The 143,189-nt window shown below is 43.1% G+C and overlaps 8 protein-coding genes across 11 annotated transcripts; 4 read left to right on the top strand and 4 right to left on the bottom strand.

The window, feature by feature from the left end:
• The first annotated feature begins 1,511 nt into the window (after positions 1-1,511).
• On the top strand, positions 1,512-2,783 carry LOC139667229 (neuroglobin-2). Its single transcript, XM_071546664.1, has 4 exons — positions 1,512-1,609; positions 2,106-2,214; positions 2,355-2,474; positions 2,631-2,783. The coding sequence occupies exons 1-4, from the start codon at positions 1,512-1,514 to the stop codon at positions 2,781-2,783; spliced, it is 480 nt and encodes a 159-aa protein (XP_071402765.1).
• A 7,931-nt stretch (positions 2,784-10,714) lies between these two features.
• LOC139667151 (calcium permeable stress-gated cation channel 1-like) lies at positions 10,715-25,440 on the bottom strand. Its single transcript, XM_071546574.1, has 22 exons — positions 25,216-25,440; positions 22,446-22,525; positions 21,399-21,486; positions 20,326-20,363; positions 19,397-19,539; positions 18,046-18,097; positions 17,811-17,919; positions 17,570-17,643; positions 16,835-16,915; positions 16,629-16,749; positions 16,301-16,434; positions 15,979-16,101; positions 14,933-15,086; positions 14,618-14,724; positions 13,937-14,023; positions 13,707-13,772; positions 13,414-13,576; positions 13,163-13,268; positions 11,922-12,089; positions 11,706-11,818; positions 11,446-11,520; positions 10,715-11,062 (listed from the first exon to the last, which is right to left on the bottom strand). The coding sequence occupies exons 1-22, from the start codon at positions 25,423-25,425 to the stop codon at positions 10,829-10,831; spliced, it is 2,526 nt and encodes an 841-aa protein (XP_071402675.1). The 5' UTR covers positions 25,426-25,440; the 3' UTR covers positions 10,715-10,828.
• Positions 25,441-36,684: 11,244 nt separating this feature from the next.
• On the top strand, positions 36,685-37,637 carry LOC139667233 (palmitoyltransferase ZDHHC22-like). Its single transcript, XM_071546678.1, has 2 exons — positions 36,685-37,240; positions 37,360-37,637. Exons 1-2 carry the CDS (start codon positions 36,685-36,687, stop codon positions 37,635-37,637), a joined length of 834 nt encoding a protein of 277 aa, XP_071402779.1.
• Positions 37,638-38,822: 1,185 nt separating this feature from the next.
• Positions 38,823-45,233, bottom strand: LOC139667181 (CLOCK-interacting pacemaker-like). Its single transcript, XM_071546610.1, has 4 exons — positions 45,103-45,233; positions 43,104-43,220; positions 42,478-42,647; positions 38,823-41,596 (listed from the first exon to the last, which is right to left on the bottom strand). Exons 2-4 carry the CDS (start codon positions 43,207-43,209, stop codon positions 40,793-40,795), a joined length of 1,080 nt encoding a protein of 359 aa, XP_071402711.1. The 5' UTR covers positions 43,210-43,220; positions 45,103-45,233; the 3' UTR covers positions 38,823-40,792.
• Positions 45,234-46,966: 1,733 nt separating this feature from the next.
• pgfb (placental growth factor b) lies at positions 46,967-61,842 on the bottom strand. Of its 2 annotated transcripts, none has more exons than XR_011696931.1 (7): positions 61,261-61,842; positions 50,127-50,163; positions 48,462-48,658; positions 48,295-48,370; positions 48,140-48,169; positions 47,983-48,045; positions 46,967-47,888 (listed from the first exon to the last, which is right to left on the bottom strand). XR_011696931.1 is itself a non-coding variant. In XM_071546596.1 (7 exons), exons 1-7 carry the CDS (start codon positions 61,444-61,446, stop codon positions 47,867-47,869), a joined length of 615 nt encoding a protein of 204 aa, XP_071402697.1. In that variant the 5' UTR covers positions 61,447-61,842; the 3' UTR covers positions 46,967-47,866. The 2 variants fall into 2 exon arrangements, 1 of the variants encoding a protein (XP_071402697.1); XM_071546596.1 differs by having other exon boundaries at positions 48,291-48,370.
• Positions 61,843-87,757: 25,915 nt separating this feature from the next.
• slc35f4 (solute carrier family 35 member F4) lies at positions 87,758-103,550 on the top strand. 2 transcript variants are annotated; one of them, XM_071546655.1, is made up of 11 exons: positions 87,758-87,986; positions 91,013-91,062; positions 95,800-95,821; positions 98,938-98,953; positions 99,667-99,671; positions 100,826-101,126; positions 101,656-101,875; positions 101,960-102,085; positions 102,317-102,509; positions 102,620-102,709; positions 103,309-103,550. In XM_071546655.1, exons 1-11 carry the CDS (start codon positions 87,758-87,760, stop codon positions 103,548-103,550), a joined length of 1,494 nt encoding a protein of 497 aa, XP_071402756.1. The 2 variants fall into 2 exon arrangements, with proteins under 2 accessions (XP_071402756.1, XP_071402749.1); XM_071546648.1 differs by lacking the exons at positions 91,013-91,062; positions 95,800-95,821; positions 98,938-98,953; positions 99,667-99,671.
• Positions 103,551-111,128: 7,578 nt separating this feature from the next.
• On the bottom strand, positions 111,129-115,773 carry ap5m1 (adaptor related protein complex 5 subunit mu 1). 2 transcript variants are annotated; one of them, XM_071546477.1, is made up of 9 exons: positions 115,724-115,773; positions 114,931-115,038; positions 114,106-114,766; positions 113,779-114,006; positions 113,543-113,682; positions 112,364-112,449; positions 112,148-112,260; positions 111,682-111,778; positions 111,129-111,587 (listed from the first exon to the last, which is right to left on the bottom strand). In XM_071546477.1, the coding sequence occupies exons 2-9, from the start codon at positions 114,996-114,998 to the stop codon at positions 111,505-111,507; spliced, it is 1,476 nt and encodes a 491-aa protein (XP_071402578.1). In that variant the 5' UTR covers positions 114,999-115,038; positions 115,724-115,773; the 3' UTR covers positions 111,129-111,504. The 2 variants fall into 2 exon arrangements, with proteins under 2 accessions (XP_071402578.1, XP_071402570.1); XM_071546469.1 differs by having other exon boundaries at positions 115,614-115,754.
• On the top strand, positions 115,228-124,294 carry exoc5 (exocyst complex component 5). Its single transcript, XM_071546457.1, has 18 exons — positions 115,228-115,402; positions 115,796-115,890; positions 117,489-117,636; positions 117,766-117,960; positions 119,385-119,449; positions 119,687-119,715; positions 119,846-119,955; positions 120,150-120,194; positions 120,298-120,438; positions 120,547-120,629; positions 120,716-120,925; positions 121,063-121,210; positions 121,316-121,424; positions 121,539-121,659; positions 121,780-121,866; positions 122,032-122,140; positions 122,361-122,576; positions 123,004-124,294. Exons 1-18 carry the CDS (start codon positions 115,376-115,378, stop codon positions 123,190-123,192), a joined length of 2,127 nt encoding a protein of 708 aa, XP_071402558.1. The 5' UTR covers positions 115,228-115,375; the 3' UTR covers positions 123,193-124,294.
• Positions 124,295-143,189: the final 18,895 nt, after the last annotated feature.

Below are 143,189 nucleotides of genomic sequence, written 5' to 3'. Positions count from 1 at the left end.
GTCAAGCTTTACTTTAATGTCAACAATCCTAGATGTCAATCCTTTTAAATGGTGCATATCTCATTTTGGAATGAGACTCTTCATATTTTGATTTATATTGAGTCTCTTTAAAGATAGGAGGTGGGGAAAAGCCTGTCACACCATACTTAGATATAATAGATATAATAGATAGATAGATAGCAGAGTCCCTTCCTTGAGATCTCAAACATCACATGACAAAGCTTCAAGGGCTCCATCCAGTAGGGTTGTCATGGGAACCGTGTATCCCTCCCCATGCTGCCTAGTGGTCCCTGAGGAGAACGCTGTGCACCTCTCATTCCCCGGTGCACGGCTGAAAACAGAGCCGATCTCACCGAATCTGTCAGATAAATGTCCGAGCAAAAGAACCCGCAGCCGTGAAAAACGTGTGAGCGAGCGAGCGAGCGAGCTGACGTCTTTTTAAACAAGCTGCTTACATGTGGAGGCTGAGAATGGGAGCAACACATCTCATTTAGATTAATAAGAGGCTGTGTGCTTGGCCACCAAATATTATGATCAGGGTGTTTGAGGAGTGGCCTTCCTCAGCAGATGAACAATATAATTTCACTGAGGTGGCACATCCAGGTCTCTTATTATTTTAGCCACTGTACAATATTAAAATCCCCACACATTTAATTTAATTCTGAAAATGCATGGGTTGCATATCTTGGCAGCTGAAGACACACCCTACAGTTGATATAGGCCTAGTTGGGTCTGCTTCACTTCTGCCTGAAAACATATGCTGGTTATTTTGTTCTGCAATAGATTTCTTGTTTATCTGTATTCAATGTAGCATGGAGTAATAGTGCAAGGGCGAAGCGTTTGGTTGTGTGTGTTCAGTATGTGCATGTGGTGTCTTCTCCTGTTTTTGCCCCTGGTTCACCTGCAGGAGGAGCTGTGGCTCGCTACAGCCTCACTGGAGCAAAAGAGAGAGATCCCTCTTTTTCTCCTTCAGTGGCATGAATAATATCCCCAATGCTGGAGAGAGAGCATATCAAGAGACAATCGGGGAGGGGGAGAGAGAGAGAGAGAGATAGCAGTCAGTGTGACAGATAAGAGCGTGGCACAACTTGTCTCTCTCTCTGGCTGCACCGTGGGCAGGGGGACAGAGAGAGCAAGTGCACCAGGGTGTCAGGCAAGGCTGCTCCCTAGACACTGAAACACACACACACACACACACACACACACACGCACACACACACACACACACACAGACCCCTCAGCCTGGCTGTACCAGAAGAAGTTCAGAGAGAAGACTGACCTAACTAAGGTACAGTTGCCCCCTCCTAATCTGTAACACTGTTTAACCAATCAGTTGTGTTACGCTCACTTGACGCTGCACTTTGTTTTCCAGGTGGCGGTGGCAGAAGTTTCCTCTGTGGATTCACTTGACTGTTATGGCTTTCCTCCAGCTGAGCCTTCTTCTTGTCCAGTAGAGGAGTTGTTGTTTTCCCTCCAGAAGAACTTGTCTTGTGCACACAGCCTGAGGGAGGATGGAGAAGCTGACAGGGAAAGACAAAGAGCTGATACGAGGCAGCTGGGAGAGCCTTGGCAAGAACAAAGTTCCTCATGGTGTGATCATGTTTTCCAGGTAATGCTCTACACACTCAGCATGATTCAGACGGAATAAGACTGTAAAGTTACTTGCAAGGAGAAACCATGTATTTCAGCTTGTTATTCTGTGCAGTTATCCTTTCATTAGCATCAATCCAAATCACACTTTTCATCTCTGTTTTGCTCTGAGCACCAAAGTTGTGAATACAAAGTAATGGGTAGTTACTGTTTTTTTGGTGTTGTAAGTTAAAAGCTGCAGTGTTTGAATATGTAGCACAGGTGTAGCGAGATAATGAAGCCAGATCCTTCACTGCACACTTTCACCATGTAGGGACCGGAGGCTTGACTTGTTGCTTGGCGACAGACTGCAATAATCTCCAATTTACTTTGAGACAGCTGCCGCTAAAACAGACACTAGAAGAAGAGATTTGTTGTGTTACAATTTATAGATTGACTTTGTGCTTGTGTGGATGTTTGGCAACCCATGTCATCTGTATACACCTATAGAATAGTGTGGTATGTGTCTGTGGTAGACTGTTTGAGCTGGACCCTGCGCTCCTCAGTCTTTTCCACTACAATACAAACTGTGGCTCCACACAAGACTGCCTCTCCAGCCCCGAGTTCCTGGAACATGTCACTAAGGTGAGCTCACTTCACCACCGCAACCGCTACAAGTATACAGACAATTAAAACCTCAAGTCCCTTCTTGTGCACAGTTTTGAGCTTGCATTATGCGTGCCTGTGTCTGTGTATTTGTGTGCGTCTTGTGCATGTGATCCCAGGTGATGCTTGTGATCGACGCAGCAGTCAGCCACCTCGACGACCTTCACTCCCTGGAGGACTTTCTGCTGAACCTAGGGAGGAAGCATCAGGCAGTGGGAGTCAGCACCCAGTCCTTCGCTGTAAGATGCTTCATCCGATTCTACAGCTCTGACTTAGCTCTCAAAAGGCAAATTCACAAATCAGTGATCTGTGAAGAATCTCTTTGCATATGTCGTGACCATTTGTGCACACGCTCTGTATGTGTTTGTTTGCTTGTTTGTGTTGGACTATTTTAGGTGGTGGGTGAGTCCCTCCTCTACATGCTGCAGTGCAGTCTGGGCCAGGCCTACACGGCGCCCCTGCGTCAAGCCTGGCTCAACATGTACAGCATCGTAGTGGCGGCCATGAGCCGAGGGTGGGCGAAGAACGGCGAGCACAAGGCCGACTGAGACGCTCAGCGGGATCTGCTGAGCAGTTGCTGTCAAATCACTCAACATTGGTTGCCATGGAATAAGGTTGTGTAACTTGCAGCGTTGTGGCTTTGGCTGCTGTACATTTGCTCTGTGAGTGGGGTCACATAGTGTAGCGAATGTGTGGTGTGGTCACACTTTACAATATCTCATGATAGTTGGATCGACCAGTGATCACAGAGTTTATTTTCTTCACTGTGGATGTTATAGCTACCAGGCAATGCCGCTATAATGCTGTGAGGATCTATGCCGGCCTGCTTTGGACCTTCTAAGTCTTTGGACCTGTAATCTGAGGTCCTCACATTGAGAAGAAGCATAGAGGATAACTGTTGAGGTTGCTCTGTATATAATGGCTTTGATATATCTACTCAAATTATAACAAATGACTGTAGTGGTCTTTGTGATGTATCTTAAAAGAATTGCACAATTATGAAACACTGGCTATTATATTTACACATCACACACTACTCAAACTGTGATGATTACTGTGGCCAACATGGGCAGCTCTCGATCAAACTTGGACACAGTGACACTTAGACACAGCGTTAAGAGATTTTGGGACAAAACAGTGTGATTTCACAGAAAAATCTTATCACCTCAATCATACCACAAACCATTTTTGATGGATAAATCACACATCAGAACTCATTACACCTCTTTCTTTTGAGTGTGAATTCATTATCTGGGATTATAACTTTTAACCTATTGATAAACCTAATTTTTTAAAATGCTATTCAGTAGATACTGACAAGAACTGTTACACTGTCTGATAGCTTTCTTCTGCGATCTATGACTGTTAAGGCGTCCATGTGCACCTTACTCGACATTGTGTCCTCAGTAGAGGTTGTGAAGATTTTATTCTCTTATTTCAATAGGCTTGAGCTGACTGTTAAACTCTAACTAATAGACTGTTACGTTACCTTTAGAGTTTGGATGTAAAGGGCATCTTGAAGGAATGAGAGCATCCCTTTTCCTTGGCTCATTCAATTTTCAGTCATTGTTAGTGTGAAGTAGTTTTGCTGTATTGTAGTAGATTATCTCAATAATGCTTTTTAATCTTATTGTTAATCTGGCTGCTAGTATTACCTCGGCTTTAGAGGTCCTGTGAGACGAACAAGGCCAGAACGGCACAAGGACAAACATAATGCTGATTTTCCCCCTCAATTTATTGATAAAGGACAACATAATACATACATGCTGTCTGCTGAGATTGTCAAATATGCGTGTATTATTATTGCTGCTATAACACTGTATGTATCACCCTCAGTTGTTATTTACATTCACTGTCATAATGCCAAGTAATTTAGCAACAATACGCCAAGTATTTGATAATAACACCATACAACTGTATATCCAAGCTGCTGATATGTGGTTATTATCGCTTTAGTCTGAGTTTACATTTACAAAGTTTATTTTTGTATACTGAAATGTATGTGTAGTTTTAGGAGCAGTGATTTGCCAAATGTCATATATACCCTCAAAATATTTTGCTTTACGTGGATTTCTGGTAAATTAATTTTAACCTAATACAGGATGTGTGCTGTGAGGATTAATATTTATCCCATCAATTTTGCTGCCTTCAAAGTAGCAAATTAGCACAATTGAACATTTTTTGTTTAATCAGAATAATGGCTGTATTATCAACTTCTAAATGTGAAATCTTTATAGAACATTATAAAAACTTAGTTTTTTTTAATTAAAATATTTCATCCGTGGATAGTCTGTTCAATCTGTACTTTCTAACCCACAAGTGTAATGTTTGTTATCTGTGTAGGTGGTGTATTTATAGTGATTCTTTTCTTAGTATCAGTACATGGCCCTATGCAGGTTGTTGTTCTTCATGTGTCTATTTTCAATTAGCTGAGAGAGTCTTTTTGGCAGGCATGATTGGCAACTGGCATGTTATCTCTGTAACATGCAGGTCTGTACATATTGGGTGTGTCAATGTCTACCTCATCATATCAGCTGCTATTGAACAGCGATGACTTCACCTAGTTATCCTACAACCAAAAACACCCATTTGACAGTTAATGCAAGGACGCACTCTTTCAACCAAACAGCGTGTAAATCAGATCCCATTCCACACTTTATATAACATGTTGTGTGCTTACTTGAGACTCAATAAAGTGATATTCTGTTGGTATTTTACTGCTAAAAGATGTCAGTGTGTTTTTCTCCCGCCCTCAGATGTGTTTGTCACAGACTGATGACTGATAGCTGTAATGCAGTGGTCAGTGTTTGAAATCAATCATACTATGCTCGATTTCTCTCACTCCGACAGCCCATCCTCTAGCATTATGTAAGAGCCGTGCGCTGACTGGCTCATTCCCCTTGGCTACAGAGACGAGGGCGACTTCAGGCACATCAGCCCACTTACTCATGCAACTGCACAATGTCACATTAAGATCCTTTCCAGAATCCCAGAAATGTGCCATTTTGCCCTTACAATGCAGGCTCCTTTGTTTTTCCTTTCCTTTTAAAAACATTGTGAAAGGCTGAGAGGTATTTGTATGTGTTGGTTGCATGAATGCCAGTTTGCGTGTGTCCTACAGTAGGTGAACACATAGTAATGAGAGGAGTGGAGATGGGGAGGGCTGTTATGATGTAAGCTATATGAATACATTGGGCTCATTGCTCCCACAGAGAATTCACATATATTCAATTTGGCTGTATCATTGTAAAAGTCACATCCATGGGCTGGCTGTCTGTTCTGCTGTCGGAGCAGTGGCTGACATGGCCCTAATCTGTCTCTCTGCACTGCCAACAGTATCCTCCCTCTCTCTGTCCCACTGAGAGTCTGCTTTATTTATGTTGGCACAATGCTACGTCTTGCTTTAGCCCACAGAGCAGCACTGTGGCCAGACTCTGACCTGACCTCTCAGGTCACCAACCAAAGGTTACATTGTGATAAGATTCAGTATGCTACTGTGAATAAATGTCTATAATATGTGTCCATTTGCCTTGTTGCGACTCCAGAATAGGTCCCTATGGCCCTACAACCTCACCTTTGATAGTGTGAGGACTGGCTCTGGAGAGGAGTCTGTGAGGAAAGACAACACACATTATTTTTAGAAAGTCTGCAATGTGTTTTGGAATGAAGGGGGATTGAACGTTGCCATGGCAACTGTTAAGTGATGGTCCAGAGTGATGTGCATGCGTGTTTGTTTTTGGTGAAGGAAGAAAGCAAGGCACTTCTCAATCACTCAATCATACTAAATCATACTGGGGAGAGGAGAGAGGAGTGGAAGGGTGCTCGGCTTGCAGACCGAGGCTAATTAGGTTAGCTGTGATCGCTCTCTATGTCCTGCAGCCTGGAGGCAGCTGAGCACCGAGACAAGTCTGCCAGCTCCGACACCAAAGCAACCATCAAGAACTACAGCAACCACATTAGAACTGAGCTACCAACGCAAAGTACAACCAACAGTTACAAAGACTCAGATGGTTCAATTTCACACATCTGGTATGGCGTCAATTTACCCAGAAAGCCTCCAAGGACAAATTTGTCTGTCATTGTGTGAGCCAATACAGAGCACCCACTTACAGTTCGGCTGAGATTATTGTTCTCTTGTTGTTCTCTTGTTCATCTTGCAGTCCAAACATCTCAAAGGTTATAGAGTGGTTGAGCTATGCAGCCATGGCCACATGTCTTGGTCTACTGCATTAGATAACTGTTCTTGACACTTTTCACTTGGATATGAAGAGGGTGGCATTTCATGCCACAGATGATAGCTCTAATAAGGTAGTCCTTCAGTGACACATTGTCTGCCAAGACCTTCATAGCTCCACTGTGGATTTCATATCAATTTAATACCAAACTCTTTGACGACTACTATAAGTGTTTGGCCTTCAAAACTTTTGTCACATTGGCAACAGAGCTCTGTCAATGACAGCTCAGAGTGTGAATACACAAATTTGCTGACAGAATATACCATGCTGTGAAGGAGAAAGACAAAGTTGCAATTTTTTTTTGCTACTACTTTGAGCAACAATATTATGTAAATACCAAACAACAGCAACTGATTAAGCTAAATTTGCATGTTGAAACAAACCCATGAGGGACTGACAATATGGTTGCTGCAGGAGGTAGAGACATTTTCTATTCTAAGCATCTGGGCAGGAGAAAGGAGAGCGGTGTGCCACACACCCAGAGGAATTCACCTTTCACTGAGAAGCATGCTCTAAGTAGTTGCCAGGGGTGACAGGGGAAAATGTCAGGCATTTTTCTTTCTCCTTTTGGAAATCTCAGCAATGAAGAAAGGTTGCATGTAATGGCAAGTATGCTATAGTGATGTTTTTCTTGTTAACCCTATGTGGGGAAATGGCATTCATCCAGTGTAAGATATTTCTCAGAGGAACCTACAGCTGCAGCACCAATGGCACAATGTTGTTTCTGCCGTGAATTAGGTGAAGGCTGATGCTCATGCGATTAATTCCCCCCCTTCCATCCTCTGATGTGGCTTTAGGGACCAATGAGGTCTGCAGTATGTACAGAGGCTTGTCCTGAGGCTCGTTTGTATGCAGACACACTGCTTCAAACACCAGGATAACATGGAGGTGAGCACCTGCATTCATTAGCCACTTGTTCCCAGAACTGACTGGGCTGTTAGATCAGGTCTGGTCTGCAGAAATGTGTTGTCTTCAGAGAGCCAGTCTGATCAGGGGAAAAACGTCCTAATAAGATTCAGAAACAGCTTGTCAGATTTAGAATAATAACTCTTGAAACAATTGCTTGTCAAACCACAACTGTGTGTAAAACATAATTTGCACATTTGCCACCAAGTGCAGTTTCACTCCTGCACTGCTACTTACCCAAGCTGTCTGCTGCTCCTCTGACTCGACTCGCTGCCTCTCAACACCCTTCCCCATAGACCAGAGAGGAGAGCAGTAAGGAGTTCATGGCACAAGATGAGTGGAATGAGCTGATTTCATTTTAATTTCAGATCACAGCACTTCACTTTTGACAGATGAAAATCCGTTAGCCTGACAGAGATCAATCTCGTACGCTGCCTGTCCCTTAACCTCGACCTTGGAGAAATAACAAGCCACATTTACAGCAGGCGGGCCCACTGTTTGCTCATATTTCCCTGTAAAAGTCAATGATTCAGAGAAATCTATAATAAGTAGTTAACATACACACAGTTTCATAACCAAGAGAAAAAAGGCATGGACAAGTCTGGAAAAGTACTGTACCCACAAATAGACTTAGGATGGCCAAGCGACAGCATTGATTTCAGTATGTGAACAGAAATGACAAAGGAACAGTACAGCTAATTAAGCATGAAATCTACTAGTGTTTAAACAATCCCTTCTTGCATGGTCATTGGTGCGAAGAATACACTAATCATTTTTCTTTTGCATTTTTCACAGGACAATTTAGTTTAATGGTCTGTGAAACAACCTGCTGCAAGAGAAACCCACACCACAATTGGACAGGCTGAACCTCTCTGGATGCTCTCTGATCTGCTTTCCAAACAGTAATTCATGATTCTCTGCAATGATCATAGTCATAAAAGTCTGTTGCTAGCTTTCATTTGTTTGTACAATGTATGCTAAGTAACTAGAATTTTATTCCTTTTCAAATGGAACAAATACCTTTAATTTTATATGACATAAGTCCTATATTATACCTTCCATTTCATAAAACCACAACTGAAAACAGTAGATAGCTCCCAAGGGTTACAAATCAAACAAATGCAGTCACATCAGAGACAGATGTGTGATTAAAATCACATAAACCCTTTCAGACATTACACAAAGTACAAACTAAACTTGTAACTTTTGGTCACACTGCCTGTCATTTCTTGCACTGGATCACATTTATAGCTACAAACTTTGAAGTACTGTTCAATTTACTCTACAACAAGCAGCTTTACTACTGTTCCAAGAAAACCTTTGGGTTAACTGATCAACAGTTGTGCTGTCAATAAAAACTTAAACCGTCTAACTTAAAATCACTCAAGGAAAAATCACAGAAAAGGGAATGACACTGGATAAACATCTTTCAAAATGATTTTATCCTCTACAGAGAGCTTGGCTATACATCATATATGATTTGTATGATCACAGAATACAGCAGCTGAGAGCTGAAAAGATACTGAGTGAAATCCACAACAAGGCACCTCAAGCCACAATCCAAAAGCTTCTTTAAAAAAACACAAAGAGATAAACTGCTGTGACATAAAAACATGAGCAAAGAGACAGCCCAAAAAACAAACGAGTCAGCATACGATCGTATGGAGGGGCTCACTGCTTGTCTGTTGACTAAAAGAACTGTAAGGAAACTATGCCAGTTGATAACAGAAATCATGGAAAGACGATGTTCTTGAAATATGTTTTTGCTAAGTGTTTGTTTTTGTGTCTTCATCCCTCGTTTCCCCGCTCTTTAGTTTTCAGTCCATGCAGCATATTTCAGGCCATGCTGGATTGTCACACAAAAGGGATTTTTTTCTTCAAGGCACAGCAAGAGAGCATGATAACAAACTACAATCAGTTTACATTCAGTTTCACAAGGAAACCTCCACCCCACCCTGAAGAAACAAAAATAACCCCAAAATACAAAACCAGCAAACACACGGAATGACTATAAAACAGTGAGATCAGCACATGGGAAACTTGACCTTAAGTATAAGGAGATAAATGCATATGCACAACCTCTCTTTTATACATGCAGTGGAGTATTACACAAGATGGCTTAAGCGACTGAGATCATGATACAGAAGCATTGTATTTGAATTGTATTGTTTGTTTTTGTTAGCAAACCTTTCATAGGAATATTTTTGGAAAGTGACATTGACAAACCTAATGTTATCACAGCAAGATTTGACCAACACTACACAAATGAACATCAATAAATGGTTTTGAATGGTAATAGTCATAAACTAGAATTTACTCAAACTAGAACTGAAAAAAAATTTTGGTGGGATTTTCTGGTGTAGTCATGTTGAATAGTTGATTCAATCACCAAATGGCTAAATTATCTTACTTCATATTATTGTCTTCCTGCAATGAGAGCAGGGAGACTCCAATGCAAATTTTTGTAATTCCAGGATGTGCTTATAATTTTCCTGTTAATAACTTAAAAAAAAAAAAAAAAAAAAAAAAAATCATTTAAAGGCCGCAATCACAGTCAAATAAGACCATAATGAGGAAATACTCTGATTAAGATGGGACAGCCCTACAAATCATCAAACAAACCCCAATGGCCCCGCCCCGAACCCCAAGCACAATATCAATGACACCACATACAACCACCGATTTGGAAATACTGTAGCAAAAATAGCAACCTTAAACGGTTAATAATTACAATAAGCTTCAGGTACAGTCAAGCTTCTTGTGCCTCCACAGAGAGCGTACGTACATTACATCTCTGAGTTTCTCTGCCCTCCGTCTGTCTGCTCTCTCACTGCAGATGGCTTCACAACTTGCTGCCCTCACCCTCTGCCTCCCAGTGCTCTGCCGCAGAGGAACCAGACATCAGTCTGCTGGGGTAAGCCTGCTCACACCACCCACTCCAATGGGAACTTTCACCTCAACTCATGTCCAAGTGGCACACATGGACAATGTATCTCTCTCTACTCAGAGGCAATTCCACCCCGGTCACATTCAGCGCTTTTAATCATTTTCCACGCGCAAATCAAGCCACAAAAGCAGATGGAATCCCTCTCAAGGAGCATCCAACAGTTTAACAAAAAAATAGTGGTACATTTAAGTCGATGTATCTTCCGTGGAGATTGATTTGTGGTTTGTGTTCGTAAGACAGCTTCAGGAGATGTTTTGGCAATCTGGTCTCTATATATTTAGAGGGGCGTCTACATGGATCCTGCTCCTGTATTCCCATCATGAGTCTGGGGAGGAGGCCCTTTCATCCTTGGCTTCTTCATCTTCACCTTACAAGCCCAGTCTAGTCTGAGGCAGCTGAGTTGGAGTCTGAGGTCAGTGGCGAAAACGGAGCATTGCGGCATTTAGCACTCACACTGCGTTTGCCAGGTATAGGACACGTGTAATTCAGCTTGGGGGATTTTGCGTTACTGGTAGCCCACGGGGCTGTCCATGAGGGGACTGGAGCAGTGAGGGTCGGGGGGGTCTTGGAGCTCCGTCTCGTGGGTCTGGGCTTGGTCTTCTTCCCCTTCCTCTTCGTCCGCTGGGCCGTGGCTCTGGGAGCTCTGGGAGCTGGCCATGGCACCGTAGCTGTGGTGGGCCGGGGACGGCATGGGGCTCAGACCCAGCTCCGGCTCCAGCAGCACAGACGCCACAAACAGCTGGGGGAAGGAGAGGGACACATAAATCATACTGTGTGGTAGCTAAAATCACTCTATTCATGTTTAGTGTTTACCAGTGTTTTTACTATGTCCCTTTTCACCCACTACATTATCTACACTGATTTTGTCCAGTTATCAATACCCACCCCTGTTGTGGGCAATATTCCCCATTTTGATTGCATCAAAAATTTGTATGTGTGATATCCATTCGTTTTGTATGCATTGTGTTTAAAGGTAACATTTATCTTGTTTAACAATGCACCAAAATAAGATATTGAAACCTAAATGATTCTGACCACTGATATAACCATCAGATATGGTGCTTTAAGACACTTAATTTTAACAGAGAATAGAATTAATAGCAGAAAAATCTGGTTCTGTACACTAGAGGCAGTGGTGGATGTTACAGTGCTCCTCTCTGCGTCAGTGAATGTCCCCTCTGCTGGCTGGTCAGACATCTGAAACAAACAAACAAACAAAGTGAGGCATGGGGAAAGGACCGACTGGTTCACCAATACTGCTGCTCACATTACACTCAAAGTACACATTATCTAAATCCTCTGCACAGTAAGTACGTGCTAACATTCGGTTAGAGTGCATCGTCAACTAAACATGATCTCATTCAGTCAGGGCAGGAGCTGACCGGATAGCTTGTTGACTTGTCTGGCTGCTTCCTAAGGCACAAGCGGAAGAGGGAAAAGGCAATACAGGAGAGCAGGGACACAAAGGTGAAGAGGGTGATAGGATGCACTGGGCCTGGGACAGAGAGGGGAAAACACAAAAAATTACCATTTCACCATATACTCATAATACATTGGCACTTATGGAAACCATGATAGGAAACTATGTTAGGACGTACCTAATCGGAGCACAGAGAAGAAGAGCAGCCAGAACATGCAGAGGATGGGAGCCACAATGACCTGATTGATGGCCGCTCTGTGGATCCGCTGGCTGAGCTTGGTGGGGACATATGCATAGTAGATGTTGTACCGGTCCACCATGTGCTTCAGGATCACATAGAGCAGACCTATAGGGCACAGGGAAGCATGCACACACACACATACACACTGGCTGGTTAGTACAATACATATATGTTTGTAGGATTAGTCATTATCCTACCTAGTAGGCTACACTACCTAGGATTCAGGAAAAAAAAATGCAGGTTGGAGTTTTAGTTATACAAACATTTCTTGGAGGTAGAAATAATCTTGGTTGGTTGAATTAAACCTCAATGGGCAGAGGCAAAGAACCACAGTTTTTCTGGCTGAGTAAAGCTGGACTGAAGCCCAGTGAAAAAGGCAAGAGGTAAGAGAGGAGGGAGCTAATATTATGAAGCCCAGTGCTTTTGCTACTAACTGAAACGATGCAATGTAACCATACAAAGTTAAGTGAAATTAAGTGAGCTAGTTAGAGCTAGCTGACCTTCCAATTTCAAACTAGTTGGCCTATAGTTATCTAACTGGTTAGCTAGCCTGCTGACCTCCCAAGATCATGAATGCCATGGTCATGAAGGAATTTATATTTTATTTAAATTTTGACCAGAGTTCCTTCTTTTCCATTCAAATTTGCCAGGTAGCTAACTTGCGCAACTTGTAGTGTGGTTCTTTGGCTCCGCCCACGGATGTTTAATTCAACCAATGAGATTATTTCTGCCTCCGAAAAATGTTTGCCTCCTAAAATGCTAATCTGCAGAGACAGACACAGGTAAAAGACAGAAAGCAGCAGGGCCTGGTGTCCTCTGTCAGGATGAGGCTCTGACTGTAGTAGTAAACAGAGGCTTGGTGAGCTCCGGGCAGAGACAGGAGCAGAGTGGGCGTCTGGCTCGCAACTCGCTGTGTCTGGGTGTCTGGGACTACAGCAGCAAATTCACACAGTCTGCACCGGGCTGGCAGGCAGCAGAGGAGAGGGAGGTTACAGTATGAGGAGAGACACTGCACACACACACACACACACACACATACATACAGAAACACACACACATGAGTAACACACAGGAGATAGGATGAGGACAAGGGAAAAGGGAAGAGGTGGAAGAGGGTAGAAGACGGACTACATTACTAAATCAGTGTATGTGCCAACACACAGCAAGCGTATGCTCACCAAAGGGCATGATAATGGGACATGTGATGCTGTAGGCCATACTGACAGCAAAGATACACATGGTCCAGGCATACTCCAGACCAAACTGGAACTCATAGGCCTGGCTCTGCAGAGGAAAACACAAACACAGTAAGCAATTTAACCATTTCTGTTTGAGTCATTTACATAACAGCCGCAGAGCATCAAACCAATGCAGGATCTATTGTACCCAACATGAAAACACAGAGATAAGCATGAAAGGCTGGGCTAACCCGCTTGACGTGAATGCGTTCAGCCTTGGACTTGGCGAAGCAGAGGCGGAGGGCGTACACCATCAGCGCCGGGATACGGAGAAGCTCCATGGCTGTGCCAATCAGACTGGACGTAATCACATAGTTCACAAAGAACGCTCCGTTGTCAGGAAGAAACACACACCTGCATGGAGAGGAGATGGTGCCTGAAGTGTTGGCTTGTCATTCAAATGTCTTTTTAGTTGCCATATTGCTCCTGGTACATTTGATTTAGACTTTTTCATTTTATCATTTGACAGAAGAGGTCATCTTACTGGAATTTGACATCCTTCTCATCCAGGAAATTGACATCAAAGAGCCATCTGAAGAACAGATCTAGACTACAGAGAGAATCAAATATAAAAAAAGAAGGAAAAAATAAAAACACAAGGACCAGCCAAAGAGTAAAAAGGGGCAAAATCAAAAATGCCACATAAAAGCAAGCCTGTAAAAGTGCATTTTCAGAAGTGATTTGTATACTGTAGTTGTGTAGAACTAGTTGTACCTGGACAGACCAAGTGAGGGCAGGATGATCACCATGAAGACCAGCAGTAAGAAGCACTTGTGCATCGTTATCTGGTTCTCACCGGATCTGAGCAACAAACACACATCAAATCAATGAAAAGGGAACATAAGAGCATCATGATGCCATGTACACACATATAAAATATACCCTTCAACATGTAAAATACATATTCTTCAGCAATCCAATATAAAGTCCAAGGACTTTGTAGGCCTGCTGGGTTCATTAGCACAAACTACGCTTTTCACACCTTCGCACATCACGCCTGCACAACATGTTTGTGGGGGTGGTTATGTAAAGAAAGGGTGCTCATAGGTGCTGCGTGAGGTTGTCTCCTTATGCACAGTTGTTCTGCTCCTCAGCGCATGGTGACTACTGTGCATATCATTATCCCCACATGGAGATCTCTATGACAACCTGCCCAGAATAATAGTGCAGGGAGACTGACGGGGAGAGGGAGAGAGAGAGAGAGGGGAGAGAGAGTAAAAAGAGCAAGAGGGTGAAAGAGAAATATAATTGAGATGATGAAAAAAAAAATACTGAGAGTTGAGAGGAAAGAGGAAGACAGGCAGAAACACATGAAGGGTCCATTTGAAGAAGCAAAGGACAGACATTTCCATTTCAGAGGAGCGAGGAGAGCCGCGGTCGATGGCTGGTGAGTACCTGGTCCAGTGGGACTCAAAGAAGGCTGAGTAGTAGACGATGAAGGGCAGGAGCACAGAGAACGCCCACAGCAGGAGGGTCGGGAAGAACTGGGTAATGATCGGGTTCTGTACAGGGAAAGCAAAAACATTAATTAATGGCATTGAAGTGGGGCAAAAAAGTCACATTTAATGTTATAAGCCATAGAGAAAAGAAAGAAAAAGAAAAAAAAATAGGCTTACAAGTCAGTGGTTTTTGCTACGTAAAACATGTAAAACTTTTATCACCCCATGAAACCCCACTTGCATACAGTTCAGCTCAATCTCTAACTCTGACCCGAAGACTCTCCACGGGCCTGGTGACGTTGAACTTGTCGATGGTGTTGACGATGATGGCGGGAGTGGTGAGGAAGAAGAGCAGGAGGAAGAGGAGGATGTTGAGGAGGACACAGCGGAGCCACCAGCGAGAGCCGCACACCGACAGGTTTTCCCTAGTGACAGGAGAACATGTGAACCTCAATTCGCACCGTCCAATCATCTGGTGAGGTAGAGCGTTGACACAAAAGACACTCAATTTTCAATTTAATGGCTGTGTGCCCTGACATGCCTGCATGTACTGACACAAGCCTGAATTAGCCAGCCAAGCCATCTCTTGTATGCGAGGGAGTGTGTGTGTGTGTGTGTGTGTGTGCTCCACTGCACTGGACTGGAGAGCAGGTTGGGCACAGCACACTCCAACGCTCAGTTTTAACGAAGGAACAACAGTCCCTGCTCGACCCCACAGCCTGCGACTACTCCAGCAGTCTAGTTAGCGCAAACACATTCATACACAAACATACACATACACACACACACATGCACTCAAATGCAGCCAATGAGGCATGAAGCACAAACAGTGATAGTGAGTGCTACCGTCTCTTTGGTTAATCTCCCATACATATGCATCACTCACTTGTTACATAATCTCAATGCTGCATTGGCTTTCCAAGATGTGAGAACATGCATTATGGCTAATCCAATCATCTGAATATTCACTGATTGGAACTGGGAGCTGTAAATGACCAATTTTCTGTGTAATTGCACTCGCATCATATTCCATTTGCTATCACCTTAACACATAGCAAAATGTCTTTTAAAAGTTACTGCTAATTATTTCAGTTTTCCTTGCAGGTGAGCATAGGGCTCAGTGACTAAAGAAATAATAATAATAATAAATGCAATCCATAATTCACATATTGCACACCTACTGTAGATGCATCAGTAGTACCTGCAATGCACCATGGTATTTATGCACATACCAGGAAAAAATGGACATAAAAAAGAAAAAGCAACAGAAAAAACGTGTGTGTGTGATGTGCGACTTCCCATAACGTGGATACTGACCAGATGATGTCAGTTGGAGCCGGGGCGTAGCTCACCCCCCAGTCCTGAGACTGCACCACAGTGGTGATGCTGGACTGCTGCGGTCTGCGACGGCAGTGCACACGACTGTAGTCTTTCACAATGCTTGAAAATAAAACAAGATGTACAACTTGTAAAGATGCTACAAGAAACGTGCACGGTCTCCCTGAGCCGTGTACAGTATTCAGTCGAGTAACGGTCGCTCTTTTGTCAAACTATGACTTTTTGTTCATTCCCAAATCAGTTCATGTGATGAGAGCGACTGAGAGACGTGAACCTAGATGTCATACTGTAGTTCACTCACACAGCAGTCATCCTCTCATCACGGAAAGTCACGAAGGCTATGCCCAGCCTCTTCAGGGAGATGCGATTCTTCTCAGCGTTAAACTCATCTGTCAGCTTCTCTTCCAACTCGCTATAGTACTGTTCTGCATCCACCTGCAGAAAAAGTTAGAGCACATATTACTCAATGCATCTTTCGTTGTCAGATGGATCCCTCTTAGATTTGTAATGGCAAGGTGTTGTGTTGTTGCTGCACAAACGTAATTTGGATCGCAGTGCCATCCAGTGGTAATATACTTGCTATGCAGCAGAAGCTAATCCCAATAATGTTGCAGTCTGATAAAATATACCTGTTCAAAGCCACAGATGTCACAGCAGAATATCTGAGCGCACGGATGGGTCTTGATCATGATCTTCCCCTCCTTTTGGGCCTTTGTGGTGAAATACAGCCTGCCTTTCATCGCCTTGCGCCTGCAAAACACAGCATGCACAAACCATGACACAAGCCTCATACTGATCACCAACTGTGTTGCTCTAATCTAATCTGTTACTGTACCTCTCCAAGTCCAGCCTCATCAGCTTGTGGACATTGAAGCAGAAACGGATATCAGTGACAGTGCAGCTGGGGTAGGCCTCACTGGTGGAGGGAGCAAGAGCAGACAATCATATCTTTAATACTCAATGCAATGGGATTATGTGACATGTATTTACAGAACATGGTCAGGTCTCCCTCATAAACAGAACCTGGACTAAAATGGGTAAATTGACAAAACAACAAAAACAACAACAACAACAAAGGGACAGGATTTAACTGTAACTATACCCTGTACTACAGCATAGTGTGTGACAGCAATATGTTTATTTTAGTACACTGTTAGTATACTTCTTAAGAGAGTATACTTTTATTTTACTTTTGTTGTACTTGCAAAAGGTACACTGAGAATGGTATACTTAGGCTTGTACTTTTAATGCTACTTAGACTTGTTCCATCCTTTTTTATACTTTGCAAAAGGTACTGAGAATAGTATAGTTAGGCTTACTTGTACTTTTAATGGTTCTAGAAATATACTTCAAAAAACTTAAGTCACAAGAAATTCAGATATACCTTTTTTTTAACTTAAAGTATACTTACAAGTACACTTTTATAAACTTAAAAGTGGGCCAATTTAGTCCCAACAAATAACAAAAAAACTAATAGTTTACTTCTCATCACAGTTTAAAAAAAATACACTTCAAGTTTACTAGTCTTTTGTAAGTCCCGTGCTAATTGTGAAGAAAACCTGGTGCGTACTGGAAGTGTTTGGTGATGAGTCCTGGGTCTGAGATCTCTCTGGGTACGGAGGTAATCATCAGTGTCCTGGCAACCTGCAACACATAATGCAACCAACACATCGAGTTTGCCAACGTAAGAGGTTTTGTGATGACAGTCTGATAACTACCCATCAGTTACAGCAGTGTGTTATTGTCCTCTCAGGGCTTTGAGGCAGGAAAGGACCACACCTCCATCTTAACACAGTGTGATGGTGACAGACCTTCTCGTCTTCTCTGTACTCCAGCCGGGACGAGTGGTGGGCCATGCACAGCAAGGTGATGATGAAGTAGACCAGAGCAAAGACACTGTGGAGCCACAGAAAGTTGTCCCTGTGAGGAGACAGAAACACTGTTGGAACTTACATTTACACTAATATAGACAGTTACTAGTGTTTTTTTTCATGGTTCTGTGATATTTCATAGGATTTGATATCACTAATGCAGTGTTAGACTTACTTTGCATCAACATTAGCCAGTGTTGTTCTTCCAAAGTTTTCAGGACTGTCTCCTGTAGACAAAATGGAACATGACAGAGAGCGAGACATTTTAGGTTTTAAATGACTTAAAGGAAAACACTCCTCCTTGTCTGGAGGATGAGGCAATAATGAAGCAATGTGACTATTCAGAGAATATATTTTCCACCCAACTTAGTGAAGTCTCTCTTGACAAGAGATTTCACACAACATTTAAATATTATAGTATTATAGTCATGCCTATGTTTTAATTTGGGCACCCCTTTGTTTACTGTTTCCATGGCAGCCTGTCAAGTGTGTTGGTTTATTTAATGACTGGGTGACACACTGGTCCATATGATGACAGCCAACAGTAATAAAAAGTAAAAGCTCCTCATAGACCCCATAATGGCTCTGGTCTACATTCCGTATGGGATGGCTTACTCAAGGCTTCCTACGAAATGAGCACACAAGTGCCAAATGGCATTTCTGCCGCTATTTAGCAGCTGGCTTTGTGCACAATCCCAACCTCTGACACCTACATGTGTATGTTAAGAGGAAATGAAGGACTTTCTATTCATACTCTGCTACTTGGGGAAGCGCTTGATGAATTTACCGCTAGTAGCAACTACTTGTTATTGAAGTATGTGTGTGTGTGTGTGTGTGTGTGTGTGTGTGTGTGGGTATGACTTAAGTCACTTTCAGGGACACAAATCAGACTTAAGACCAGTTGATTGGGGACGGCTTGTGCAATTGGGGACAAAAGCCGGGTTCCCAATTGGTAAAAAGCTGATTTTTGGGACAGTGGTTAAGGTTAGGGTTAGGTTAAGTTTAGGGTAAAGGTTAGGTTTAGGCAAGTAGTGGTTATGGTTATGGTTAGGGTGAGTCTCCAGGAAATGAATGTAAGTCTATGTAAATACCCCAAAAGTGACATAAGTAAGACTGTGTGTGTGTGTGTGTGTGTGTGTGTGTGTGTGTGTGTGAGAGAGAGAGAGAGAGTATGTCTAAGTGTATGAGTGCACTCACATGTTTTAGAGTGGTATTTGTATTGTATGTCGTTTTCTGTGTGGATTTGTATTTCAGGTAAAATTACTTTTGGAGGGAAAGGCAGTTTTGAACTAATTCCATTTCCCCCCACGCACTTTAGCTTTTTTACTGAGCTTTTGCCACAGCTAGTTTTAGTCTTAGTTTTACTCCTTAAACAAATAAATCCCTTGGTGCGTGGATGTGTGTGACTGTCTCTGTGTAGCCTGGCCTGTCCCCCTGCAAGGTGCCCCATGTGCCTCTCCTGAGGTTTAAGGATATCCCCTGGCCTGCAGACAGTTGGCCAGGCTGTCATGTGAGCACCAAATTACCCAGGAGGTTCCCGGAAAAGTTGACCGGCAGGATTACGGCCAAAGACAGCAGGCAGACCACTGTCATGAGCAGGATGATGTGGCGCTGGAAGGACAGGTACGTGACGGCGTCAATGCCACATTTGCTGCGGATCTCCTCATCCCTGCAGAAACAGATAGGGAACTGTGAGAGGAGGGTGGACTTCTCAGACCTCTCCAGACTGGCAGAATCCATAAATCCTAAACTGTCTGGAGGTTGTAACACAGACAAAACCAGAGCGGCATCACAGTGTTCTTGAGGTGACGCCTATGGAAAAGGCCACACATATAGATATAATGGTATTCAGAGGGGTGCAGTCTTCAACTATTATAAGGATGCAGGCGCAGTCTGTTGCCAGGACAAAAGGGCCTACAGCTCATACCTCATCATGAGTAAAACTCTGCCACCACTACTCTGGTGCCAGAAGCTGCGGTCGCCCAGGACAGCCCAGGCGGGAGATTCAGGAAACCCAGTGTCATAAAATAGAACAAAAAAAAACACAAGAGGTGCTTGCTGGTCTCATGGCAGCCCACACATTGAGAACTCACAGGGTGGGTTTTCACTTTCCCAGGGATCCCAGGGTGAGCCACTAGCACGAGAGCTAAAAACAGAAGCACCCAAACTCCACCATAATACTATGGAAACCATGGACACGGGAAATCACTTTTTACAGGCCTAAATCTGTTGAGTGCAGTCAGACTCCAGCAAGTGCAAATATTCAATGGGAAACCACGGCACCACTAGTCGCATGAGCCCAGACTCGTTTGTTTTTGCTGCTTAATGAGATATAACACGAGTGTTTACATATGATGGTAACATCAGCTTTGAAGACACAGGACCTATAAAAGGATGGGAGTCAGGACGGGGGAAGGGTGAAACAATTAAAAGGGCAACTGCTTTGTGTACTTACTTCATATGGTAAAGTGATGTGAGCCAAGAGCAGAAGCCCTGGAAGAGGAGGAGAATCATAAAACATTGAATGGATTGGGTATTAAAGATAATAAATGACATATGTATGCAATCCCGTGCACAGCACATGTGGCCGCTAGCATGCATCTCCCATTTGCATAGTAATAAGGCCTCCAGAGTGACAAAGAGATGCAGTTTTAATAGGTCTAGCCTGAAGCAGTAACCTCTTTACTGCAGCCTCAGCTTTGTGTAGGCATTAGGCGATGACTCCAGTCTGACTCTGTCCTACACCGTTATAAACACGAAGAGAGTGACCTCACTCTATCACACAGGTGCCATGGAGTCACAGACAGTTCAGCTGAGTCATGTTCCAGACTTTTCTCTGGCTGGGTTTGACACGGTGCCATCTCACACAGCTGGACAGTATTGTGAATGTGCTGCAAGCAGCATTTTTAAGCATCAGTGTTTTATTGTCAAATTATTTGTGATAAGATAATATTTTACATATAATTACTGTAAACAAATGAGATGTTGTAGTAAAGATGATTGGTAGCCTCTACCTCATGTCAGTGGTAATGTTAATGCTTGTGTTTCTTAAAATTAAGACCATATTTCCCATAATCCCCATTGCTTCTGATGTTGCTACTTACAACATCTCTCCTCTCCCTGGTGTCACTTGATGTGTGTTTTTTCTTTTACTTTACTGAAGAAGATAAACATGTTGGAAGTAATTTTTCCAAAGGCCTTTCACTTGCCCCACCATCTGAAAGCTTTATCTCTCTCTCTCTTTCTTGCTTTCTCTTGTTTGTGCTGGAAAAACAGCGCCCTCAAGCTATTTTGTGCCGTAAAGCGATTCAGCAGATTCGCCGCCAAAACCAAGTGTAACACAGTTTAAAATGCCGTATACCGACTGGTAGAGGCTGCCAATTTTCTTAGCAATGGTTTATCTTCTTTACCGTAATTATACTAATATCTCACAATTAATGCGGTAATGATGTTATTGATGTTAAAAGCTATTTAAGAGCTTGTTGGAGCTGAAATACTCTCCGTTAAATCAACCCCAGCAAAACTCACCATGTCCTTGGTCTCAGAGTCGGAGGGGCTGGACTCTGAGGGAGACTTCTCTTTCTCACTTGGTTCTCCATAAAACAGGGAGGTGAGACTGAAACAGGCAGACAATGAAAACAAAGAAATAGCAGGATCATCACAATGATTGTGGCACTATATGAGCTTATCCTATGTCCAACATTGTACTCTGTGTTGCAAAGGGGTATGAGACCGCAACCAAGACAACAGTCAGACATGACTCCTGCAGACAGTCTGAGCATTTGTCTGAAATCAATTCCATGGTCAGAGAAAGCTGTGTGTGTGTGTATTCGTGTATGTGTGTGGGGGGGTAAATTCTATATCCAGGAGAAATAAAAAGGTGTGGGCTGAGTTTTTCAATCCAATAAAGACAGTGTGATGATTGAGTTTGTGGATATTTCTCTGTGGGCCATGCCCCTGACAGTTCAACAGCGTGTCAAATTAAGCAGCGTAATTGAATTAGCATGAGCGGCGACCGCTTGGCAAAACACACAGATGCTACTTCCCCTGGGGTGCTATGGAGCCGCCACTGGTCAGGCAGAACTAATCAAGCCTGCACTCCCACTGGAGAGGGGCTTCAGGTCAGGCAGAAGTAAACCTCTGCAGACTCAAGTAGCCCGCTGAGTGGAGCTTGATTTGTTGTGAAACCTGACAAGGTTTCTGAAAAGAGTGGGGACATTATTCCATCCAAACCACTGTGTGTGCATTTGTGTTTGCGTGTGTACATGTGTTTCAGTGTGTGGCCTGTGTCAACAAATTGGTGTTTTTGAAGTTTCACATAACTTAACACATTGAAGGACCCAATAAAGCGTCGCCAATGTTGCAGTTACCACAACAACAACAAACAGTGGCAACAGCAGGACTTTCCATGCAGTAATTCAATTACGCAGTACCATTTATGCTCAGGAGAGGGAGCTGGAGGCTCAGGAGCAGGTCCAATGAGGGTTATTACTCCATCTTGAATGTTGATTTGGCTCAGAAACCAGCATGTGTATCATTTTTTTTTCAGTGTAAGTTAGCCAGTGAGGGCTTTACCTGTCATTCTCCATCACCAGAGCCAGGCGGCCATAGTCCCATGCAGCCTTCCTCAGACAGGAGAAGATCAGCAGCAGGAACTGTAACACAAAACAACACCTGAATACAGCGAACAGGCATCCTGAGAATCCTTAGAATAGGCACAGAAGTGCACAAACACACACTCCTACACACTCACACACATCTCCCTTTCTTCTCCCTGTCTATTGTGATTCAAAACCCTCTGTGATTCAAAAACTGCTTGATGTGAATGCTCCATAGCATGCCCTTCAGATTGAGGATGGCCTATGCATTCTCATAAGGAGTGTACAAATAATAGATGGGTCCAAATCCAGCACAATAATGAGCGATCTTCTTTCTTTGGAGTAGTATGTGGTTGTCTTGGAAACTAACAGAGAGAGGTCAGCATGCACATGTGAACACACACTGTGCACTAATGACGAATGACCGAGTGTGGTCAATAGCAAGACTAAATCTGAATAGCCTCTATTCTCCCACAATGCAGTCCAAACTGCTCAGAACTGCTTATATTACACAATAGAGGAATTCATTTTGAGTAGCCTTGGTTTAAGATCTAAGCTCACAGTAACTGGACGATGACGGATGAATGTTGACAAATGCAAATGGAGCAAAAGCGCTGATGAATGTTTGACATTAACTACAGCATAAATCATTTACTCATTTGAGTTTAGAAGATATTGGGTTTTGGAGGCGGGGATGACAGCAATGTTAATAGGAGGAAAGCTCCCATAAATGTTGAATGATTCATTTTTTACTGATCCAAAGCCATGCATAGGTAATCAGGGCAACCTCGACTTGGGAGATGAATAACGATTCTGCTTTCAAATTAACAGTCAGGGTTGACGACGTATCCGAAAACCTCTTGTAAAAATAAGAATCTCTCCACTCTGTCTCTGTTTTCTCTGTGTCCGTCTCCTTCCTATTGTGTTTTTTTTTTATTTCTAGTTGCGTGGGCACATTCTCCACCAAGTCCCACAGATGATTTATTCCGTATGATGATGGAATTGATGCAGAGGCGTGCTCCCGTCACCTGGGGGGGAAGCTTGCTTTGACTCAGGCTTGTCATTAAGAGTCGGTGCTCAAACCCTCTGCGTTGTCCTGACAACCAAGCAGCGATCAAATGAGCCAATTAAAACGTGGAGGTGGTAGATTGAGACTGACATCAGTGCAGAGATCAAGCTTGACAAGGCCTGACAGCGGAACCGAGGTAGTTGACAACTGAGAGCTGAAGCCTATTATTATCTGGGAGACAGGAGCAAAATAATGTTTGTAAACAGTGTGTACATGGCATTATACTATGTGAAAGGGATGTTTAAACGTTTGGCTGTTACTCAGTTTTAGTTTCAACATGCAATGTGATATATCACTTCTCTGACACACAGAATATGGTGTTTGTACTTGTGTGTATATGTGTGTATTCTTGTACTTCTAATGTTATGAGGTCCAAAAATCCTCACAAGGATGGGAAGATGAATAAAATCCTCCAAAGTGACAACATTTTGGCCAGTCCTCACTCCTTTAAGGGGCTAATTTAGGGTTAGGGCTTGGTTTTAGGGTTAAGGTTAGTTAGGATTAAGTTAGGATAAGGGTTAAGGCTAAGGTTAGTTTAGAGTTAGGATTTGGGTTTAGGGTTAATATTAGATTTAGGGTTAGGGTTACAGTTAGGCATGTACCAGTGAGGGTTAGGGTTAGAGTTTAGGGAATGAATGTAGTCAATGGAGGGTCCTCACAAGCATAGTAGTAAAAAGAAACGTGTGTGTGTGTGTGTGTGTGTGTGTGTGTGTGTGAGACAGTGAGGCGTTACCAATATATGTCTGCATTCACTTCACACGTTCGAGTGTGATGTTCAACATGCCCAACACCTCTGATGCTGCTGTTGTCGATTTTTTTTAAGATCAGGAGCAGAGAGAAATGCTTGAGATAGATATTTGTATGGAACAAGCCCTCTGACCAAGAGTCACCTCTTCATGTCTGAACATCGGAGCTCTTAAGAACGTCGGGCATTTGGCAGCAATGGATATGTTCAAAAACTTGCTGCTCAAAGCCTCCAGATTGCAGGTGTATACAAAAAGGAGACGGACACTTGAAAATAGCGTTCAGTCTTTGAAGTCTACTTTACTTTTCTTCATTTATGTTATAGCACTTTTTGTTTTCATGGCACTCTGAACTATCTGGAGGAATGTTCACTTATTTTACTGTTGCATTTATTGTAAGTCGCTCTGGATGAGAACGTCTGCCAAATTTTATTTATTTTTTTATTTATCCTTTATTTAGCCAGGAAGGTCCCATTGCCTAAATGCCCAAATTGTAAATTGTAGTAAAGCAAAACAATGCTATTTGTGTTGTTAAAAGTCATTAAGTCATATTGAACCGCTGAGATATATGAATATTATGTGAGTAAGAATTTAATATTAACATAAAGCATTTCAACACTAGAAAGGCCAGTGGTTTTCGGGGGTCTAAAAGAAGGCCAACCAGCTGCCAAATGAAGAGGGTAAATTTAGTTATAGCTACCATTTCCTTGTGTAATTTAGAAAGTCTAACAACACTGGTTTGTACAGAAAATGAGTCTAGGAAAATTGATCGAGGGACATTTTGAAAGTTGAGATGTTTCAATTCTAAAATTCAAAACAGCCTTTCTTTCAATGGCCTTTCTGAATGTGTTAAATGTGTAAAGTGTGTGTGTGTGTGTGTGTGTGTGTGTGTGTGTGTGTGTGTGTGTGTATGTGTGTGTGTGTGCAGCAAGTACCATCCAGAGGACCACATTGATGGCGAGGACAGTGGGCACCCCTCCAAACGGCAGGCCCTGGAGGACGCTGCTGCGGGAGTGGGAGCGGTAGCATCTCTCTGCCGTGCTGTTCTCCTCCCCAAAGGAGTCCAGGAAGCCCAGGACGTCCAGCTCCACGCCCCTCCCCTCCATAGGGGGCGCTCTCGTCACAAACAGCTCAGAGTCCGCCATCAGCACTGCACCATACCTGAAGGAAGAGAAATGCACCATTAGAGACCAAAATAGAGTGAGAGATTCTTATGATACAACATTCACTGCTGTACTGAAAATACCCAGCAAAAATGTCTCTTTGGCTTTCATTATGATTAGCTGCTGTGTGAGATACAAGTCATAGCATGAGGTCCGTGTGTGATTTGTTTTAGGAAGACATAAAGACAACCCACCGATGCTTTCAGGTGCCGGGGCTTTACACACACTGAAAACAATTCATATTGTAGTCACAATGGGTTCAGTGGAAACCAATACTAGCTCTGCAATAATGCCTTCCCATGTTTGTTTAGATGAAGCTGGAGATTTAAGCCTCACTCATGTCACTTGTTGCCATAGCGCTAGTCGTTTCAATGCACTCTCGCCCCATACAAGCCTGTTTATACAGATTGAGAACAATGAAGTACATGTTTGTGCATTTTAATGAGAGATGGTGAATGAGCGTATGGTTTTGGTAATGAACACTGCCTCAGCGTAAATAGTGATTGCTATTGGGATTAAATGGCCCATGTTCTGTTCACATGCAAGTTGCCATTGTCAGTCAGCTTTATCGATGCAAGCGTCTCCCACTCACTCTAAGTGCAGCTATGATGGGGTTTGAAAAGGTCAGACTAATGACCATCACAGTCCATTAGCAGCCGTTGATCCGTATCTGTTCCTGTATCTGACAGGTGGAAGTGGAGATGTCATGTGAATGTGAGGAGCTGAGCGGAAGACAGATATAGACGCCTTCAAAAGCTACAATATGTGACAGGAAGAAGTTAACCGGTCCATTTAACTGCTGGGAGAGAAACATATTGATCAGGAGGTTTGGCCTTTATGTTTTCACGACTCTGCTGTGAGAATGGACAGATACAACTTTGCGATACAAGTGTAAAGCCTTTTGACTGTGTACTGTTTGCTGCCACAGTCTGTAGATTTCCCCCTATGTCTGGAGGAGCATGCACCGGATATGAAGCTATCATTCACACTGCCATGGCCACAGAGTCAAGGCCTGAGCCATCTGTCCTCCAACAGCACACACACACTCCCCTGTTCAATCAATACAGTCCCGACTCCCAGCTGCTCAGTTTGTGTACGCTCCTCACAGAACAAACAGTCCGAGGAAATGGAGTAGCAACAGAGTGCTGACAAAGCGTTGCATCGATACTGTCATTCCAGTTGACTGAGAGGCATCAATCCTCAGACCTGATGAGAAAAATGAGCTTCTACAGTATATTCAGGGATGTTGTCAGTGTGATGGTATGGAGGGCGCCACAGTCGACACACTGTGTGCTCCGCAGCAGTAAATGGCAGCCAAAACTGCATTACGACCCCAGCCAACAGCGCTGCTGTCCAACTTTCACAAGAGCTGTAAGGTAAGAGGAGAATGAATGGAGAGAGAGGAAGCTAAAGGCCTCCCAACTGGCACACATTACTGAACTCCACCTCGCTGTGATTTATCACTGCGCCAATGATGTCACTTCCTGAGAGGCTCCATCACAGTTTGCGAAGCGTTAGCGAGCGGCTCTCATTGTGCAACAGAAGCCACAACAGTTTGTCTCCTGAAGCTGATCAATCGCAGTTGGATTATTGTACATCAGAGGGGTTTTTTGGAGAAGTACAGAAATGAAAACAAAACAACCCAGTGACTTCTAAGCAACGCTGCCTTCATCACAGCGCTCCCTTTCTTCCTTCCTGTGGTGAAAAGTCTATATTGTGCTCAGTGTTCAGTAAGTGCCGCCCACAGCATCTGAGCCTCCCAGAGGAGAAGAGCAGGGAGGAGATTCCCTGTGGATGGAGCAGGGAGCAAATCCATAACACACACACACACACACACACACACACACACACACACACACACACACACACACACACACACACAGAGTGCAAAGTCTCTGAAGAGCTGTGTTTCTACAGCAGCTGATGCACCATGCAACACATTTTCTCTTTCTTGCAATAGTGCATTATCCCATCAGTCTATTAAAAAGGAATGATTTAGTGATTTAAAAAAAAGGATTTAATAACATCATGGACTTACAGTACAGACACAGCAGAAGCACTCTCCAAATACCCTACTCTCATAAAATTATTGATCACGCAAAATTAAAACTAATTATGGTGCTTTTTAAAGGATAGTGGGTAGCTTAAGTCCTCCGTTAACCAAATGAAAGCAATTTTACAGCCTGGAAGCCAAGATATTGAATGATGAACTTTAAGTCAAGATTTCTTTCACCAAATGGACACATAGCACTTTGGAATCAAACTCAAATACTGGTGATTTATCTGAGGACTTTCATGTTGTCCGATCAATACGACAATGAATCAACCAGACCTCCCAGATGGAGGCTCAATAGCTTCCTCAGATTACATGGCGCTGCTTTTAGAGAATTCAGAATGCACAATACTGTTGATGCTGTTTGTAGAACATGTGACCGATATTTTTTAACTAATTCTATCATATCAGATGCTCTGAAGTAGTATGGATGCAGGGAAAAGGTCAACTATTCTGTTAGCAAATTGACAATGAGCTGAGCTGACAGTAGCAAAACAAACACTTAAAAGAGCAGCCGTGTGTTTTAAGTGAACTGTGAGTGTTACACAGCAGGAAAACAAATCATACATAGGCAGATGATGCCTTATTGCAGAGGAGAAAAAAAACACAAGAGCTAGCTCATCTAATGGAAACACACTGAGCTCAAGCAAAGTAAGAGCTCGACATGCGGAAGCTCAGACAGACCTTTATCGGCTTATTGAGCTGTTCCTCTTCCTGCATCAGACGGGTATTTCTCTGTCACTTTCTCCATCACTGCCAGAGAAGGAGCGCGCTGCCGGCTGCTGATGCTGACAGTGAAACTCTTCTTCTGTACCTCCGGGGCAGAGCAGGGTGCTGGAGGATACGGGCTGTCTACAGTGACAGTTCACAGGACAGCTGGACCAGCGTCACAGTCCCAGCCAGCATGACTCAGCAGATTAATTACGACACTCTGCATCTACATTCGCTTCCGTCTCTCCCCCTCGTGTCCACATGTAAACACTGGAGCATGCTCACACACCTATCACTCACTACCTGATGATATCCATTTCTTATTCAGCTTATTCAAGTTTGCAAAGTCTCTCTAATCCTTTCCCTCGGCTGTCTGTATAAAAATTTTGAGCAGACTCGATGATTATGTTGCTCATCCTCATCCCTGAATCAGGCTTCTGAGCCAATGCAGCAGATTACAAGCTGGAGTTTGGCTCGGGAAGCAGTGCTCGGGAAGCAGTCCCCCCCCCCCCCCGACTGGCAGTGTGAGTGAAATCTCTCCTCTGTGCTCAGCTGACTATTGTGATCACAGATGCTGAAGTAAGTGCAGGAGTGGAGAGTTGGTGATGAGATATACCTGAGTTTGAGTCAGAGAGGCAGAAAAAAAGGCAAGTTAGCTCAGGTCAGCTAATCTGCTCAATGCACCAGAAAAAAACAGCTGAGGTGTGTTGTGTGTGTGTGTGTGTGTGTGTGTGAGAGAGAGAGAGAGAGAGAGAGAGAGAGAGAGAGAGAGGGAGAGAGAGAGAGAGCATCCCTGATAAAGATAAAACAATTAAGCCATAACTCTGAGGAGTAATAACGTGCAATAAACCCTGATTCAAACCAGCTATCTATCACCACCGCCTCATTATATTTTATGCTATAGTGGTACCTGGGATTGTTCCATTCTATCAATTCACCAGCTCACCAGTGCTTTGTCATGCCAAATGGACAATATGAATCTATGTTATCATATAACAAAGCCAAGCTGGAAAACATCACAATCTGCCGCATCAAATCAGAGGTGTATTATTGCTGGAGTTCTGTTGGAGCAGCTCAACAGAGGTTCAGTGGTTTTAAACAGAACACAGGATTAGTTCTCAGTTTGGACCAAAAACCCTAATCTACAGCATAAACCATATGGTGGACAGAGCTGGAACATCTCGCTCTCCCTGGTGAAACATTTGTTTAGATCTAGATCCATTACCTGCCTGAGGGAGTGGCTGAACGCTGGGGAGAGAGAGAGAGAGAGAGAGAGAGAGAAAGAGAGAGAGATGGCCCTGATCGTGGCAGAGAAATGAACCATAAATAAAATGTGAACTCGCTTTGACTTCCAAACCTCCGCACCCAATCAACTGTCAGTCACTGTGGGATAAAAGGGTGCCTCCAAGGACAACTTGCAATCACCATAAATAAAACAACAGTGGCTTCAGAGTGGTTGTTCTGTGCTTGACTGCACCGTCTGGATCCTTGTTAAACATGCCGTTTTCCCCTGCCACTGTTTTGTTTGTGTTGGCAGAGATGTTCCCTCTGCCTGAGCTAGCAATACCTGCATGGGAAGGAAAGGTTTGACATTTCCCTTGTCATCCGCTTCATCTCCAAGACCCACAGCTGGTAGAATATGCATGAGCATTTCATAGCTGTGCTCTGCATATCCCCATGACTGAGACACAGTGATAGCACAATCACAGAGCTGCAGTCAGAAAGAGAGAAGGCTTGATTGCAGAGAATATGCTAATGGAGTTGAAAAAGAATGTGAGAAACTCAAAAAAAGACTCAAAAACTCTTACAAAAGACCTTAGAATCGGCATGTAAATCTAAAACTGAGCCTCTGAGTAGTAAGTCCCTGGATTTTGTATGTTTTTAACAGGTATTCCATAAAAATCCCCCCTCTAATCAACTTTTAACCAGGCAATGAAACCCCACTGACATGGAAGCAGGATGTTGTTGAACCAGACCTTTCCCCTCTCACTGGCAGCATGCTGGAAGGCTTGGGTGGGAATGGGAGAGAGTAGTTTTCCATCACACTTTGTGGGTTTTTGACTCTCTCACTTACCACAGGCCAAAGGGAAGCCCTCCAATAATCCACATGGAAAATAATGGTTTAATAATGCCTTATTAAAGCAGAGCTCAGACACAAACGAGCCAAAGCCGACGGTGCATTTGCAGAATCGCTTGAGGAGTGAAATGAGACATCAGCTCCCCTTTCATTTTTTGCCCTCATTCGGAAAAATATCTGCTCTGTATTTTGTTAGGTTATTTTATATAATAATACATAATGGAGATGCCATGGGTGAGTGTGTTTTCACAGGAGCATCTTATTCTGTGGTAGTTGGATGGTTTTGGGTGGAGGGTAGAGTGTTGGAGGTGTGGAGGGGCCGGTTCTTGAGAGACCCGGCCTCGAGGGGAGAAGGGGGTGGATGCCGTAGCACAATCTGCTCACCACCTGCTCAGTGGTGGGGGTGGGGGCTTTCCTCTTTTCTCACCTCTCTCTCTCTCACACACTCTCTCTCCTTCTCTCCCTCTCTCTGTCTCACAAACACAGACCATCGAGGTGTGTCTGCTGACAGCATGCTTAATGCAGCATCCCCCCCACTCAGCCTCTTACTGAAGGCTGAATGAGCCATGGCATGGCTGGAGCGATGACGGCACATACTGGCCGTGCTCAACAAACCAAACACCTGCTTCCTGTCTGGCTGCACATGCTCAGTGGGCCCCCAGGGGAGCACTGTGTGTCTGCCCTGCTGCTGTGTAGACTGGGCCATTGCTCATTAGGACCCATCTGGCCTCCACGATGGCTTGAGACTAACTTGCATTCATTCAATTGTGTTTGCTCTTAAAGCTGGATGACACTGAACATGACTCATGTACGAGTTCTGAACCAATCTTACCAATATTTCCTTTCTATTAATTCTCCCTCCCACTGCTGGAAAATTTCCCTCACAGCTTCTTAAACTGCAACATCTGCTGGAACTGATCCTGAAATGGGCCCAGGAGCAAAGCTGGGTCTCAGAAACAAAATGACTCCCACCCACATCTACCAAAAAGTGTACAGTAAACACTGCTTATCATAAGAGGCTTACTTTTGAGAAATGTGTTATATCATACTTAGAAGATGCAAGACATGCAATCAATCAAAATACAACAGATCTTGGGGTACTGACATAACATCAGTCATGCACGCGATGCAAAGAAGAGCCACACGGAAACAATTATAAAATACAAAGCAGTCTGCAGTTTTGCTCACTTTCTCTCTACTTTCTATATCCTACTCATCTGTCAATTTTTTACTAAATATAGCTTTGGATATAGACAATTAAAGAGAGAGTGAGCATCTGGATGGTAAAGATCACCAATCACAGGCTTCTCCCCAGGATGTCAGACAGGATCTCTGTGATTGGCACAGAGCCTTGCAATCTCACATCAGACCAGGAACCAATTAGAAGACTATCATGCTGAAAGCCTGCACAGTTTACCATATTACAGAATCTGATGTAATTACCTCTTGTGCTACTAAACGAGGGAGAGAGCCTACAGTACATATATAACAGGCACAGTCAGTATAAAAGGTGTGACAGGTGAGAGGATAAGGTAGACTGAAATTTGTGCCTATTGCCATGAATAACAAAAACTGCTTTCTGGTATTATGGTAGGCGTATGTATATCAGTGATTATCCTAAATCTAAATAATGATGCGTGCTTTGGCATCACAGTATTAGACCCCTGTGAAATAGCAGGGAACTTCACAGCAGGAATCTAAAACAGCAGGGAGCCTGTTCTCAACAAAACACACACAAAGAACAAATCCGAGCCCACAGTACATAATTGCCAGGGTTAGATGGTAAGTGGAACACAAATGGAGGTTTCACAACCAACCACAATATCGGTAGTCACAATTTTGTTCTGATGCATTCTGTTGGTGTTCGATTTTCTGTCAAGAGGGTTACATGGAAGAGTTTTCTGACATGTTTATTCAGACCCAGCAGCCTTTGAAATGTGGCTGGGGAGATGAGTCACAGAAGTACATCTCACATATGATGCAACCTAGGATGCATACACACACGCATGCACACACATCTAACTACCATCACTACCACAGTGCCCAGAAAAACTACCAAAGTACACAGGAATGCCTGGTTGCTCATCACTGGAGGATATAATGTGTGAAGTCTGTTGACAGTGTGGGTGTTCCTCTCAGATCCCCAGTTTAGGGCTCAGGTGAGTAAACTCTCATTCATTCCTGCATGCTGTAGGAAAGGGGCAGATGGGCCCACCTAGATGTGCAATGACACTGCTAGGACATAACTGACATAACTAAATTAAGTTATGCAAGTAATGATAAGAGAAGATCCTGTTGCCGGAGCTGTCCACAGTACTAAGCTCTGTAGTATAAAAGGCCAACAACAGAAAAAACATTTTCCTGGATTGATGTTTGACATTCTAGCCCACAGTGTAAAAGGCATTATGCATCCACCCGGTGTTTGTTCTGCCTCTTCCTCTCTTTCCATACTAGACAGAGGAGATTATGTCTTTTGGGTGCTTTACATCAGGTGGCATTTCTGAAAAAAGTAATCATATTAAAGCAGAAATCATCTTTATGCACTTGGTCCACTCTTTTGAGCCTCCTGTGCACTTTGCCTATACGTCACTTGCGGAGCTGTCCACATGCTCACGGTGCTGAAACACAGACGGAAAGAAAAAAGCAAACCACACAGATCAATGGATATTGGCTTATTTTTGCTTATGCTTTTTTCTACAGTACCACTCACTACCTACCTAGCCTGTTCAGCTGTCAAATTCAGAAGTATGCATTGTACAAGCACACCATGTCCCTCTCACTACGGCAAGCTCTTCTTTCAATCTCAGCTAAGAGTCTCCTGAAATATTCATGCCTGTGTTACTTGGAGATGACCAGCGTTCATTTGCTCCCTTTTCATGGGAGACTTAGTTCACACTCTTCCTTGTGCGAGTCTCAGGTATCTAGACCAAATCTGGCCACTGGAAAACCATGATACTAGGATACTGATTCAAGCTCATTCACTCAACTCATTTTTAGGTCAATGACATCTCATTCACGTTTCTCAGATGATTTTTAAAGCATAAAGCCTCTAGTCGCGGAACAATAAAGAGAGCCTCGAAACATGATAGAGCTGCTCTCTAATTAACGATACACACTAATTGCCACCATCAAGGTTAATAATCCACTTAGTGTGCACATGAACCTCAGCGTACATTTCAGCCCAGTAAGTGGGCTCTTCGCATCTTCATTAAAACCCATTAAAGAAGTACAATATGACTTCCCACTACAGATGATAAGACCCTTCTCCGCTAGGAATTCACTTTTTCAAATTGTCAGCTGAACAAAACCCACTCCACCTCAATGTAACCCCATGCAATGCAAATGAAATGCACAGATTGCACTAAAATGTCAAAAACCCATTATAGATCTGACATTTTAAAGGCCAGTTTCCTTCATCACAGCCAAATGCTGCAGATGGTAAGAGAAGCCTTGTTACTTGAATATAATATAGAATTTGCCTTGGCTTTTAAACTGCAAGACTCAAAATAACACACTCACAGATTCATGCAAGAAATATAAATGATATAGTCATTGATATAGATATAGATATAGATATATATAGATATTGATATAGTCAAGAGAAGTAAGTTTACTTAGTATATAGGCTACAAACAACGACTATCTGAGTTTATTTTGAGAAATATATCCTGGAAATACTAATTATTGTAATTATTATTGTAATTATTGTAAACCTTGCCTTAGGATTTTTGTAGTTTTCAGTGACATGCAGAAAGCAACAGAGCAGTTAGACAAAGTTTAATGGGATGTGCAGCAGGATGAGCAGAGATTCAACAGGTCAAACTACTCGCTCACTTGACCAATAAGGCTTTGTGTCTGAGTGAATCCACTAGAGCCCAGGCAGCAGACAGTAGAGACGTGGCAGCATGACCACAGATATAGTAAATGCTGTGGAAAGATTGGTTGATTACACATTCTCTATCTGGCAAACGGGAACCCCATATTGCTGTAAGGGAAACCTGTAAAGATTAGACCACCACACACTGGGGGGCATTAGGAACAATAGGTGTGCTCGTGAGGAAGAGGGGTGTATTTTGGTCTGGATGTAAAAGTCTGACACGTTGCCAACACTATCATCATCCTCATTAACCGACAAATAACAATACAATAACATGATACAGGAAGCTTTTGAACGAGTCAAACCGAGGCTGCCACCTCCTGATTTCAGTCTGAGACGTCCTCAGCTGTAGAAGTAAATCTTTATAATTGAGAGAAATGTGATTCTCTTTCCATGAGAGGATTTGGGATTTTGTTTCCCATATGCGCCGTTTGCTGCAGCACTCACAGCAGCCGATACACCCACCTCCCTCCAGCTCTGGAACTTGATGAAACCGATTGCGCCACAAAATAACGCAATAAATCCCCAACCCGCGTTTACATTACACCATACGGACGCATGAGTTGAAAATTCACATTGCTCACCTCACAAAGCTTCCTGGTCGCTGGCGTCTGATGATGGGGATGCTGCTATGTTTTTTTTCTTCAACACCAAGAAACAAGAGAAACTCCCACCTACTCAGGGGCCGTCTGACAATTAAACACCTGCCTGAAAGGTTGGCTAAGGGAGCGTCGAACTTGTTTCAACCCCAAGATCTTCATTTGGATTTGGATAAGCGAATTGATTACATGCATATATAATATTTTGATTAGGCAACTCAGTGAAAGGTACATGTTTTTTTTTTTTTGCCTTTTTCTGATGAAATAATCCCTGTGTTTTATAAGCCAACATGATAAGAGGTGCCAGTGCTGAGTGGTTCAGGCTATGACACCGCACAAGGTAAGTAAAGTGTGAATGTAGTGCGCTCGTTGTGGAATATAAAAGAAAAATCAAGTGAGTCCATACCACCAAACTGACAGCACTCAAATTGAGAGGTAAAATTATTGAGGATGCATTGCCACCTACTGGAAAGTTGACTTTCTTGCACTGTCCAAAACCAAAGTCACTATGACTGGCTTTCGTTAGCCTATAGGCTTATTTTATTGTATTTATTTATGTATTTTAAATGACTTGAAGAATAAAAGTAACAAGCAAATCTAAACCATTGTCTCTAAAGATGAAGAGTTAACCCCAAGCGGCGATGTAGTGGTAAATGTAAAGGAGGATAAACTGGTGATCATCATAAGGCAAACAACCACCAGCATAAACAAAAATCAGGCTCTATTTACAGAAACACAATTAATTCATGCTGTTTTCCTCAAAACTCACACACAGTAACCAAATTTAGGCGGATTTTCCCTCCACTACAATCCTGGCTATGAGACCTCGACACGAAACAAAATTGATGTCTGTAATAACCAAAAAGGAAGACAACAGACGCATCCAGACCAACAGGCGGCGGTAGACAAAACAGCAGACACCCTTACAGTGAAAGAAAGACATCGACAGCTTAACGAGACGCTTTCCTTGTTTGAATGAGTCTCATAAGCGGAGAATCCAGGCTTCGTAGTGCTGAAAGGACAGCTCCTTCACCGACCGATATCGGCAGGTAGGCAGCTTGTGCATGATGACCGTGATGTTGAAGATGATGATGATGATTTAATTGCGTCGTCACGGAAATCAGCTAATTTAGGCCAACACTGGCACATCTGTCTCATGTCTTGGCTGAGGAAAAGAGAAAAGACGGCGGAGAACTAACTGCAATAGTCTTTGGTAAATGGTGTCGTGTATGATTTCTGTCATGCATTGATTTACAGTAGGGGTTCCCAGACGTGCTCATGTCAAGGCCAACAAATAGATACAAAACAGGCCACGGACACCTCAGATTTTTGTCTGTAGCACCCCCATCTGAGAGGATTTCTGTTTATGATATGATTTGATATAGAACTGGACAGCTGTTTATACTGTATATCACAGTGGGGAGAGTGAAACCTCTGATCAAAATAAACATCTCTATATCATCTCTCTCATTGTCTTATCATCAAATGAATGAAATGATAATAAAATTAAACTATTCTTCATTGACCCTCTGGAATTCCCTCAAGGACCCCTGGGAGTCTTTGGGAGTCACTGCATTCCACTGCAATGCTCTTTATTTTTTAGGCTGCAAACTTACAATTTCTGTAAAGAAGGAACACAAGAATCTATCTAGTCTATCTTTTCTAATAGGGGCCAGCTTTAAATTTCAGCAAGATGCTTCACATAAATCGGCCTGAACCAAATCCTATATCCAAATCCAATCCTTGGAAGGCTTATACCCTCTAATCTGATTAGTTTCATTTGAGCTGTTGAAGTAATCACTCATCTCAGTCTTTATCAGTTGTCAATTCAGCTCATGATAACAGGAACCACAGCATCCATCTGCCGTAATATAGACCAACTGTGTTTGCTTTTTACTGACTGTGTCTTCACTCTCACACAGGTATGTTTACCAGGATGTTGAAGCTGAGACTTCTCAATGCTGTAGCACCTGCATACTTTTTCGTCGCTACAGCAGTCACCTTCATTTTGCACTTTGGCTTCTTCATCCCAACAATATTCCCAAGCCCAGACATATCACTGACGGGGTCTACAGTGCTTCACACAACTGTTTTCCTCTTCATGATGCTCAACGCACTGGGAAATTACTTAATGACTATCAAATATCCTGCTGAAAGCGCAAATGAGACTGTGATCCCGGTGTGTTCGCCGGACTGTCCGGACAAAGTGGACGCCCACTACCTCCTGAATGGCCGTCACTTCTGCAAACTCTGCAAGAAGGTCATTCTCAAGAGGGATCACCACTGCTTTTTCACAGGGAACTGCATCGGCAACAAAAACATGCGTTACTTCATCATGTTCTGCATCTACACATCATGCACTTGTTTGTACTCCCTGGTTCTCGGTGTGGCCTTTCTGACAGTGGAATATTCCATCTCCTTTGAGAACCCACTCACCTTCCTGACTCTTCTTCCCCTCTCCACCGGTTACTTCTTCATGGGTGAGTTGTTTCACACTTTTTTTTAAATACAAATCAAGCTGATAAAGGAACATAAAGGGCACCTGCTGAAGAATGAACACCCCCCTAATCAGAATGCTTTCTCAATTCCTTCCCACCAGGAGTCATCTCAGGCTTGCAGCTGTTCCTGGTGCTGATGCTGTATGTGTGGCTGGGCATCGGCCTGGTGTGCGCAGGCTTCTGCTGCCAGCAGGTGCTGCTGGTGGCCCGGGGGCAGACCTGGTGTCAGCTGCAGCGGGGGCAGCTGGTGGAGAACCGCAGCCCCTGGAGAACCAACCTTAGGGATGTTTTTGGAACCCGCTGGGCCCTGGGGCTCGTTCTGCCTGTGCAGACGGTGGAGACGTGCTGTGAAGACGTGGCTGCACACAAACATGACTGATTGATGCCCAGATTTCCTATCAACAGCTCCTAATAGTTCACACATGCAAGCTGTAAGAAATGTTTCATTGGGAGCCATTTGGTGAATGGTTTGAATAGGAAATGAATGCTTTACGATCTCTAAAATAGTCTGTGAAATTGTTAGAAGTATTAGAACACATTCCTTAAAGGACAGGAGCCATATAAGCAATGTGAAATTTGTTTTTTGACAACATAATCTATGTGTATGTTTTAAGTAGCTTTACAAGGCAATTTTAAGAAGAGTAATAAGTTGGTCATTTTGGACATGCAACAGTTTTACATGCACTACTACAACATGTAAAGATGGCCGTAAGTGCATGTTCACAACTTTGCATTTTTGTACTACATGCTTGCTAGTGATTTTAACACCTGTGCCATGTTCCATGCAGCGCTCTGCGATTTTCAGTCAAAATATGTTATACTTCCACACTTCCAAGTAGGATGCTACAATATCAGACATTCAGGAAAATTGTGGTAGTTCTCATAACAATATTTGACTTTGACACCAAGGGCTAGCAGACAAGGAATACTAAACTGTATATTGATCCACAGCACAAACTGCCAGGCTTGACAACTGTATTGATAAACAGGGACACTTGTTTTAACAATAAGCTGTTACATATGGAGTCTGATACATTTTCTAAAGAATGCGACTCAGACAGTTTCAAGAAGTTATGAATGAAGGAAATACACTGTAATATGCTGCTTTACAGGAATGGGCGGGGAAAATATAAAGATGACACTGCATTTCCCCTACAAAGAGTGGTGTGGGACTATCCAGGGTATTAACCATAATGTGCCATAAAATCATGTCTTTCATGCTTACAGACGGCCCCAAAGATGAGATATTCACTACATCGCTAATGATAGGGGCCTGCAGTAATTGTAAGGACTTTCCACTCTTATGCTACAGCTACAGTTTTGACATCTTTCACATCCTGTCAAAGAAGTTTTATAAGGGATATCAGTGTCTGTATATTCCTGGAATTCAATTCTAAATAGAACTTTACTTTTTAGAAATATTTTGTCTATTCCTGTTATACCAATAAAAGTATTAAAATCACACAAGTAGTTGTTCTTTATCTGTCGAGATTACACATACTGAGTTAGTAAAGTGAAACAAATGGAAGGACAGAAAAATGTTTTTGAACAAAACGTAGTTTTATGACAATTAATTATTCATCAAAGTGACTTCTGCTAAAAAAGAAAAAGTACAAAGAGGGCACTTCACCACAACAGGAAAAGCACTGATCTCTGGAAAGCAATCTACAAACAATTCAAATCATCTTCTTTCTGTTACCTTCTTTTTTGCCCTCTTGGAACCAAGTCTGATTTGATAACTTAGCAATTTTACACTTGACTATAAAATATTGTGCCAGTACATTGTATTATAGCTAAATGAGGCATAGAATTGTTAGCCTAGAGTTAAACCTAACCTTTAAAAGTGAAGCGTTTATGAATTTACTAACCCAGCATCCATTTTATACTTCAGTGCTGCTACAGACAATGTCTTCACACTGTTATTTCTACCATATTTGTAGCAGTAGTGGATGTATTACCAAGCCAGGGCCATTAACATTTTCTAATTTCACAGGAAAATAGTACACTTCTTTGGAGACTTTAAAGTACTTTCAAGTTTTTTCCACATTTAGCACTCAAAGAAATAAAGAGAAACCTTTGCAGTTCTCTAAACGTTAGCTTACAGTAGACCAAGCACTGATATGAAACACAAATATGGACATGTTCAAAAGGCACAGGCAACTGGATAAACGTTCATAGCAAATTTGTGTTCTATCAAGACAGAAAAGCAATGCTCATTTAGAGATGCAAGACCTCACATTGCTCTAAAAATGGTAACAGCAATCTTGTTGCTAAAGTGCAAGAGTTTGTAACAGAACAGAATGCAACTATTAGTTGGCATTTCTCTGCCTCATTCGTTTCAATTAAAACTGTGTCACATTCAGCTTTAAAATGCAGCAGGAATTAACATGCCAGCAAGGATCAGTCAAGACAACTATATGGTTACAGCACTTCACTAGCTACAATTTTAGATTTCACAATTTTAAGGTTTTAAAGTTGTCTTTTGATATGGAGCCAGCTTTGTCAGTCAATTGGACTCATAGTCATAAAGTACTCAATTTCGTTATATTATTCACATGGCATTAGTCTTGGCCAGATAGATTATTACAAATAAATAATACTGACACCAACAGCAAAAACATAAAAGCAACGTTATGGTTTAACTCTGAATCATAATGAGCTATACATCTGAGGTTTCTTCTTTTATGAAGAAGCCTGAGGTTACACTCTATCAGTGATGTATAGACATCTCCTTAATGAAAACATGCATCTGCTTCATTCATAGAGAGTATCGTTTACCATCCTAAAAAAGCAGTAAAACAGTAAAATGGGTATGAATTTGCATCTCAATGCATCTCAATAATGAGCAAATTGAAACATAGGCCACATGTGTCGATTACACTGAGGTTTCCAATGGTCCAAAAAATAATAATTATGCTTACATTTTCTCTACAGCAATCAGATTCAAGACAGGTGAGGAATAGACCCCACCTGTCCTTGCATGTGCTGTAAGGCATGCGTTAACTAGCAGGTCAACATAGAAGCCATAGCCCTATTACAAGTGCTGTTGCTATTTTGAAATAGCAGAGGCAAGAAAAAATCATTATAGGCAAGGGTTTTAAATGTAAGCATGCTTCTTAAATCCCCCAGTTAACAGTGGATGTGCTTGAGCTTGAGCTTGTTTATAGCCAACAGTTCTACATGTTTTTGGCCCCCATGACCTGTAAAAATAAGGTGATTCCTCCTCACAACCCCCAGACAGGAGCATGCAAGCACAGGATGGTGAACTGTGACACTAACTAATGACATATATTTCATTTCATTTTAGGCAATTTCACTTGATTAATTGTTAGCCTAGATGCAGTATAGTGTTCACTATTTCACAAGAAGAAAGCTGTTATTGCAAAGATTTGAGATATGATAATATATTGTTCTACTAGAAATATGTTTTTCACATTCCATACATCATCTTGTGCCCCAATGAAAACATCTCGCGACCCTCTGGGCAGGCCCTGACCCCCGGGTTGAGAACCGCTGGCTTAGTCCACCGGTATATCACGCCAGGAGGCTCTGAGGCTTTATCCCCCATTGCTCCTTGTCCGAGTCCTGCAGGGCGAGCTGGAGCTTAGTCCAGAGCTGGGGGTCTCCGCTGCTCAGTGCCTCCATCAGCAGAGCCGTCTGCTCCCGGAGCTGCTGCAGCTGGCCTTGGGTGCGCCGGTTCTCCTTGATCAGCTGCTTCGTGCGCAAGGTGATCCCCAGCAAGCCGGACTTGTCAAGAATGTTATAGGTGTTGCTGAAACGTTTCAGTTTCTCGCCGTCCGTAGAGAGGACGTCCTCGTATTTGTCGGCATGGTTGCTGTCTAGCACCGACCCAAATTCGTGATGGTAGGAGGGCAGAGAGCCGGTCTCTGTCACCAGGGAGGGAGGCTTGTCGTTGAGCTGCAGCAGGAGCGGCTCCTGACACTCAGCTGCCGGCGCCTGGTTGTTCCCCGCTTCAAAGTTGGAGACAGGTTTGACGGGTGTCTGCGGGGCGGGCTGGGGGCCGGGGGGGCTGTAGAGCCGGTGGCTGTGGTGATGCCTCCGGTGCCGCTGGTCATACCCTGACGCTGAACTGCCCCTCGCCCGAGAAGATCCCTGCCTCTTAGTGGGTGCCTCCCCAGGGTGGGGGGCGATTCTGGGATATGACTTGAGGATGGGCAAGTAGTTCTTTGATTGTCTGTGATTTTCAGAGCCAGTCTTCGGGGAGCTGCTGTTGCCATTTGATACCATGGGCTGGAGAAGGACCACCTGGGACTGAGGCATCATTTCCAAGGGTGAAGGAAAGCCCCACTGTTTTTCTGCTGGAGTCATGGGGTTTGGCTAGGAAAACAAAAATGCCTTCATTATCTTACTATAATCTATGCTATAGCATATATTATAACACCTGATACCATCTCTAATATCAAATTCTATCTCTCTTAATAATTAATAAATGCAGCATATACAAATGGAGCAAACAGACAAAACAAAGTGAGACAATGCAAGTATAATCCATTAAATATAACTAGGCTAAATCAAACTACAACCTACACAAAGGCTTTACACATGTACATTCTAAGTCTAGGGAAACTTAACCATGAACAGACACAGATTAGCAAAAGTATCATTTACTGAGCAGCATTTCCTTTGTCTTACACTAGCCCACATGTCCATTATATTAACTGAGTCACCAGGCAAACCACTAGTACTGAGACACTTTTGCTATCAACAAGAGGTTCTATGAAATGAGATTAATAGGAGAAATGTCAACAAAGGAGCACAGCGAGAGAAGAGATTGATCTAAGGAAGAAACACGAAAAGAGTGAATGTCAGCAGGTAGGTTAACTGTACCAGCTAGTCCATTATCTCTAGTAAATGAGGAAAAAAAAGCGCTGCAGCCGAGCCCCGTCAGCTGTTAGCAACCACAACAATAACATACAAGCACGGTGACAAAAAGACTAGAAGAAGTAGTATGTTGCTGTGAATCACATTTCAGTAGATGACCTCCCAAAAATCTGTTTTAATCTTGCTCACCAACAGGAACGCTGATCCTGGGTTAAAATCGTGGATAAAAAAACTTTGTAATTAGCTAGTGTGAAACGCTTGTTAGCACACAGCTAAGAGCCAAATTAGCCAAGGGTTAACGAGGCAGTCTAGCACCCTCCAGCAGCTGTGAGCCAGACAGTGCAAGGCAGAGGCAGACATATGGTGCTGTACTTTACCTGCTTTAAGACGAAGTTGTTCATGATGATCATAGGAGACAGGCCAGCATAAGAGCCTCCCATCATGGCCACCTGGGGAGTGGTCTGATCCTGGCCCACTATAGACACACTCCTACCTGCATCCTCAGAGTCAGTCAGGTCAACTGCACTCAGATACTCAGAGCTGGCATCTGAGGAGGGGAAGACAAGCACATAGCTCTCATCCAGTTAGAAAGGAACAGATTTTGTTTTCTGTAATTGTACAATACCCCAACCAGAACATTAGAACTATGAAAGCAGTGCCAGAGGTAATAGTCTCTAGGGCTTTTGGAAATGGAAACCATCAATCTGATAAAGGGGTGCGTTACCCAGACCTAAAACCAGGTCAGCCCGTCATACAGTAAATCCAGGAGGCAAAAAAGAAGATAGCCTACTTGGAAAAGGTGACCTAGATCTCTGGATTTGATAAGGGTCGTCGCTATCTATTAACATATTAGGCTGCCCACTTGAGTCTTTTTAACCTTAACCTTAAACAGTGCACAAAACCCACCACGTTGGCACCATTACCAAGTGAGCCTCTCAAAAAGCCAGTCCTGGCAGAAACACAAAACTTGTCGGTGCATAGTAGTAAAGTAATTGAGACAAACCTGAGAAGCCTGAATCTCTCTCCAGTTCAGGCTTGGATATTCCAAGGTATGTTGCCCTGGTGAACGGTGGTTTCTTGTGTCCCTCTGGCTTATTGAAGCTGCTCATGCTTGTCTGTTCTGGTAAAATGGAGAACAGAGGCTTGTTAGCTCACTGGCTAACTCAGATAGTTAGCCGGCTGATGTTAGTCTAAATTTTGCAAGAGCAAAGACTAGTGAGGCCATGGCACTGTTCAATGTGTTTTGCCTTGTGTACTGCTGAGTCTTGGATTTGATCACAATCTACCATGGCAACAACAAGACCAGACTGGTCAGCAGCACCCAGTAAGGATTGCAAATGAATTGAAAAAGTCAAGAGATACAGTCCATACTGACTGTAATTAAGTTACTTGTCCATTATTTATACTTTATTATTTAATTTGTCCAAAAAGAGCAATTTCTTCAGTTTCCATCTGTCTTAGCCAATTTAGTGACTGGGGATTCGTTCGTTCTGCTGGGAGTATGTCAAAGTGCCATCTCATTGACCAGTCCTCCTTCGAAGTGTAGGTGCACAGGCAACAAACGTGATCACATGATTGTGTTTGGAGAAATAGTAATGGGCTGGAGAATTCATCAGCGTGCAGGCAGCAGCTTTTAACAATCACTGGGGACGTTACCTACTAAATTGAGAACTCTTTCCATGTGCAAATTTGAGAAAACATTGATTAAGTATAAACTAAAGCCAAGGTCAAAATGGCGACTGAATAACTGGGTATGGCTGAAGAGGTCTTTACCTGTAAGCTCAGGAGGTCTGATTCTTTAAAAGTCTAGCAGTCTGCTGGCTGAGACTTACAAAGTGGATTTTTGTACATAGCTCTTGTGCAGAGGGGCCAATATGGGACTTAAAAATTTAGTATCCCATGTCTAAGACTTACTAAGCTAATTTTGAAAATTGTGATTAACCACAGGCACTGGAACTCCCATTATACAGCCTTTAGGAGCAACTGAAACACAGAAAAAGGTTAAGGTTTTAGCAGACCTGTATGTATGATAAGCACAGGGCATATGAGTGACAGCTTGGACCGAAGTCAAGTCAGGTTTATTTATTTAGCCCTTCTTCACAAAAGCATGTCTTGAATAACTAATCAACGTGACGCAATACAGTGTACAAACAAAATAATATGAATCCAGTGACTGCTCCCATTATATGGCCTTTAAGAACAATGTGAACATGCACTGAAACAGATGAAAACTGAATTTTATAAGATAATAGACAGCCTTCCAAGTTGACAGTATAGGTTTGGCATGGCATGTTGCATAAGCGTACATGGCTTTTCATAAATGTAGTGAAAAAAAACAGCAAAAAACAAAAGCAATTGTGATTTCATTCCTCCTTAAATAGCCTACATCCTGTATGATCTCTTTTGTACTTTATATTAGTCAAAAAACTTTATTTTGAAGGCTGTGATCGGAAGTCCGTTTATTTATTTATTTTTAATTCTAGGCTTGACACTGGGCTATTGGGGCCCACCCAGCCTGGACTTGAGAGTCTGGATTCTTCAGATTGTTTCTCAACATCCGTCAAAGTGAAACACATTGAGTTGTCACAGCAAACGATAACGTTACACATCATCAACTGGGAGTCTGGACTGAGCAGTGGATATGACCAGCTGTGCTGTAACGTTAGTTTACACTAGCAAGTTAGAACTAACGTTAGCTAACGTTAACATCAGTAAACACGACTGTTAGTGATGAACTTGCTGCTAATTACCCAACGTTGACTGATTTGTCCACCTTGTCTGTTGCACCAAACAAAGATTTGCATTTTGACACATGTAACATTACTGACTGTATGCACGACTGTCTGGATATTTTATGAATAAGCACAATACTGCAGTACTGCTTACTGCCCCTGGGCTGTTAACATTAGCTCACTGTCGTTAGCTTGAGCAACCAGCTCACCACGAAGCTGAATCGATGAGCTAATCAGCTATTTAGATTTGTGGTTTTGTGAGATCCTTACCAAGACGTTGTCGGCTTAGAAAAACAAATACCCGTCTACAGTCGCATCCAAGCTGATGGTAGTTTTCCGCTATGTATAGTCGACACTGATCTACCTCCTTGTGATCTACGCCTTGTTTCGTACTTTACGGCGTGACGCAGTTTAGAGTTTAGCCCTCAACGCTGTCTTACAGACGAGCGGCGGTAATGGGTAACTTGTTAGCTCCTCCCCGTGGAGGTATCCTAAACGCTCTGCTTCTTTAGAAATGCACAGTCTTTGAATGATTGCAAAGTCTTTGCATAAATAGCATAATTGGTTTTCAAAGACATAACAGTGTAGGACTACAGATAGACATACTTGTCTTCCTTATTTAAAGCGCCAATCAGGTGTGTAAAAGTCAAGGGCCAAATCTGACCTTGGATTTTGGAGCCAATGTGGAAATCCAGCCAATAGTGCAAAGGAGGGCTGCAGAACAACCTGAACTTCCACCCACAAGTCAATATGACCAATGGCCCATCTTGTATGTGGAAATATTAAGTCAGTAATGTTTTCTACAAGAATAGTTGCAATAATTTCATTTCTTCTAATGTCTCCCCATATGGTGATTTTCTAAAGCTTCGCTAGGCAAGATTTTTATATTACAATACACAGAAAAGCATCTTTACATTTTGAAATGTGCTTGACTTCACTTGTGATCAACTGTTCATTTTCCAAGCTGTTTCAACCAGCTCTGGACTGTTTGGATGTGATGTGCTGTCAATCCTGGGGCTTTCCATTCTTTCTTCTCGGCCAAAACACCCTTCAATGCATCCTCAGTGGGCAAGTAAACTTCAGGGATCTTTATCCATCCTCCGTCCTTGCTTTCTTGTGACATCAGTCACTTTGTCCATGACAATTTTAACATGTAACCTAACTCATCTGGAACATGTAAAATTTATTGGGAAACAGCTTAAATAACTTGTGTTGGACAGGCTAATATGGAAACTATATGTATATGTGCTACCATAGAGTTATCCAGGTGGGGCTTTCTGGAGGACAAAAAGCTATGTGAGATTTATATAGTTTTTGATTGTCTGCTAGTTACAGAGTTGTCTGAGAGGAGTTTTATAGGCCTATAACTCATCTGAAAGACAAAGGAATGTGGTTTGGCAGCTTTATAAACATAGCTTTGGAGACATGAGGGTTTTTTTTTATCCTCAGTGCCTTAATATTTGTCTGGCAGGATCTTTATAAATAGCAGCTGAACATTAGTGGTCATCTTTCTGCACTTTGGGGGAGGAGTTATTAAGTTAGCCGTGGCGCTGCTCCTTTAAGACAGCGCTGAGGGCTGAAACTCTCTTTGGTGCGGCGTGATTGAGCACCAGCGGTTGCTAGGGAAACTGTGCAGTCTTGAGCTTTCAAAGGATTCGCGCGGCGTCCGGCGAACACCTGTCCGGCCGGACATAGGGACAGGTGTGGTCCGCATCCCAATATTATATCTCCACCACATGGCTGTAAATATATGCTGTGAATAATACATTTTGGGAAAAAATATATTTACTACAGATCCCTCCTTAAATATATTCTCTATTTTCACTTTGGCAGCCTTCTTTGGATTAGGCTACACTAAAAACGTGGGTTATATTAGGGTGGATGATCATAATATTAACTCAGAAAACTTTGAACATTTTATTCTGTCTGGCTTGACACTTGTTTTCTTTGTCTTTCAGTAAAACCTCCTAAGTTCTGCAGCAGTGTAGCAGACTGTTTCAGCATTTAGGCCTTGAAGTAGGACACAACATCCAGGTATGCTACTATCCAACAAAAGAAGAGAGAGGGAGTGAAAGAGATACAATTTCTCTGAGGAAAGTTGAAAATTGGATATTTGAAAATTTGATATATCTTTTTTATTAACTGCTCACAGTTATTTATTTATACACACAAACTTCTTTGGACATATCTTAAGTTGATAAACTTCTCCTTCTCTGATAAATATTTATCTCGGTTTAGGTCAGAACTTGTAGATGATAAAATTGTTCAAAAGTATCTCCTGTCCCGTGGTGTGTGGGAGGAGGTGTATCCATATTGAACAAGCAATTATGGGGTAGTTACTTTCATAACTGATAGGTAGAAGATGTCAATAAGGAGATATGGGAAACAAGCGGCCCTGATTTTCACTGAAACAAATAAAATAGAAAAAACAGAACAAAGTAGTTCAGCATAAAATCATTTTGAACACTGTTTCCAAAAACACTAGAGGGAGACATTCCATTATTGCATTTACAGAGCAACTGCCCACTCAGTTCGCCCTGTGCTATGTTGTCATGTCTTATTGGTCTTGGATGAAGTTTGAACACAGGATGACAAACTTGCTCCAGGTTGCTGGTCCAAAGAATATTTACCTGTATCAATAAATATACATTTTAATCAAGAGTAACCAGTTTTAAATACCAAAGAAACGGGAAAATAACAACAGCTGATAATAACTGCTATAAAAGAGAAGGCATCAATATTATTTTCAGTCTGTTTGGTCCTCAATTGCACCGGCTCCCAGGGACGTCCGTCGTGTCAGGTGTGTAACAGAACTGTTTCCACCAGTCAAAAGGCACTAACTGTTGAACCTTGTGGTTAAAAGCGCTCTCCCCGTCAGCAGGAGGGCCTGTCACCAGAACAACCCAGCTGTTTGAGTCTCTCGCCGCAGACAGACACAGTATTGATAGATGAGCTAAGGAGACTCTTGATGCTGTCACTGGGCTGGAAATAAATAGTGAGCCATGTTGCAACAGGGGCAGGACTGCCACCGCAGTTACCTGCGAGGGATCTGGCACCTGAGGGACACAAGCAAGAACAATGGCAGATGAGCATCTCTAACACTGCTAGTTAATAGTTGGAGGGGATGCGTCTGCTATATAGTGCCATCACCTGTCACAGTCTTTCATTTTTTGTCTCTCCTTTCTCTTCCTTCCTCTTCCTCTTTGTCTTTTCCTACAGGAAGAACACAATGGACAATAAGTTATTATGCTTATTAGTTTAAACGGCTTCAAAAGGAACATTATAACAATCATATTCATGTTCTTACCGTTCAACTTTCACAATGGGTTTCCTGATTCTGAGGATGAAATATTACAATAAATGAAAAAAAACATCATTCGATATCATACAATCATATTAAGTATTTGCATATTTATGAATATATTATAACAGGCCATAAGCATGAAGTGTTTTCTTACCTACATTCACATGTCTGATGCTCCACAAACGTCATCTCAACATATTCTTGACCCCGCTCTGCTGGCCTAATTTTCAACAGCTGAGGGACAAAACAGAGCAATTACCTAATGTGACGCAAAAAAATTTGAGAAAAGAAGAAAAAAGGTCGATGGACCCATGCTTTGTCTTACCTGCATGGTGACGTTTGAGGTCTGGGTGGGATGGCACTCCAGCTTCTCGTCCCCACAGCAGCCTGCACATCGTACCAGGGGAACACAGGAGGGGCTGTAGATGTGCTCCACCTCCGCAGGATACTCCTGCACCACCTCCACCAGCTTCTCGATGGTCCGGCAGAAGCTCCGACCCCACACATCTTGGAACATCAACACTGTGGGTGAAAGGAGGAGACTGGAATCGGCATGGAATCGTGGTTGTGGGTCGCAGGACAGTTACAAACCAACCACCTTGTATTTCACATGATAAGATGCATACATTTGCATAAGAGCACTATTATTACTGATGTTATTTACAGAATATCACCTGTCACCTATCATCTGTCATTCTATCTTACTGTATAGAGAGCAATTCACTTTCACACCTCGTGTGTGCTTGTCTATAAAGGTTAATGGGACCTGCTGGAACACCATGCTACTGGTACTGAACTTGTGCAACTTGCTTGTACCGTCCAAGTTTCATAACATGAATAATACCCTCAATAATCCAACAATACAGCATGCTCATAACATGCCCATACACACATGAAACCTCTTGCGATATGCCGATACGTATCCTGTTTTCATTTTGAAGTAAAAATGTTTGTATAATGCATGCTTTCCTGTGGGAGTATATGTGTGAAAGTGTCCCAGTCTAGTCGTCTGCGGGGGGTGGAACAGGGCCGACTACGGCCGAACAAACAGAGAGGGAAGAGAAAACAAACGTTGGAAACATGGCCATGAGCAGAACCTGGCCGAACTGCCCCGCAGGCACCTCTGGGACTGCAGCGACCCTGGGGTCACACAGTGGAGCCTGACACCATAACAGCTGTTTATAAGAGCAGACAGGCTGGGAGGAGAGAGCTGAGGAGGGATCTACAGCGGGGAGAGACGGCCACGCAGCGTAATGTTGTCAGCAGGCCAGTCCAGGAACTTACTACTCCCTGATTCTCTGTCAGCAGCTCGCCTGGCCTTCTCTCTGCTGCATGCCCTCTCAGTCCTCTCTGGCTGCAAGTGTTGAAAGTCTTTAACACTCTTAATATATTTATCTTGTAGAGGCATTGATTTACAGTGAAGTGGGGAGAGGAAGAGGATGAGTGGGGAGAAGGTAAGAGAGCAGGATGTGAAGTCCTGAGCTCATCCATCAGCCCGGCACTCTCCCTGCTAAAGGCTCTTGCAAAACCTACCCTGACCTCATAATCCCAGCTTGTCCACACATGCCCTGTTACTCTCTAAATTCACATCTAAATAATTGACTGACTCACATACAGGATTCAAGGACTTAGTTCTTTATGTTCTGCAACAGTGCATGGCAGTGTTAGTTTTGCTGCTTTTAATTATAGTAATAACATTTTGCAGTAGCTTAGTGGTAGCTCAGCTAAATTCAAATTTTTCATCATTTACAGCTTTTTTGGGCTTTATAAACATTCTTTGCATTTTATTTATGTGATTTGGTACTATATGAAACTGCAGATGTAGTTCGACAAAATAGCTTTTTAAAGTAACTTAACTTTAGTTCGCCAGAGGGTAGCTTTGTTGTAAAACTATACTTTCAAAGTAGCTTCCCCAACAGCAATAGATAGATAGATAGATAGATAGATAGATAGATGGATGGATGCAGGGAGAAGAAGCAGAAATTCTTACCTTCAGTTGTGTTGTCTATGCTTGACAATGGTATGCTCTGCAAAACAACAAAAAAAAAAAACGGGTTACAAAATCATTGATCATTCCTTCACTTGTTCTGTGACAATACATTAAGGTGATGGATAGTGTAAAACCTTTTACAAGTTCTTGTTAGATGAGACTCCACACTTTAATGGATGAGACTGATACATAGATAAGGGCAAAATAAATAAAAAGGTAGGCAGAGGTAAGAGGCATGCCCACACCTTACCAAACCTAACAAGCTGTACTTAATAACACAGGTGTCGAATATGATAATCAAAGCCCCATTTTCATACAGACAGCATCAGCCAGCAGTGAAACCTCATTACGGTGAGATGAAGAGAGCAAACACCATTTTTTCCCCTCCCTACTGTGGAAAAGTCTCTTTGACACGCACCAGATCCTGTCTCTTATATATATCACATTCCTCTATGTGCCCAACTGTTTAGGTTCAAAACCTGTTTCCTGTGGTGTAAGATTCAGCTCTCTATTTATTTTCCCATTGGTGGTTTCCCCCTCTGTCCTGATTTTTTCCCATCATCCCATGATAAACAGAGTGCGTTTCTCATTCGCCTGGGAAAACACAAAACCTCTGGGTGACTCCATCTCAGGAAGGGAAATCTCCATTTGATAAAATACCCTCCAGCAGAAGCGCTGGACAGGCGGCAAACAACCTGCTTCCGCACTCTGTTATCATCGCTGGTGTTACGTTTCACGGCCAGTTTTTGTGACGATACCTGCAGAGATCTATACCGTAACACTGGCTGTGTACGCGTTGATGGTGCGATCGGCTGGGAAACTTGGTCCAAAAGTTGTTATATAATAGCAGACACACACAGGAAGAAATTTCAGTTGTGCTGAAGTTATACATGTTGCTTTTTACACCATCTGCCCATAGCTGAAATGCCTCCTCTTCCTGTTATGCACCAAAATTAGTTTGAGGGTGAGGATAGTATCTGTCAGTACAGGGCTGTAGTCTGCCATTTTTTTTCCCAAATAATGTGACTGAAGTGGAATGTCCCGCTTTGATGATGATGCATACACACACACGCACACAGTTGCTCACACGCACACGCACACACACACACACACACACGTCAGAGGTTCCTCTTAAACGTCTGACAGTTTCCTGTATTTGTCAGCGGTATTAGTGGCAGGCAGGTCTGTGTGTTCGGGTCGCAGGAATGGATTGTTCTCTTCTGCAGCAGGACACATGACAGAGCTTCATCAGTAGATACACAAGAGCTGCCAGTCAACTACTTGAGGCTCGATCCTCCCTGTGCTACAGGAACTGCTCAGGCATCTCCCCTTTTCAAACTGGCCAAAATGTACAGCTGTTCCTGTGACAGCAGCGCTATTCTATAGGCAGGCGTTCACTGAACTGTGTCGACTGTACAAGAGCACCACAGGACACAGTGAGCTCCGCTACCAGAATATTCTTCATGCACAGCTTGATAAAGCCAGAGTTCAGTTTACAGTTATTGTTAAAAGTCATTTCCCACTCCGCGGGGCATTGATTCATCTTTTTTTATCCTCTAGCAATGCCAGGGTCATAAAATAAATCCCTTTCCAGTGTTAATTGGCATATGATTTGCTTCTTTCTTTTTGTCTATGGGCTTTCATGCGCTTTAGGGAGAGGCTGCTCCGCATCACAAGGGTTTTTTGGCTCCGGTCTCAGTTGCCTTTCAGTATGTGGTGAGGTGGGGGGGAATCTTCTGACCCAGGTTCAGGGTTAAGCCTGGACAAGACAAGGCAGCCTCTTGGCACCTCCTGTAGTGAGCTGCCCCCAAACGCTGGCAGATTAGCAAGGCTGCATGAGGATCCTCACGTAGCTACAGTATGAGTGTGCGAGGACAGGCTGACTGGGAGGTGATTCAGTTCATGAAGAACCTTTTAAAGTCAAAAATTGTTTAGACACTTGCTCCATAAGTCCTGGAAGAGCAAGGTTTCTTCCGTTTTTTTTCTTCCTAATGAGGTTTGTGTGGGAGTTTTTCCCTGTCCTCAGTCAGGGTCTAAGGTTGGGAAGGGGGTGTCATTTTCATTTATTGTTTTCATAATGTGGGCGTTGTGAAGGCCTTTGGGACTGACTGTGATTAAGGGCTATACAAATAAACTTGACTTGACTATAAATTCTTCTGGTCTTGGCTGATAATGGGACACCTCTACTCTGTGTCCACTGTGTATAATCATGTTCACTTGAACACGCAACATCTGCAACATTTTCGTGAAATAATTTGAAATGATACATTCTGATACTAGCAAAAAACAACAATAAAAAAAAACCCCCACTGTGCTTGTCATAAGAGTAGCACAAATTATCTCCTCTGTACTTTCATTTCCTGGGAGTTTTGCAGGCTTGATTTAAAACAAAACCTCTTCCATCTGAATGATCAGTTTAACATCAAAAGAGGCTGGTGAGGGAAATAATAAAACATGCAGATAAAAAGCAGCTAGAGATTGATTTTATCAAAACACAATCCTACATGGTCTACATTTACTTGAGGGCACTATGGTATTCGTTTTTACCAATACACAGGATCTGATGTAACTATCCCTTGTGCAATTTTGGGTGAGTATCCATGTAGAAACCTAGATTAAGTGCTAGAGTAAGGAGGCGGTAGGTGAGAGTGGCTATGTTATTGGAGTTATCAGGTGGACACCTACTCACACATGATAAATATGAATTTCTGGGGTCCAGGAACACTCAGCACAGTTCTGGACAGCTGGCCATTGGAAAAGACAGTCAGTGGTTTAGTGTTGGGCCAGAGGCCTCCTGTGGAGAAGCCATTCTCATTGGCTAATCAACATGCTGGATATGTAATGAGGTTCGTGCTCTCCCAGCCTATTATAGCCATGCTCCCATGCCTAATCCTGTAGTTGTTTTCATCTCTTGACATCTGGTTCTCAGGGATATTGTGCTTACAGTGCATCTCTCCCTCTCTCTCTCCATTTGAGCAGAGAGTAGTGCTTTGCAGAGTGACGGCCAGTCAGAGGGAGCTAGTCAGCGTACATCAAAACATCTACATCAGTCACAGCAGGACTGAAAATATAGCATTCACTTTGAAAACTAGTCTCTTATTTTTCGGATCTGAGTGTGTATTTTTCTGAAGAGTGTGTTCCCTGGTTCCCTGGGTCAGACCACAGGACCTGTTGTGTCCCTGGGCTCCTGCTGTCACTCCACAGAGGCTCCAGGGCTCCTCACTCTCCACTCCCACACAGCTGAACTGCGTCATCTTTAACCTCCTTGCTTAACTCCATCTGTCAGAGGAAGGGCAGCATGTTTAGGGAGCAAAATAAAACATGATGGGGACCAAGAAAAAAACAAGGCCATTAAGGATTTCTGTGCTTTGAGTAGTGAGGGTCAAGCTCGGGGAAGAAATGGCCTTTTCACTGACTGTAATGGCAGGTACTATAGCCACTCAGAGTGCAATAATCATAAAGACGTGGATCCCAGCCAGCTCCACACTCTACCGACACTGTGTGAAGAAGTCTAAGTGATGATAGAAAGTGCAGTAGTCAGTGTGGAGTATCAGATACATAGAGGACACTTTGCCAATTCAGCCTAAATAGACAGGGCAACTTCTTCTCCCGGGTGAATGGGCTGGAGGATGACACAGGAACTGGGTCAGGTCATCTGTGTTCTCTTCCCGTTTGGATTGCAAAACCATAACAGGGTGAGTCATGCTTTGTTTCACACCCAATAACAGAGAATCTGAAAGGTTTGTGGGCTTATATGTAGCATTAATACACTTTCACTTTTTGTATTCAATGTACTTCTATCTGTTTTATTTACACTGCTATCCATAACAGTTTAATCTGAAACTCACCTTAATCTGTGAGGGTGACAATGTGAATGAACAGTCTGTAGAATGAGATGCAGGTCAGTGGGAGGGGGAGGTTTGGAAAAAACAATGTAACGACCATTCCCGCCCCCATCCCAGCAATCCAGGCCAGTGAAGCACCTGCCCCTCCAACCCCCTGAAAGCATACGGGCCAGGGGAATTGTGTCATGTTTTTGGTCTCCTACTGAAGCTTCAGACTGACTCCAAACACGAGACACACAGCAGCACTGAGCGCTACAGCGGAACAAGTGAATACAAGCACTGAGACAGATAGACGAGTGAGAAACAGAATTACCCCCTGCCCCACTTCTCTACTCACCCATCCCTTTCTCGAGAATCCAGATCAACAAAACCATGACCGTGACATCAATTCTCATGCTCTTCCCGAAGAGCTTGGAGGTCACTGTATCTATTCTCAACGGCTACAAAAGAAGGCCAGGTTGTGTTTGGTGTTTTGTATACTCAAGGTGGGGTGAACCTACAGTGACAGCAGTGCCATTATAGGTCTGACAGTCTCCAGCTGGGACTCTCGGGTGGTCAGGTCAGGGCTCGTGATCACAGAGCGCTCCCAAAACAACAACACACTTCAACACAGCATACGCTAAATGTGCCGCAGCAATCTGAGGCATTTTGTCAAAGGATTCAGGTGAAAGGAGCCTTTTAAAGCCAGAATGATTCTACAGATTAAAAAACAGACACAAACAACTGTGTTACTGTATGGTTTAGGAACTGTATGGCACAGAAACCTTAAACCATACTGTGTGTCTCTCAAATGTGTGATGAATAACTTTGAGGAAACTCAAAAATTTCAGGAGACGAAGGTTTAAAAGTCCAGTGTCTTTAAGATACAAATGATTATATCCTGCAGTGAGTCTGCTTACATGCAAGCAACCACATTCTAGTAGAAGAGTAGCTGTCAAAATTTCACATAATGAACATCTCAAGACTTACTCAATCAAAAACTTTGATGAAAAAGCTGCTTTACGGGGCACAAGGGGCAAAGTGACAGAGCAGAGGTAAAGGTCCATATAAATGCTGTTTTAGATAAAGGTCATTTCCTCAATAGAATCCATTAATGCATGTACGGATGCCCCCCCCCCCCCCCCCCCCGCCCGACACATACACACACACACACACACACACACACACACACACACACACACACACACACACACACACACACACACATGCACACAGCCATTGTACAAAACATGCACGCCATACACAAACATACACACACACGACACAGGTCCTCAGATAAGGCTGACCGGTGGTAATTGTGGTCCCTATTACAGTAAACGCTGTTCTCCCTGTGTAAACCACAGTAAATTACATCCAGATGGGAGATTAAAGCTTGCTGAGTAGACGGCTGCCCCGAGCGCCGCCGCTCCTCCCCCGTAGGAGGAAGGAGAAATCCATATTTCCTGATTGCGATTGCGCCTCTCCCCTGGGCCGCGACATTACAACTAAAGAGACGTACCACGACAACGCAAATAACAGCCCCATCAGTCAGCAGGTCACTGCCGCTGCGTCGCCTCGCATGCACGCAGAATTGTTGCATCTGAATTGGAAAGATGTGCATGTATATAAGAGAGACACAGAGAGAGGGGGAGAAACTTTGGCTTTGACATTCTTTAATACACCATCTACATTAAAGGATGAATCCGCCTTCGGATACTCACTGTTACATATCGTTAGTTTGTGATGTTCAATGCATTCCAGGAGTTATTTTGTGGTGTGTTTTACTTTTTTGGTGTATCCACTTTCCCTGAACCTGCCTCATCTACTTCTACTTCAGTTAATTTTGACAACCCCAGAGAAGGGGTGTGAACTTGTTGCATTCAGCTGTGGGTTACATGTGTAGGTGGAGAGATCAATAGCGATTAGTAACAGGAAGAGGGCGAGACTTTTTCCAGTTGAGAAAAAGCAAGAGCTGCACCCCTTACTCAAAAAGCAACATGTCTTGTGGCTGCATTGCACCGTGGTCTATTGAAGCTACTATCAGAGTGGGAATTGTTATCTCTTCGTCTTGCACAATGGAATTCTCTGACTGACTGACACCAAAACCTGATGTTTACTGTTGATGTAGATATCTGAAAACATTAAACTCCACTGTAGCTGCGCTGGAAATATCTTGATGTGACGTCAAGTTGTCTACGCTTGGCTAGATATCTGCAGGAATAAGAAAAATACACCAAGTCCAAGTGTTTTAAGGTGGATTTTTCCTTTAAAATAAACATAGTAAAAGCATACACACTAGTGCAACCCTCTCCCAACCTCCATATGCACACACACACCCACACACACATACACACATACAGAGTATCAGGTGTTAACTGTTACTTTATGGCCTGACTAGATCTGCTTTGTGATTACATCCTTGTTTTCGGTACATAAATAGCTCCTAGTCTCTGTACTGGTTCTGCTCGGGGTGACTGGCTCTATGTGAGACAGATGGTCAGACTCAAGTATTGTTTTGCTGCTGGTGATGATGTAAAGGAAACACCTGTACAGAGTCATCTCCTCACACACAGATACAAGCAGAAGAAGAGAGCTTTCCTCCACTAGAAACATACATCACCTCTGAAATGTTAGGATAGAGACTTTTTTAAAGTCATAACACTCACAGTCAAACAGTCAAAAGACGTAGGTAAGAAGAAGGAGTTCATACAAGGGAATTTAGATTTATTTATATATTTAACAGTCTCAGGCAGCGGCCACACTGATCTGTCAGAAAACGGACAGAATTACTAACAAATAGATTTCTGTCCGTTGGGCTGTTTGGAACGTCAACGTTATTTTGAAAAAAAACAAAAAACTCTGATTTGTGGTGACGAATCCGTCCGTCCAGAAAAAGTTCAACTGGGTTGAACTTTCTGTCCGTCAAAACGAACGGAAATCTGACGGCATCAGCGCTGCCCGGACAGCTCTCATTGAAAATGAATTGAAATGAACAGAGACGGACAGACACAATGAATCAGTGTGGCCACAGCCTCATAATCTTTTATATAGAGGCTTTAAATGCTCATTGATTTTTCTATATAATGGAGACAATGTGGAACGTCCTTCAGCTGATTTCTGATTTGTATAACCATCCACACTTCCAACACTTGTGGTATTGCTTCCTACGTGACTAGTGTCTGTCAGGTTTTATTGCGTCCATGGAAAGATTTCAACTGCATGTTTAAGTAACACTATCACTGAGACAATGGAGCCATGGTACATACAGCATTCCAGTGGTTTTGTTAGAAGGTGTGGAAAGTTGTCAAATGGGCAGGAGGCAACAGGCACTGGAGCAGTCTTTGGCAAAGCTCTTCGATTTTTTTAGAGTGCAGTGCAGGCAGGATGCAAGCACTAATACTGAGATAGTGCTGCAATTGTCATTTTACACACACACACACACACACACATGTACATATATATATACATATATATATATATACACACATATATATATATATATATATATATATATATATGTATGTGTATATATATATATATATATATATATATATATATACACTGTATATGCGCAGGAAGTGCTAATAATACGCTGAACAGGAGGGTGGAAAATAAAGTGTCAAGGAATGTGAGCAACATAACCGGTGGATGGCAAATATGGCCCATGCTCCGTCGGACAGCCTTGGTGACAGGGTGAGCGAGAGGCCGTGAGACAGGCCACCATTGTTCCAAAGGGAAACCCAGGTGCTTCCACCCTCTATGAAGAGCCATATGAGACTGGGACTGTTTCGAGAAAATAAATTACTACTGTACATATATGCACACTGCACACATGAACGTGCACCAGTCAGGATTCAGTATTGCTTGGATTGCATCAGTTCCAATTTTGATTCTGTTTGCTGACAAATCACAGAATGTAGCAATGATGTTCTCCTGCAGGAACGGAGCATTCTGCAGTGCACTGATGCCTGTCGATTGTGGTACAGTATACTTTTATCAGTTCCAGTTCTGATGCAGAATTGGAATTGGTTTTCTCTACTCAACCTTTATTACTACCTTTATAACTTAGCTTGACCTAACTATAGGTCTAACTAATTCTACCCCTATAGCCCTGAAAACAAGCTTGAGCCCACTTACAGTGAAGAAGTCCAACAAACAATATGAAGGATATATTAGGCTACACTTAACATATCCCTTACTTCATTAAAGGGTCAGTAGAACATATTTAAGCGACAGAGGATTTCACCTGAAAAACAATGATCTAAACCCCATGTTTCTATCACGTATGGTTCAAAAGCTATGAATGATTACATCTAAGCATTATTCAAACGAAAAGATGGAATTAATTCTATTGCTGACTGTCATCAAAAGCTGTCAGTTTTATGTGCGACACCACAAATGCAGATATCTAGGAGTATCTTCTAAACTATTTATTGTGCTGCTGTCAAGCATAAAAAATAATCATTTTCCTAAGGAGGTCTGGAAAATGGTCACTACAAGTGCCCTCTATTTCAAAGTGAAAGCTATTTTTGTGGACACATTTGGGCCCCATGACTTAGTAAAAATATGTATCTCTCTCCTACACACACACACACACACACACACACACACACGCACGCACGCACGCACGCACACACATACACACACACACACACACACACACACACACACACACACACACACACACACACAGCCCTTATGAGGAAACAATTGACACTGACAAACTGCTGTAAAATGGTATTCCTGAACTATGCCTTAAATCCTTGGTAGTAAAGCAGGATTATTAGGCAGTTGAGGTTACCCCCCTTCTCTCAGCGGACGTGAGTAACTGCATGAGCCACACAGAGCTGGTGTCGGCAGCTACAGCTGGGACAGTGATGGGAAATCATAATCATCAATTAGGAGCACATATTAAAGGGTTGAGAAACCAAAAGAGAGAAAGTTATGTATAGTCTTGCCAGCCACATGACTAATGTTTGCTTTTCCATTCTGCTTGGCCAGTCTGCAGAATGGTTTGCTGTGGGTCCTGGCAGGGCCGACACCTAACCAGCCCAGTCTCATACTTAAAATGACTGGGAGTGCTCCTCATGACTTGAACTGTCACGATGAATAAAAAAAGAGCGGTTGTAGTATTGTGAGTGTTGCTTGTTTGCTTATAAGGTGAAATATTAGTTTATTTATATTTATTTGTAAAATATTCTGTGAAATATTTAGTTTTGTTTCTTTCTCAGTCACTGATTCTCAAAATGAGATTAAGGAGTTCCCTGTGAGCGAATTGTTTATGCTGAGCACATTGAGAAAATCTGATGTGGTAGCACAGAAAAACTATGGGATAGGTCTTTCTTCAGTTTATGTGTGAGAACTCCGAGAAGTACGGCTGAATTTCAAAGAAACATCCAGAAATGAGAAATAGCAAAGCTTGCCTCAGCTTCTAACAGCAACTCAAGGATTAGAATAAGAACGCTGTGCAAGTATACATTTCCATTTTTCATATTGACAAATGGGAAGGTATCCCATTGTGCTTTTTGAATGGATACATGTTTTTTCTCAGAAGTAAGAAGCTGAGATTCTCATCTACTGGTTCATAAGACTTGAGAGATAGGATGTTGAATCTCAGAATCGCACAGTTTACATTTGCCGTCAGTCTTCAGGGAAGCAGGGAGACATTTAACCTGCTAGACGTTGAGGGTCCTGGATTTTGTCACTCCTGTTTTGACTAAGCAGGCCGTGAGCTGATTATGAGGATTAGTGGAGATGTGGCCGTCTCTGCCTCTCCCATTGACTCCCAAGGCTCTGGATGGAGAATCTGGTGAGACACAAAGCTTGCTCCATCCTTCAGAGCCTGGCTGTCTGTGTGTCCGAGTCTAATATTTATATACAAAGGAGACAGGCTGGCAAAAGGAAAATCACTACGGTGCCATTCAGTCCAGTAGACAGTGTCAGTCTATGAACTGTGTGACAAAGGCAGTGAATGGACGCAGGAGCGGCCTGGTTTTGCATTAAACATGAGAGGCGTCAGACGGAGCTGCCAGCCTTCTGCCACCTCGGGAGGAAATCAGAGACTGAATGGATTCTAATGCTGGAGCTGCACTTGGCACATGTCCCAATGTCCAGTGGCACATCCTCTTACAAGTGTTTCTGCAGAACGGCACAAGCCTTTGAATGAGCCCTCACTCCAGTTTCAGCTCAGACCTATTCCTTGTTGGCACATTTTCAATATCGGAGTAAAGGCAGGCAGTGCCAGGCAACAGAGAACAGACCGGCTTTGTGCTAATCCACTGTTGCCTGACAGTGATATGACTGGCCTGAAATTACGTTTCAATAGCATTTCACACACACACACACGGACACACACACACACACACACACACACACACACACACACCAGTATCACCACTATCATCATCATCATCATCATCATCATCATCATCATCACCGTTATTCACACTGCCTGGTATTCACTGAAAATGGAGATATATGCTGAGAAGAAACAAGAGGGGAAGCAAAGCTGCAGGTGCAGATGAAAAGTAGAGAATTCAGGACTGTAAACTTTCTTGCCAATTTTACCTGGCACATTGCCAAGACTCTCAGACTAAGCAGCTTGTTAAATTACCAGGGTCTGATACCTCTACTACATTGCTGCAAGCCTGCAGAACTTATTTCACCCCGCATTGATATCAATGAGCAAATAATTACTGAAGAAACTTAATTTAAGGAAAGTCTAACCAACATGGAAAACAAATTGATGTCTGAATGGAAATCTACACTGAAGATCTAGGCCTAATCCATGTCTGTGAGACCGGCTCTTAAAGTATGATGTGGCTCTAATTATAAGCTTAGTAAGCTTCTCCAAATGTAACTGTGAGTCTGCTTGCATCATCTCTTCCACAGGGAGAGTGATGCAGTTTGTCACGTTCCACCTAATGAATGAGCCGGCTACAGGATGGCGCACATTCAAAAATGTATCAAGGTGCCAACAGTGGGCTATCATTGGCCCACACATCAAAGCTGTCTGAGAGGCATCTGCTGACTCAACCGTTCTGAATGTACCTGAATACGGAGCGACATTTCCTAGACTAATAACAGGCGATTAGATATAAAATATCCAATAAAAGTGTTTATTATTCCTGCCGAATTTGCATTAGTCCATTGTTTTACTGCTAGTAGATCAATACAACTAAAACAACTACGGTATTAAAATCTTAATTCGCGATTATGTGACACTGACACATTTTATTTTGCACTAGAACCACAGAAAAACCTCCCCTCATGTAATACTGAGTGTAATTGAATGTAACATAACTTCCTACCTGGGCAGGTGAGAGCTGCAGCTGAAGCGCCACCGCAATCTGGATGACAAAGCACAGTTTCATGTCGTGAGGTCTGCGGGTGCAGCGGGATGATGGTTCCCGATCCACGCCAAAAATCCACAAAAGTCCAAAAATACTCGGAGAAAAGATGCTGACAGGGAACTTCCAGAGCAGTGAAACAATCATCCGTCCCCTCTTCAGTAACGATGAGAATGAGTGTATCGTCACGTAGCTCCCTCGCCCCGTGTAACCTGAGGAAGTAGACTGTGCTAACTAATGAATAAGGCCCCAGAGACAAAATAGACTATAAGATAGCACTGGCAAAAAATAGTTTTATATGAAATTGCAGTGTCTTCTTTCACATTAAAAATCAAATAACCGCGCAGCCTAAAAAATATTTAATACCTGCAGACTGAAATAATGTTAGACTAGTGTTACAAAGCATATTCAGTGCAGAAAGCTTGCAACAAATAAAAACGCAGTCAGTACCAATCTGTCCCAAATCTTGAAATCACCATCTTCCCAAAAAAGTGCATTTGAAGTTGCAGCGACAATTTCACTGGTCGATTTTCAGTCGTGCTCTGAGCCTTGGGTCGGCAGAATGACATACTTGCCTCTAATTGCCCCTCACTACCTTTTCATATGCGGGCCATTTAAATCTCCTCCCCTTCTCTTTCCCTCTCTCTCTGCTCGATTTCATCTGTGTCTTCAGGGAAGCCTCACTCACAAGGGAGACAAGGGTTTTGTGCAGTGCCTTTGATACTCAGTGAAAGCTACAACATGCAATGGGAATTTATGGGATGTTGTAAATAGTAGAAACGGTGGAACAGAGCCTGTTGGCAAAGCTTTAATTCTGAATTCTAGCAAGTTCCTTGAGTATACACTGTGGGAGATTTACTCTACAGAGTATACACAGACTTGCTGAGAAACTTCTCCTATTGAGTACTCAGGATGTTCTGTGAGAGCTGTTCAGGCAAGGTAAACATTTAGAGATCTTTTTCGGCAGGGACATCTTACACCCATTGCTATGGGTGAGATTCAGGCTCCAGGATGCACAGAGATTTTCCTCTTAGAGGGAGAGCAACTCCAGTATTTAGTTAAGTTTGCAGAGAGAGAAAGGGAGATTCCATTACTGTTGACACACAGAGTTAATCTTCTGTGTTTGCAGAAGCCCTGGAACGAAAGGATCCACACATTCCTCCAGCAGTGCTGAATGGCTCTACTGCCGTCTGCTATTGTACAGACCACACTCAGGAGTGTGGTGTTTGTAAACATCTCAGAAACTCTGAGCAGAGATACCCAGATACCCCCCACCCCCAAACGCACACACACACATACTACCATCTAGCCATGCAACAGGCCTGGACAGAGCATTGGTCAGTGAAAACGAACAGGAATGATGAAAGACGTTTCCTCAAATATAACTCAGGCAGTCTATCATAAAATTGCTGCATCTGTCAACATAGCAATGATGGATGCTCTTAATCATATGCGATTCAGGGAGAGAACACAATGACAGAATGGAAGCTAAGCAAACCATGCTTCTTCGGGGAATTATTTACCTCTGTACTCTACAATTATTTTGCTTTAGCCTCTCCCTGCCACTCCCACTGTGCTACCATTGTCCAGTTAGTGAAACTTTTCTCCTTCAGCCATATCAATCTTTATCCCCCCCCCAACCATATACTGGACAGGATACATCCCAAGCGCACTATATTGCAAGTACATGTATACCAAAAGATGGTTCAGAAGCTATTTTTTTCTCTCTGTTAAGAAGTAAAATTGATATGTCCAGTTCTTATGTCCAGTTCTTATGTGGAAGGCTGAAAACCAGCAGGTCTCATCCTTACTACACCAGCCACATGGGCTTTGTTTGACAGAGCCAGACTCTTACCGCTGTCTCACCAGCTGCCCATCTTCTTATTTATGTGTTTTTGAAGGTGCACCAGCTGATAGGGCCTAATAAGGTCACTCAATTTGTTTGCAGTATAAATACATGCTGACAAGACAAGGAAACCTGGCTGGAGCGATTGTGTATTGCAGGAGAGATGGATCTCGTGAAACAACCTCAAGGCTTTGGTTTTGCTAAAAACACAATTCAATGTTCAGTGTGTTACCCTCTGGCCTCTTGCCCTATGTCAAACAATGTGTTTGGACAAGAAAAAGTGTCACTCCTACTTAGATTGCATGTTTGGCCTTTTAAAAATCTATTTAAAGAACAAAAAGGACTTTGGCAGCAGTCCTCAGCTGAGGAATCATAGAGTAATGTGTGAACTGGCAGCATTTTTATTGGACAATCCAAAGCATGCATCATCCATTTACATGATGCCTCTATAATTCAATTGAGTACTAAAAGAAAAATAGGCTGCGGCTACTGTGCGGATGAGCCATGCATCCATGCATGATCATCAGAGATAAAAAAGACTCATAATTTGTTCAGAAATATTAAGATGCAAAGCTTTTGCTGGTCCAGGAATTGTATGTAGAGACCAAAATGTCAAATAAAACTCCTCTGTAATTGGGTTTTGTGATAAGACTTTATGATAGAAGGAAGGTCAGCTGGTTGAAGAAATAAGTCCTTTTCGGTTTGCAGTGTCTTGATGTTCTGAACACCGAATGGGTGGCTCTCAGGAACTGGAGTGCCAAAGTAAGCACATTTCCCTTTTGCTGTTGACCCCTCATTTTCCAAGATTGCCGAGTAAAAGGTAAACAGATGAACAACATTAATGATGTCCATTCATCATTGTTGGGGCAGCTCTGGTTTCCTCCACAGTGGGGCCTTTGAGGGGAAGGTGGAGAGCCAGAGAGCCCCCTTCTTTGAAGGATCTCATTAACCATCGGTAGAACCCTAAAGAGAAACTGAGGTTTCTGTGGAAGACAGAGATTACTCACGGTGTCACTGTAATCCTCGTGGATTCATTCATTGACCATGTATCATCTTTTATTAAAATCATGTGGGTCGGACCTGTGCATGTTGGTGAATACGTATTTGGAATACGAAAAATAAGCAAAGCGAGGGTGAAAGAATGAAGAAAACAGCCTGACCAGGGGGATTCTGGGAGATGACTGAATGTGTGATATGATCTAGTGTCTGGACTCACGTTGGACCACCTGGACAATAGACCTAAACAGGATGTGACAATATTCAACACTCAGACCCTGTCTTCCTGTCATTAATTAGCTGCAACAAACCATGAGATTTTTTTCCTCCTGCACCAACTGTAGTGTTGTGAAGAAAACTATATTTGAAATAAGTGGCAAGGGGGAAGTGCCCCAGCCATGAGTAAAAAGCTGCTTATTGTTGCCTAAGGTGATTACCATTATATCACAACAAGTTCTTTCATTTAAAACATGTCAAATCCTGTTTACACTTCCATGCTACATTGTCATATTTTTGTCTCAGACACACAGTCACATTTCTGTTGCATGTCGTCAAGGTTGTCAGGTGTCATCCTGTTTTCATGCCCAGTCTGTCCCATGTGTGAGCATTGTTTCATTCTGTAGGAAGTCAGGCGCAACATTTTTACAGACGATAGGAAGTTATTCTAGTGTGAAGGTGTTATAAAACAGTCAGTGCAAAAATCCAGATATTATGTAACTTGATGCAGCTGTGACTTGGACATCACCATGTCCAGTGTCAATTGCCCATCATAAGCGCAGGCCAAAATGAATGTACAATTCTTGACATTACAATAAAATTTGGCCAGTCTATTCAATTTTATTTGACAAGCAATTATAGCAAATCACATGGCATGCAGTCAATGCTAAGCAAAAGCTAACCAGAGGAGTCAATGGCAACAGAGAAAGAAAAGAGTCTTTACTTTAATGGACGGACAAAGGCCAAAGGCTGTCATGCTCGAAACGTTGTCCCTTTACTTGAGATTAACTTAGCGCAGCTTCTACAAAGTGAAGTGCATATTTTTTTTTCTAATTACAGACAGCAGCAAAAGCCGGAGAAATGACTCTCATGTTTGCCAGCATCCACACACTGTACAGTTCCCCAGACAGATCCTGTCTAAGCAGCTCTGTGGCTGTCGGTGAGGCTGCGCTCTCCGGCCGACTGTGAGGAGGACCTGGAGCAGAACAGAGGGGCTCTGAACGGGAACCCTGAGTGTTTTTCTAAGATAAGGTTTCATCACCTCCATAAGCCGTGGGGATGAGGGCCTGCGGTTGGTCATATGGAAAAGGAAAAACAGCATTAAGTGTGAGTTATCATGGCTTGTGTCGATGCCGGTTGTAAAAGCCGTTAGCTTTATAAATGAAGAGGTGGTGGTGCAAACGTTGCGGAAGTGGTCCCACACAGTCAGAGAGCAGGTTATAACTCAGGTCCGCGATGATATCCTAAACTCCATTAAGAGGTCCCACATGTGGAGCACATTCAGGAGTTCATGGGTTGACGCTGTTGGTGGTGATTCAGCCTGGGCCATTAAACAGATAAATGAGATGTTTTTAACGTCTTTCTCATGTTAAAACATTCCCTTCGAATAATAACCCCAAAATGATGTTTAATGTAAATATAATGTGCAGTTTTGTGGGCTTCAGCAGGTGTATTGCAGTAAGCATTAGATTACTTTGTAAACATGCTTCCCTGTAAACGTGCAGGATTTTTTCAGTCCTCTGACATGTTATTAAAAGAGATAAAGGAGGCTGGGGCTAATGGAATATACCTTTTAATAGAAAACTTTGCATTGAGATTGATTGGCTATGAGATTAGATTTATTCCTAGAAGTGGGAGACACTTAACAAAACATGAATTCAATCAGGCAGGCAGATTTACTAGGCTGCAACTCCGCTCGAGTGCTGCTGTTTATTTTTTCAGGGCAGAGAGTGGGGTTTTTGTGAACCTCAAATTAGTTTATCCTCCCTCAGGGGCTAAGTGTGAGAGTTTTAAAAGGTTTCCTCAGAAAACACACACACATCAACCACATCCACAAAATAAACCTGGGTAAATTGATATTAGCTCTGTAATACTTATAGAGTTAGTTTAAATATGGCATTACTTGCTAGTAAATAACGTCTTTATAAATGCATACATAAATAAACAAAGCTCAGACAAATAAACATAGTTATTTAAATTGATACTTTGTACTTCCGTGATCACATGTGAACTGAATTGAAGAACATGTTGTAATGCTTGAGCGATGACGCTGCTGCCCACAGTAACGACATGTTCATGTTGTAACCTGGCACTTTCTTCCCATTTTTACTAACCGATAGCTGAACACATCGCATGGATTTGATGAACATGATTAGTGGGCCAGATAGTCATGATCATACACAGACTGATCTCTTAAACAATATAGTGATGAGAGCATGATGGAGTGCCTCTCACCCTGCTTCAATCATTCTAATTAAGCCATAGAGACTCATTTTTAATAGCAGCGACTAGCAGGAATGGCGGTGAAATGACCGATTGACCATCAGAAGGACAGATGAGGAGCCCTTAGAGGAAAAGTGCAGAAGTAGGCCATGGCCTGAGCAAGTGTTAGGTGAAGTTCATCTGTGCACAAGTGTTTACACAAACTGCAGCCAAGCAAAATTGCACACAAAGATTTATTTATGTGTAGAGAAATACATTTACCCAAATAGCTATAGCTTGTAGAACAAGGGATGGGGAAAGGGGGAGGAGAGCAGGGGGAGGAGGGGCAGAGGTCAAAGAGCTAGGGAAAGTTAATAACTTGAAATAATAAACACTACAACCGGCTGATGGGAATTTGGCAACAGTGCCATCTATTATCATCAGTCAATCCACTGTGCCTCAAAAAACTGGCTTGGCTTGCTGCTCTGTGGCTACTGTGCACTTGCTGGGACAGTGGGTCTCATTCCTCCAGACAATGTGTATGTTTGTTGTTTTAGCCCTGCTACTAAGCGTCTGGTCTTGGAGCATTGCTGCCAGGGAGATGGTGGAGACAACTGATCCCAGATGGCGTTGTGCCCAGAGGGGACAGTTAAATGATGACCACCAGGGTGGATGAAACACCAGGACAGTGACACCAGGAGTGCAATACACACTATATTATCTATAGGCTAAAGCGCTGGATAAAGAGAAGATTGACCAGAGCATCTTGAACTATAGTCTTACGTCTCTTAAATGGGTTTCAATTGTTTGACAAGTCAGCGTGACTTCCCATTTTCAGTGACATTGGCTGAAGTTTGATTTTCCATTACCCTGCAAAAAAATAAACAAATAAATACACAAGCTCCAGGATGGCGAGGCTGGGGTTGTGAGAAAGGAGGAGCCTGCCTGCCCTGCAGTTAGCAGTAACTCTTTTCTTGCCCTGCAGTTTCTGATGTCCTTTCTGTCTTGCTATCGGAGCAACAGGAAACGCAACAAACATCAACAAATCAACATATATCACTCACAGATTTGGAAATACTTCAAGATAATGAATGACATAAATAATTGTGTCCATGCTGATTAAATTATTAGATTTGACTGATTTGCCAGTAGAAGGGATTCCATATCCAAACAAAAGCTGATCACTGATATAATGTTGCACTACCAATCCTTTGCAGCTATTACATTACAGCATAAGACCTTTCAATTCCCCTATTACATTTGCAGAGATTTCAGTAATCCGCTGTGCTGAGCTGAAGGATCTGTAGCTGAGCCGTGTCTCTTTTCTTTGGCTCTGTGGAGACTGGCAACCAACTGTGAGGTCCCTCCAGAATCAGCCGGGGGCGCTGTGACGAAGAACAGGACGTCCACCCTTTCTGTAAGACCGTGACATCCCAGCAATATCAAGTGTGATTACAAGGCATGATTTCTTTTAGACTATACAAAAATCTCTGGTGAACGTTCAAGCTCCGTCTCCTTATTCTGTCTGTCATGGTTTTCTTCTTCTCAGTGATCTGCCTGTAAAATGATTGAAAGCAAGAAGTGTGTTTGACAGTCCCAGCAGCAAGAGTAACCAGGCAGAACGTGGCTCTCGTCTGGGTGTTTGGGAGCAGACATGGTACTGAGAGGGTTGGGGGGGGGGGGTTGCAGGGTGTCTTGATAAGCTTTGAACCACAGTGGAAGGCAAGAGCATTGAATGAACCCAGACCACTTACACCCCACACCCCAAACCACACACACACACACACACACACACACACACAGACATATGGAGTGTGTGAAAGCGTGAAAATAAGCAGTGCTAATCAGGAGAAAATAAACAGAGCAGCACCCCTGGGCATCTTGGTAACAAGAGAGAGGACTGCAGGAGAGTGAGGCACAGTCACTATCAGACAGATGTTGAGCATGCAGATGCGCTGCCACATACAGGCATTACCATGCAGTCAGCCCACATAGCCATCAGTTTGGTTGCCCAAATTACGTAGATATAACTGAAATCAGACCTGCAAAGCTTTGAAAAGTCAACCACTTCCTAATGCAAAGAGATGAACAGAAATAAAGACGGAATGTGGATCTTTCATGATCCCATGTTCTTTTAGCGGTTCCCCCAATATCACTAGTTATATTTCTGTTATGACTGTTATGTCTAATATCACACAAGCACATGATCAGACCAATCATTTATCTGATTTTGTATACACCAGTGGCTTGTCATTGCAGTTTTTTGTCGTGGGGAGTGTGTCACTACAGTGCAGGCAGGGGTTCACTCACTCAGCCGGGTTACTCTGGACCAGAGCCAACAAGGCCTCAGGGAGCCTGCTTACGACTGGTGAGCCTCGGAGGAGCCAGTGTGCTCTGTCTGGGGGACTCCAGCCTAATCTCCAGGATCAGGGGAATTTTCCCATCGAGATGAGAAGCAGATGTCTCTCTCTTTCTGTCTCTCTGTCTCGCTGTCTGTCTGTCTCACCCTCTCTGTTCCTGTTTCTGTTTCTATCGCTCTCTCTCCCTCCCCTCCTTCAGTCAAACCTGGCCCTTCATCCCCTTGGGACAGGGGAGGAACATGAGCACCATGGGAAGGGCAGCTGTCCCTCGGCCCGATCACATGACGGAGGAGCCTTTTCTGTGGGAGGCGCTGCCTTTAGGTAGCTGTGAGCGCGTGGACCCGGTCCAAGAGCTCCCAACTTTCTCATGGAAAAACGCAAACAAGGCGCTCCGATAAAAACGTCATGTTTCACAGATTCCCACTTAGGATGGATAAGCGCTGGCTGTGTCTAGGTGGACTGGAGCTACTCTGACTTTACTATTTTGTGCCCAGTGTTGATCTAGTGTGTGACCCCTGACTTCTGGCAGGATGAGGAATCATGGAGATGCAGATGGGAGAGACCGGTCCACTCCTCCCACTTCCCATCCTGCCTCTGGAGTCAGTACTTTCACCACAAATCCTCAGAGTCTCTGGCTCCGCCTTGTGCACCTGCAGCTCCCCCGGGCCGCGGCCCCAGCTCCCCTAGAGCCCAGCCCCTTGGCTCCTGCCACTCTGTGACTCTGTACTGACGTGCATACTCTGGCTCACAGTGTAAACAGACAGAGCAGAACTGTGGGCCAGTCAGCGGCTGTTTGGTCATAGTCTGTAAACAGATCAGCAAGAGGAGGAACAGGAGCTCCCTGTGGAACACAGACCGACTGTCCTGAGGGGGGATAGCAAGGGGACAAGATATAAGGCCTACATGCATTTTTGTTAAATGTCCAAGTTGACATGCCATCATCTAAGATAAGGGTTTCAATATGAAACTGCTTAGCCAAGTGGGATGGCAGGGTGGCCTAGTGTTTAGAAAGACCGTCTGTCAACCTAAGGACCCAGTTTAGCAAGAATCTGCCCCGCTGAAATGTCCTTGAGAAACACACTGAATCTCTACAGCCTCAGGGATGCTGTTCTGTAGCTGACTGACCTCTTATTGGAGTTGGGTAAGCAGATTCCCCTATGGGGATTAATAAAGTATCTTATTATTATTTATGTTCAGCATAAACAAAATAAACTAGATTAAACTACAAGAAGTAATTAATTTATGAATGATGTAGTATATGACAACAATTGCATATTATTATCAGATGTAGACCACCAAGACACCTGAGAGTTTAGGAAAAATAAGAGGTCATTCTAGCACAAAAGTCAACATTATCACTAAAGTATCAAGAAAGCTTTCTCACATAAACCTTTAGAAACAGTGGGAGTTTACTGTTTACTGTGCAGCCATTGTCTATATCTGTGCATGAACAAGTGCACCTTGGTTGCATTCAGTTAAGCAGTTTATAAATACACACTGTTGGTCTTCAGTACTAATATACAGTCATTCAAATCCCCTTCAAAATATACAATGTTCAATATGTATGCATGCTTATCCTAATAGCAAACCTTTAATCACCAGTCCATTGTAATATGAAAATGGATGTGACAACATATTGAAGTCAGAATTAAAAAAAAAAAAACACTGAAAGTTAGAAAAATATTGGCCAATTGCCACCTTGAACTTTACATGTTGTCATCAGCAATGCACATCCAACAGCAAGGCTAAAGCCAAAGTCATGGTTGAAAGTTACTGAGATTGCCATCAAAGCCCAGCAGTGTTAATAAGGCTGTGTTTACATTCTGCGGCTCAGTGTTTAAGCAGAGTTGAATGGCCTGAGATTAAAAAGAGGCTGGTAGTGGTTTGATGTAGACACACACACACACCACACACACACACACACACACACACACACACACACACACACACACACACACACACACACACAGAGAGAGAGAGAGAGAGAGATGACACACTACAAGCTTAGTTAAGGCCATCCTCAGGAAGTGGCCAAGTGCTTTCATGTCAGCAGCCTTGCTGGAGAGGCATAATGGCAACATCAGCCACAGAACCACTCTCTGGTTAAATAAGGGTATATTAGACTAATCATGTTGTACACTATCAAAGCCCAAAACCACATGTGTAGGTATGGATTATGGCTCTTTAAGTAAAGCAAGAGAGCTAGATAAGCCGACTAGCTAAATGTAAATACAGTACATGTAGCAAGAAGGGTTTTCAGTCAAAACTAAATTAAACTGGCTTTGCAGTGAATGTAGCTTCAGCTAAGATATCAGACCTGATAGAGATAGTCAACAACTGTGCGCAAGCAGAATACACTGCTGCTGGGTAATCTGCTGGTAAGTCAGCTGTAGAAAAAGAGAAACTGTAGTACAAGGACTTTCACTTTGGATAATTGAAAAAAACAACAACAACAACCCATAGTTTCCAAAATGGATCATGGATGATTTCCTTTGCTGGCAGGCAGGCAATACACTACTGCAATTAGAACCCACACTAAAAGGCAAAACCACATCTAAGAATCTAAGGGTTACCAGACTTACATCAAGATAAGTACTTTCTACACTGGTATTGAGCAGTGCAGGCATAGCAGATTCCCATGGTGACAATACTCAGTACTCAGAAAATACTCAGTATGAATGTAGGACAACAGCTCCTGACAATGGGCAGATGACATCAGTCATATAAGATGGGGAGGATTTGATGACAGGAGATTCATCAGAAAATAAATCCAGGCTTCTAGTTCCAATATCAGCCAGTTATCACACTGTGAATAGAAAATCTGATATTAAAAGTGACGTTGCCAATCATTGAGTTTACTATGTGTTTACGACATGTTTTTGTACTCGTGATCTGTCTTCTGTTTATACCCGATCCAGTATTTCTTCAACTTACAAAAGCACACACTTGTACTGGACTCATCTATCATTTTGACATATTTTGGTACAGAACAATTGCCACTCTGCTCTAATGCTCCACTGTCTAACCTCTGGGGTCTTTCCAGTCGCACTCCACTACACCTGGCTGTAAAGAAACACCAGCCCACAGGCACCTGTACAGCCAGCACAGTGCAGATGGAGAGATTAATCACAGAGCGGACGAATGCTGGTGATTTATGAGAAACCGTGACAGTGTGGTCATAACATACAGAAATGTATATGTGGGATGGCCTAGAGACTAAACGGTACAGCAGGAGACTAAACGGGCCATTATTTGGAATTCAACACCAGGACCCGAGCTAGAGGGGGCTCCCCTGTCACTTAGGGACCCGGGGAACTGAGGGGAATGGAGAGGTCCCACATCTGCCGCCTTTGATGGTGCAGTTACAAATGATGTCCACCCCTCCCTTTGTCCTCTTCCTCCCTCTCCTCTTCCTCCTCTTCCCACTCCTACTTCTTCCTGAGAGATTGTATTCCCACACTGTGACCAGAGGGGAACTGGGCCCTTTCTGTCGTGACTACGTCCGCTTTCACCACAGAGATACCCAGCGGCTTTATGGGTCTGTGGGGCCAAGGTTAAAGGGGCAGGGGGCTTGCCGTCCCAGGGGAGCCGCCGTCCCAACTCTCTGCAGTCTTCCATCTAAGAGATAAGCAATGACAAATGGGTTCTGGCAAGTGCATTTTACACACTCACGTGATTCTAGGGGACTCAGCAATTACACTGGTGCTCCCCTTCCTCTCCCGCAACCTCCCCCCTGCTCCCTGCGCCTCCTGGGATGGCTCTTATCAATGTGAAGAAGTCACAGGAGGAAATGCCATCTTAACTGGAGGAGTCTGCACACTGCTGTTCATCTTGTGTCTGCAGTGACAAGGGATTTGGCTAGCCAGTGGTGAGGGAGGGGGGCGCATGTCTCATAACCATTAGGCAGGGTGCCTTGTGGCACTCTGGATGTTGTGCTACAAGATCTGCACTGTACACTCTATTAGGTCCAGGATCAGATTACAGGGCTGGAAGAAAGGGAGTGTAGAGCGGGACAGGGCACATAGCATGGAGGCAACAGGATCAGGCCAAGCACGCAATCATGGGAAATGTGTGCATGAATCGACAGACGTTTTTACTCTGGGCAGGAAACACAAATCTGCAGATGTTGAACAGCTGGGAGACATCAAAAACTACACCATGGGAAATAAGTACTCATGAAATACAGTATACAGTGAGTTCACACTGCAGAGTTTTCCACCTAATGTATTGTGCATGAGCACTACTGTGTGAATCATTCAACTTAGTGAATATTTGAAATGAGCAAAATGTAATTCCGTGAGGTTCTTTGGAAATTATTAATTTGTTTTACATTCAATAAACTCTCCATGTTTCTGATGGAGACATTGCCTGTGTATTCTCATGTGTATATTCCAAAGCTTTAAAAGGCGATCACAATTGACAGTTGAAGCAGTGCATTCTTATCTCCTGCTGTGGAAATTAGATGAAAGCTGGGGAAAGTGGAATAGGGGAAGAGATGAGAGCACTTTGTAATTTCAAAGATGCAGGGAGATAGTGACTAGCATACTACACTCATTGTCCTGTCCGAAGCAGATGGTATCGGAAATGATATGATGCATGCAAGCCAAGAGCGGGCCTCTTGAGGAATAGGAAATAAGTGAAAAACCTCAAATTAACAAGGAATGGTCATTCCCATGGCCTGGAGAGGGGAAGATGAGATGTTATGCAGTTTGGCACTTGTTTTGGTCAGTTTTCTGCTGTCATTTTCAAAATGAACAATCACAATTGTGTGTGTATGTGTGTGTATGTGTGTGAGTGTGTGTCATGAGGATATCAAAATCAGAAACATTTGTTATGCACCATCCACTGTCATGACGGTGTGAGATTTACACTATGAAAATGAAACTCTATTAAAATATGTGAGGTTTTACTTGCTATTACTAAAAAATAAGGAACAAGTTTTTCACAGACCTCAATGGTACAAGTATAGTTCAGAAAGCCAGCAGCTGTGAACACTTGCAAGCTGATTTCAACCTTATCAGATATGTGGAGCACTTTTCAAACAAAGTCACTTTCAATAACAGGAACAATCCTAAATCAACAATTTATATCCATGTACATTATTAACAGAATTAAGAACGAGCCATTAGGGACTGCTGACACTTTTAGGTTCAGCAGTTCAGACACCATGTTGTGTTCTTCCACAAATTTAAAAAATCAGAACAATTAATAATAGATAATTAAGAAAAAATGTGATCTCAATAATATTTCAAAAGAGGATGCTGGGTGTCTTAAGGCAAACCTTGAAGATCTTGCCAAAGGTCAATCAATGTCATCTTTTCATCTGAAAAACAATAACAAATAACAACTCAGGAAAATGGCTAAATAGGGCATGGGTGGAGTGGAAGAAAGTGAAGTGACCTCTGCACAGCAAAATGCAGGAGAAGCACAGTCCATAGAAGGTTATGTTCCTAAATGTGTCGTTCTTTGGTTTTACTTGCTAAAATGGCTAAATAATACACAAGGTAAGACAAATCTACAAGGTCTACAAGGTTTTCTTTTTCTATAAAGCGTGGTGAAGTGAGCATGAACTGCCAAAAGTGATATGAGAAAATCAATTAAGATACCAACATGTGATATATCAAGGTTACTAGTTTGAAGTCATGATTTATCCCATCCCACTTGTCCAAACATTGAAAATTGCCATCTTGAGGTCCAGATCCAAATTCGGTGTATATTGTAACTTTGTAAATAGCAGACAGATCTGTGCTGCGTCAGTAAATTGAATTGAAGCACGTTTTGCATGAGTTTGTATGTATGATCTATGTACTTGTGTGCATGTGCATTGTGATGTTGTTGACAAATGTGTTGTGTGATGCAGTGGCTTGGAGCCCAAGACAAGTTTCCCTGAGGGACAATAAAGTATATCTTATCTTATCTTATCTTATCTTATCTTATCTTATCTTATCTTGTCTTATCTTATCTTATCTTATCTTATCTTATCTTATCTTGTCTTATCTTAAAGACTGACTGTTGGAGAAGGGAGAGAATCGACAGAGGAAGCACGTCACTCACTGAGTTGTCTACATGTGTGAATAAAATACATGTTGACTTTCCATAACATAATTCTTCATCAGGTGAAAGAGTTATAGGCTAAATGAAGCAGTATTTAAGGAAATCAGCCACAGTTTTCCCAGTATGGACAATCTCAAAATCTCAAAATATCATGACATCTCAAAATAATGAGATGGAACAAGTGCTGATACCTAGTCAACCTCTAAATTTATATTATTATGTGTGTGGGAAAACAAGAATATAGGAGAGGCCAGTAGACTGAATGACGTCATCCATGATGTGGACATGCTTTCTAACCATGGTCCATTTGTGTAATGCTGAAATCACCTAATGAGATTTGAGAGATTATCAGGGACAATTGCAGCCTATAATTTGGGCAAACTTACTCTATACAATTATGTAGCGTAATCTATCTCAAAATTACCCATTTTTTAAACTAAAGTTTTAGTGGGTCACTTGTACTAGCTTCTATAACAGGCAATTGTTCCAATCTGTCATAACTAATACTAATCCTTTTGTACTGATCTGCCCCTCCCATAATAGCCATGTGGCATGTTTTACTGCGTGAAATTATCTCACTGATTGACTATGTAAGCTTGGATTTAGACTCAACACAGACCTGGCAGTGGCTACAACGTCTGAAATTACTATTTCAATTCCCAGAAAGTGGTTGAGAAACACTATATTACAGTGCAGTTCGAGCACTCCAGGTCACTCAGCCAGTAAATTAAGTTTGTCTTTCATAAGGTGCCAGTGAGATAGGTTTTTGGCATGAGTAAGAAAGCCAAGTCAGTCCAAACACCCTACGCTGCAGGGAAAAAAGTGAGAGTGAGGAGCGTTTCTCTCAGTTGACTATTGTCACACACACAGTCATGAGAATCCTCGACATGTGACTCAGATGCAGGTACTTGTTCAGCTAATAATATGCTGGGCAAAGCATAGTACCTTAAATCCAACCATTATTACCATGTGTTATGCATCCTCTGGGCTCTGGCTTTATGTCGGTTAAAGCAGAACTCATTCCAGATCGAAAAAGGGAAAATTAAAGCTTTAAATCAGAATCCCTTTAGGATTTCTTCTTTTAACCAGAGATTGTATTCTCTGTCTTGCAGGGTTTTTCTAAGTGTATCTCTACTGCACTATTCTGTATCAAGTGCTTTAGGTATAATGTCAGTACATCTTCACTTTGATTAGATTTGACTGTGATGGGGTAGTGAATTGAAACAGGAATATTAGCACAGCATGATAAAGCAGCTACATTTCACAATTTTTACCCAAGGTTCAACAGTACTGGCTTACTTTTGTCTCACTATTGTAAATGGGAGATTTAAACGGATTTGATTCCTGCAATATAAAACCAGCATTGTGCAGTAATATTCTTTCGCCTAATTGTGAGGACAAGGTTAGTGCATGAACTGGAGCTGGAGGCAAAGAATGACTGAATCAGTTTTCAAAATCCCAGAATCTTTCTCTTTGCAGGAAACTGTGGCAATCCAGTGCAAATGAGTAGAAATTAGCACTGTGCCTTTAAATAGAAGCCCAACTGAACTCTGTCGATTGACAGGAGAGCCTCACACACCTCAAGAGTGTTAAAGTTTTGTGTTCCCAATGTATGGAAAGGGATTAGCGCCAGCAGGAATTGTATTTGAATTATATACAATTGAATTTGTCTTGCTCGTATTGAACCACTGAATTACAAAATGGGTTTGTTGAATAAATTCATTCAAAAATTGAATTTGTAAGGCACAATTTGAAATTGAATGCAATGGCTTGAAAATGAATGTGATTATTATTTAATTTAATTTTTAACTACAATTTTAAATTCAGTTGTCTTAATTCAAATTCAACTCCTGAAACACATCTGGCTACAACCGACTTTTCTTCCCCAAGTGTCAACTGGAAGGCGGCCGCCTCCTCTGTGGCTGCCAACAGTGAGCTCACACTCTTCACTTGGCCAATTGCAAGTCATGTGACACTGTGCCTTACTCATCTCCTCAGACAATATGCCTGACAAATTCATTTTTTTTATTTAGTTATTCAACAAGTTCTTTTTTTTTTTATTTGGTTCAATATGAGCATGACAAATTAAAAATTATGTAATTCAAATTCAATCTCTGCTGGTGCTAATCTCTTGCCAAATCAAAGCTATTGAAAAAAGAGGCTTCATATCAAAAAGAAGCTCTCTGGTATCATTGAGCGAACACTAAGTTAAAGTCTCAGTTAAAGTCAATTGTGTACAGTAAGTCTATGATAAATACACAATGCCAGCACAATAATATCTTTATTTTTCATTGTAGAGGGTGATTAGAAAATGACAAATATTGTATAGAGGTATTTGCAAAGACACAAGTCAAGTGCCTCTTATCCAAGGCAGATGTTTTTCAAGGCAGAAAGTCAAAAAAGTCAAAAACATCCATTCTGGTCAGGATGTCAGGATTTCTGAGTTCTGTTCTGGGAAGTTATGAATTTAAGAACGGACAACCTGTTTCTCTTGGACTCTGAACCCATTATTTCCAGGAATAATTGAAAATTAATTTTAAAAGAGAAAACCCAATGAAGATAATTCACTGGTTATAGTGGTTTCAGTTTAAGGTTAGGATACTGGATGTGGTAAAGTATACACAGGACACAGAAAAGAGTCTGCTGAAATGTGTTATGAAATTCAGTCAAACTCACTTTGATGTCTCTCCTGCCCTGTCTTTCCTCTTCATCCTCTTCAAGTGATGAAGATGTCATCTTTGAAGATTCAAGCCTGGCACCCTGGCTCTGAAGGGGGAGACAGAAATGAAATCTTCAAAAAGGAGGGTAGGTGGGATCTGTTACGACGCAGTAGACATCGGTTTTAATCTAAGTTAATGAAATGACCCTGTGTCCCGCTAGAGCCAATTATCTCTCTTCCTGGAATTACAATGTATGGATTCAAGTGACTGCTGCACATAATCTATAAGCAATGAAAGATTGTGTGTTTGTCAATATTGCATTAATGCCACTTACATAAGTGGTGAACATTAGACTTGATAATTCAAATCTGTTTAAATGATTAGTGCAAATGAATGCAGTTAAGGGTAACATCAGGCCAACTGGCATAAATATCCTTTGATGATCCCTCTTGGATGTGCAACTCCCAGCAGATAGAGAATGTATATGAACATGTTCTGTCAAAAATAACAGTAAATGGGGCAAACATTGAACCAGAACAGGCCACAGCTCACACTTTCCTACAATGTATAACCTGTACAGGCTCTAAAACCTTTTTTCTGTGTGTTTGTGAGGCATTGCCTTGTCCTCAGTTGCTGACAAGTCATCTCTCTTGACGTTGCCGGTGAGAATGATCCACGTTCTGCGATTACCAGGTTGTCCAGAGGGTGGCACTCTGGTAACATAAACAACATAAGATCATGTATTAGAGAGGGTGGATAAATATAGCTCTAACATGATACTCACATTGTGGAGCCAAGATGTGTAACAAACTGGGTTCTACAGAACAAAATGCACATCTGTCTAATCCAAGAGACACACAGAGGGTTTAAAGCGACAGGGGTGTAAGTGACATTTTCCTCATTTTAAAGGAGAGTAGAAAGAAAACTTGAAATAATTGCATCTTTTTTCATAAAACATAACATTGGAATCAGTCATTCTTTTACAGATTTAGAGATTAAGATTCAGACAACTGATATTCCATAAAAAGATATTGTTTCTTTCTAAAGTTAACATCAGAATTTTACATTAAAAGTCATCAGGTAACACTTGTTTGCTATTATCTTAATTAGCATCAACTTAAAAAGTGATAATTCTTAACACACCTTGGTTTTTCTTAGATTCTGGTTCTCCTTCCTCTGCAGTGTTATAGTTCTGCAGTTATGCTTAATAAAATCTTCTCTACACCGCAAAAAATATTAAGGCAGTTCAACTTAAAAACATAAGTTTCCTTGCTGCCTTAAAATTGTGAGTTGACTGAAGTAGTACTGAATAGTTAGGTCAAAGATCATTAGTTAGTTGCTCTAATGTAGAAAAGCTAACTGAGTGAACTTAAGACAATAAGTTCAATCAACAAATGTCTAGTCATGCTGATTCGTGTTTCCAAGTTGAATGCATTAATTGATTAACTGAAATCCAGTGTTATTTATTTTTTCACAAGATTGGGTTAGGTTTAAGTTTCTCTTGTATCACATTATTAATACACAGTTCAGCATATAGTATGCAGCTGCAATACACTTACTTGTCATGGATTGTACTTGCCATGTGCATCAGAGAGAAACTTACTTGCTTGTGAATTCCCAGATACATAGATAAGATAGAAAGTAGATTTTATCATGGTTTTTTTTGTTGTTTTTTTTAAATCAGAAATTGACCTATGATTCACCAAACATACATACATAACAAGTCTCTATCCTGTAACTTCATTCAAACCAGAAGAAGGAAGAGTTTCTGGAGAGTTAAACCGAATGCAATGCATACTGGGAAGTCTGCTAACAGTGTTGAGTTTAGTGAATGCTTTATAAGGTGTTCTTTAAACTCATAATTTTAAGTCACAAGATGTGAACTCATGATTTTAAGTCATGAATCTCATAACTAGCACTTTTAAGTTGAAATTGACAAACTATATACATTGTGTTAATGGATAAAGATGAGTTGATTTCACTAAATTGCACTATGAGTTTTTACAGTGTATGGTCATATCTGTTTTAGTGACATTTTAGCAGCTTTCCTTCAAAATTTTGTCCCAGCATTGTCATGTAACAATACCTATGATGAATCACTCAAAGAGGGTGTAAATGCAGATCACTACAATGCTTTCTTTAATGCAAATGAGGCGTAGGTACAGTTACGCCCTTTTAGCACCAGACTTAATGTGGGATTTTCACTTGAGTCTTTTGTTTTTTCCATTTTATTATTTTTTATTTTTGTTTACGAATACAAATGTGTTCTTTTGACCAACAGACAGAGCTCAACAAGAGCTTTTCAATTATTCACAGTACTCATTCTGTTACTCAAAATGTCACTTCCGCCACTTCTGCACCAGACCCCCGAGACAACAGTTAAATCCACTCAAACTTTCATGTTGAATTAAAGTGTTTGTGTTGAACTAGAGAGCGGCATACGGTTTCTTGAATGACTGTGAGCCTTGAAATAGAGATAATGTGCCTGCCAGGGCGTACCTAGACTCTTCCTTTGTGGACTGTGCAGAGAGATGGTACAGTATAAAAATACTACGACAACAGGATGTTATGGCATCCAGCAATTTCCCCAAATCTACAATCAGTTCCTCCTTTCCTTACTGGAAGCCATGACACATGTGGGTTAGTGAGTCAGCTGGAGGGAGAACTAGAGTGGTGGACTATGCATTAACTGTCTAGACTTACTGCATAGTCAATGTAGGTGAAATACTGTCCAGATTGCATAGGCAAAACAAATGATCTGTGAATAAGCCTATCAGCATCAGGCATCATTGGTCAGTTGTTGACTGCGGAGCAAGTGCTTGGGACCATCTCCTGTTCAGGAAAGGTCCTCAGGGAAATATCTATCAGGGAGCATTGATTCTGTGTAAAGTCCTCCCTGGTGAGACAGAGATCATGTGAGAGAGCATGCGACCCTGTGCCTGCACCGTCACAATGGACAAATTGGTTTAATTAAGCCAGATCTCGGAGGAGGAGAAGGGCATTGTGGGTGACGCACAAGGATGCACCGGCTCTATGGAGATGCAGGTCGATATTTTCGAGACTGAAATGGAACCTTAGCCCGTCGGAGCAAAAATGGGAAATACACTTGAAATTTCTTCATCAGTGGAGCACTTACTGTAACAGTCATGCTACAATTTGCTCACCAAGTGTTGGCGCATATTGATCTCACAGGTAGAAGATTAACATAATTCTTGCCAGCTGTTGAGAAACCTAATGTATTTGACGCACCATAAATCCCGCGGAACAGCAGATTCAGCAATCTTCACGGACGAGGACAGCATGCCGTATGTGAAAGCACATAAGGCGAATATGAACTAGCTTATGGTCCATTATGGAGGCAGTAAAGTGTGACCTTTTCACCACCTCATCACCCAGCGAGCAGCCTAATGGCTCCTGGCCTCATTTAGGGCAATGGCAATGACAGAGCAATGATACATATTACAGTAAAAAGCCTGGAACTACCTTTTAATCACTCTCGTTTTCATCCATCATTTGACAGTAATGGCCTTTATCCTCAAATTGCATGGTACCAAAATGCTGTTTTGGAGTGTTATGTAGACCGTGTTTGCTGAGGAGTTATTCCTGACAGCACTTCTTCCCTCAGTCTCTCTGGGCTCTACATGCACGAGGAACCATAAAGAACCAGGAGCTTAATGAATGAGCGTGGACATAGTGTAAGGGCCGGAGCTGCTGGGAGAGGATGATTTGGAGTGACACTGGTTCTGATCCAGTAGGCTAAGTGCTCCGCCACGCGTCTCCACCCCGCCATGGGTACCAGCCACAGGAGACATCTCTGCTGTAACAATGGCAATCTCCCAAACCATTCTTCATTAAAGGACGGATGGCAGCGGCTGGTATAGAGGGCTCTGTGGAGAATTTCCAAATCCCTTAATAGATCTCCCAGTCAATAGTCATTTCGACCTTGGATTCCCTGTGTCAGCGTGCCTCTCCGACATCAGAGTTCAACGAGTTTGACTCAGAGAATTGACCCTCTTGGCTGATTTCCCCCTGTATTAGATCGTACTTAATGAGCTGTGGGGAGAGTGGCTTTAGGCTGAGAGTTCAGCAGGACCATTAATCTGCTCATGTAGAAACACCCATCTCTATAGGCGACTCAACTGTAACTGAGCTGATATAGTGCTATCGCTGGAGTTTCTTAGGGAGGAAACTATAGTGTTAACATCACAAAATCCCCAAAATGGCCACCCACAAAGTGGTCAACTATGGATCTTTTGCATATTGGATTGCGGTTTAGGTCCTGATTGATTAGAGTTGCGGCTCATCAGAGGGAGAGAGCTGTAAAGAGGCTGTGTCTCATGGGGCTTGATCATAGGATGTGATGGAGTGGAGACACCTGGAAGTTCTTCACAGCTGATAAACAGGCCTATTTCTTTACATTCAGTGTGTGTATGTGTGTGTTTGTATGTGTGTGTGTGTGTGTGTTTGTGTCACCCGATCAATGAAGAATGGGAGGTTTGATTTGTGAATTGCCAAAGAGGATGATTAATTCCCAAATAATTAATTAATTGAGACTCACATGCATTCTGCTTCATTTTTTTTACTTTATTTTTAAAGGGCAACTCAATATTTTATATCCATATATTAACCTATACACTCCCTTTTCAATAAATTGTGTCACTGAAATAGAATTTCGACTGTAACTCAAACCAGAATATGATGAAAAGCTCCACATCACTATTTCTGTTTGCAATTATGTACAGTTATGTTATGGTCAAATGAAATATATAGTATTATCTGCAATCTGCTGAACAACATCTGTTAAAATAATAAACATCCTAAAATGATCTAAAATCAGAGAGGGTGAGAGTGAGAGAGAAATGAAGCCAATATCTATGTGGACATTACTCATACTGCTGTCCGGTCTAGCCTACAAGTTGTCAGTGTCCCATCCACATAAATGTCCCATCCCTCCCGTTGTTGTCCAGCCTCGACTCCTCAGCACCCTCTCACTCGTGGCCTCATCCATCATCCTGACTGCGGGGAAGAGGGATGAAGCATGCGGCGGAGAGATTTAACTTTGTTACCTCTAGAGGCCATAAATCTCCAGCGATCGCCCCCCAGATTCCCCAGGTGAGATCAAGTTAAACTTCACCCAGAGAAACAGCCTTTGTCCAATTTTCCAAATTAAGAACAATGGCACCAAAAACACCCTGCAATCACACTAATCTGATTTAACACAAGACATAACATGAATGATGAATAGATATCACTGAAAAGAAAATAGAAATATATTCATTGACTCTGGTAAGAAATCAGTTCAATCTCACATTATTCAGATGTACATGTTTTGAGCCTGGTGTTTTTACTGCTTAGAGGCAACATCATGGTTTTGACCGAGATGTATCAAGACTTTTCTGTAGTTGGAGGGCCAAAAAGATTAAAGTATGGTTTCTTCGTCATTTAGAGGGTTATGCTGATATACTGTGTTGGTTTTTAAGTCTACCAAAAATGTAGCATCATCAGAGAATCATCATCAGAGAATGCAAGAATAGTTTTGTCAACTTGTTCTCCAAACATCCCTCACAGGACATGCAGTGTACACTAATGGACAGGAAACTTTCAAGCAATCCACTCTTTTATTTTTAGGCACCGTAAATTTTGGCTTTTGCCTTTCTACCTTGAAAATCCATCCTGCTCCACCTAATGCTCTTATCATTCTACATCTCCGTCATTTCCATCTTTGGAAATGGGCAACCTGTACGATATCTCCAGAGTATCTAAATATACTCTTGTATTCTTAGTCAGACATAGACTCACTGCCACATGAATACACCAGTGCCTTGCATTGAATGACTTAAACAACTGATATTTTTACTGTATATGCTTATGCACCTTCTTGACTATCTCCTACTGATGAGATGGAGAGCCTGAGCTTTCACGGTAATTTGGATTGGTATATTGATTGTTATTTAGCCATATGTCTAACATTATAGGGTAAGTGCCTTCTCATGTACAAGTCACATGTATGGGGCTCATTCTGATTTCCATTCCACCAACAGCGTCAATGACATGCTATTAGCTTGTCAGGCTAGTTTAAGTCATGTTTACACGGTTTATAATGCATGGCCACATATGGAGCCGATGACCTTAACACAAATGGATATCTGGATATTGGCTGATTAAATTTTCATGCGCAAAAACACTTCTGGCTATTGGCTTGTTCCATGAATAAGTCAGGGCGGTGAGATGTAGCAGGTATGTGGGATGGAGGCCGCGGCCACTTGGGTCCAGGGAACATGTGATGGTGTTGAATTGCGGGAGCGCAACACCACAGCGGACTTCTCCGAATAGTTTGTAGTGTGTACATATTTAACCGTCTTCCTCTAAAAGCGTGTTCAGACGGGCATGAAACATAGCAGGGAGTGGCTTGGCATGTTGGAGAGGCTAAGCACTGTAGATCCTCTATTTTTAACAATGCAGTCTGGTCATTATATATTTTATTTATACATAGACTGGCATACTTACAGCAGAGCATGCAGACTCATTTGCCAATTGCCTCCTCGAGGCAAATCAGCTTTTGGTACTCAAGAGAGAGGAGGACGACATTTTATAGGCCAGCCTGAGCTCTGTGAGACTACATAAGCAGGTGACTGTTTTCTTTGCAGATGGAAACAACAAAGAAAGGTCATATCAGGCTTCAAAGGGCATTATGATATTTTATCTTGTACGCAGCCAGAGAGAGTAGACAGAGGGAGAAAATCAGATCAACACTGTTACACAAGAGAACGGCTCCTACTGTCGCAGTGAAATAACACACAAACTACTGAGAGACTAACAGTGTTTAACAGCAGTTTGCAACTATTCTCCTTTATTCACAGAGTGGTCGCAGGTTTATTACCTACCATATCTGATTATCTATACTGTAAATCTGCCATGAATGGATTGTTTACTCTTAATGCCTGTCAGTCCTCCCATTCCTCTCCCACAAATTAAAGCCATACATTGCCACAGAGACCTGATGATCAAAGTTATTAAATATTTACCAAGCTTTCAAACCTGACCTTTGCAGGCCAACACGGCATGAGCTCACTATATTCAAATGACAAACCCCCTCTTTTCCTAAACAGCCTTCTCTCTCTCCGCTGCACGAGCCAGGTTATCTTTAGTGCACATTGAATATTTATACAGCAGGTGGCTGGGGAGTCGGTCACTGATCTCTAAGGTGACTTGCCGAGCCTCCGTGGGGGGTGCTGGTGCACAGGGATTGGCCTGGGGCAGAGTCACATGGGACATATTGTCTCCTCAAAGTGTCCTTTCACTTCATTTAGGCAAAGGATTATGTTTTGTGGCTGTAGCCACTGCAAATTCTTCCCTGTGGAGAAGACAGAATGAAGCATCACGGTGAAGCGGTTATGGTCAATCTACCATTTGATTAATGCATCTGGTTGCATAAAATCCATCATCTCTCAGCACCAAAATTAGAACCAGGGTCTAAAAATAGAAGTCACACGGTGCTTTTAATTGTCTTATTGAAGCTGGTTGTTCTCCCTTTGACTGTAAAACACGTTGCTCAGAATAAGCGCCAGTGAACACAGTAGCTGTAAAATCTCTTGCCACGCCACCGCCGCCCCGTTAGCAGATGGGTAAAGGTATCAGGGTTCTAGTGACCTAAACTGCTCCGGCTCTTTGAATTCAGTCTCCTCAAACAGAAGTGGGAGAGAGGAGAGGAAAGTGAAATTATGGTGAGATACTTCTAAGAAACCAATAATTGCCTGACAGTCTTCATCATGCACGCAGGATTTGTGTCTGGGGATGCTCTGAATGCTAATCATGATGTCTGAGATCGAAGCCAGCCTCAACCTCATTCCATCCTCGCTGCTGGGGGGTAATTTAGAGGCATCAGTTATTGCTCCAAGGATTAAATGATTTCTTTGGAGATCGGCTGACAATGAGACTGCCATGCACTATGTTTGCAATTAAAACCTAAAAAGCCAGGGCTCACATTGTCACCGCTCATGCATAAACTGTTTTCTCATTGTGGGTTTTGTCTGCAAGGACTTTTAATGAGCCCACTGCCATCACCGAACAATCCATTCTCCCCTTGAGATGAATCCTGTTTTAATGAAATAACAGTGGATATAAGGAATAGAATATCTTAGAAGAATACCTTGGACAAATTAAATAAAACAACCAACAGCTTCTAATGTAATTGTTTACATTTTGTATTGCATACGTTATTCTCAATTGCAAAGCACCATAAAAAAAAATAGGCGACTGAAGAAAACTTTTTTTGGACTGTAGTTGCAAAGACTTGTCTCCCAGTAAGAAAGTGGCCGATAATAAATTAGCAATTCACAAAAGGCTTGGAGAAACTTTCTGGGCATTGGCATTTCATTGTTGTAGCCACAAAGCTGTCCCTGAACTGAATGTGAGAGATAACTGCTTTGGAGCAAAAACAAACCGAAACAAAAGAACATGAGGTGGAGATTGGTTTAGTAAGTAAGAGAGGGGGAGGAAGCACTTCTGGCATCCAAGGGCATCATAACACCCTGCATGTGTCTGCACAACAATGCCAACAGGGGCGCAAATTCTCCACACACTGGAAATCGATTTCACACAAAGTGCGGAGGACTTGGAAAGAGGCGTATCGGAGAGACACTGAAATACTGCATCTTGTGTTATTGGATTTGGAGCCCAGTAGTCAGCGTTTTTTGGGCAGCATCTGCAAGCTGGGGGATCCAGTCAAGTGGAGCTTCCCCAAGTCATCCCCAGAACCTCTGGCCAGCTGGGGGAAACAGATTGTTCTGGGGTTTACCTTAGATTTGAATTAATGTCACAATAAGTGTTTGAAAATGATGAGAACAATTTTTGGTATGGTATAGAGTCATGTGCACAAATCTCTGAGCTATTATATGCTTATAGCAAAACAGCATTGCAAATAAAAAGAACACTTGTGGCCCAAATTCAAGTGTAGAGTGAAAAGCTGTGAACTAGTGAGCAAGAGATCTTTGCCACACTCATTCTCAAAGGCACATGCATATTTTATTGTGAACAATAAATGGAAACATCACTGAGCGGTACTGAAGTGCAGCATTGGTCCACAAATACTAGTAACCCAAGAGGGAGCAGTGAATGGACTCTGAAAATACTACTGGAAAAAAAGGGATATTCTCGGTGATTTGATGGAGGAGTGCTATTATCAGGGCTTGAGTGAGAGGTTCTGCATACTTAAACTGCACAGTTCATCTTTTTGAATTTCTCTATCCTACAACCTGCTGCATCCACAACTAATTTAGACTCATTACCTTTGATTGACTGATTATCACCATATGCTGAAAGATAGACATATTGAAGTCCCTATGAGATGCTTCTTCAGCCCTAAAAAAGAGGCAGCCTAGTCTATAATACATTTTAGAATACTATACACATATCACAGAAACTGCAAAACCCTATAAGAATATTACAGGAATATTATAGAGATACTAAAGGAGATTAAAAATTAAATTATAATAAGGTCACACCGTGTCACTACAGGAAAATTATAGGAATATCATAGTGATGCCATAGGAGTTTAAAAATACCAAGTACAATAAGGTCACTATAAACTTACTATTCACACACCATGTTTCTATAGGCTTATTAGTGATAAAACAGGAGATTAAAAAAATAAAGTGCGATAAGGTCTTTATAAACGCACTATGGCGTACCACAGATCTGTCACTGTAGGAATATTATAGAAATATCATAGAGATACCATATAGTAGAATAAAAACACCATAAACACAATCTGTCACTAGGAATAAATAGTGTTGTTTTTTTGGCAGAGCTGGCATGCTCACCAATGTTATTTTAGACTGAGTAGGCCTACAACCATGTTTTTTTTTTTTTTTTTGTCTGATCCTACAACACATGTGATAGTAATGACACGCCCCCTGGTGTTTAATGTCAGCCACGCTCCTGGAGTTGGACAACCTCGCCTTGCGTCCGGGAGCATCACTGATGGAATGTGAATGTGGATGTGGATCTAGAGGTGAATGTGAATGTCTTGCAGTTAATTGTTGATGCTGCTCTTACAGCGCCTCTCGCATGTTGATCAAGGCACATCTCCCGTCTCTTCTGATCTCTGTGCGTTTGGACCTACAATGATAAGCACCGAGAGTGTTTTGGAGAGTGGAGAGCAGCCTTGCATCGGGCTGGAGCCCCTGAAGAGCACACACTTACCAGGCAAGGCGACGCCGACCGGCGGCAGCCCCTCTGCCTTCGGGGACATCAGCCCCAAAGTGACAGCCAACGGGTTGCATGATATAGAAGACCGGATTTTGAGGATCACCGGCTACTATGGCTACTACCCAGGATACTCCAGTCACAGAAGTAAGTGAAAACATGCGAAAACAAAGTAGGCTGGCGGGAGCCTCAGCGGCTGCGACAGTTTTGCACCTTTTTTCTCAGGTGTGAGGTCGCGCTAACGAAAAACAACAAAATCTTATAAGGATGCTATACACATATGACAGCAAAACATGCATATCATGTATATCATCATATATCAAAATATATATGTCCCTATACGAATATTATGCCGATACCATAGGAGACCTACGATAAGGTCACTATAAAGTCACTATTACCACAGCACACTATCCTGTAACTTAAGTCCCTATTGGGATATTATGAGAATATTGTTGTCATTTTTCGTTAGTGCAGCAATGTCTACGGTGTGGAAGATCCAATGTATGAACCAATGTATGAAAAATTACACTGTCTATCTTCTCCGATTGCAAAATAGTAATTTTATTCAGCCCATTCAAACAACCTTCACTTTTATGGACTTGAGCCCGCTATTGCCAACTCACCCAATTAGGTTTCAATTATGGTTATTATTGAGCAACATGATGTCAGTCAGTGTCAGCTGTGCTGGCACAACACAGGCCCTAGCTAAAACTGGAGAGAGAGAGAGAGTGAGAGTGAGAGTGAGAGAGAGAGAGAGAGAGAGAGAGAGAGAGAGACGCAAAATCAAACTTTACAATATATGCAATTACATTCCCTGGTGACATGCACAAATTGTGGTGGCACTTTCCATCAAAGTTAATTGTTTAAACTGTGGTCTGATATTGTCCAGATCAAACAGTCATGTTGGTGATGTCAACACACAACCAATTACATCGCAGCCTCATATTGAATTGTTTATTGCAAATGTTTGCACTTGATTAATACAATCAATTTCCCAGATGCCAAATACAGAACCTCTTCCTCTGATGCATGTGAAAATCCCCCAGCTGTCTCTTGGCATGTTTGAGATATAGCTGTGAAAAAATACATTAATCTGCACTATAATTTCCAGTTGTCAAAGTGGTTTTGATTGGTAGACCAATAGTCTGAATTTTGCTGACAGAGACAGTGATTGGGAGTGGGATACAGTACTTCAGCGCTGATCATGCAGTTTTTTCACGGGTGATCTTTAAATCCTGCCCTCTAGTTTGTTAAAGCATGAACAGGAGAAAAGAACAAGCATTGCAATCTTCTGTACATGGCCAATTAATGCTTTCACATGTGGCTTGATAGTAACAAAGGTGTATAGACTAGGATCTCAAGAGAATAAGGCCTGTACCAGTCACATAGCATTATAGTGGTCAGAGGCTCTCACCTCTGTGTTATTTAATTGGCCTAATCATTGTAGCCTGTCATCATTCTTTACTAAAGGTAAGGAGGAACTGGCACTCTACTTGAATTAGCCTCCAAAAAAGGAAATTGGTCATTAATCCGCCGTCCTTCCCTGAGCCTCTTGTGGTTCAGATGCTGTTACTCTACCCCAAATGAATTGGACTCAGCTCCCTCGCATCTCCCTCTGGCTGTTACATAAAGGCTCAACTATAAATTAATGACTTGGAGATACACATGTAGATCCGAGATGCACTCTCAATGTTGTGATGTTCATTCCCACATGTACTGAAACACTGGCACTCTGTGACACGGCGCGTTACTCTTGACTGAGTAACAAACCTGTTTTAAATCTCAAAGGTGTTGTGAGGATGTAGATAGGGCTTTATTCAATCAAGAGCAGTTCCAGCTGAGGCTCCCTGGATAAGCTCAGTGGATTTCTAGATAGAGGCTGAGGAAAAGTAAATGAACCTGTCTCTCATTAACTGTGTCCTGTTTATCAATAGTGTCAGTTGCAGTGGTTTATCCGTGAATGCAATCACACATTTCTGTATGGGAATATATCTCCTCGTCCAGATCAATCTATTCAAGAATATCTGATTAACGAGTGGGACCAAAAGCTATAAAGTGAAAATTGTTTGAAAAGGTAGAACAATTCTGGGGCCTCTGAAGCCGCTGCACTATTGAACCACTCTTTGGTTTATATAACAGGGTGCAACCAACACAGGAGTTTTGGCTCTGATACTGAAATCAATAATTAGGAGAATTAACACTGTCCCATATGGGCTTATCTGCTGATAAGGAATCTTGCTGATCATGGGAAATATAGAAACCTGTTTGGAAATTCAATTCAGTTCAATGAGCATTATGGTAGGCTGTACTGACATTGCCATTTCTACTTACGTTTTTCAAGCGTCTAGTGTAAATGTGAAAGTGTTTATTTCATCAGTGCACTATTGCCACAATACAGCATATGTTAATACCAATATATATGTGAAAGGCCAATATCATGTGATAATATTGTTTCCCCAATACCTACTGTGTACCATAGCAGAGGAAAATGAAAGGATGGGATGTTGTCTGTGATGTAATTTCAGGTATAAGGAGCAGGTGTGGATTATAATAGCATCCACTGTAATCTTAGAAAAGCCAGTGTATCTGCGAGCCTCACACCGAGAGGTTATTTGGTTTGTGGGACAAATCCCATCTCTCTGATGAAAACATGCCATCTGTAGGCCTGTGTTTTTATATCTATCCATCACCAGAGTCTACATGCCAGAGACAGCAGAAGGTATTCCTCAGAGCAGCATCCTCACTCGTCACAATATAGTCTAGCTTGTACAGCTATTACACCATTGTTGCTGGTGCTCTGTTAGTGTGAAGGAGCATGAAAAAAAATGACTCATGAGCATCTTCCTCTTAAATGCACTTGCTAATACTGAGAAACACACTTACCATGGAACATGAGAGCTCACTCTCTCTACTGCTGACAAGTGCCTGAGAACCTCGCATTAGTTTACTTTGTTTTGTTTACACAATTATAAACTTTGAGCTGAGAATTAGAAGTCCCGGAGCTGTTGCGTATCTTTTTCCATAAAGCACTCGGTGGGGTAAGACAAAGAGGAGCACGTAAATAGAACAGTAGGCTCATTCTGCCAAGCCTATGGGGTAATGATATATTTAGTAAGATTCTGTTGCCAATTTGTTATTATTGCCACTTGCCATCTGTGTTGAATTACAAGATGCCTCTGAGGGGGATTGTGTACTACATTTGGTGATAGGGTCTAAGGCTGTAATACATATGGGTATGATATGATGACTTATGTATAGTGACATGAAAGTAATAAGGTAGATGCCGTTCTGAACAACAAAAGCCTGGTACTTTCCTTGCCACCACTTTATTTACGTGATAGAAAACAGCTACATATGCTCTAGAGCAAAACTGAAATTAACCTGACTTTGAATCAGAATCAGAAAAGACAGCGTAGCCTAACAGCACCCGGTTGGCTCGTGCGAGCAGAGAGCCAGCCTGCACATTGCAACAATGGCTGTAAATGCTTCCTCAGCATCTCTCAGAAAACCATTACAATAATTTGCTGTGTATCTTGTTGCGAATAGCTTATTTAGAAAAGGCCAAGCCTCTAGAGCAGGTACGCTACCCGCTGGGCAAATTGGTATGGTGCAGGGGAAATGACAGGTACTTGTACTGGCAGTCCCACTCAGCACACTGCCTGTGTTGTTCACCACTGACATCGCAGCAGGAGAACAGCAGACCTAGGCACTCAAAGGAAAAATATGACAAGGAAGGCACAGTCCGTCACACATTTAAAGGAAGAGCACAGAAAGCAACCATTTATCACCACTGAATATGTCTCTTGGTACACTTGAGTCCACACAAAAAATCTTGAGAGAAAGACAGAAGAGATAGACATGTTTTTGAATTCCTTCCAGTTTGTACTGATTGTAATGCTAATTCACCTAGCTGTTATCAGCAGGTGAATGTCCAATTAGCATGGTGCATTTTCCCCAAAAGTTCCCTCAAACATTCAGTATGTGTATGCGCTCATTTTGGACCGTCCCGTTCCCATGCCTGCTCACTCAATGCTATTTATATCTAGCCTTGCGTCGAATGGGATATGAGCTTTGCCTGAACCACTCCAGGAGTGCTGTTAGCCTCACGGTCTCTGGGGAATGAGTAAAAACACCCACCAAGTAATAGGTGCAGTATTTCTCCCAATGAGTTACAGAACTGCTGACCTGCACGCATGCCATTGTACGATTGGTTCACATGTTGTAGCTCTGTATGTTAAGTCACAGAATATTTAGCCTAGCCTCGGCATCATCATTGACATATTTTTCCTGCAAGGTTCTTTCCATAATCCATGAGCCAATATTACATTGTTTCTAAGGGCACAGCATTTTTAGGTCTAACAATGTCACATGACGAATACCTCAATTCAACTCTAAAAATACCCCTCTTCTCTTTGCTACATCGAAATCTGTGCCTTTTACATTATACTGACTGCTGCTCAAATGCGCTGGTCCTGTCAGCTGCCTAACAGCCTAACACTGCCCTCATGTGGCCTGTAAATTCACCATCAACTATAAAGTGCCTTTCCACATCCTCCAATGAAATGACAGACAGTAAATGTGCACATGTGATTGGATGTCTGAAGTACTTAGCCTGATTACTACCTCCATGTGTAAATCAAGATGGAGAGCCTTATACAACACTTTTACACTGCCACTCATCATGTCTGCACTGGCTCACACATGCACACACATGCACGCACACACACACACACACACACACACACACACATACACACACACATACACACAGGCCAAAATGATCATCAGATTCCAAGTGGGCAGCATTTCATGTGTCTCTGTTTAAATGAGCTCTATCTAACATTGACACCCCTTGAAATACAGCTGTTTCAGTTAAGCACTAACAAAAAGTGGTAATGTTGATCTTGTAGAACAGCCTTTCCTGTGTGAAATCATTTTACATCTCCTTTGTTTGTAGGGGTCTTTTAAGGAAGTTCTCGATCCTGGTCCTCGGGACCCAGAGTACTGCTGGTTTTCAGTTCTACCAGCTAGTTAATTGCATTCATTTGGTGTCCCAGGTCTAAGTCAGTCCCCTATTAGACGCTAGAATGAAAACCAGTGGGGCTCTGAGTCCACAGGACCAGAATAGTTTATTAGTTATCTGTCCACATGTCTCCATGTCCCTGTAATGCAATCCATCCTATTTACCACTAGGTGTCCTCATCTTCCAATCTTCCAACTACTTTGAGTTGTAGATGTGACATCCAGTGACTGGTAACACATCTGACAGCCATCACTTTATTCAGTGTTTGTCCAGTCCTGACTACAGCTAAAAACAGCTGCAGATGTCATTCATATCTCTCTCTCTCTCATCTCTCATCCCCCCTCTTTCCGCCAGCTCCTCACGGAGATGTGATGATTAACAGAGAGATGCATGAGGACAAAGAGGCTTGTGTCATAACTGAGGAATATTGTCTAATCTGAATGACAAAGGGGCCTGAATGGGCCGACTGCGTCAGCACACCGGAGGACCGCTGTTGCTATGGAGGTGCAGGAGGAGGCCGCTTTACTATTTTGTGCCTTGATCTAAGATGCAACAGCACCATTGTGTAATATACAATTCTTGGTGTTGGAGGATGATGTTGGTGGGGTGAGAAGCTCGTTGCAGTTGAAGAGACAGAGAAGTGTGTCACTGAAACAGAGTGAAAAGCACTCTACTGGTCCTTCAAGGCCAGCACTGAAAGCTTCACACCAGATGCTCCATCTCTCCAGCTGCTCATGTGGAGGAAAGCAAACCATACATGTGATTTGTTGAGTTGCTGAAGTTACTTAATAGCTCTGAAAGAGTAGAAGATATAGAAGATACCATACTCCCCAGCCATCTTCTGTATATGTGTGTGTGTGTGTGTGTGTGTGTGTGTGTGTGTGTGTCTGTCTGTGCATGTGCATCACAGCATATCTGTGCGCTGCTCCTGCACCTCCAGTGGTGCCTGCGCTCCAGGTCTTTCTCTTAATCTGATAGCGATTAGCATCCTGGGCCCAGATCTGCTGACTAGGCCTCTTTTGTCTCCCCTCCCTGTCTAGCTGTTGGCTCCACTCATCAGCAGGGCTATTTATAAGTTTAGCCCCCCTCGTCTCGGGGGATCCATGCCTCCGTCTCATCCCCTGCTTACACCTGACCAAACATTAGTTTTAGCCATGCTTGCATCACACACACTTAATATGCGAGCACTTTAACCAGGCTCATTCTCATGATATCACTTAATGCATTTGCATTAGCGTTGCGCCCATTCTGTCATACTGGGTGACCAAAGGAATCAAACGTGCTCGCACTGCGACAAGAATGACAGCGGAGTCTCCCCAGTTTTGGATTCTGCATTCAAACAAATAAATTGGGTGCTGGTGGGGAGCAAGGGACTGCACCTTCTCCATTTTAGCGACCAGTCAAACAAAAACAAGGTGCTGTATTCTCTCCAGTCTCAGACTGACGAATGCACAGTGAAGCACTGTGATCTGCCATGCTCTCTGTAGCCGTGCCAGAGCTGTGACTGATGAGCATTGGAGAGTAGAGAGAGAGGAGAGGGGAGGGTGTTCAGGGTGACACTGATATAGTGACAGAGATCCTGCAGCTGACATGATTGCGAAATAGCACCGACGGCTCATTTCCCACTAACAGTATTCTTGACTAACCAATTGGAGACAAGGGGCCATTGCACTTATTGCTTGTTTACTTGAGTGTTTTCCATATCTCAGGTCATATAATGCTACTGTGCCTGGCTCGACTGGTATTGATTTTACTGGTGGGAGGGAAAGTATTGCCGGGTATATTAAGATTATATTACAGGGTGCAAAGCCTCATGTGTCTGACCGCATACAGTAGATACTGATACGCCATTGATGTATAGGTCCCAGCAACGTTTAGGCCCATTAAACCATCAAGTACAAAAACCACAGATAGAGATCGGACGGCCAAGAGGGTTCGCTGAGATGGAAACTCCCGACCACAAGCTGAGGGTGATTCACATGGCCGGGGCTCACCCCTCCACTGATCCATAATGGCTGCTCAAGAGAAAAAACAGGGGTCAATATGTCCAGTGACGAAGCAACACATGATCAGACTGCGAAGAACTACAAAAAGAGACACTTTATACCTGTTTTGTTTTTTTATGATATCACATGTCTGTGTCAATAACAGATAACTACGATGATAACAAACTTTGCAATTGTATTTCTTGATTCAGAGCTGTGTTTCTATGTATATTTAGATCATGAGAGTATTTTTTTACAATGTAGGCCTACAGTACAGTACAAACACATCAGGTGTCTTAGAATGTATTTCTCTCATTACTTTTTTGCGATGATTTGAATTGCTATCTCTCGTCTAGCATAAGCATCCTATGGGCAGCACTTTACTTGGTCCTGAAATCACACAGGAGCTCAAGTCGTGATGGTGGTGGGAGGGCCGTGTGTTTGGAAGCCACCTACACCTCCTGACCTCCCAACTCTGCTCCAAATACTGACAACACTACCTAAGTGTATGACCAAAGTTACATACTGTATATGTCATGTCCTCATGTGTAGTGTGGGCACGAAAGGCTTAGTTAAGCTTAATGCATTAATGTTGCAGTGGCACAGGCAATAGGAGAGAGCTCTACAAATAATCTCAGTCTCAAGGAGTAGTGAAGTGCAGGAGATGTGCCAAGGACAGAGAGAGAGAGTGATTGGAAGACAGGGGAGAAGAAATAGATAGAGAAAGAAAGAGAGAGGGAGGGAAGGAGTGAGGGAGCCTGGTCATGAAGGGAGGGGATGGGAGGGAGGAGTAAGGAGAAAAGGAGGGGGCAGCAGCTAACACAGCATAATTAGCCCGGGCTGCTTGGTTACCTTCCAAACAAAGCTGCTGATTTGTGGAGCAAAAGAAGAGGAGGGGAGAAGCGAGAGAGGGAGAGAGAGAGAGAGAGAGAGAGAGGAGGAGGGGGAGGGAATAGAAAGAGATGAGGGGAGTGATTGCGCCGTGCCACACACACTTGAAGCTCAGTCTCCCTTGGAGACAGTGGCAGCGCTGGATCACGGCATGACAGTGCAACAGTAGAGTCTCCACTCCACCGCACTTCCACTGAGCTACCTCCACTGAGCTGTATCACTATCCAGAAAGAGAGGGAGAGAGAGAGAGAGAGAGCGAGAAGGAAAGAGTGAGCACCAGAGACAGTGAGAGCGCTGGGTTGGAGAGGAAAGGAGAGTCAGGACTGGAGTGCTGGGAAGAAGACAGAAGAGTTGACAGAGATCTAGGAGGAGGGGGGTGATCAAGAGCGTGAAGGAGCAGCGGAGGAGTCAGGAGTCTGAGGATGCACAGAGCTAGCAGAAGGAGCTGCTGAGCGTGCAGCAGCAGCCCAGGCACACACACACACACACACACACACACACACACACACACACACACACACACACACACTTCCCAGGGAAGGACAGTGGGTTGTGCCCCTAGTGGAGGATGAAGAAGCACTCGGCCCGAGTGGCTCCTCTCAGCTCGTACAGCACTCAGGTCCTGACCTGCCCCATCTCTGAAGGTAAACTAAACACCGGAGAGGCCCAGGACGCCATTTCTGGGAGATACACAGTACTGTGTGTGTGGATGTGTGTGTGTGTTGGCATGATGTGAATAGCACTAACTCTAATCTTTCCATGATAACACTGGTGGGTTGTTTTCAACAATAGTGTGAATTTATTGTTATGGCCAGCATTTCCCATGTGACTCTCGAGTTTCCAAAATGACACTGTGTGTGCTAATGTGTCATATGGAGTGTACTGATATTCATACGGAATATACAGTCAGTGTGATGGGCAAATATGTCCTAATTACCGAATTAACCAAGATCATAAATTAGGATGTCGTTAAGTAAGAGCCATATCATTGCATAATTTCAGCAGGATGGTTTGTCAATTTTATGACTACTCTGGATGGTGTGAAATGCATTTGTATCATTCCAGAAAGTTTAATACCTGTCCTTCCTGCAGAGTTGAGATGCTGAATGTGTTGACTGGAAGTGTTGTAGCACCAGCATCTGTTTGGCTGTTTCTAGCTGCCCTTTGTGGCACACCACTGATGTCAAAAAAGACACAAATCGGTCCAAGTCAGATGCTTTCACATCTGTTCATTTCACCTGTCCTTTCTTTCATGTGCTACAGCGTTTCTACTCTCCACCCCACACTACGCTGTGTCCTCATCTCCTGAGCCTTGAACTTCACAGCATCCATTAACCTATGTCTGGCACCCTTTACTTTTGTAACAGAGATTACTGAAAGATATCGCTAATCAGCCTTTGATCATTAAGATAACCATACCACCGCTCCTCAGCTAATTTGGATAAGGGTCTGCTGCAGTGTTTGACCTGTAGTGAGACGTCAGTAAGACGGCAGTGTGAGCTTCATGTTGGATTCAGCTCTTGTCTATCCATCAATGTCACTAGCATGCAGCGTCAGTGGCAGGGATAAAACACAGAATGGATTGAACTGTGAGATTCAAGCAGCGTACTGCGTCACACAGTCAGAGTGGATAAGCTCTGTTAATGGAAGTGCCAATAGTGTATGGCAGTATACAGCACACTGAAGGAAATACTGCACAAAAGCTTCCGGTATTTGTGTACCTTAATGCCATAATGTCAAGGTTTTAAAATTTTGTTTTTAGCAAACGTGATCAGCTAGTTGGCTACTGGTCCAATCTAAAGATTTTTCAGATTGTGCCATGTTTATTACAGTGTGTCTATACATATAAAGATGTATATACACATACACATACAGATATGTATGAGTCAATCAATGTCAAAGAAACTATAATATAGACTTGCTAAACAGCCGCTTGTTTTTTTTGCATTAGTACGACGACTCTGTATTCTTGTTTTACAGAGGTGGAAAGTAACTAAATTAGTCACTGTGCTTGAACAGATTAGTACTAATACCAACATTAATACTAATGTTCTGTATGTCTGTATTTTTAATGTACTTGAGTAATTTTTAAGTATTCCTACTTTTATTTGGTTACATTTTATTTCTAGTAGTGACTACATTCCGGACATTGCCTACTAAAACTGATACAACTTTGGGCTGGTAATGATGCACCAAATTATTGAGGGCCATGCCAAAACAGGTAATCTGCTAATTTTTGGGATCATTTTATAACATGCATAATATCTTAAAGACATTTACCCAAAAGCATCTAAGCACTTGAATACATTTTAGTGAGCTACTCTTTAACTTGAGCAGTTTTCTAAACATGTAAAAGTATTCTTACTCTGACTTGAGTGAAGTTAAACTCAAGTAGCACTACTTCTACATGAGTGAAATATTTCAGTCTGCTGTTATATAATGTGTATGGCAGGGTTTATTATTGTTTTCTGTGCAACTTTTTTAGCAGCCGTATTAGTCAGTAATAATGCTGACTGTTATGAGACTTAAAATTTGGCCACTGAAGCTGCATTAATGAGGCAGGGGAATAGTGGAGTTTTAATATCTGCATCTTGGAACCAGATCAGCCTGTGGTGCTGTTGACTTCGGGACAGAGGAGGCTGCACCCGACACAGAGAAACCTTAAAGTCCTGCTGATGCTATGAAAGGGGCATCTTCGTGCTTGGTAGATGAAGACACAAAAAAGACACAGGACAGAGTTGTTTCTCTCTTGAAGAAATATCTGAACTTAGTTCCCTGATTAGAAGCCGCTATGTCATCTGCTTGATTAGGAATCCATGCTGTGACAGAATCTGATTAGACCAAATCCCTAGATGAGCCTGGTAGAAGAGAAACCCTATTAGTCTTGAACATTTTGCTTTCACCACTTACTGTAGATCTGCCCCCAACTGGGATATACTGTAAGGTGAAACCTTTTATCTGAGGAGGTTTTTTGAGGTGATATTCACAGTCTGTAATGCACTTAACTGAACTGAACTGAACAGAACTGACTTTGAGCTTGAAATGTCAGTAGGAGTTATATAATTGTCACTGTTCCCTCTTTTCTGTGAGCCAGGGTGGGAAATGTAGTAGACTTTTACTTTGTCACAATGAGGTTTTTTGCCCTCTTGTTTCATATATGGAGCGTTATTGTGAATTGAGAAATTCAGTTCTGCAGTGTGGACAGACTCAAGGCCAGCGCCACACTGGCCTTGAGTCATTTGTGACTTTCAATAAAGAATATATTCACCATTGTTACTCCGGATATAGCCAAGACTTAATTTTAACACTCTTGTTGAGTGCCAGCAGTGATCTCATGCATTCATTATGCTTAAAACAAGTTTGGCAAGAGAGTAAAACCTTAAATTGCAGTTCATTTTTTACAAAAATCTCTTTTGAAGGAATACACTGACCTTCCTGGAAAAGAAACTGTCTGATAAAAGTCTCTCCTCTGTGTGCCCAGTATGCATTATTGCATTATAGTAACTACAGTGCATGCTAACACTTAAGAGCAATGCATATGTTCAAAGGATTGTACAAAGTCACCTCACCACACTAAACACTGTACACAGAGAGGTGAAACTGCTACAAATCTTCACACAGTGGAGACTTGATCAAAGTGTTTATGCACAGCACCGTTGATTGATTTGTTTAATAATCACAAAGTATTGGTATTTTTCCTTTGGAGGGAGGAAATGATTAATACTTAGAGGGGCACTCTATTTTCAGTGGACTTTTCAGAGGTGCCACGTGTGTTCCTATTGTTTGAAGCCCTGATTAGAGCTGTTTGCAGGTACCAAACAAAAGACTATCAGGGGTAATAATGAGCACCCCTGAGATGCCCTGGTGTGGAGGGGGGATACTGCTGGTGCCACTGCTAGTGCTTGCAGTGCTCCAGTGTCTATAGCCATGGTGGAAATGGCAGAGCTTCACGTGCTGAGCTAGCAAAGAGAGCAGAAGCAGCAAACACCCAGCACATGTCATCTTTTATTCCTGCCCTGGTGTAAATTGATCACACTGTTGAGACTTACAGAGCGGATCCGGGCTCTCTCCGGAAACGCACTCACACCATCCAAACAATGCACACATGCACACCCTTACACACACACACACACACACACACACACACACTCACAACACTTCACACATTCTGCAGCAGAGTTATTAAGGTCCAGAAGCCATTCAGTTCCCCAATCCATTAAGGCAGTGGGCCATTTGCAGCTGTACTTTGATGGGGGAGAGAGCGCTGCAAGCAATAAGATTCAAAATAAATCCTTGCCATCTTTGTTCTAATCCCAGGTTGCCAGTCTTCGACTTGATATGTGTGGTAATTGTAAGGTTGCACATGTTCCCTACACACAGTGCGCCCGTCTAGAACGGCACTCAAGTCAGAAATGCAGTCAGAGCTTATACAGTCTTAACAGATGTCTGTCTATCTATCTATCTATCTATCTATCTATCTATCTATCTGTCTGTCTGTCTGTTTTCATTGCAGCAGTGTAATAACAGTCAAAAGCCTGACACAAGTGACAAGGTTGACACGACTTTCTTGTGGAATGTCATGTGGTTAGGCTTACCTCTGCTTTCTGTGTATCAGGTTTCTGTGCACGTCTGAATGTAATGGGTGCAGATGGTATGCTGCATCATGAGCCGGTAAGGCTATTTATGACATGGGCAACCACCATGCTAAGCCAACACATTTTTAACAAAGCCTTGCCTTATGCGTTAGTGCCGTTACAGCAGGAAATGCAAACCGTGGGAGTGATCACAAAGGGCAATTGATCAATAAATGCTTACCTACTGCACCTCAGGCAGGCAGTCACAGGCTACATCCTACAGCATATAGCACAGAGCATAGGGGGGTATGCAAAGAAGTTTAGTAATTTTTTAAATCTATTATAAGTAAAATGGAAAGTGAAAGCTAGGACCAGAGGTGACGATGCCCTGAAGGTGAACAGCTTTAAAGTTGTGGTATTTTCTTCTCATTGAAGTTAGAACAGGACCACATGTAGGAATATTTCAGTGGCTTTTCTTCCATTTTATTTCCTCCTCTTGTCTCCCACCAGGAGAGGAAGGCTCCGAGTCCCATGCAGAGACACCAGGCAGCGAGGCCAGCGGAGAGAGCCCGTCCTACCAGACATGTGCCAACACAGTCCTGAAGGTGCTGGGCGGTCTGCTGGTGGTCCTGTGTGTCTCCTCCTCCTGGGTGGGCACCACTCAGGTGGTCAAGCTTACCTTCCAGTCCTTTTCCTGTCCCTTCTTCATCTCCTGGTTCAGCAGCAACTGGAACATCCTCTTCTTCCCCATCTACTACTCCGCCCATGTGGTTACCACACGGGAGAAGCAGACTCCCATCCAGAAATTTCGGTACATTGTCTACAAAATTATCTTTGAATTCAGAAAGAGAAGAAGCAAGATCTGTGGTATCATGTAACAGAAAAAAGCACAATGTCAGACCAATTGGATTTCTCTGAACCTTTTAAGCTTTTACACTTCTAGGAGATTTAATGAGCTGTGTGCTAGCCAGCATTGTTAATAAGTGCTACAGCAGACAGCAGACTTATCGTAAGCTGTTTCCACAGTATCAGTGAGGTGGAATCAAAATGACACAGCTCTACTTTAACTGACATTTGCAGTCAGCCATGTCAGTGAAGACAGTGACAACAATGAAGGCAGACAGTCATGTAGCTGTGTTTATGTTCAGCAATTGAAAAGAAGTATTGCTCCCAGGACAGAAAAACAAAGAAGAAAAATATAATTTAGACCAAGGTTCTTCCCACTCTAAACTCTCTGTAGCCTAACTAGAAGCTTTATTGATCTCTGACTAACAAAGACACTATTCTAATTAAAAAAACAACAAAAAAACAGGTTGACGTGACTGCCTTTGCTCTAACAGGGAGTGCAGCAAGCTCTTTGGAGAGGATGGGATGACCCTCAAGCTTTTCCTGAAGAGGACAGCACCCTTCTCAATCCTCTGGACCCTGACAAACTACCTGTACCTTCTGGCCTTGAAGAAGCTGACCGCCACTGATGTCTCTGCCCTCTACTGCTGCCACAAGGCCTTCGTCTTTCTCCTGTCCTGGATTGTCCTCAAGGACCGTTTCATGGGTGTTCGGGTCAGTACGAAACCACCAACAATACAAATTTGTATTGTTTTGTTTTCGCATACCTTGCTGATGGCTCTTGATCTCTACCCACAGATTGTTGCTGCCATAATGGCCATCACAGGTATTGTCATGATGGCTTATGCTGACGGTTTCCATGGGGATTCCTTCGTAGGTGTGGCCTTGGCTGTGGGCTCCGCCTCCACGTCTGCTCTCTACAAGGTTGGTCTGTCAAGCATATCTGAGCTGCATCATCACTGGTTGAACCCTTTGTGTTATTTTCTTTGTACTGTATTAAATTACTCACAGTAACCAGTGTAAATTCAGGTGAAAACACTAATGCTCAAAGACGCTAGAAGAATCACAGTGGGCAACTGTTGGGAGCAGTTTGAGCCAGTCAGCCTCAGTTGATCCCAGTCAGTGGGGGTTTAATATTGTCTCCTTGGTATCCAGGTGCTGTTTAAGATGTTCCTGGGCAGTGCCAACCTGGGAGAAGTGGCTCATTTCCTTTCCACCATGGGCTTCTTCAACCTCATCTTCATCTCCTGTGTGCCCCTCATCCTCTACTTCACCAAGGTGGAGCACTGGGGCTCGATCTCCTCACTGCCCTGGGGATACCTGTGTGGACTGGCAGGGCTTTGGCTGGGTGAGAGTGCCAATATGTGCTGAAGATGACTGAGGATTATTGTTTCATGCATTGTTTCAAATCCACTGCGTTTGTACTGTTGTTTTCAACCTGTTTCGTGTCTTTTACAGTGTTCAACATCTTGGTTAATGTTGGTGTGGTGCTGACCTACCCCATCCTCATCTCCATAGGAACGCTGCTCAGTGTACCAGGCAATGCAGGTAGGTTTACTTCATGTGGATCAAGTGGTTCATAAACTCTGATTTGTATTTTCTGATTATGATAGTGAAAAATGTGTGACAATGAGAGTAAACGGCCACTTTATACAGTGCGTTTATGCTGTGGTATTGTATCGAGATGTCAGCACTTAGGGCCATTGTAGCAAACCGATTACACAGCAAGTCTGCCTCTCTCGCCCTGGAAACCCAATCATCAATGTTCCTCAACAGACCCTGCAACTATCCTCTCACTGAGGGAGGATCAGGTTGCTAAGGCGACACTAAATGCCTGCAGACGAGTTATTTTCCTAAACCACAATGGACTGTATGAAGGTCAGTGGGTTACGGCAACTTGGCTCAGGGCTTCCGCCCACAGAGACACAGAGAACAGAGTGGCCCACTTGTGCTGATTGTAAGCCGCATTGCTTAGCTACAGTCATCCCCTTACAGCCCCAGAGTCCTGTGGTTTATCTTACTTTATGTAATTAATCTCAATTTGTTTTTGTTTCTCTCACACCCTCTCTCTCCCTCTTTCTATCTTGCTGTTCGGCTCCCTCTTTCTCATCCCCATTCTCTTCCTGTCTTTCTCTCCCCCGCTGCAGCCGTAGATGTGCTGAAACATGAGGTGATCTTTAGCGTGGTGCGTCTGGCAGCCACCTGCATCATCTGCCTGGGCTTCCTGCTCCTCCTGCTGCCGGAGGAGTGGGACTCAGTCACGCTGCGCTTCCTGGCCACCATTGCAGACAAGAAGTCGGAGGAACACGGCGAGGAGCTCACAGAGTCCAGCGTCCACACCCGCAGTCGCAGTCGAGCCAACGGCACCGTCTCCATCCCCTTGGCATGACTTAAGGCCTCCATTAACCCTATCCAGTCATCAAGCCCTGTACGTTTCTCCATCGCCCACTAAGGAGGTGCGGCGGGAAGACCGGTCCAAATGGACTAGAGGTTCTCTATGAGGAAGATTGTCTTGAACTGTATTGGTAAAAAAAACCACTTTATTTTGGAGATGCATCGCTGCGTCTGTCACCTCCCCGCAGGAGGAAAACAGAGAACATTTATGGATTTTGCTAATTGAAAGGGTGGAAAGTGTTATTTACTTTCTTGAACTCCTTGCTGCGCCCAGTCCTGTCCCTCGCACGCACCCAGACCACAAAGAGCTGACTGGCCTCCCTGACCTGCTCCGCGGACTGTATTCTGTGAATATAAATATTGGCAGGGCCAGTTTGGCTCAATCTTATCTGTATTTATTGAATTTATTTAGAGCTGTATCAATAAGAGTATTTACATTTTCCGTCTTATTAAATATTATATACAAGAATGGCAATTATACTATGCGTAATGTACAGGCTGTTTTTGTTTTATAATAAAAGACATAAAACCCTCATTTATAGCAGCGTAATACTACTTCAGCCCATGAACAAAGCCTGAATTATTATATAATATATTGTAACATCATCTAGATCATTCCAGTCAGTTCATTTCTGTGTTGCCCAGGGACTTCAATAATAAATCAACATCAATGTGGATGCATACAACACTGGTGACCCTTGCAAAGCTTCAGAGGTTCTTGCCATTAGGCCAGTAGCTTCAGATCTTGCCATCAATATACTGTTAATCTGCAAAAATGAACCACATGACAGATTAGGGTTGTACTTGTCCCTTTGTCCCAGTCAAGTCCACTCTCCTCCTTAATGAAAACATACCAAATGATTTCTAACTTTAGTATTTTAGCCAAAGACCAATACTTTCATCTTAAAGACACGTGTTCACTATTTTCCAACAACTGAAGATGTGGAGACAGCCCAGCAGAAGAAAGTACAATATCTAAACTGCAGTCATTGTTTGATCAATCATATGCATGCTGCTATGGTGTCTTCTGGCCTGGTTTCAACTATTTTTGGCAGACCTGACTAGTATGATTCATCCAATCTTAGTAATCTGTGGAGTGCATTTTATTCATTTAGCAGAGATGACTTTGCAGAATTCTCCTTGCTATAAAACATTTCGCAATGCTTTGCTGTGCCGCACTGAACTGTCAGTTTTTGAGACACACACACATACACACGCACACTGAAGATGATTGAGGGTGATTGTTTCTCATATAATTTATCCTCTTTCACAGTTACACACAATCTGTGTACTAATGCATGCCTGTCTGCCTGGCAATGGAAAAACCCTATAGGAGATGTTGTGCCTGCAGAGCATAACGATGTGATAGGCACTTGTCAAAACGACTTTCAGTGTCACATAACATGACGGCAAAATGAAATTTTACTCCAAATTGTCCTATTGGGATGATGAGGGTGAGAATGATTTTCCTAGTCTCTCTACATCACTCACATTCATACACACACACACACACACACACACACACACACACTCCCAAGAGTCCGACACCACAGCGCTGTTACGGTCGCTGGAGCGCCATCAGTGAGTCGAGACTTCTAATGAAGCATTTGCTGAGGTGACAATTTGAGCTAAACAGTTGTGGATGACATTTTAAAACAAATAAGCGAGGAGAAGCAGAGGGATGGGTAATGTTGAAATCCTCATTACATGACAGTTACTGCCATCCAGCTGGATGCAGGGAGATAAAAGACCTTAATCAGAGGCCTCATGTGGTAGATGTCCTGTTCTGCTTTAGCGACAATAAAGGCTTTTTGTCCAACTCCTCACTGAATACTGAATCAAAGGGAATATATATAGTTTACTACCTAAATCCACAATATTATGTCAATTAGTAACCTCCCAAAGAACCTGCCTCTCTTAACCCTTGGGGCTTTTCTGATACGGAAGGGATACATGAAAATAACAGGGTCTTTCAAGCATTAACTTATGAGTTACAAAGTAACCTGTAGGGAGAGTTGCCATAGAAACCTAGCTCATTATAATGAGAAAGTGGAGTATGAAAGCAGGGATGGAGCACACACCTACTCTTTTAACCACAATCAAACGTGTTTATTGCATTTGTAGATTGGCACCAGACAGAGAGATGCTTCAGGACAAAACCCCAGTTTGCCGGTGGGGGAGATTTGAAGACTACTGGGTTTGACTGGCAGCAGTTAGGGCAAATGAGTAGGATGGCAGAGTTCACAGGAGTAGTTATTCTGTAACTGATGATGTGATTCATAGGAGAGGCCAGAGGGCCACACTGACTCAACATCTACAAAGGAAAGTGAGCTAAACTGGATCTACAGTGGAGCGTAGACAAACCTTAATGTGACCGATGAGAAGACATTAAAAAAGGTGAGACTAGTTTTTGTGATTCACACCAAACTTGAAGAAAGTTATTTCTACCGTTTAAGCTTCACCTACCTGACTTATAATAGAGTGGAATTTATGATCGAAGGGCTGTTGCTTAACATCCGGGTTAGCATTTGAACCTTTTGGCCGTCGGGGCAGGTAGCAGGACAATGGGCTCCACAGGCTCCAGGCCCAGGCTGAGTAAGGTGGCCCCATGTCACGGTCAGGGAGAAGAGGGGGAGCAGCAGCCCAGCCAACCCAAACTACAGTGGACTCTCCCTGCTCTGCCCGTCACTCTGGAGCAGCAGCCAGGTCTGGGGCAGAGGAAGAAAACCCTGCCTCCACTGAAACGGGAAACAACTCTGTCCACACTCTCAGGTCAGGAAAAATCTTTTGTCGTTCATTTTTCATTACCGTTCAGTCTTTGCTTTTCATCATTTTTGGAGATTACTCTGTAGCGGTACTGGTGCATTAACCAGACTGCGATAAAAGATAACCGTGTGTGCATGTACGTATGTGCTGTAAGAACCATGCTTTGCAGAAAGCCTGCTACCAACGCAAAGCAGCAATCCAAGCATCATTCATTCCCATCCGCCCCGAAGACCACAGGTTAGAACGGCAAAGTCAGCGACCTAACATAGTGTACTTTTGTAATTACAACTAACAAGCTGTTCTTTGTGCCTGATTTATCTGCGTCATATCTCATCTGTTCAATCCTGTGTCTGGGACTCAGAGGGACATTATGTTGTACTATTGTTTCTGACTGGTTGTGATTTTTACCCAGACCTCCCATCATTATCTCTCCTCAGGCATTGCAACCACTGGCCCTTCAAATTGGCCACACAACCACTGACAATCACATTGCCATGGTAATAAATAAAAACACACATTCCCCATCACCATCCCAGTGTCACTGCCCTCATACCCATCTCACAACACAATGTACTGGAATGATGATAAGGAATTGTATGGTTTGTTGTAGGGCAAGGACTGCAGAGATGGGGGTGTCCACCAGTTTTTTACCAGCGGCCAGACAGGGCACTCTGGCACCAGCAGACTGATGCAGGTAAAGTATATTGACAAAGTATGGAAGAGCTGGAGTGTATCTATAACATCAATAATTCAGTTAAAACATTTTTACACTGAGGGAAAATTAAAGTGAGCAGCAGTGCTATGTTTGAAAGAAAGAGAGAGAAAGAGAGAGAGAGAGAGAGAGAGAGAGAGAGAGAGAGAGAAGGAGAAAGAGAGAGACAGCTGGTGAGCTGCGAGTCTGGGCCCTTCCTGTCCCAGTGGGTCTGATTAAAGTGCCGGTGGAGTGGAAAGTGGGGTGGGCTACAGCCATGACTGTGCCTCAATGGGATCCATTTTCAGGGTACAGGGAACAGGAAAGCCCCTGCTATTAGGTACACACTCACAGACACACAAAGAAAAGCGTATTCTTGACACAGTCACGTGATTCGTTCTATACATTGGAAATTCTTCTGCGTAAAATCCACTTATGCAGATTAGAATTTGTCCAAAAGGGATATGTCGAGGTGGATTTTATGATGCAGTGTAAATTATATTGTTCAGCTACAAACCCCGATGAAGGCATGCTGCCGAAACGCGTTGGTTTTTACTGCATCAATAAAAGTTTTTTCTGAAGATCATCCATCTGCCTCCATGAGTAGCTGAATTTTTTTCCTATTTCCTGTTAATGCACCTTGGTTTAAGGACACATTTTTTCTCTTCAGCTACAAACAAACCCAGACAGAGAAAATATGCATTGTAATAAATATATACTGTGTAAATATGAGTTGTTGTGGCTTTGCGGGCTGTGTAGGGAGGGTTTCTGGAGGCCCAGACGGCTCTCAGTCAACAGGCTCATCGTCATCGGCGAGCCCACCTCCGTCAAGCCAGAGAGCAGAGAAGACATAAGGTTGTCTACACAGTTAATGGTAAGACTGGACATGGCTATATTAAAAAACAGTTACACAGTCAAACTGAATGTGTTCAATTGACTGATTCCATTATCATTTGTTTGTCCCATTGGGTCCTTCAGTTGGAGGTCAATATAAGGAAGGGATCCAGAGGCTGAAACTGGTGAAAAGGCCCACAGAGCGGGACATCTTCTGGGATGAGGCCACAGGGGAAAGTCTGGACCCCAGGAGCCTCCTGCAACCAACACCTGTGCCTCCCTTGGGGGAGGAGAGACAACATAACGAGCCTAACTCACAGCTCTTGTGCAAAGTGGAAGATTTGACCTGGAGAGATCAAGCTCAAGGTTGTCCCAAAGGTCCCAAAAACAGAGAAGAAAAAACTGTTCAACAAACTGGACACAGGGGACTGTCTGTGGACGAAACCTTAACGTGGAGGATTGACAGGGAAAGAGAGAGAATAGAAGACACAGGTAAAACACAAAGCTGGATGTGGCCTGAGCCTGTCAGGGGCTGGCAGAGTGGGAGGATAAGAGGTGCACACCATGGGGCAAAAGGGATTTGGGAACCTGAGCTGGAGTAAGAGCACAGGTTGCATTTAGTAATCTGGATTAGAAGAGATCTGGAACATCAGGTTTAAGTAATGCAAATTAATTACTAAAACAGCTATTACATCATCCCTACCATTGATAGTGAAGACATAAAGAAAATGTAATTTCTTGGGTAACCATTAATGGTCTCAATGTTTTCGCTAATTGGTAGGCACATATTGGCAATTCCAAGGCACTTCTTTATTAATAATTTGTCACACATGATTATAGTTGCCTTTGTAGAAATCTTGTCCATATATGATCACTCCCTCATATAGATAGTTGCCAGATAAAATGGGTTTATAATATAAACAAATGAAACTGTTTGTGAAGATGTTCGTGAAATATTTTCTGCACAGCAGAGTGCATGGCGCCCTCTAGGGGTGATAGTAATGCTTAAAAGTGAGAACAGTTGTACCGTCACAAAGCAGTGAAAATAAAGCACATTTAGAAGCAACACATTCACTCACAATATTGACAGCAAACATCCCAAAATAAACTTCAAATTTAGTTCAAACAATAGTGATCCAACCCAGCCAGCTTTGAAGGCTTTGATCTATTATTGGGCAAGAGGAGGCATAGAAATGAGTACAAAAAAGTCCTTACAGTATCCAAAGATATCCCATTATTTGAAAAGATCTGTGGCTCTTGAAGAATGATCAGTCTGCGAACAGGAAATTGCTAATTGGACCACTATACTCCAAGCGATCTGCCTGAGGCTGGCTCTTAGCAGGCTTGGAGAGATTGAGAGAGGAACTGGCCTGCTACCAAACACCTGAGGACACGGTGGCCAACAAAAGCCCGGTCTTCAGGCACGGTGTATTAGATGAACACTGATGGGCTCACATCACATGGCAGGGGGCTGCAGAGGAATTAAATAAGCAAAGATAATCCGACAACGATGGAGTAGAACTATTTCAAAAGAATACTAGACTCTGTACACATGAAACTGTATTAAAGAAATCAACACATTTTAAAGTGAACTTTATCCTACTCTACCACTGGGTGTCATTATTGGGCTGAGGGAAACTAAACCTGACTCACACAGTTCAATGCATTACAGTTGCAACATTACAACCTTTATAATAATGTAGTAAACCTTTTGGTATCATTATGAAACACAATATTAAGCGATTTAGGTTTTTTCTCTGTATTTTGTTGTGTCAGCATGATTTATGACAATCATCACTGCTGCTTAAGTTTCAAAAAGTTATTTTTAGCCCATTTGATTTTTATTTTTATTGTTAGTTTTTTTTTTTTTTTTTTCCATTTCTTCTGTTCATTTCTTTTCTTGTTTACATGTATAAAAGTGTAAACAATGATGAAATAAATTAGTGATTTTGAAAAACACCATAGAATTAAAAAAAAAAGTGTGGGCACAAGGCACTGGAGCAGAGAATCACATTAAAACGAGTCCATCTACTTAGCAAGCCATTCAATCAACAAAGCAAAGTCTGCCAGTGAGAGGCCAGTGACTGCAGACTCCAGGAGCCAGACTGACCACAGACTGGGATACTGAGGAGATTTAGAGTAGCCCAACTCTTCAAAAAACGTCTCCTTTTCCAGTTCGCTAGCCACACACACTGGGTCTTAAAGCCAAATCAACGTGGAGGGGGAGAGCCGAGAGGTCTCGGTGTCTGCGACTCCGTACAGCTACATAAAAAGAAGGTGAAGGATGCCGTGTGAGCAATTGGTTCCAATTGACAGAGGATTGGTCATGGTCAGCCTTCTGAGTGGAAATCCACGTGAGAATGTAGCGTTTGGACCAGCAAGGGGGCACAAGAGGCCAACAGCAGACAATGGGGGCACTCAGAGGAGTCTGGCTGCAGTGGAATAGTGGAACACAATCTCCTCTGATTTAACCCTTCACAGCTAGTTATTCATAAAACTCTCTTGACTGTAGTGGTGCTTATGTAGTAGAAATGTAGCAGTGTTAGCATGTAATAGGACAACTAACATAATAGTAAACTGTTGTGGGAAACTTCAGGAACCAAATGAAACTTCCTTAACAAGTCCCTCTTCAAGTAATTAGTATATAGTAATTAACTATAAATTATAATTACCTGACAATGGTAATTACCTAACAATGGTGTTGCAAACAGTAAAGATCAAAATAATTTACTCATGCTTCTACATTAATTGAGAATTAAAGCACCTATGCAACCTCAAGAGGCGACCTAACCATTACTGTCCTTGTAACTTTTTCTCCAATTAGCCTGGTCTTGTTAGCTGAATGGGACAGACCGCTTTAAAGTCTCTGAGGGCCAGAGGGTCAGCGCTCAATCTTAGTCTGGTTGGAGAGGTTGTGTGTTTGAACCAGCCACTGGTTGACAGGGAGGGGATGGGGTCAAAAGGGGGGACCAAGGACTCCTGCCAGTTCTCAAGAGGAGCCCTTTGTAGCCAAGACACTGGCCAGAGCAGCCTGGCCTTTCACAGCCCAGGCACCCCTCTCCTCCAGGCCCACAACAGCTGATGACAAGGACCCAGCTGCTAATTATCCGGCTGATGGAGAGCCACTGAAGTGGGACTGTCAGAGCAAGGGGTGGCCCTTCTGTCTAAAGAGTGTGGGGGGTGGTGGGGGGGGGGGGGGGGGCAATGGGGTAAATTTAAGGGAGGGTAAGGTTGGGGGATAAAAGAAGTTGAACTAGTGGGGCAGGAATTTTCAACAGTGGACTTTAAACAAAATATTACAGATGTGTACATTTATCAAATCATTTTCCATCAACAAAACACATAATACTACCAGTCAAACAATTATCCTTAATCAACAGCAAGTTGTGCACATTGTGGTCTGTACTGAGCAAAGGCAAAATGATTTAACTCTTTTATGTCTGACCTTTAGATGTCACGCACAATCTGCTATAAGCCATTTTGACTGGCATTCCATGTTTTTATCCTTTGTGAGCTCTCCAGTAACAGTGGAATAGTAACAAATGCGTTCATGTGGTCACATATCCAGTTGGAATCACAAAATATCCTTGCCATCCTCGTCAGTTCCAGTACAGAGCCTGGAGCGCCTTTCCACCGAGCTGCTCCTAACGTATCTAGGCTACAGCATCATGTGTCCAGAGGAAACTGGAGCGGTACCTGTTGAGTTCCATATGAAGTACTCCTTGGATTGAAGTTCTCGGGCTGTGGGTCGAACAGAGGCCATCTTTAGCTTTAACAAATGTAATTTTATGTATGCAATCAAACATTTTGATTCAAAGAAGTATTACACACTTACATGTTACGATCCGTGGTTTGGCAGAGGAATACACCTGCACTGAATGCTGGTCTACACAGCACCCGGACAGCGTCATGTCAGGCACTTTGAAATACAACTGTAAAGTAGGGATGATGGCGCAGTTAGATTAGACACACCGTGAGACATGGAATTGCTTATCATTATAATTGCTATAATCTAATGACAGCTTCATATACCTCATGCATTTGATATCCCATTAGTTGAAGAGATTAGTTGTTGGAGAACTGACTTTCATATTTAGACTACATCTGGTGACTGATTTATTTGTTTCTACGTTCTAAATTAGTGTGTGTATAGCATCATGAATCTTGTCATTCCTAATTTTCAGATAGCTCAAAAAGACCAGGGATGTGGACTGGGTTCACAGTAGAGATGAAGTATAATTCTGCTGACCCATGTTTTGACTGTAACTGGCTATTGATTACCACCACACAAGTTAACTTACTTTGATGTAGGCTGTAAGTTCTGTGCAGAGGGGGTCTGCAGGTCCGGGGATCTGCCCTGAAAAGCTGATCTTACCGTCCATCGTGACCTCGCGACATTTAGGAAACTTTTGGCCTAAATAGCAGAGGAGGGAAATGCAGACATTAGTTTCTATTTCAAATGTATAGTTGCAGTCAAATTGAATCTTTACATTAATGCTGTGGAGCGCAAGGCGTACCGAGGACCCAGACCAGTAGGTTCTTCTCCCTGGAGACCTCCAGCTGCCCAGAGCTCACCTTCACATCCACAGAACCCATCTGATCCCTGCAAACACACAGAGCCCACAGGCAGATGTTACAATTGAACAGTCACCCTGCAAAGATCACTACCAATTACACTGTATAGTAAAGACATTATGTATTTTAGAGGGATTTTATGGGTTCAGCCACTTTTATCACCTTCTTGGAGTGAGCTAATGACACACGGGCAAATGGCAGCAGATTTGACCAGGGAGACCATTTTGAAAATTAGAGGGTTTAATCATCTCTGCTCTGCAAGAAACCCCACAATGACAGTACGAGTAGCATTTATGTGAGGATTCGACAGCAAAATGATCTAGTGATTATGTAAATGTTAGAAGTACTTTTAGTCCAACTTTTTGGGGACATTTCTTCAAATTGTATGAGAGGAGTACTTTGCCACTGGGTCGTACATGATGGATTTGATGAGAAAGTTACACTATGAGGTTATTACTTGGCTGTAAGGGGATCTCATTTATTCAAGCTGGCAACCTGCAGATGGGTTACTTGGTGTACTGTCATGAGACCAGCTCAGGTGTTTTGCAAAGATAACTGCACATTGCTTTTTTTGACTAAGGATGCAGAAGAGTGTTATGCCATAATAAAAAGGCCCATATGAGAGACCATACAACAATTATACATTTTGAAGAATTCCTCTCTGCAAAAGAGAATATGATTACTAGTGTACTAGTGCTATTACTACTGTTTCTAAGGCCATTATTCAGTGATTAAACATTTCTTAAAAACATATTTTTCTCATGCTAGCTTGTATTTTATTGGCAAGTGGAATTAATTTCAATAAGTTTATTAGCTGGCTTAATTAGAAAAAGTAGATTTTTTTCCAACCTACTTTTGTTGATTATCCTACTAACATATCTAAGAATTTATTATTCTTGTTCTGTACCAAAATGGTGTCCTAAGTTTATGGTTTGTCATAAAGACACAGGTTTTCTTACTCTCGTAAACACTGAACTCTGTTAACTATTCTCTAAAAGATCTTGGTTCCTGACTTACTGTCAGGATCACAATCTACCTCCCAAACCCATCAAACCTCTTTACAGGAAAAAGACATTGCCAAGAGTTCTGATCAAGAAGCTTGTGTCTCTTGTGCTGGTTACCTGTTAAAGAAGGGCAGGTGTGCTTCACAGTACTCAAAGCTATTCCTCACACTCTCATGAAGTTTGAGGGTTACTGACACACGCAGCTGGTTCTCCTCTTCCTTCAGCTGATAGGAACCCAGGATGGGTGGTACAGGGACCTGAGGAAAGAACGGACTGTCAACCAGAATCAATTAAGACATTCACACCAAAGTGTGGGATTAAAAGGTGTCTTGTTATTGTGTTAAGTTTTATACCTGAGATGTATAGCTGCACAGTCTGAACGGCTCCAGAGGAGGCGAGAAGGGGAACTTGTACGGCCCAGAGAAAGCTGAGCTGTCACAGTCATCCACACTGCTGGCAGTCAGAATACTGGAATCCAGTGAGGTGACACAGGGATGGACCAGGATGTCCTGTAGCGGTGACCCGTTTGGAGGCAGTGTGAGGGTCACCGTCACATTTGGGAGCACCCCCTCCACTTCACACTGATGACAGAAGGAAGAAATAGATTGAAGGAAGAGATAGGAGACAGCCAAGTTATTTTACTATAATTTTAGTGCATTTACCTTACACTGTGTACTTACTTTGCATGTTACAGTGCCATAGACATCCCAGAGGTCCTGTCTGCTCCGGTTACCATACTGCATGGAGCGCACCATTTCTGTCAGCGCTACGTTCACCACAGCCCGGCCACGGTGTAGCCCTGTCTTCCAGGCCGGCTGCTTCTGGGTCCCAGCAGAAGTGGACACTGTGGATGCAGCAGGTGCCCCCAGCTGTGGGATATCCAGAGGTGTGCCAAGTGGACAAACCTGCAGAAGTACCGAAGGCAGCATCGCCAGGCGAGATGCCAGCCCTTCACTATCAGGCTTACTCCCAGAACCAAGGAGAAAAGTCTGCAGGCCTGCCAGGAGTGTGAGGCCCTGGGAGACCGACAGCAGGCTGGCCAGAGGTGGGCGCGGCTCAGCAGGGCCATCCACCAAAGGCAGGCAAGCCAAGATCAGCGGCCCTTGCGAGATGGCCAACACTGGCCAGAGGATTCCCTTTCCAGAGCCTTTCACATGCAGCTCCAGGGCTGGGGATCGCTGCTGGTGGAGGCAGTCGTCTCTGAGAACTACGTAGGGCTTGTCTGAGTCAGCCAGCCCCAGCTCAGTGAGTAGGAGCTGGAGCACAGCGCTTTCTTCTGGGACTGGCACATATAAGGACCCTGCCAGGCACTTCGCACGGTGCTCAACGGTAGAGAACCTCCTGTGGGAGGAGACACAAGACATTACAATCACCACAAAGCATCAGCTGAAAGCAGTATGACAGCAGGTTTCTGTTATATACTGTTACATGTTATACAGCATCAGAGCGCTACGCCACTAACTTAAAAGGGAAGTGTCCAGATTTTGTGAGAGTCAGTTACAAACCTTGAAAATCGTACTGAAACATTTTCTCCCTTCTCGTGAGAAATAATCCACAAAGCACGTAAACTCATTTGGCCAGCAACAGTGAAGTCCTCAGTTGACGGCAAATTTCTGTGATTTAGACAATATTATTATCATCTTGCCAAATATTCAACTTACAAATACAAATATGCCTCAATGTTGTCGTTTAGATCGAACGTAGCTACTTCCTGCTATTGTTTCATGTGACAGCCACAACCAATCAGCCGACATATGCGCATGCGTATTTGCAAGCAACTATCCCCACCCTTCTCTCCCATACAGGAAGCTGGATTGCTAACTAGCTAGCTGTCAACAAAGGGCAAAACTGTAAGAAATCAGCAAGCTCATCGGGAAGTCGGCAGTATTGCCGACTCTCAGTTCCTTACCCTAAATTGTGTTTTTCTACGCCGCTAACGGAAGCTTGAACATGGCAACAACTGCTCAACTGTTCGAGGTAAAATGACTGCTGCACCAGACTGCTGTGTTAGCGAGCTAGCTACGGTTAACGTTAGCTTGATGGTTCTTGTCCAGCCTCTGCGAGAAAGACTCAATAATGCTTCAAACAGGGAGCTTATTTTCACCGTGTCGTAGTCTAGATAGGAAAAACAGCAAGTACAGGTTTGCTTTAATTTAACTCAGGCAAGATTGTAACGTTACTGACTTACATTATCTAGCTAAGGAAGGTGACGGTAGTAGAACTATCAGTTATTCCAGGGTGTGGGTTGCTAGTAAGTCTTTTGTTGTTGCTTGTTGGTTAAATAGCAAGGTAACTAACGTGAGCCTGGTTGTTTTGCTCTTTGCTGATCATCGGTGCACACATGTTACTCTGTGTTTGCTCTGTGCCCAGGAGCCCTTTGATGCAGACGAGTACATTGAAAGGTTGGCGTGGAGGACTCCTGGAGGAGGCTCTAAAGGAGGAGCCGAGGCGTTTGACCCCAAAAGGTAGGCGACTGTCATCCGCATTTACAGTGCACACCTCCCTGTCTGATCATCACCGTAAATCAAATTAATTGCGCAACCTCGAAGAATGCCAAGCTCCAGTTTTCAACCTTGACTTGACAGCCTGTAATGCAGTATGTCATCTGGTGTCAATAGGCTTTTTTATATTCATCACTGCTAATGCTGCCTTATCTACAGTATTTTTCCACAACAATGACTCAAAAATGACTATGAACAAAATGTAATGACAGTAGATATACTCTCTTGCATCCATTGGCCTTTGATTTCTTATCGGAGAGATCAACCTAAATAACGAGTAAGCTGACAGAAAAGTGCAGATCTCAAATGGATGCTTTTGTCTCCTATGTCAACATGACATTTTTAATATGTAGAACAGCTTTTCCACTCAGGTCCTCTGCCAATCTGATACAAGTGATTAGATGTATACAGATGGCAGCCTCCTGGTTTTTACTTAATTCTGTTTTCCCAGCCCAGTCTTTAATGTAATTCACAACTCTTGTTTTCAAATGTTGTTGACACTAAGACATTTTTCCACTGTCTGACAAGTAATGCTAACAAACCAGAAGGTTGCCATCTTCATGCAGTATTCCATCCTTGCTCCCAATTCCCAAGATTAAATTTACTTGTCTGTCAGTGGAACTGTTGTGTTTGCTTCATGGGAACTGTCAGTCCCAGTCCCACTGTCAAAGACGCACACTTTTGCATCATAGTTTGGTTTCAAAACAAACTGTCTAGAAAATTATTAGATACATATTTTAAGTCATTTTTCTTTTTTAATATTTATTCTGATTTATTTATTTACAGCAGTCAATATCAACTTACCAAATACTCCATAAGTGAAACTGAAGTAGTTCTCCAGGATGTCCTAAAATTGATCTCAATCTTATATAGGCTATAGAGTATTATTGTAAAAAAAAAAAAAGTTTCTTTACATGGCATTTTCATTGCTTGATGTTATGTTTACACTTGGGAACCAACTTATTTCTTGTAAGCACAAATGCCATACAGTCTTTAAGAACCCTAACTATACTGTAGATCCATCCTGCCTTATCTACTTCCTCCACAAAACTGTTGCCACCACCTCCATGGAAGCTCTTTCTAAACCGTAGTGAAGAGTCAGAGACAACGTATCTTTGGAGGCCACCATACTGTGAGTCACCAGCCAGGGAATGAGTGTGTATTGGGAAGGGATGGGAGATGTCTTTAAGCTGTAGCCAGTGCTGAGGGAATTAGTCAAGAGATTATATACTCATCATTTTGGGATGTTTCCTAGTCTGTGAAATGTGGTGCTGACTTAGAACATTTGCTCCGCAGTCCTGATGGCACTTAAAATGCAGCTGACGAAGCTCCTAGTTTTCAGAGCTTCTTAAGTCTGGGGACCCAGGAATTAAGCATCCAGCACTATTCTGTAACTATTAACTGTAAGTGTTAGGTCAGTGGGACAGATTTAACCTTGCCTTTCCCAATTACTCCTCCAGACTAAGACTATTTTTGTGTTTAACCTGTTGTTTGCTATGGATCCCTGTTGTTAAGACCAATGTGAAGTTCTGGATCTACAAGCCTTCTCTCCACTCTGATAGGCTGCTGGAAGAGTTTGAGAACCACATTGAGGAGCTGAAGCAGCTGGATGAGAAGATCCAACGGCGGGTGGAGAAGCTTGAACATCAGTGTCATCGCGAGGCCAAGGAATTTGCACACAAAGTACAAGACTTGCAGAGGAGCAACCAGGTGAGCTGTATGGTCTAATGTTCCCACCTAAATCTCTTTAAGCTTTAAGAGATTTTTTCCTATCCCTCACTCATGTCACAGAATGTCTTTGGGTTGCTTTACATCCCTCCATGTTTTGTATCATTTCAGGTGGCCTTTCAGCATTTCCAGGAGCTTGACGAGCACATCAGCTATGTGGCCACCAAGGTGTGTCACCTTGGCGACCAGCTGGAGGGGGTGAATACACCCCGACAGCGGGCCGTGGAAGCTCAGCGTCTCATGACCTACTTCAACGAGTTTTTGGATGGAGAGCTACGCAGTGACGTGTTCAACAACCCCGACAAGGTCAGTGCGCTGTACGTGTTACATTAGCTCACCTCGGTGGCAGTGTACGTGTCCATTGACAAGGGCTCCCGCTGTGATATAGCTGGAGGTGTGAGTGAGCAGGATTATGAAGTAAACCATCCATATTAATTTGTCAAGTTTATCCCTTTAGTTGGATCCCTCAGCTAATTTGGATTAATAAACTGTCATTTGCTTTCTGACAATAGCTGGCTGATTGACTAGCATGGATGTCAACATGCTCGTGTCAAGCCTAATTGCATTTACTGCAGGTTGTCTGTGAGGGAGAATTTGTTTCCACTGTTGGTCCTCAGCTTTGTGTCGCATTACAGCAGGAAGGGGCTTGTGGCATGATAGTACAAGTAAAGGAGATAACATGCGTACTAGGAGATGAAATGCATACTTTTACTTAGTTCCTGCCTACACACAGGCCATGTTGATATTAGACAAGTGACTGTTGACCCCTGAAAGTTTGATTTTGAAATGTTGTAAGTGGCAGTAGAGAGATGGGGATGCTCCAGATTAATTCCTGTTAGTAGGAACATCATTAGTTGAAGCAGAGCAGCGAGTCTGGGGGGTCAATCCCAGAGACGAGAGCTGGAGATGGGGCTAGGTTTCTGGAGAGGCATGCGGAAATATCTGGCCAGATTCCTTTTCCTGAGCATACCTCCAGACGAGGGGGAAAGAGGAAAGCTGCAAGTGAATAGCTGAAGGGGGATGGCTTTGCTAATCCTTCTGAAAGGGAGGGCTGGGCCGCCAGCGTGGAGACAAGTGCTGCTAAACCCTGACTGCAGGGAGACGGCTACATTACTTACATGGGATTTAGCTAATCTTAGCTGGGGGACAGATACTTAGAAAACCTTCGCCGAGCAGAAAGGCTGGATCCTCCTCACGGGAGCAGAGTAATGATGTTAGCTGAGGCAGGCATCTGCGGGAACAGAGGAGTTGCGGACGGCGGGCCTTTCGTAGGTCTGGGGCTTTTTCAGCCGGCGTGTATGTCAGGGGGAGGGGGGTGGGGTGTTCTCGACAGGGCCCCTTTTTTTAGACAGATATCCCTGGCCGGACAGATTATTGAAGGCGATTTAGACTCCTGTGGGATTACAGCCCATTCAGAAAAGGCATGCCAATAAAGAGTTGGATGTGCTGCTAAATCAGGACTGCTGCTGTTGCTGCTGCCGATGCCCAGGTGAGCGCAGCCTGCTTGTTATCAGCTGCCTGGCCAACATGGGGAGGTGGAGGAGGGCTGCTCTAAGATGATGATCCCCCAAGTGGAGACACTGCCGGCGGCCTGCCTGCCTTCTGTTTGGATGTCCACCTCTCATGGTCCTCTCTTGCTCTCTTTTTTCCTCTCTCGACATCTCTTCCTCCCTCTCTCTCTCTCTCTCTCTCTCTTTCTCTCTCTCTGTCTCTCTCTCTCTCCTCCTCAGATTAAGGAGGCTGCTGATATCATTCAGAAGCTGCATCTCATTGCCCAGGAGCTGCCGTTCGACAGGTGAGTCAGGCATCCTGGAGGCAGCTTTAGACAAGAGCACTGTCAAACAAGCGGAAGGTGGCGTATTAGTAGTGTTGTCTATTCCTCACGGTGTAAGCTCATATCAAAATGTATCAAGGGTGTTTAGATGTTAAAATACGTTATTTTGATATGAATTTCTGGAAATAATATATGATTTTACCTGGGATATAATTTGTAATAGCCTCTCTGATGACTAATTATGTTCTTCTCTGACAGATTTGCAGATGTCAAGGCAAAGATTGCAAGTGAGTTTGTGACATTCAAATTTATGTTCCTCTAGTCTAATCTGCATGGAATAGTCCAGATTACAAATACATAAGAAGTTAGCAGCAAATGATGAAATTATTTTGTGTGTGTGTTTGTTTTTCAATCCAGGTAAGTACCACGACCTAGAGCGGCAGTTAATCCAGGAGTTCACCGCCGCCCAGCGCAGGGGTGAGATTGGACGTATGCGGGAGGTGGCCGCGGTTCTGCTACATTTCAAGGTGACCCAGAAACATCAAACTGTCATGTCTGCATTTGATCATTTTTTTGTCTCAAGTGTGATATTAGGGATGGCCATTCAATTCATACATGACATACTAACGTGCAATAAAGTTTGTTTGTCTTTAGATGTTGTATCTGCACTTAAGTGATGTAAAGTTGGCAGAAATGTAATGCTTGTCTCTTTCTGTAAAAGGGCTATGCACACTGTGTGGATGTCTACATCAAGCAGTGTCAGGAAGTGAGTGTATATTGTTCCAGTTATTTATACATAATATTCCACTTTTCGTTCTGGACCAGTAGTATCCACAGCCTCTGTATTAACCCTTCGTTGCTCTCCCCAGGGTGCCTACACGAGGAACGATGTGTTTGAGGACACTGCAGTCCTTTGCCAGAGGGTCAACAAGCAGGTGGGAGAGGTGTTCAGCAGCCCAGAGGCTGTTATGGCCAAACTCATCCAGAGCATCTTTGAGAACAAATTACAGGTATTTCTACTGCTTCCCGTTTGTTCAGTCTTATGTGTTCAGTATGTTCAGTTCATGTCGCCTCTGGACACATCTGTCACGTTATGACGTCTGCCTCTGTTTCTCCAGGCCCATGTTAGAGAGAAACTGGATGAGACCCGACACTCTGATGTGGAACAGTACCTCAAAAACCTCTATGACCTTTACACCAAGTAATTAACTTGTTCTCTTGTTTTTGCTTTACTGTACACACAGTAGCTCTTATCCCTACACTGAACACTGTCTGTATCTTTTCCAGGACCACAACGTTGGCTACCAAGCTGACAGAGTTCAACCTGGGTTCAGACAAGCACACCTTCCTGTCCAAGCTGATCAAGAACATTTTCTCCTCCTACCTGGAAAGTTACATCGACATGGAGAGGGAATACCTCCGCACTCGCAGCGCCATGATCCTACAGCGCTACTATGACTCCAAGAACCACCAGAAACGCCCAATTGGCACTGGCAGGTCAGATTTCGGTTCTCAATTACTTTCCACTCTTAACATCAGGACAGTTTAGGTTTAGAAGATTTGAAAAAACCCACTTGAAGTTAAGAGCTGTAATGTTGTAATAATGTATCCAACCTCTGTCTGTCATTCTGCAGTATCCAGGAGCTGAAGGAGCGGATCAGGCAGCGCACCAACCTGCCCCTGGGCCCCAGCATTGACACCCACGGGGAGACCTTCCTCTCCCAAGAGGTGGTGGTCAATCTGCTGCAGGAGACGCGTCATGCCTTTGAGAGATGCCACAGGGTGAGGCTACTCTGCCCCCTCTAGATCAGTTTTCAGTGAACATGCTGTTGGGTTGACGAGTAAATTGCATCCCCTTTCTTTTTTTCTGTGTTTGTTGTGACACAGCTGTCAGATCCCTCTGACCTTCCCAAGAACGCCTTCTCAATCTTCCTGCTGCTGGTTGAGCACCTGTGTGTGGATCACATTGACTATGCTCTAGAGATCGGCCTCTCAGGTACATCCAACTCAACTCACTCATAACCATAACCAACTGCTGTGTGCTGATCTGTTAAACCACCTTTTAGTTTATTGTATTGACTTACCTTCTCCCTCTCTCTTTGAACTACAGCTATCCCCTCAGCAGATGCCAAGAATGCCAACCTGTACTTCCTGGATGTGGTCCAGCAGGCTAACACTATCTTCCACTTGTTTGACAAGCAGTTCAATGACCACCTCATGCCTCTCATTAGGTCAGTAAAGGGTTAAATTCCACAGTATTCAATTATCCCATAGCTACTTCCTCTCATAGGCCCATTCCTTTCAGATGAAAGCAAGACCTCTGACTTTACCTTTGAAATCTCTGTCTGTAGCTCATCTCCAAAGTTGACAGAGTGCCTGCACAAGAAAAAAGAGGTGATTGAACAGATGGAAGTGAAACTGGACACAGGAATTGACAGGTCAGTAAGTTCCTAACTGACAACCAACCACCCTTGTGTGTTCTTTATTTTATCATTTGTACGTGCAAACAAATAAATGCCAATTATAATATAACAACAAGTGGCCATTTCAAAGAAACCACTCTAATGTGTCCCATTATAATTGTATTTGTCCTCCCCACCCAGAACACTAAACTGCATGGTGGGGCAAATGAAGCACATCCTGGCCACGGAGCAGAAGAAGACCGACTTCAGGCCTGAGGATGAGAACAATGTCATGATCCAGTACACCACAGTAAGGGATGAAAGGCCTTTGCCTCAGCCACTGGGCTTTACATGCAAAACAACACAAATCAGAAACCCGAACAGGCAAATCACTTACCTCTGTCCATTTTGACTCTTACACAATGTGGAAAGTTTTTGGACTGAATATAGCTTTTGTTAGTCATATGGTGATAATTTGCCGCTTAATCAAGTTTTCCAAACTGACTTCCTTGTCTCCCTGTGCCCGGCAGGCCTGCTCCAAAGTCTGTGCCTACGTGAGCCGGCAGGTGGAGCGCGTGCGGAAGTCCATGGACGGGAAAAACGTGGACACGGTGCTGACGGAGCTGGGCGTTCGCTTCCACCGCCTCATCCACGAGCATCTACAGCAGTACAGCTACAGCTCCATGGGGGGCATGCTGGCCATCTGCGACGTGGCCGAGTACCGACGCTGCGCCAAGGACTTCAGGGTGAGCAGGGGGGGCATAGGTCCAGGACACACTGGTCACAGGGCAGAGACACGGTTACACCTGCACAGAATGTACAGACCATAATGAAAAGCTGTGTTCTCTATGAAATAGACAGGTCAGGTGAATCCAGGTGAATACTATAATCCTTTGTTGATTTCACCCGTTAAATCTTCTTCAATTGTGAATGGGAGATGTGGATGAAGAGAAGGCAGGTTAAAGAAAGATTTTTAAGCACTGAGGCAACAGATACATGGATTGTTCAAAAGAGTTGCAGCTCAAAATAGTCATGGTAGTTAAAATAGACTGAAAACTGTGATTTTTGATGTAGAGCCTTTGTCATGAGGCTTGCTAGTAAACTGGGAGTCAACTTGAAAAGTGTAAGATGTATGTGAAAACGCTAACAGTTTTGTGCCTGTCTATCCATCAGGTCCCTCTGGTGCTTCAGCTCTTCGACACGCTCCACGCCCTCTGTAACCTCCTGGTGGTTGCCCCCGACAACCTGAAGCAGGTTTGCTCAGGAGAGCAGCTGACCAACCTGGACCGGAACCTGCTGCACGCCTTCGTCCAGCTCCGAGTGGACTACCGCCCAGCCAGACTGGGCCGGCACTTCAGTTAATGACTGAGTCAATGACTCGCTGCCCTCCGTCCAATCACACCATTCCCCCACGCTTTGATGAGATGATGCACCTTGGAGACGCCCCCCCTGCTTCAGAGAATGCGTCTTTTGTAGTAGATGGTCTCTCTGGCCCCAGCATACAGACTTTCCTGGGATTGCTTTGTCCATCGTAGAGACAAAGGCCACCACCTTCTTGAATGTGGGATATGTGCATTTTACCTTTGTTTTTTCCGCTGTTGTAGTTTTTTCCCAACCTGAAGAAGCTCAAATGTCTATTCACTTGAGCTTTCTTTTGTTTTTAAATACTAATCCATTACCAATCCACATGGCTAAAAATTCTGACATATTATCAGTAAATGGACAACATTGATTTCCGTGCTTTTGACTGTAACAAAAAAGAGACTTGTGCTTTTTTTTTTTGATTGTGCCAAATATATAAATTCTGTGGCTGCACTTGTGCACAGGAACAGACCATAAAGCTGCTGTTAAGAGAAGTTTAGACTGTTAAATCAGGCCTGCAATAGCACTACATACTGGGAACAACTCCCCCTTGTAAGGAACTGTAGAGGACCCAACACAGTCCGTAGACATGTCGCCCGAGCACGAGATAGAGCTGTGTCTGGCTAAGAGAGACACATGACCACCTCTCTAACCCTTGACCTCTGACCACAGAGCAGAGGTCAAGAGGTCATCACAGAGAAGTGTGATCTGAGCTGTAAGCAGGTCTGAGAACCACTCTGGAGATTTGGGTGGTCCCCACTTAGGCACAGATGACTGGTGTGATGGGTCAGTGAGTATGTGTCACTGTAATTGCACAGATCAACACCTGCTCATCCAGCGGTGCCTGCACTCCTATGGTCTCCATTGTTGACTGGATCAGCAGTGTTTCTGGGTCAGGGCACGATGAAAAATTGGCCTCTGCTGATTAAGGAAACAAACTGGAGGGGACTTCTTCACACAGGGCTTATCGGAGGGCAAAGTCACTGTCCTCTGCGCTGAGCAAGGAGACCAGTCATGTCCCTGATGCCTGAAACTGTCTGCTACGCAAAGCTGTTCCCACTGTACTGCTGTTTACCTTAATCAGTGACTCATTAAAAAGATGTTGCGTTTTATCATTGTCCCTCTTATCAATATCCTTCCACAAACTGGGAGCCGTGAATTAAAAGTTACGCCAGTTCTCTGGGCGAGTGTCACTTTCAAAGTGAGCCGAAGCAGTCTTCCTTTCGATGGAAGTCATCAAGTATTCATGGGAATTCTTGCCACCAGAGTAAAGTTCTTTCTTAGACTTCAGGAAGTGAGCAGAGCCAGAGGGGATTAGATATCTACGAGTTGATGAATTGTGTGCAGTAGTCATGGACTGGGGAGAGCCAGGCAGATAGAGACGCCTGAGAGCTCAGTTCCAGCTCCGGCTGGCTAGTGTTGTGTAGAAGGTACACACAGTGCTGTGCAAATTCAAACAACATAATTAATTAGGCTAATATTAATATTATCAATGCCACATAAATTCAATTCTCTCAGCCCTAATCACAACTGGATAGCTTGTAAAAATTATTTTGTTAGGCCCTGATGCAAACAGTGGGTCTTTTCCAAACATTTGAAAACTATTTGTTTTTGCGGCGATTAATGTGTGCAGCGCAGGAAGGGGTTGGGGAGTGGGGCCCGGCCAGGGACGATAACTGGTGTGGAGACGAAGGCAGAGGCGCAGCCTGGCCCCAGGGACTCCCAGCCCAGGCAGATGGAAGAGGGGGAGGGATGTGTTTTTTGGGGTGGTGTTTGAGCAGGTGGAGGGGATTAGTAATACTGTCAACACTGGAGAGCTGGATAAGACTGTCCTCTCTTACTCGTCAGTTTGAGCAGCTCTTGCATACACACATTCAGACACATAAAGACACAAACATACAAACACAGGGCTGTCTGGACAGAAGAGGGAAACTTGTCTGTGGTTGAACTGACCACCGTTGTTCATGTTCTACCTTTGAATCTACTGCTTGTTGAGGCCATTTCCCCTGCAGGAGTTTTACTCATCTACCTCCTTCCATAAGCCCTACAACACTTGATGAGAACCTGCAATATGTTCCCTGCAATCATTCAGATACAATGAGATGTACAACTTTCCCAACTATACTTACCGACCAGAGTTAGTGCCTGCACACTGATTTCTATCAACACACCTATCAACCTGTGATGCTACAGTAATGTGTGATGTGCTGGCTGTTTCCCTGTCTGTAAGTGTTGTATAACTCTAACTATAAATTACAAATTTAGGGCTAGGTTAAGGAAAATAATTGATAATTGAGGTTTCATTGAACAGTGTCAGAGTGTGTGATGTCTGGTTTTGAACAGTCAGGTTACAGATTACTATGCTACTCTTGAAATTAAGATTAAGGATAATTATCAGATAATTAACAGTTACACTGCTGTTGCAGTAAACTCAGTTTTTCAGCTGCAGTGAAAACTCATCTTCAAAATGTTTTGAAGACCCCTCATCAGCAGATACAGACTGTGTAGAAACACTAAGGCATCCATCTTCAAATTCAGATTTAACATTCTCAAATTCTGTATCTGACCACTGATATCACCATGTTCCACTCAGGACAGTCCTTATTTTACACTCCTTTATCCTTTTTCATATTTCTCCCTCCTTTTTTTCCTCCACCAAATTGTCTACCGTAGTTTCCTGTTTGTCCACTCTGTCTACACACCCTGCTAGTCCTACAACATCCCACAAATCCCTGCTTTCAGCACATCACTCCCCCGACTAGGCCGACCCTCCCTCTGCCTCCTGGAGCACTGACAATAAAGCATTACAGCAGTCAATCCATGTCAACAACAGCTTTGCTTAATTCCTGCTAAACACGTTTAAACTAAATCTTCACCTAATGATGCATAATGATTAGCACTTGCTCTTTAGTGTGCTGGCGGCTTGTATCAATTTCAGCGGTTTATTTTACCCGCCATCAGAAAGATGACTCAGGTGGTCTAGCTATAGCAGCCAGCCTGGGAGGGTATTAAGGATCCCCCTATTGAAATTAGTCAGGTAATTGCTGCTCACGTTGCAGAGTGTGTTGTCCTCATAGACAAACACCTTAATTGGGTTTCACATGCAGGTAAATGTCCTCAGCTCTTCCCATTTTCAAGCATAACAGCATCCTGCATTTATAAATCACACAATAGATGTGATTAGTGTCAAATTCTGTAATTGTTAACCAGTTCAGCTAGAAGAAACTATGAAGCACAAAGCATGGATATAATACTGAGCAGTAGTGTTGAGAACAGTTTATACACTGAAGCAGAATTGGACACCCACAGAATGCACTTGAGGTCCTTTCCAAAGCTATTCTTTAGGATATGTCTATGAGAGACTTCATGGAAGTCATGGGGTGGGCACACAGCCAGGCTCTCTGATGTGATGCAGATGTTGCCCCGGCCTTGACCTCCTGCCCATACCATGCCAAGGCCAAAATGGCACAGGTGCCATACCACCTTCAGTCTTGGGCAGCCGGGAACTGCACTGAGCAGGATGTGGATAGTGCCAACTCTCCTCCTTTGCTCACTTTTCTCATTATGAAGGTCTAGTCTGGTGGGGCTAAACGGAACCCTCCCTTGATTCCTAAAATCATATGCAGCCGTCCCTTTGGTGATGCTGAACTAGGGTGCTGTTCTTTGTTCCTCCCCCATCCCTTCTCTCCTATAAAAACTCTTAATTCTCTGCCATTGTGGGGCGTTTTCCGGTGCTATTTCCTGGCTCTGTGCCTGTGCCTTGCTCGCTCTTGGCTGGGTTCGTCTGTTTGACTGCTCCACAGGAACAGACTGGCACTCTAGCTGAGGGCTCTGGGGTCTGCATACACAATCCACTAAACATGTCTCTGTGTGAGGAGCCGCACTGCTTTCTCACAAGAAATATGGAGTAGCAGTCCTGATTTGCAGACTATTAAGGATATTTCATCAACTAGAATTATATGTTATATGTTATTATTATACAGTTTTACAAATATATTAGGCATCTATGTATCATTATTATTATTTTATGTAATATATACATGCATGCATACATAGACCAACAAATGGGCAGCCGTAGTACAAGCACACTGCACACATAAAAATGCATACACTATATACTCTACAGATGGAAATCACACAGTCAGAGTAAAAAGAACAGATTGATTCAGATGGTTAAGGAAGTTCAGCGCTAAGCACGTTCACTCACAGGGCAAACAAACATCTGTTACATTTGTAGGGCCTATGGCCCTCCTAACCCACTGATGTTGAACCAAGCCTGCACACTTGCCAGAGACACAAATGAGGTCTCTCTCTCCTCCACTGAAGATGAAACACTGCATCACCAAAGCATATGCATTTGTCTAATCAAGCTTTTGCCTCAGGGTACATTGAATGTAAATGAATAGGCTTGTGTGTGCCAACCTCTATTTTTGTTCAGACTGGCTGTGCTTGATGATGAAATGGTGCAGTGAACATCAGACAGAAGGGGGCACTAGTGCTCCAGTGTTGCTCTCCTCCCCTGTGGAGCCCTCTCTTCCTCAGAGCTGCTCACAATGGGGATCTGCCTGAGGGGGGAAATGTTGCTTTTTTAGGTCTGTGAGCCCATATCCCTTAATCCCCAGCCATGATTGACAATCATGATTTAGGGTATATGGTGTCCCATTCTAATCCACGAGCAATGATTTCATTTGCATACCTTCCGTACGTGGCCTCATTTTGGAGGAAACGGCTGCCTTTGTAAGTGATACAGAAAGAGAGAGAGAGGGAGAGAAAGCTGAAGAGAGTGAGTGCAAGATAGAGAATAAGGAGGGGAGAGAGAAAGGATGGGGGAATGTTTGTGTTTTTTTGCCAGAAGGAAGATGATAGCAGTCTCCATGCCTAACCAAACCTTCCCTATATGCCTGTCCTCTGCAGCACTTTCCCCTGACACAGAGATTCACAAACAGACATGTGTGTGTGCGCTACACACACACACACACACACGCGCGCGCGCGCACGCGCGCGATGCATGTGCACATTCAAACACAAACTCTCAAGCACAAACACACAAGTATATGCAGAAATGTAAAGATGTATGGAGACGCGGAGACATGGAGGAACACACAGAGATGCTCCCTCACACGTTGCAAAACTAAATTGGTATTTGCTCATTTTATAACCAAGTCAGGCTTAATTATAATCATGGGAGTTTGGGAGTTACCGTATAATCTCTAGAAGGTATTAAGAATTACCCAGAGCACACCACAGCAAAAAGAAACAAATACAAATACGTACAATTATTTCCCAGTCATAACACCCAAGGGAGTCTGAATCAAATAATGCTCACTGTTTGGTATGCCCACAGAGACCATTCATCCTCGCTTTTATCTACTGGGGAAGTGGGACAGAAGTGAAACACTGGATAAAAGGTCAAAAGGGTCACATCTCGGTGTAAGGTAGAGGCACAATTATAAGGTAGAGAGGTATAAATTAGGGTAAATTAATTTAATCCTTAGATATAATCTAAAACTGAATATACAAATCACAAATATTTAGTTTAAATATGTGTAATAATAATAATTAATATCTATTATAATTTACTAAGAATTACAAGTCTTTTAAATTTTTTCTAATTATGGATAAGGTATATAATAGTACATAAAATGATTTTAAAAAATTGTGAAAATTACAAATGACGGCACTTTTTCCTCTGCAATATCAATATCTCCTGCAATATCAACAAATCCTCTAAATTAATAATGATGAATTATAATTTTGTAATTATATCATTATGTCATTATTTCAGCTCATTCTGTTCTGTTATTACTGGAAGCTAATAATAATAGTATAAGAAGTTTTTAAATATATTATTAAAACAAAATCATTTTTTAAAAAGATTAATGGAATTGTATCATCTTGGATTACATTACCTTGATACAAAATGTGAGGGAATAATGTAAATGTAAATAACATATAGGCTATATAATAATAATATTGTAATTATTTTGATAAAATACAGCCTTCTTATGAATATATAAAAGCAAGCATTGAAAATACAGTTGCCTTACACATTTCATACTTTCATACATCATTGCACACTGAAATATTCTAATAACAATGATGTCATTTAACAAGCAAATGTCACATATTCCTAATTTATATTTGTCTGGTTTTGAGTCCCTGAGGCAACGTTACCAAGGTTATGCCTACAACAGAAGGAACAGATAGTGAGGCATCCTCTTCCCTCTAAGTAATCACCTCACACTGCACCATCCATCCCTCCTGACTGACTGACTGACTGACTGACTGACTGACTGAGCCTGGCCAGGTCTCTGTGACAGAGGACTTCCCTTTGGAACAATAACAGTCTGATAATCTCCTCTTATCTCCAGTGTGTTTAGTGCCTGGTTAACAGGCTGTCTACTTGATGGGTGTCTGTCCACGCCTCCACCGCAGGGGAATGATGGTGTCACCATGAACCTGGAGAAAACACTGTAGTGTAGAGGCTGAAATCTGCAGTAGAGCAGGGCCAGACCGCAAACAGAGGCAGTGAGATAGAAATGAATGAGAAAGAAATAAATTTAGTAATTACCTTCACAAGTGTGAATGTTTTGCCATATTATGTAAAAGGCACATGTTGGTCACTGCTAATTTTAATTGTAGGGGACTTATTGAAGTAATATCCAAATGAATGGGTAAATGAAATGTAGACTGCAAAATATTTCCAATTCTGGTGATCTCTCGTTGAAAACTTTTTTTCTGTTTTTGAAAGGCAAGGCCAGCGTGCCAGGAGGGAAGGTATATTAAATATGGAGTTATATGGAGTTATGTGGAGTCCTGCTGCCTACCTGGCCTGAGTTTTCCTTACCCTTTGGACTCACCCAGCCTAGTCCTAATCTGGGATGTCAGTGTGGGAGGTGATGTGGGATTAGCCAGCCTGAGGGTGTGTGTACTTCAGCATCACACCCATCATCCCACCTCCATCGGCCATCCCACCCTCTCTACAATTAGCACTGTTTACCAGGCCTGGCCTAATTGATTCCCTCTCTTTATCTCTTTACCTCCTTAATTTTGTTATTAAGTGTGCGGGAAAGGCGCGAAAGCTCCTCTTTTTCCCATTTTGAGAAATTATACTCTTGTACTTGATCCAGCTAACAGGATTTTCTTAAATTACTTTATAAAAGACCATCTTTTAACTTTCTTCTTTCTCTCTCTATCCATTCATTAGCAGGTCTGCCTCAAGGCCTGCTCACATCAATTTCTTGGGTTAAAGTTACAAACTTAGGCAGCTCAGCTCAACGCTCACGGTGGTTTGTGGACGAGAGGGGGTGGTTGGGGGTGGAATGGGGGCGAATTATTAATTTCTGAAGTATTAGAAAAATAAAGAGATTGAATTAAGAGTATTGGTCCTCTGTTATCCAGCATGGCTAGCCTCAGGGACTTACTGTGGTGGAGGACATTATGCAAATGCTCTCTCTCTCTCTCTCTAGTCTGCTATCTTCCATTCTCTCTTCCTCCCTCCCTCTTTCACTCTCTCTCCCTCTCTCTCTCTCCCTCTCTCTCTCTTCCACTCTCTCTCTCTCTTGCAGTCAATCTCTGCTCGCCTATAATCTTTCTCTCTCTGTCTCTGTCTCTTTAATCTTCATCAGTCAGCAGAGACAGAGACAGAGAGTAGTGTCTCCTGTCGAAACAGCTCTCCCTCACTCTCTCTGTCTCTCTCTCTCTCACACACACACACTTACTATCTCTTTCTTTCTCTCATCTCTCATTCTCCTCCTCATTCATGAAGTGTTGATTACATTCCCAAAATCTCCAAGAGCAAATTAAAGGGCAGGAAGAAGGATGCGAGACACCCACACTCCCTATTAAAAAGCCAAGGTTATGATATTCCTCCTGAATGCTCTCACTTTCACACACATAAAACCTACAGATATTACCAAATCACCATATCGCTTTATTGATCGTGGGATTCGATTTCTCCTCATCCTAGTGTAGATAGTTAAGTCAATAAAATACCATGGGATACTGACTATTTTCCTATCTAAAGACAGGTTAAATGCATCCATAATCCATAGAAATAAACCAGATAGCCTGAGCTGATATCTGAAACTTTGGTCAATATTGATGTTTATTTAAGAAGGCAGGCGTTCTGTAGCGGGCTGATGAGCCCCAAGTCCAGTTAATTAAGCCTCCATTAGAAGAAGAAGGAGCAGGCTGGATGATAAGAGGAGGATGACCAAAGGGGGAGGCGGAGAGGAAGAGGAGGAGGAGGAGGAGGAGGAGGGCAGCGAGGCATGGTGTCAGTAACAAGGCCAGTAATCTTACAGCAGGAGGGGGAGAGGTTCCCACCAGCGCCGGTGGCATCCTGCTTCCAGCGGCGTGCGGCACTAGAGGCAGAACAGACAGGTTTGATGTTTGCAAATATTAGCTTTACACGGGACGTGGGTGTATTCTCTTTGACAAGCTCATTGCATATTCAGAGACAGATGTTTCCGCAGCAGAGGCAGAGATGAGGAGGAGGAGGGTGTGCGGCCGAATGAAAGGCCTGAGATGGCAGAGTTGCTCTCGGAGGAGCAAGTAATTGGCCCCTCGACGGTAGCGGTGACAGAGAGAGGCACTCACACACACACACACACACACACACACACACATACATACACACACCTCCCCTTCCCCTCGCTCGTCTCCTCTCCCTCACTCCCTCTCTCCCCAGATCTGATAAAGGTAAACGTGTAGCAAATTTGTCATTTGATGAGGGAGGATTTCCACAAACAGAGCTGACATGATGAGCCTGTGATCTGCCTGTATGAGAGTCAGCAGGGGCCCAGGCAGGCAGAGATCTCAATCCTCCCTCTGCCTCTTCCCCCCCTCTCTGCTCTCTGCCTCTCGCACTCGCACACTGTCACACACACACACACACACACACACACACACTTGGCTGTGTTCACATGGAGCCTCAGCCTCAGTAATTGCTGCCTGCCATCCATATCTTTCTCCTTCTCCGTCTCTGAGTCCCTCGCTCTGGTGCTGTCTATCTCTCCTCCTCAGAGACATCCTCTCCTTTTCCGTTCCTCTTTTCTCCATCAAATAAAGGGCCCGGCCCTCGCCTCAGCATCACACTCAATTTCTGACTCTTTCACTTATCTCTGGGCTCCATGCCTGCAGACTGCTCAATTATCCACACTCACCTAGCTTCTTCTCGCCCATGCAGAAAAAAAAAATTCTTAAATATTTCCAATGCCATATTGACAAGTTAAAGGGGTTGATGGTCAAGAGCTCAGACGCAGACATGAGCTGAGTGATAAAGTTGCAACACATTCAGGTGATAACAGGCACAGCGATATAATACAGGGATTTATGAATGGGCCTTTGAGGAGTCGTATCAGATGGATTCAGAGGGACTAACTTAAATTAAGTTTAGTGATGATGGCCCATCCAGGCTCCTCAGCCAGAAATTGACCTCCATTAGCACCATCATTGTCACTGCCATAACCCCTCCATAGAGATTATGAACACACTCTTTCGAAGTGATCATGGGACTCTCCTCTGACCATAAAAACACATCTTCCCCATCCCACCACACCTAATTGCTCTGCACTTCTGCACTCCCCTCTTCTACACCCCCCCCCCCTCTCTTTCTCTCTCTCTCTCTCTCTCTCCCTCTCTCTCAGCCAGAGAGTCTTTCCCTGTCCATCTGATCTGAGAAGGAGTCACTGGGTTTGAGCCTTTCCACTCAGGGGTAATGGTCCTGCCTCTGCCTAGTCCCATGACTCTAATCCTGGGACTCGGGACCCAAGCTACTGCTCTCCTCCACGCTGCCTGCTCAATGCCCCTCTGTCTCTCTGAATTGCCTCTGCTGATGTTAACCCTTCAGTACATTTCTTCTGCATGCTTATGGATTATATTGTTTTAAAGTACCTTCTGCAGAACAGGCCTGATTCAAATACTGTCGCTAATGCAAGTGGAGATTATAGCTATGGCCGGAGCTCAGTGTGTACTCAGTCCACTCCAACCCCTCGCACATTCTTCCTCTATAGGGAGAGGGTCCCCAGACTGTTTATTAAGGCACAGCACCCTGGAACATCATTAGAAAAAAAAAAAAAGCTGTGCTGCCTGGGAGAGGTCTTCTGTGGTGGGAGAGGAGGAGAGGAAAGGGGGGAAGGGAGGGGGCTCAGAGGAGAGCTGAACTTTGTTAATGGAGTGTTTCTCTGTGCAAGTCACTCAGCTTTGAAAGCCAAGCCCCCCGGGTGAGGACTCTGAAGCGCAGGAATCAGACATGCACAATCAGTTCCACTCCTTAAATCTCCTTTAGAATCATATCTATTTGAGCAGCCTTTCCTTAATTTATTTCTCTATCAGTTAGTGGGTTGTGATCTGGCGAAGTGCTTCGGGAATAGGAGGCGCCGCTGAATGGTGAAATAGAGAAGGTTCCTCTCTTTCTCTCTTTCACTCTGTTTTCTGCTCCCTCGCTGATTTTCACACACACTCGCACTCCCTATCTCTCCCCCTCTGCCCTTACCATCCATTTAGGCAGCGCCTCTGACTAATTTGCCCATCACGCTTGCTGTCTGGTCGTTTACGGTTGAAGATGTTTTGACGTGTCTCTCTCGGCTCGCTCTCTCCACTGGCACTGTCTCCACTATGATTAAGAATATTCTGATAATAAGCAAACGCCAAGAGTCACCGAACGGCTAAGGAATCTGGAGTGCCACAGTGTGTGAGAGAGAGAGGGAGAGAGGGAGCGAGAAAGTGTGTTCCTCTGCTTCTGTGGAAAAACGTTCAGAGAGAGCGATGCATGCACAGTATTTTCAACCAAGGAGAAATGTAAGCCAAACTGCAGAAAGAGAGGTTTCTGGAAGGCAGACTGTTAATGCCAAAGAAGAAAGAGAGTCACATTCTTCACCTAGCCTACCTTATATTTCTTAGACCACATTCAGATCAATAACTGGCCAATGCAATAATATCTCTTGATTAATTACACAGACATTTCCCCCCGCCTGTGATACGTTCATGGGGGTTTGGGTGGATTTGGAGTGTGCCTGTGCCTACCCATGGTTAGCATGGATGTGGGTGCCGCGTGCGCGTACCCACGTGCCCCGGCTGGAGGCCCTCTGTGAGCACCGAGTCAGCGGCTCTCGCCATCCAGTGGCTCGCTTCGGAGGTCACCCTGTTTGACTCTTCCCACAATCCCCTTGGAAAAAAAAGGGCGTCACTGACAGGAAGAATGTGCCAGGCCACCACGGCAGCCCTCCATCCCCCACCCACCACCACCCACCCACCCCAAACCTCCACCCACCGGACTCACCAAGTGATTAGTTGGGGATTAAAATATTTGCTGTGCAAATATCTGCCTTGGCTGTCTGACCCAACACCACAGTTCAAAGACATGGGCTTAACCAACTTTTCTCTTTACTTGACAAACCATCAAGACATCCCCAGACCACACCCTCCCCATGCACTGAGTCATTTACATCCTCCAGAGTCCAGTGAGAATAAAGATCAGTTGATGGAGGTTTAAATGTTCCTGTTTCATTGTAAATCTGTGTATCTAAACAATACGTTGGCTGATTATGCTGAATATGCCTCTTGAGCGTACTCCATATGAGAAGCTGAAATGCTGAGAATGCTAGTGAAGTGTTGATGGATCATGTGGCCCATTGAAAGTGAGGTAATAACTAAGGGGGCCTAAAGGACATAAACATGCATACTGTGGATTACTATGGACAAGCTCTCAGTGGCTGCTGAAAAACACAAACCTTGTGACATTAAACAGGAATACCAGTAACTTGCATTCATGCAGCACATTTTTCCTGTGTTCCTGTAGCACAGGAAAAACATTTGTAATTTGTACAAAGAGGATGAGATTATTATTTTTTTTATTTACCTTGAAAAAAGAACAGATGTCTAGAAATGATTTGTCAGCAGGTTACAACAATTGATCTTGCAATGGTAAAATGTCTTCAAATAAGAAAAATATTTTTTAAGATTGTTCACAGATTGCAACAGTACACAAGATTATTTTGATGATAATGATAATGACGAGAGTCCTATTTTTTATGATTCAAAAATACAAAAATGGCATTTGACAATACAAATAAATCAGTCCTCCTTTGCAAGTAAAATCTCAAACACATATTTTCAGTTAGTCATCTCTTTTATTGCTGCTCTCAACGCTGCGTCCCAATGACATCGCAGACTGGGATTTTGACTCTCTGGTTTCTAGGATTAGGAGAGATATGTTCGTGTTTACAATTTGGATCGTTCAAGGACAAAGAAAGATATATGCGAAATAAATTTAGAAGTTTAAAACAATCCACTCTGTCTCAGGTAACAAAGTCTGTAACTGTGGCGCAGGAGACATCCAAGGCTGATACAACGTCCTGCTGAATAACTGTAAAAAAAGAGAAGAAAAAGTCTATTAAAGGCTTTTAAGAGTAGGTTATGCATACTGAGGAAATGCCTTTTTTTTTTAAATTTCCACATAAAGTGCTGAATGAGGGGAGATGAGGAGAAGTTGCCAAGTACATTATTGCCCCTCAGGGTCAAACAACATGCACCCCTGAGGACTTACACCACTCAGCAAATTAAGAGCGGGCTCTGTGGCTGGGGCCATCCACCTCAGCAGCCTCCGCCTCTCCACAGAACAATGCAACCTGCTCTACCACCGCAGAGCATTCATCTCAGCACTATGCCCGGTCTTGTTATTCCTTTATTATGAGCCCTGGCTAGTAACTCAGGGGGCTAATATTGTTTTGCTTCCGACGGTCATTTGGCACAGAGTGTTCTTAATTTCTCGCGCCCCCTCTCTCCAACCTACCTTTCCTTTGTGTCTCATGAGGGTGGGGGCAGACAAGGCATGTCGGCAAAATGCAAAGGTTTAATTACTTTTTGTTGAATTAATTAAGGAGGAAAAACTTGTTCCTGGGGAACAAAAGTGAGGCTGGCTGGAGGCAGTGGTCGGGAATGGGCGTGGGGCACAGGGAAAGCGTCATAGCAGCCTGGCAGACTCAGAGGATTTAATTTAGAGTGGGTCTCCTGGAGGGCCCATCTACCGGAGCCTGGGCCCCACATCGACCACTTGGAGGGTCTTATTGGTACCGGGCTTACAGCTATCCATCACTGTCACGCCACCCTCGGAAAGCCAGGGCAAACTGGGGAGAGACTGCATCAACACTGGTGGCGTGTGGAATCTAGAAGTCACTGTCTGCAGGATGGATGCTTTAAAGACATAATGTTCTCCCTGAGGCTGTGGACATTTTGGTCTAAATTTGTGAAAATAAACAATTCCCTCTCAAAACTATAAGAGAGAGAAATAGGACTCTGATATGTGATGTTATTTTGATGCATATAGCCTGGAGCTGCTCCGCTGACAGAATGGAAGGTGAATTTGTTGATACACCAAATGTTTGTTTTTGTTTTTATACCATAATTAAATATATTCATGGTAAGGCTATGGGTTTTGATCCAGAAAATGTACTCATACCCCTATAAAATCTTCCTGGGCACTGCTACAGTCACTTCACAGATTAGGAGGAAAGGGAAATGCTTCTCTCCCCTTTCTGGCCGTGACAGGCAGAGTAAATGTTCAGTCACCTGAACTGCAGTCCAGTACGGTACAGAAATAAAACAGCTCAATTTTTAAAATACATAACTAATCATTACATATACTATTATTTTAATGGCCTAGGACTAGGAAGACCATGAACAAATCATTCCCAAAGCTAAAAACCAGGAAAACAAGATTGTATTTAATTGTGTTATATGAATGATCGAAAACTATAACAAATATCCTATGTATTGGTAAGTGAGAGTCACCATTTCTATTTTTTTCAATTTATTCTATATGACACGTGCATGACATGTGCATTGGTCTACAGCTTCTGGCAATCGGAGGAAGTCTCTTCTTTTTTCTGGCCATAAGAGACATTAGTGAGCATTCAAATATACAGATTGGGCTTAGGCTGTAGGAATAATATATTTCAAAGCCGAAATTCATTAGTATTCACCTTTAACTCAGATTTTTTCAGGTGACTGTCTACCAACTGATTGCTATCTTCGGGTCTAATCTGTCATCTATTTATCATATTCCTAACAGTCTTGTCTTGGACAGGTTTGCAAAAAATAGTAAATTACTGATAACTATTGCATCGACATGATAAGCCCAAGAAGGGAAGAAGCCACATGGTCGTCAGTGATTCTGTTGTGGAAGAAATGAATCCAGTTATAAGAGGATGGTGGAGTGAGAGAAGGTTGAGTCAGCGGCTAAAATGGATCCACTGTTTAATGCATAGTTTGGGGCCTTGTCCAGATCTTTCAGACTGGCTGCTCCTCACTCTTATCTGGATCCATTGCCTCACTGATATGTGCTCCACTGTGCCACTGCACCCTGATTCATTTTTGAAAATCTCTATGTTGCTACAAGATTTTTTTCCCTGTCCCTGTTTTGAACCCTTATCTGCCTATCACACCACAATGTAGATGTCCAATAAAGACATGAACCGAGATTCTTTCAAGCACATGAGAAAATACTTAGCTTGGCATGCAAGATAACTACACGATGTGTTGCAGTGTATTTGTTTTTGTGTTTTTGTGCTTGTGGCAAAGGGGGAGGGGAACGTTGTTTGAATACTACATCCAAAGTGTGCATGACAGAAATATCACCAAATTAGATGTCTCTAATCCCTCAGGAATATGAATTAGGCTGGAATGAATCAGTCCTCAAATGAGTAGGTGTTTTGAGGAAAGAGAGGCACTGCTATAACACAAGCTGTAGCCAGTAAACAACAATCCACAATGAAAATACAAAAAGGAGAGCGAGCGAGTGAGCCTGCCAGAGGAAGATGCCAAAGAGATCTGAAACATTACATTCAGTATCACAAACAATAAAATAGTGCCATTGTCAACTGAGGATTTTTCTTCTCTTGTTTCTTACCTTTTGGCTTAATGTGTACAAAATCTCTTGAAAATATGGTACAGTTTTTGCTCAGTTGCTTGGTAAGGTTTTTGCTTTTGTTTGATTTGCCAGTATATCTAATATATGGATTTTCAGTTCCAAAATGGGATATGCACCACTTGAATGCAGTGAATAAATGGTAACTCATTCTCTATTGGGTTTTTTCTATGAAGACAGATATCGACCTTACTGGACTAAACGGCCTCATACTATTTCTTTGATGTATGAAGAGAGAAAAAACTGAATTTGGAGTTTGCGTGATTTACTTGATGTGGGCTACATGGAACTGGTAGTGGATGCGTTCATGTCGTCACTGCCAATGATGCGATGATCAAAGCTGTTACTTCTGCAGCCTTTGGGTTTGTCAATGTGTGTGAGCCGAAGAGCTGGTGCTGAACTAATGCCTACCATCACTGGGGTGTAGAGTAACTGCTACCGGGTGGCCATGCAGCCCCTTAGCTCTGTGTCTCTCTGTCTGCCTGCCCACCCACAGTATGGAGGTGTTCAAATCTCCATTGGGACAAATCTGCATCTCCCTGGCCCACGGCTCCCTCTCTCCCTCATCTCTTTCTGTTTCTTTCTCCCTCACACACACATAAACACACACACGCACAAAGATTCACTCCTCCCCTACTATGGCTGGTAAGTGGCGGTGATGGCAGCCAGTGTTAGCGCTACCTCTACAGATTATCCTTTTAAGAAGCTTCAAACAGTTTTTAGGGGGTAAACAAAGTGGCAATTTTCTCTCTCACTCTCTCTGTCTTCCTCACGCACACACAAAAAGATATAAGAATGAATGCACACACACACACAACACACACATTCACACATAAGCGGCATCAAATCACAGTGAGGTGTCTGTGCTGAAATGCAGGGGGGGACTTCCCTGCCAAAGCTCTGCAGCCATGCTAATGAATTCTCAATTAAAAGCGGTGTAGCGTAGCCTGTAATCTATAAGTGTGCACTATTTTAGAGGCACCATCTTCCCCCTTAATCACACTATCAAATTGTGAGATCAATAAAGCTTAGTGCTTAAGCCCTGTTTTATTTTAGGGAGGAAAATGGAGGCAGTGTACTCTGTAAATGTTCTTACTGGCACATGTGAATTTCTTTGCACTCAAATTAAGCAGGATTAAGGGGTGGTGGTGGGGGACAGAGAGGGACAGAGGGGGAGCACCGGCTTCTTCAGGCTCCAGCTCATGTGACAAAAGCTGAGTGTGGTCAGCCAGACTATCTGTCCGGCAGCAGCGGCGGTGGCAGCAGCCAGACGTGGGAGCTGCACGACTGCCCTCTGTTAACGCACCGGGAGCGCCACACACAACAATGACACACAGTTTGTATCCTGCAACAGCAAAATCATCAGTGTTAAAATAACTCTGAGAATGTAACGTGTTTTACAAGTCCACACTCATCAGTGTTAATTTAACACTTTTGGATAGTTTTGAACACCCGCTGCAGAGCCATATCAGCTCTATGAGTGGACAAACTACTCTCCAATCAACACTTGTCAATTCCAAATAATTGTCACAGAAAAATCAACATTTATTGGAAATTTTGCAGTGTATGGAGATTTCAAGCTTTGTTCTATCTTGGAAGATGTGTCTTTGTTGCAGCAAAATTCCCTTAAGGGATATTATATGAATATTATACCATCATGACACCATGGGAGATAAAAAAAAAATACCATAAAGATAAGGTCAGTAAGGTCAGTATAAGCTCACTATTGAGAACCATAGACACACTACAAGTCCACTGGAATATTAAAGGAATATTATAGTGATTATTCATTCTGGTGTCTACAGTTTGACATTATAGTAATCAATGCTTAGTATGGCCAAAGTAGGATACTGTTGCTTTAGGACGCCTATAGTGTGGTTTGCCTGAAAGGTGGCGGCGTACAGAACGAGTTAGAAAGTATGGAGGGATAGAACAGAACTTGGGGCGGTTGGTCTGTTGTGCCTTGCCTCACCCAAAACAGATTATACTCTTCAGCCAAGCCTCATGATTACCTTCCCTCTCCCTCTCTCTCCCTCTTTTTCTCTCTCTCCCTCTTGCACACACACACACACACACACTCACACACATCGCTAGATCATGTTGACCGAAAGCAAATGAAAGCAGCCAGACCTAGAGAATGGATGAGGCTACGGCCATAGTGTGAGGAGGGGAGGAGGCCCCAGCACGCTGAAATAGCTTAGGCTCCAAAAGAAATGAGATCCAGGCACTTATTTGTCAGGGTGTCTGCCTGCTCTTTCCCCGTCTCTGCACTGTGTGAATATGCATGAGGATTTGAGAGGTATAAATAGCGGAGGTGTCCATATTGCCACTGCGTTTTCCATCAGCACAGAGAAAGGCTTTAATGGGCTTATTATGAACCGCATTACATCACCAACGGCCAATTACAAATTCCTTAAGGGAAAAGGAAAGGGAAAGCTTACTCTTGGGCAAAGTTTATGCAGCTGACAAGCCACATGCCCCCATGTTATGGCTGAAGTGAATGCACTGCTGCTATAGGTAGATGTGTGACATGCAATACTGTCTGTTTGTTACTCTATCGTCATGTTGTTTTGCTTTTAGTATCCTTTACATCCCTCTTCACATCTCTATTTCATATTATCCACAACCTATTTCCCAGTGTGCTGCTTTCCCTAATGTGAGTCCCAGAGCCTCATTTATAAAAAAAAAAATGTAGCTGGATTCCATCTTCAACTTGATCATAAGATTATTGCTGAAAAAGTGCTAGCGTACTCTTCATAAAATGAACAACACTCCTAAGGACAACTCTTAAAGTTGTGTACCTCAGTCTTCATACCTGCCATTGCAAACCAATTTCACTGAGAAATTTAACCTCTTTAGCATCACTGCCATATAAATACACCTTAGAGGCCTTGACATGGCAATTATGGCTTTCAAATTATATATTGCATACATTGAACATAAGTCTAGGCCTCCAGTGGGCCTGAAGTAGTGGAGAAATGACAGCGATAAGAAAAACTCAATGACAGCGGTTCTTCCTTGGTATTGGTATTTTGACCCTTGTTGGAGAATCGGATCCCCCTGTGCATTTCTGAATATGATCTTTGCTTATGGTGTTTAAATTTGTTTAGCAGCGTGCACCCTGGCCCAGTTCTACCCAGAGTTCCTGACGGGGTTTCTCTCAGTCAGACTCCTGCTCCACTTTCTCCTCACAGTTCTGTCTCTGACCCACTTTGATTCACTTTACCTGGTTGATCCTCGTCAAGGTCCCGTTGGAGCCCATTGCTTAACGTGGAGACATAATGAAACTACTGAAATTTGGCAACTAATGAGATGAAACGCAAACTGGTAGAATTATGGACACGGAAGTGGAAAAAATATATACAGCCATTCCATATGTAGGGCTGTGTAAGGATACACATGAGGTTGCGTCATCAGAGAGTGGCAACTACATGGTAAGGGGGTGTGGCTGTGGGGCGCGTTCAGGGGGAGCGGAGAGGGTCACAACCAGAAAGCTCCCTGTATGGCTGAAGAGAATGAGCACAGCCGTGGGAGATTAACATGGGAGATACGGCCAGAGCCAGTGTAGCAGAGAAAGAGAGAGTGAGATAAGTTAAGGAGGGTGGGCGAGAAGGAGATGAAGCGGTGATCTCATGATAAGCCTGATAGAGAGAGGGCTCAGAGTCCTCCCAGGGAGCAGGGTGGGGGAGGCGAAGGCGGCAGGCGCCAGGCAGTGCGCCGGGCACCCCAGCCATCAGCAGGACCCCGGCACCAGCAGAGGGCCTGCCGCCGGGTAGGTGCCAGTGCAGATGCAGACGAACGGGCGGAGGAGAGAAACAATTGGGCAGGGGGCAGCGGGCTGGGCATGAGGGGAGGGAGATAGAAGGAGAGCGGGAGCTAGGGAGAGGGTACCATCCCCGCCGCTCTTTATCGCAGCCATTGATCGTGGCGTGTGTGCATTGATCCAAGTCGACCATCTGCTAGAGTTAGATAAGCGTGCGAGGGCCTGGGCATTGTGCTGTCACTCATGGAGTGTGCACTAAGAGAGAGAGAGAATGAGCGAGATAGAGGGAGAGCGAGATAGAGAAAAAGGGAGTGGTGATGTTGAGGAAGGAGGGGTGCTTTGGCTGCAGGGAATTATGGGGGCAGGATTAGCCTCCTCACTTGCAGGAAACAGAATTTTAAACGGCTGTCTCCTGGCTCCCTCACACAGACACACACACCACCCCCTCCGCATGTCTCCTCTCCCTGCCCCCACCCTGACTCCTCACACTCTCTATTACAGTCAACTTCATCAGAGCGGCTCCAGTGTGTGTGTGTGTGTGTGCCCCCAGAGGCTACAGGGCGGATCGTCGCGATGACTGTTCAGTGGCCTTGAGCCTCGGTCCTGACGCTGGCTTCATCTCTCACCTGCTTTCTCTCTCCCCTCTCCTCGGCTACTCTCTGTTCTATGCCGACCGTAACAGGAGAGATGCCTCATTTGGTATTCATCAAGTGTCACCATAATCATCACCATCATCATCGTCATTATCATCTAATGGTCTTGGCCTTTCTTATCAGATGCCTACAATAAATCTTTCAATCTCCCCACTGGTTTCATTTGAAATGCAGTTTCTAGGGATGGCTCTAAAGATGCTGCTGGCTGACCCCAAATTAGGACAAAAATACAATGAATAACTACAGCCTTATTACAAAGGCATACGAGTGATTTGTCCCATGTGGAAATACCCAAGTAGCTGGTGAATCTCATTATTTGAGGGGCCCTGAAGCGAGGCTCACATTTTATTGATCATTTCTTAAAAAACATTTTTGATCCATCAGTAAAGGGAGACCTTGGAAGGCGCAATCCCTACTTTTTTTTTTTTTTTTTTTTTTTAGTTGTTCACAATTGGCTGCCTTTTTGTTTTATTGGCTAATCCAGCAGGATTTAGAAAGAAACAATATGGTGTATCACAGTCGGTATTTGTGTACAGCGGTAAGCCCATGTGCATTCGGCTGAGTGGCACCTGTCCCCTTCCCCCTGGCTTGTAGTCTTTCTAGAAAATGGAAAATACAGAGGATTCAGGAAATATTTTGGTTGCCAGGGAGA

Source organism: Centroberyx affinis, unplaced genomic scaffold (assembly GCF_046629955.1).
Source record: "Centroberyx affinis isolate AG114_WGS23_722 - 3 ecotype Tasmania unplaced genomic scaffold, CSIRO-AGI_Caff_v1 ptg000264l_1, whole genome shotgun sequence".
Taxonomy (NCBI): Eukaryota; Metazoa; Chordata; class Actinopteri; order Beryciformes; family Berycidae; genus Centroberyx; species Centroberyx affinis.
Note: the sequence above shows the minus strand (reverse complement) of the source record. Positions and strands in the feature narration are given on the sequence as shown.

Coding starts and splice junctions, on each gene's coding strand:
- LOC139667233 (XM_071546678.1), top strand. CDS start 36,685: ATGTTTACCAGGATGTTGAAGCTGAGACTTCTCAATGCTGTAGCACCT. Junction 37,241..37,359: donor CACCGGTTACTTCTTCATGG/GTGAGTTGTTTC, acceptor CCTTCCCACCAG/GAGTCATCTCAGGCTTGCAG.
- slc35f4 (XM_071546655.1), top strand. CDS start 87,758: ATGATAAGCACCGAGAGTGTTTTGGAGAGTGGAGAGCAGCCTTGCATC. Junction 87,987..91,012: donor AGGATACTCCAGTCACAGAA/GTAAGTGAAAAC, acceptor TTGAATTACAAG/ATGCCTCTGAGGGGGATTGT. Junction 102,086..102,316: donor CCACGTCTGCTCTCTACAAG/GTTGGTCTGTCA, acceptor CTTGGTATCCAG/GTGCTGTTTAAGATGTTCCT.
- LOC139667151 (XM_071546574.1), bottom strand. CDS start 25,425: ATGGCGGACTCTGAGCTGTTTGTGACGAGAGCGCCCCCTATGGAGGGG. Junction 14,024..14,617: donor TTTGAGTCCCACTGGACCAG/GTACTCACCAGC, acceptor TTTGTTGCTCAG/ATCCGGTGAGAACCAGATAA. Junction 13,269..13,413: donor AACGCATTCACGTCAAGCGG/GTTAGCCCAGCC, acceptor TTTCCTCTGCAG/AGCCAGGCCTATGAGTTCCA.
- exoc5 (XM_071546457.1), top strand. CDS start 115,376: ATGGCAACAACTGCTCAACTGTTCGAG. Junction 115,403..115,795: donor CAACTGCTCAACTGTTCGAG/GTAAAATGACTG, acceptor CTCTGTGCCCAG/GAGCCCTTTGATGCAGACGA. Junction 120,439..120,546: donor TCTTTGAGAACAAATTACAG/GTATTTCTACTG, acceptor CTGTTTCTCCAG/GCCCATGTTAGAGAGAAACT.
- LOC139667181 (XM_071546610.1), bottom strand. CDS start 43,209: ATGAGCAGCTTCAATAAGCCAGAGGGACACAAGAAACCACCGTTCACC. Junction 42,648..43,103: donor GAGAGATTCAGGCTTCTCAG/GTTTGTCTCAAT, acceptor TCCCCTCCTCAG/ATGCCAGCTCTGAGTATCTG. Junction 41,597..42,477: donor ACAACTTCGTCTTAAAGCAG/GTAAAGTACAGC, acceptor TTGTTTTCCTAG/CCAAACCCCATGACTCCAGC.
- ap5m1 (XM_071546477.1), bottom strand. CDS start 114,998: ATGAGTTTACGTGCTTTGTGGATTATTTCTCACGAGAAGGGAGAAAAT. Junction 113,683..113,778: donor TGTGCAGCTATACATCTCAG/GTATAAAACTTA, acceptor TTCTTTCCTCAG/GTCCCTGTACCACCCATCCT. Junction 111,588..111,681: donor CAAACCACGGATCGTAACAT/GTAAGTGTGTAA, acceptor TTCGACCCACAG/CCCGAGAACTTCAATCCAAG.
- pgfb (XM_071546596.1), bottom strand. CDS start 61,446: ATGATTGTTTCACTGCTCTGGAAGTTCCCTGTCAGCATCTTTTCTCCG. Junction 48,170..48,290: donor CATCAGACATGTGAATGTAG/GTAAGAAAACAC, acceptor TTTCATCCTCAG/AATCAGGAAACCCATTGTGA. Junction 47,889..47,982: donor AAAATGAAAGACTGTGACAG/GTGATGGCACTA, acceptor TGTGTCCCTCAG/GTGCCAGATCCCTCGCAGGT.
- LOC139667229 (XM_071546664.1), top strand. CDS start 1,512: ATGGAGAAGCTGACAGGGAAAGACAAAGAGCTGATACGAGGCAGCTGG. Junction 1,610..2,105: donor GGTGTGATCATGTTTTCCAG/GTAATGCTCTAC, acceptor TGTCTGTGGTAG/ACTGTTTGAGCTGGACCCTG. Junction 2,215..2,354: donor TCCTGGAACATGTCACTAAG/GTGAGCTCACTT, acceptor ATGTGATCCCAG/GTGATGCTTGTGATCGACGC.